The 131639-nt window shown below is 41.0% G+C and overlaps 1 protein-coding gene and 1 long non-coding RNA gene across 2 annotated transcripts; both read right to left on the minus strand.

Moving 5' to 3' along the window:
* Positions 1–10009: 10009 nt before the first annotated feature.
* LOC144527438 (angiomotin-like) lies at positions 10010–75230 on the minus strand. Its single transcript, XM_078265444.1, has 13 exons — positions 75142–75230; positions 69884–70081; positions 66552–66626; positions 66351–66453; positions 61527–62523; positions 48019–48574; positions 46595–46739; positions 30534–30626; positions 30067–30212; positions 17186–17239; positions 16214–16363; positions 10269–10573; positions 10010–10013 (listed from the first exon to the last, which is right to left on the minus strand). Exons 2-13 carry the CDS (start codon positions 69941–69943, stop codon positions 10010–10012), a joined length of 2688 nt encoding a protein of 895 aa, XP_078121570.1. The 5' UTR covers positions 69944–70081; positions 75142–75230.
* Positions 75231–79184: 3954 nt separating this feature from the next.
* Positions 79185–108269, minus strand: LOC144527526 (uncharacterized). The gene is made up of 3 exons (XR_013502829.1): positions 107414–108269; positions 81006–81105; positions 79185–79762 (listed from the first exon to the last, which is right to left on the minus strand). It is a non-coding gene; the product is annotated as an uncharacterized LOC144527526 (long non-coding RNA).
* Positions 108270–131639: the final 23370 nt, after the last annotated feature.

Genomic DNA, 131639 nt, shown 5'->3' on the forward strand with positions numbered 1-131639 from the left:
GATTCGGCTCGTTTTTTTTCTCTATCGACAGTACTCGCATATTTATAGCGATCAAGATTAACGTAAAAATTGGCCAGAGTTCTCCTTTATGTCGGCGTCTTTTCCACATGGAGTTCTCCTTTAACGAGTGCAGTTAAAGCTGACAAGCATGCACACGGATGAAACCTGAAACTGAGTATAAGACAAAAAAACTAAAACTGAAAACTTAAGAGCAGGGTCAGGAGACCTCAGAGACACTATGAATTATGTGTTTGTTGTTTTGTTTCTGGTGGTTCTGAAGCGCAAATGATAAAAACGATTAATTTAAGAGAGCGGTGTGAAGTTAACTGCGTTTTGTTTAATGTTTAATGACCCTATGCGCTTGTTTATCATACGTTAATATTAATGTGAAATGGCGATGATGTAGAAGTGTAGTTTTGTGGCAACGTGGTTGCTTATTTTGATTCATTTTGTTTGTTTAGTTGCAGTAATGTTGGAGAAAAATATTTACATTATTATGGTGTTAAATGTATGTAAATTATTTAAAGTTGGTCAGTAGGCTAATATAGTTGTAAATTGTTTTATAATTATAAAACACAAATGTAAATAATTTACAACTACATATATATAGTAGGTATTCACTGACATTAATTTAACTGTGGTTAAAGTAAAGTTGTGGGTAAGGTTTATTAAATGGCTGATAGATGAGTAGACTGATGCTATGCTTAATATGCATATATGTGGATATGATTAATAACTATAGTTCGTTTCTGATTTATTTAATTTCATGCTGAAAAAGTAATCCTGCATAGAAATAGTTAATACTACGCTTTTTTTCAACCTAGAACCAACCATTTCTAAATTCTTTGTGAGTCTGATCCAATCTGTACAGTAACCTTTATTATTAATTTCTCACACTGTAGTGGTAGGTACACAATGTACTAAGTAACACATACTGGTTACAAGTGCCTACCACCGAGTGGTCCTTCGAGGAACTGCAGCTCATTGGATTTAGTTTCCACTAATTTAAAGGGTAACTACTGTTTTTTTCATCCCTATTTTCCTATGTGTCTAAGTGACTGATGGGAACAACAATCTTTGAAATTGGTCCAGTATTAAGCAAGATCGTTGCAGTCGGTTACAAGCTACAATGGAAGTTAATAGGGCAATTGTCCAGCTTGTATTTACCTTCACAAAGGTGCTTGTTTTGCCACTGACAGGCTCAGAATAATATTCTGTCTCTGGCAATATTATGGGAAGGATTTCTAAGGAGGTCGACCTTTCTGTTAAAGAGTAAGATCATTTAATCATTTTAAACATAAAAACATCGCTAAACCCACCAGACTCCATGTAAATAAACAGTAATTTTAGCATTGTAAAATACACTTCATTCAAAGTCGACAGAAACACGTTTGGGTTGTCTTTCCACTTTTTCAACAATCACAACTCTAGTTTTGGTTGATAAACACATTTACATCCTCGAAAGACCACTAGGTGGTAGGCACTTGTAACCAGTTAGTATATTGTGTACTAAGTACAATGTGAGAAATTAATAATAAAGGTTACTGTACAGATTGGATCAGACTCACAAAGAATTTAGAAAGAGGATGGGTGACAATAGTGAAATAGAAACACAGGACATGGCTGTAGATTTTGACCGGATGTCAAAAACAAAAAAACAGAGATTAAAGTGCACACAAGTTGCCCCCTGCAGCCCGCGGAGGTCTAACCCTAACCCACTTAACAGCATAGAGCAATACCGAACACTTGTTAGGTAAACATGACACTTTCTACATAGCACTAACATAACCCTTTGTACATAGCCCCCTCTCCCTTCAATAGTACTATTAAAGTCCTGTTTCCATGTCCAGAGACTCTCAGTGAAGAATATAATGGTCACTTTCTAAAAAACCTTGTACTGCAACAGTCTTCTCTCACCTAGATGTGCACTTCCTTCTGTTAATGAAATGTGCAATATAAATATACATTTTTAAAAGTACATATTCAAATGCTGTATATTGGTTATAATTTATTAAGCCATAATAACACTCTGTATAGTTGCAACATATCTTGTGCATAAATACTTACCGCCAATATTCTATTTATTCTTTATTTTAATTCTGTCAATTTTATTTGTCACAGTCTTTATTCTGTTTTCATATATGTAAGTTCTACAAGCTGCTGTGAACCAAAGTAAATTTCCTTGAATACAAAAGCACACATGGCACACAATAAAACTGATTATGATTGTCATGTAGTTGAAAAATAGATATGAGCCTCAGTGGGCCTACTTACGAGGGTTTTCAAGGGATTGTCAAGATATAATGATGAATAATTAAGTTTCATGCAGCACTTTCAGCCTAGAGCAGTTTTGAAAAATAATTTCAACAAAACTGTGCCAGTGGCCGACTGGCTCCATATTGTGCACACAGTCACAATGTTATGTGGGTGGCTGTTCTCTCCCCATTCTGTGTCCCTTTCCTCCCCTGTTTTGTCCCCACTTTGTCAGTGGTGTCTGTATGTGTGTGTGTGTGTGTGTGTGTGTGTTTGTGTGTGTCCACTGTGTTTGTGGTGTCTGCCGGTGTGTATGGCAGACTCGCCTGAAAGTAGGTCAAGGGGCGTGGCTGGAAGATCTACCTCTCTGTACAGCTGCGGGCGCTTCCACTGATTCTTACCTGCGCAGCTGCATCTAATTCCACTATCAACCTGGTAGTATTTATTCCTGGGCATGGCTCTCCATTGGTGCAAGATCGTTGCACCTACCAGTGCGGTAACTAGGCTCCCAAGTTGCAGTTAGCTAACTCGTTTGTTTTGTCTCCTTGTAATTATCTTTTGTTCCTGCTAACGTGCTTTATTTTTGCTCCGCTCAGACCCACACCACTCAACCTGCTGCCGTGGCGTTCCGTGTCTCCAGCTCTTTCACCTCCAGTTTTCCACCACCTCGTTTGGATTCCTGCAAAAGAAACGTCTGGATATTCCACTGCCTGCCCGCCTCAGTCCCTCTCCAGTCCGGAGCCGACCTACTTAGTATTTTAATTTTTTCGTTACTTGATGAACTTAACTTTCATTAAAATCACTTTTGTTTATCTACACTCTGAGTCCGTGGTTGTTTTTCCTGTGTGCTGGGTTTGAACCATAGCCTAACAAAACGATCTGGCCATGAGAACATGGCTACAGAGAAACAACATGAGGCGAACAAGGAAAGTTTCCAGCGAGCTATCCAGGCTCAAGGAACTTTGCTGGGACAACATGGCCAATTGATTCGGACGTTATTGGAAAACAACCACCAACTGCTAAATCAGGTGACTCAGCTAACCGCTCAAGTTTCAAAGTTGTCTGTTGTCAGTTCTCCATCTCTCTCTGATCCCCAGTTTGTCGTACCCCAAGTGGTTACCTCGGACATGGCGCAGGCTTCGCTCCATCGAGAACCCCCTGTCACCTCGCCAAAGCCGTTCTATGGAGAGTTGGACATGTGCCGGGGGTTTTTGCTTTTTCGGCAGAGACCACTGTCTTTTTCTACTGACTCATCAAAGGTACATTATGTTCTGGGGTTGCAGAGAGGGAGAGCTCTGGTGTGGGCTGAGGCTGTGTGCTCAAACCAAACTTTGACTGGACTAACTTTTGCTGATTTTTTTCTGCCAAATTGAAGACTGTTTTTTGACCATCCTGACCATGTGGGAAATTCTCCCAAAAGATTATTTAATCTGAAGCAGGGCTCTAACAGTGTGGCGGAGTACTCAATTGAGTTTTGGACGTTGGCAGCGGATTCCAAGTGGAACGATAAGGCACTTCAAGGGGCATTCCTAAACGATTTGAATGAATCAATTAAGGATGAACTGGCTACCCGTGACGAGCCAGCTGACTTACATTCTCTCGTTTCCCTGTCCATTAAGCTTGACAACAGGTTGCGGGAAAGGCGTCAGGAGAGAGGCGGTCGGCCACACCTCGGAGGACGAGTTTCCCAGCCTTCAACCTCCCAAGCCTCACCTCCCCGGACTTGGCTGCCTCCTGTTCCAGGCCCCATCCCCAGGACGGGGGAAGAACCAATGCAAGTGGGTCAGACTCGGCTACCTCCTACAGTTCGGCAACAACGCCTCCAGGCGGGTGAGTGCCTATACTGTGGGGACGCCACACACATTCTGGCAACATGCCCTAAGAGACCAAAAGACAAGGCTCGCTCGTAAAGGTGGGTCTACTTGCGAGCCCTGAATTGGATCCTGAACCCACCATTCCCCGGTTACAAGTTCCAGTTACTTTACGTTTCCAGAATCAGTTCCTGCCACTCTCAGCTCTCATAGATTCAGGCGCTGAGGACAACTTCATTAGTTACCAGTTGGTTACACAAGCTGAAATCCCCCTGGCTGGCTTTTCACAACCCACAAATTGACTGGACTCATCACACCATTCTCAGTTGGAGCACTCACTGCCATTCGGATTGTCTTAGGTCAGCTGTTCCACAAACTAAAAATAACCCAACTCATCCCATTGCTCCTCCCGATCTGTCATCTGTCCCTAAGGTGAGACACCATGACCTAGCTGAGGTCTTCAGTAAGGACAAGGCGCTGTCTCTACCACCTCATAGACCCTATGATTGCCCCATAGAATTGCTTCCTGGTGCTCCCTTGCCATCTAGTCGCTTATACAATCTGTCCCGACCTGAAAGTGAGGCTATGGAGCAGTATATTGGGGATTCTCTGGCCTCTGGCATAAGCCGTCCCTCTCCTTTGGGTGCTGGATTCTTCTTCGTAGAAAAGAGAGAAGTCTTTACGCCCCTGTATCGACTTCCGGGGTTTAAACAACATCACCGTAAAAAACAAGTATCCCCTTCCACTCATCAATTCAGCCTTTGAACCCCTGCATGGCGCCGCAGTGTTCTCCAAGCTCGACCTCAGGAACGCCTATCACCCCGTCAGAATCCGAAAGGGAGATGAGTGGAAAACCGCATTCAACACTCCACTGGGACATTTTGAGTACTTAGTCATGCCTTTTGGGCTCTCTAACATCCCTGCCGTTTTCCAAGCCATGGTGAATGATGTTCTTAGGGATTTTTTGAACCATTTTGTCTTTGTTTACCTTGATGATATTCTTGTTTTTTCCAAGTCCCCCGAGGAGCATGAGTCACACGTTCGTTAAGTCCTTCAACGACTCTTGGAGAATAAGCTGTACGTCAAAACAGAAAAGTGTGAGTTCCACAAACAGTCACCATCATTCCTTGGTTTTAACATTGAGAGCGGGCAGGTGAAGGCGGACCCCGAGAAGATCTGGGCAGTTGCCCTCTCCCACCAACCGTAAGCAACTTCAACGATTTTTGGGCTTTGCAAATTTTTTCCGTAGGTTCATTAATAGTTTTAGTAAAGTGGTGGCACCTTTAACTAGACTCACGTCCCCTAAAGTCCCTTTCCTCTGGTCTCCTGAAGCAGAGCAGGCGGTTGAAGTGTTGAAGGAACTGTTTTCTACCTCCCCCGTGTTGATGCATCCAGATACCTCACTGCAGTTTATTGTGGAGGTGGACGCGTCAGACTCAGGTGTGGGAGCAGTCCTCTCCCAGCGCTCCCCCACTGACCAAAAGCTTCACCCTTGTGCTTTTTTTTCCAAGAAGTTGTCTCCCACAGAAAGAAACTACGACATTGGAAACAGGGAGCAACTGGCGGTCAAACTTGCCCTAGAAGAACAGCGGCACTGGCTGGATGGAGCTGAACAGCCGTTCGTGGTCTGGACTAACCACAAAAACTTGGCATACATCCAAGCCACAAAGAGACTCAACTCTCGCCAAGCCAGATGGGCCCTATTAGGTTTAACTTTATTTTAATATACAGACAGTCAAGAAATATTAAACCTGATGCTCTGTCCCGCCAGTTTGCTGACCCCTCGGAGACCGGGGAGCCTGAGGCAGTCCTACCTTCTTTGTGCGTTGTGGCGGCTGTACAGTGGGAAATCGAGTCCCTAGTGAAGGCTGCACTCGCCACAGACCGTGAACCGGGTAATCCCAACCTACTCTTTGTTCCTGAGACGGTCTGGTCTCAGGTGTTACAGTGGATCCACACCTCCCGCTTTGCGTGTCACCCTGGGATGAGACGCACGTTGATGTTGCTAAAGATACATTTTTGGTGGCCATCAGTGGAGGCAGATGTCCGGGCTTTTGTGGCGGGCTGTTCAACCTGTGGTAAGGCCTCCCATCAGTCCCCTTCTGGGCTGTTACTACCCCTCCCAGTTCCCAGCCGTCCCTGGTCCCACATAGCTCTGGATTTTGTCACCGGCCTACCCAAGTCTGAAGGTAATGATCGTGGACAGATTCTCTAACTCTGTCCACTATATAGCATTACCAAAATTACCGTCTGCCAGTGAGACAGCGGACCTCTTGTCCAACATGTATTCCGTCCCCATGGAATACCTGTGGACATCGTGTCTGATAGAGGCCCACAGTTTACTTCTCGAGTGTGGAAAGTTTTTTGTACCGCATTGGGTGCTTCTGTAAGTCTGTCCTCAGGGTTTCATCCCCAGACCAACGGGCAGACAGAGCCAATCAAGACCTCGAAGCGACCCGTCGTCGTGTGGCAGCTCAGAATCCAACCTCCTGGGCCAAACATCTGCCTTGGATAGAGTATACTCACAACTCCCTGACCACCTCTGCCACCGGCCTTTCACCTTTCGAGGCAGCCTTGGGTTATCAACCCCCTTTGTTTCAAGCTCAGGAGAAGGAATTGGCTGTTCCATCGGTTCAGGAGAACCTTCGCCGCTGCCAGAAGGTGTGGCACGACGCTCGGGAAGCCTTGCTTCGGACCGCCAAGAGGACAGCGGATCGGTGCAGTACTCCTGCACCCGGGTTGCCTCCTGGCCAGGAGGTGTGGCTGTCGTCGAAGAACATCCCTCTTCGGACAGAGTCGCGCAAGACGTCGCCTCGGTATTTGGGTCCGTTTGTGGTGGAGTCCATTATTAACCCCTCTGCAGTTCGTTTGAAGGTGCCACAAGCCATGAAGGGTCACCCAACTTTTCACGTTTCTCAACTTAAACCAATGTCCTCCAGCCCTTTGTGTCCGCCGGCGGATCCCCCTCCTCCTGTTCGGCTTATTGACGACCATCCGGCCTACACGGTCCGTAGGCTCCTGGACTCTCGACTCTCGTGCTGGGTTTGAACCATAGCCAAACACACAGTGGAGCATGGGAAACTACTGGGCCAAGTTTTGTGTTAATTACAGCTAAGATATACCCTGCTGGATCTGCTGCCATACCACCAGACCACAGAGCAGCTTCTTTCCACAGTTCATAAGACTCCTCGACATTTTCATTACCATTTTTATACTCCACAATTTAAAATTGTTTTGTCTTGTTTTTTTTATTATCATCTAGCATAAAGTGACTACAACTTGCATTCTGTTGTGCAACCCTATGTTGTAGAATAACAATAAATGAACCTTGAACCTCATATGAGAGGCACCAGTGTCTGAAACAATGGCTCAGAGAATGAATGAATGCTTCATTTCGAACATGTAAAAAAAAAAAAAAGCAAAAGCTTATTTAATCCCTCCCCTTTTCCCCTACTATAATAATAATCCTCGTGAATGGCTTCATATTTATATCATATCCTATCCTAACATGCCCTTTACAATTTGCTACATATGTAAAAAAGAAAACAAATATTTACAAATGTATATATTCACCATAGAAATAAATAATGTAAAAAAAAAAAAAAAAAGAATCTGTGAGAACACCTGATCAAAACACTCCTTCCTCCCTGTACCTTATGAAAACCATGTTTTGAACTGTTTTTTAAACTGGGTCATGCTTGGACATTGCCTTAGCGATACACTCAATCCATTCCACAGTTTCACTCCACATATAGAAATAAAAACTTTTTTTACGTACGGACAAAAATGTTTTAAAATGAACTCCCCCTTAAATTATATCCCCCATCTCTATTAAAAAACTATTTTTGAATATTGCCAGGGAGTATGTTGTTGTACATTATTCATGCCATTTGAAAATGAACCAGACCACTGAATGTGAATGTTTTCAACTTTAAGAATGGTGAACTTGTGTGTTCTCTGTAAACGGTATTATAAATTATCCATATGGATCTTTTTTCCAATATACAGTAGATAGTGATAATAGTGTAAGCATTACCCCAAACTTTCGCACAGTAATTTAAATATGGTAATACCAGTAAACAATAAAGAGATTTGTGGTCCAAAACATGTTTTGCCTAACTCAGTACTGAAATGCTTCTTGAAGGTTTATTATGAACATGTTTATGTGAGATTTCCCAACTTATTTTGTCATCTATTATCACACCAAGAAACATATTTTCATTAACTCTTTCAATGTCCACACTAGTAGACTGCATTGGGATTGGGATCCCACGGGACCAAACACAAATCTTGCGGGAGCAGGCGGTTTTAACGTGGGACTGTGGCTGGGAGCGGGCGGTCCAAAAATAGACAGCGGTTCCCGGGATTCAGGAGCGCTGCTCCTGATCAGTGTTGTAACCGACTGTTAGGTTTGCCTAGCTAGGTTTCATAAGAAAATCAGCAACGCACACGGTGCATCCAGTTAAACACCTGCCAAACGCTTTATTAACACTCCTCTACTCCCTCTCTCTTACTTATTTCCCTGGGCACTGCACCCCGCCCCTTTACTACTACTGCGACCAGAGGGATACAATCAATAGGGACTAACATGAAATCTGTTAGAGTGCGTTAAAAGACAGGAAAGTGAAACAAAATAAAACAACCTGAGCAAAACAAACCACAGCCAACAACACTTTCTCAAATACGTGAAATAAATAAATGAATACAATGTCACTTTGCCCTTATTGCACTAGAATAACTAATCATTGCCCTTGTATGAATGTAATTATGCACAAGAACGTAATTTTGCTACTTATTACCGACAGGTATGCATATTTATCACGGGGGGGATGTCTTTTGATCATGCACAACAAAACAAAACATGCAAGAATTAAATCCCCCTTTTAATACCACCATGGATATACACTATATATCCACTCGGCAGCCATGCCTAAACACTTATTTCATAAGAACATCAATATCCAATGGAAAATAATCTCAAAATGAAATAGCACTAGGTGGTGTCAACATAAAACAGCGCTTTTCAGCCGGAGAGTTGAGTTCACTTTGCAGCGACAACAAAATACTTTCATCCAGGAAACTTGTTCGTTCCACGGGAGTGTTTAACCACGATCTTTTTCCTAAACTTAACTAGTCATTTTGGTGCCTAAACTTAACTCGCCACATAATGCTCACATTTTCTGGCTAAACTCAACTTCCATGGCCCCTGAAAGGATCATCATCTGGCGGTGCCTGTATCCGGCTCACATATTGGCGGCTAAACAACTGCTGCTGGTAGCCGGCATCCCAGAGCTCTGTAGCAACTAAATACAACCAGCAACTGCTGCTCGGATTTTATCGTTCTATGGCACAATGTGTTCACGTTACAGCGCTTTACTTAGTTTAACTTTACTTCTATTTTAGGTATATAATTTATATTCTATTGGTGAAGTAGCATTGATCACTTTGAGGGGGGCTACATTTTGTCTTCACCAAGGATAAAAATAAGTCAGCAGAGGCAGGGATATATAGACCAATAAGGGGGGAATCCCACGCATCCCCCCTGGAAAAATCTCACCCTGTTTATTACTACACAGTAAAATAACTAGTTTCCCTGCGGTAGGGGAGAAGACGCAAAATCAATCGACAATCTATCGAAAATCAATCTAATGTTCGCAGTGCAGGCAAGACCGGACACACAGGAACGCAGGAACGGGCGGGAGCAGAACACACACACTGCGGGAGCGGGCAGGAGCGGGATTAAGAAAGCAGTCCTACGCAGGGCTCTAGTCCACACCATCTACCTGTATCTCTACTTGAGTACTATTTTTACAGTTACCAAATAACATAATTTTAGTTTTGCTTACGTTTAAAGATAATTTGTTTATGTCAAACCACCTTTTTAATGTGCACATTTCTGAAGTAATACCTCCTTTAAATTTCCCCTAGAACAAAAAATATTTGTGTCATCTGCAAATATCATTTACAAAAAGAAGAAACATTTTTGGACCCAATACTGACCCATGGGGGATGCCTCAGGCAATGTCCAAGCATGATGATAAATAGTTCCCCAACTTCACAAATTGTCTCCTCTCTCTTAAGTAAGTTTTAACCCAGTGCAATACTAACACCCTGATCCCAGACCTTTCCAGTTTATTGGTTATTATTTTATGATTGATTGTGTCGAAGGCTTTTTTAAGATCTGTGAAGAATCCAACTGCATACTGTTTGTGATATATAGTGTTTGTAATCTCCTTAATTGAATCAATTAATGCCAATGATATTGAGCTGCTTGATCTGAATAGAATGTCAATAACTGTCATGCACATGTACCTCTGAGTGGCGACAGAGGCAGCGGCATCCAGGGCAAATTGCCTCATCACGCTCTCCTCCAAATACTTCTGCTCCCATTTGGTCATGTCGGCCTCCAGAGCCAGGATCCGCTCCTCCTTCTCCCTCAGGTGCTCCATCAGCACTGTGGCGTTGTACTCCGATGGGACTGCACCATTGCTTTGAGTGCCTCCCTGACGCTGAGAGGGTCGAAAGAGACAAGAAGAGGGGAAGCAGAAAGAACCAAGAACATAGGAGGAGAATTCTGTCATTTGTGAATTCAAAATTAAATATGTTGTTAGCTATGCTACCTTCCAAATGTAGTCATTTAAATGGTAGTAATGTCGTAGTAGTAATGGCAGCATTCAATTGTAAAAAGATAACAGGACTCAAGACCTCAAGGAAATCTACTGTTTTAAATGTTGTTCATGTGCTTTTTAGTCTATAATTAAAATGGCTTTTATTGGGGGAACCTACAGTATTGCAGTATCTGTAGTTTTAACACTTTAGTGTGCACATTGCAACGACCTTGACTTCGAACGCTCTGTCCCCTTTAGTTTTCAGCTGGGTCTCTGGAACAGACAAAAGACCTCTGCCCGAGGATCTCAAAGTACGTACCGGCATGTACGGTACCAGGAGGTCAGAAATATACTTAGGTGCGAGGCCGTGAAGAGCCTTAAAGGTGATCAGTAAAATCTTAAAATCTATTCTAAAACATACTGGCAGCCAGTGTCGAGAGGCTAAAATAGGAGTGATGTGATCCCATCCTTTGGTTCTGGTTAAAAGCCTGGCAGCTGAGTTCTGTACATTCTGGAGTCAATTTACAGATTTCTGATTCAAACAAGTAAAAAGACTGTTGCAATAAGGCGTGATGAAATAAAAGCATGTAAAATAGTCTCTGTGTCTTAAAAGTTAACATGGAGATACGAGATCACGTGACCGACGACCGCATGGCTGCTTGAGGCTGAAGCTCCTCGCCCCATCTCCACATTTTCATTAACAATCAAGTCTATTCTTGTGGCCGGTTTAGCTCAGTTGGTAGAGCAGGCGCACATATGTAGAGGTTTACTCCTTGACGCAGCGGCCGCAGGTTCAACTGCAGCCCTTTGCTGCATGTCATTCCCCCTCTCTCTCCCCTTTCATGTCTTCATCTGCCCTGTGGAAATAAAGGCCTAAAAATATTGTTTTTTATTCAACGTCAATCATTTCATTTGTTACCACAGTGACTTAGTGGAATGCCTGCAGGAGCAAAAAAAACAGGCCTCGCTGCCGTTTAACCGAGCACAGAGCTCTGCCAACTCTGCTAACATGGCGAGCAAGGATTCTGATGCTAACCCGGACCTACGCATGGAAGAGGCTATGACCAGGGTCCTGGAAAAGCAACAAAGCGGGCTTCGATCAGCAGTCCGCATTGCAATGAAAATTGACACAGAAATTGACACTTTGCTACAACACATCAGGACAGAGCTTGAGAGGCAGGGAATTACAGTAAAAGACCTAATCCAGCGAATAGATGAGGTGCAAAAAGACAACAGACAGATGAGGAACACGCTTTCAGCCTGTATTGATGACCAGAAGAAATTTCACAGAGTTCCCACTGTGGCAACTCCGTGGTGAAGAATGACATCATGATGCATTGCTGCTTACACAAAAAATCTTTACATGTCACACGATTTTTGAAACCTCTCATTTAAAGAGAAAATCAGCACACCAAATCTCCAAAACCATAAGCTATTTCTCAGCCTTTCACTCAGTTTCCAATTGCATAAAACACTTTTTTCATAACACTACACACTAAGACACAAAAATCTGACAGGAAGTGACTTGCTTTCCTTTTCCAAATACAACCAATCAAAATGCTACACTTATTCACCTGGTCACACACACACTCCTCATATGTACAAACACTAATTGCTTAACTGAACACTCACCAATCACTGCTTTATAATATATCTATAAATAGGTCAAAGGTCAGATTACCAGACCAGATTTGTTTTGAACAATGGATGCCAACAACAGACAGAGAGCAAGGAGAGTAGGAGGGAGAGGCAGGGGACAACTAGGACAAGTTCAAGGAGGAAGAGTTGGAAACAGAGGAGGAAGAGAAGGACGAGTTGGAAGAGGACCAGTTGGAAGAGGACGAGGGCAAAGAAGAGAAGGAAGGAGAGCCATCTCTGATGAGATCAGGGCCACACTAAACACTGGTGATGCCCCCCCACACACACACACACACACACACACACACACACACACGTTCTTTAATGTATTCTAAAAATTATATTATGGTTTACATATGTTTGTAGCTTTGCTTTCATGTATGCTTCCGTATACACACACGGGGCAGCTGTAGCTCAGGTGGTAGAGCTGTCGACTACCAATCGGAAGGTCGGGGGTTCGATCCCTGGCCCTGCAGTTCCATGTTGAATTGTCCTTGAATTGCTTCTGATGCTGCGCCCTGGGTGTGTGAATGTTTAGCTGATGAGCAGGTAGCACTTTGTACGGCAGCCTCGGCCACAGCGTGTGTGAGATGGTGAATGATTCCTGTACTATATAAAAGCGCTTTGAGTGGTCGTTAAGACTAGAAACGCGCTATATAAATACAGTCCATTTACATTTATACAACACTGTCCTACTGTTATAACAGTAATGTTTTGCCAAATAAATATTTTCTGTTTCAACACTGCGTTGGTGTTTACAGTAAACTTCTCAACCCTTCTCAGCAAATTACTTTCATTGTAGAACATAGTATGGAAATATAGATATAAGCCAATGAAAGACAAAAGTGCTTTAGATTTTAGAACAACCATGTGGTTTACCCAAACATTTAGTATTATGAAAAAAGTGTTTGGCATTTGATGCAATGGCATTTTGAATGCAGTGTTTCATTTTGAAGGACAGTTGAGGCATTTTGTATTTTGTGTGTGCAGTTTTGGGAATTGTGTGTAGAGTTTTGAAAAAAGGAGACAGTTTTGCAAACGTGTGTAAGCAGTTATAAAAAACTGTAACTCAGGGTAATAAAAAGTCAGTATGCTTGCGCACACAGCAGGGTGTTTAACGCACCCAGGGGTGGTTCTACATTGAATTATACCCAGGGCGAGACTCCCTTCGAGCGCAACACAACAAAGAAAACACAAAATTAACGAATTTTGCAAAATTACTATATTATAGTGTATATTTATTTTAAGTTCTGATAACTTATACTGTGCAGAATATTTTGTGCAGAATTGTGTTCATTGTCTTTTGAAAATGTTGGAGGTGGAGATTGTGCAACTTAAAAAGTATGTTTCCTGTTGTAATTGCAATAGTTAAATAACTGGATTCTCCATATAAAAATTGTAACAACAGCAGAGAGCAACAATAATATAATAAAATATTAAGAATAATATACAAATAAAATATAGAATAAATATGCCTATTCTAAATAGCACAAATCCATCACACAAATGTGAAAACACACTAAAGATAATCTAACTGTTACACTATTGCACTAAGAACAGAAAACACAAACTAAAACCTGACCTTTCTGGCCTTCCTTGATGCAAAATCATCAATGATGTTATTGTATGAAATCTGCTCCCCTATTGAATTCTCACGGGCACACGGCCTTTAAAAAAAAAAAAAGTAGTCAAAAAATTTTGCATTTCAGACGGCCGACACGAACACACACGCCTATCAAAGCCGTAAAGTTGGCAAGGCTCTTTCAACTCAGGATAGGATTGAGATGGAAATTTTAACTGACACATAACCGTGATCAGCTTCGGGTGCTCAGTATTTGTGGAGCACCAACGGTATCGGCGCCTATGCCCAGCAACCCGTTCGACCCAGAGGTGAACTGTCCCCCGCTCCCCCCTCCCCTTTCCCCTTCTCACACAGCTTCTCTGTGCAGTGTGCGACGGCACCTTCTCAGCAAGCAAATTTGCCAATTCCCCACATGGTGAAATGAAAGATAATACAGTAGAAAACTGCTTCGAGGATTTTTAAGTGCTCGTGCCCCATGAGTCATAACAAAATGTGCCATGGGCGGCCCTGGTCACATGTCCCTGGTCACACACACACACACACACACACACACACACACACACACACACACACACACACTCCTCACGTGCAAACACTAAATGCTCAACGATGGATGCCAACAATAGACAGAGAGCAAGGGGAGTAGGAGAGAGAGGCAGGGGATGACAATAAGTTCAAGGAGGAAAAGTTGGAAGAAGAAGAGGAGGAGGAGAATAAGGGCACGCACGCACACACACACACACACACACACACACACACACACACACACACACACACAGTTCTTTATTCTAACTATGATACTTTTATTATTTATTGTTATTATGCTGAATTATAATACTGATGTTTATATTGTACTTGCAGCTGAATGTTTCTAGGTTTCAGTTATGGGAGATTTACATTAGTGAGACTAGAATATTTGATATCAAAACGATGAAGTTTAGTTCAGATTAACTGTAGGGTCAGTAAATTGGATAGGAGGGACTACCAAACTTGTGAACAAAAAAAAAGCTGGACACCCAAAAACTTTCTCTCTTATACTTTTTCCTCTTCACGATGGTCTCCTAACCTTAGACATTTCTCTCTCTCTTCTCCTCTTCCTCTTTCCTTCTTCTGTAATGCAAGCTGGCCGTTGACTTAACGGATCCATTAAGGTTGAAGCGCTGAAGTAGCTTGCAAAAGACTTTGAGAAACTTGTTCATGATTCAACAAGGACACCCTACTAACCGCTCCTGACTAGCGAAAAGTCAGAGCTGATTGAAGAACCAGTGCCAACACGCGGTTATCATCTGCTGCAAACAAAGCTCGCCTGTTGCCGCAGAGAGAGAGATAGAGACAGACACAGCCCCGCCTTGGGAGACAACCAGCTGATGAAACCAAGTTCTGACTGTCTTCATCTAACCATCCATCCACCCATTTGAGTAGGTCAGAACTTTCTTTTGCCTGTGAACCGGGTTTGATGCTTTAGGTTGTGTAGGGAAGATATAGCAATAGGGCCTTCAGACGTTAATCTCCCGTAGACAAGCTGCTGCCGATTTGTCTCATTCTGCATAGGCTGCTTCGTTCATTGTTCCCCATTAATGTGTTAATTCTGTGTTAGTTCCCATTCATTCCTTCCTTTCATTCATTTATGCTTATTCTGATTTAGTAGTGCATTTTCTTAGATAAATAAATCCATTTATAAAGAACCTGATTATGTGAGTTTGTGAATGTGAAGTATTAATAAGCCTGAGATATGATCTCCATTCTCTGTAGCAAGACCTCCGAATTCTGAGACTGGAAGGCATGGTATATTAAATATTAATTCATGTCAATTAATTAAGTATCCATATACGCTACAACTATGTCACATGCCCACATGGCCTACTGTCTTAAAAGCGAAGGGTTGGCGTAACATTAGTCATGGAAAATGACAAAGTTTTTCTTTTGTATCAAGCAGCAAAAAAGTTGTAGCATTTACATCTCTTGTCCTGCGACAACTATTCCTATTACTATTACACATGGCGATGTCAATGCTAAAACAAAACATATTGCAGCCCTAGCTCATGTTACTGTATTGTATGAACAGTTAACTTTATTTAATATTGTATGTGGTGTCACCGTCGCTGCGTCCGAAGGTTATCGCTGCCCAAGATGATTGTGATTGGTTTAAAGAAATGAAAACAACCTAGAGCGTTTTTTCTCCTATACTGGAATGTATGCGTGGTGGAGACAGACCTTACTCCACAGTGCTGTGGAGATAGGGCTGGCGATGTGAGACTACATCACGATAGTCTCTTCACTCGTCTATGTGATCATTAATCAGCACAGGTCTGGAGTGTTACCTGCTGCATGCGTAGCGACTCCAGCTCTCTCTCCAGTCTAGTACGGAGTCGATGCTCGAGTTGTTCTCTCTTCTCACAGGCTGCCTGAAGCTGAGCTAGAGCCTGCTGCATCCTCTCCACCTTCTCAACGTAAACCTGCTTCTTCTTCAGCTGAACAGAGAGAGAGCGAGAGAGAGAGAGCGAGAGAGACAGCAATCGTTACATCATGGTAACTCTGCTATTCTAATTCACCTTAACACAGCCAACTCCACATATCAAACACATTAGGGTCTTGGTCTGCAATCTCCTGCTGTCTGTGAGGTTAATTGATAGTTCAAGACTATCAAAGTCCAGGACAGAGAAACTGTTAAATCTTCCTGAGTCATAGTGGATTAGCAGGAATTGCTGTCAAACATTCAGAATGCTTGTTTTCTACTTTAATCTGTTCCCTTTGTTGACCAAATATGGCCAAAAACATGTTTCAGTGCAGCAAATAACCATAGGAATTCTGTTTAAGGGCACCAAGACAGCAACAAATAAACATCAGACTTCTAGTATCAATCCTTTAGAGCAATGGTTCTCAAGCTTTTTTCAATAATGTACCCCCTCTGAACAGTTTTTTTAAGCCATGTAACCCCTAACCAGCGCAAATAATCTTTGGTAGAAAAAAAAGTCTATATAAAGAGGAACAATACAGCGATGTCAGCGATAGACAACAACAGCCTTGTACCTGGAAAACATTTAAATGCTGATAAAAAAAGGTGAGAAAAATGACAAAACCTTGGAAAAGTAAGGCAAGAATAGGTCGAAAATAGTAATAAAAACACAGTAGAAAAAGGAAGGCAACACTAGGGCGACAAAAAATTCAAATAAGCAAAAGACACAAAAACTTTGAAAAAAGCCGAAAAAAACTTTGAAAAAAGAGACAAAAACTTTGAAGAAAAAAAGACAGTATAAGTAACTACAGCCCATTTTGCAAAAAATGTCACGTACCCCATGCTCCAACGTACCCCTAGGGGGACACGTACCCCCATTCGAGAAACACTGCTTTAGAGGATGACATACAAGATATATTACTTATGTTACAACAATCTTTTGCAAAATTAAGTTTTACTTCAGTGAGAAAAAATTAATTGAGCTGAAAAATAAAAGTTAGGGTATTTGGTATAATAACAATCTGAACCTGTCAATGGTGATAACAACAACATTGATGGTGCACATTTGTCCTATAGGGTTACATTGCCGGTTATAGGTCTTGCTCAATACTGGACCAATTTCAAAGATCGTTGTCATTAGTCACTTAGACACCAATGCATGGGAAAATATGGTCCAGGTTACCCTTTGATGTTGTTTTAAAACAAGTTACCTTGTTAACCATTTCTGCATAATTCAACCACACATTTGCAGGCTAGAGCTTGTTACAAATGAAATGTAAAAAAAAAAGAATCAGCTCAAACATAAAAATGTGTACTGTTGTTTTAAAATAACATTAACTACTGTATGCTGTACATGTTGACACATACTCAAAAGATACGTAATGTGTCAAAGTGTACAGCATTGTATCCAAAAAGGAATAGAATTAAAGCTGCAAGCAGCGTTGGACGGGCCCTTGCTCCTCTGCGCTCGTCTGGGTTACTGGCAGACGGCGCTCCTTGCGACCGTGCATTTGCGCGACACTCAGATACTGCAAATCGTCAGCAATGAAAAGGGAACTCCCTGCTGAGTTCAATGATACCTCACACAAGACTCTACGTCCTACAGTTCATTAGCTGTGAAAGAGGCGTGACTTAAGCATAGGGGGCAGGCCAAATCATCACCAATGAAGAAGGAACTCTCTGCTTAGTTCAATGACACCTCACACAAGACTCTACCTTAAGGGGTTCAAATGTTATGAAAGGGGGTGTGGCCTGATTGTGTGGGCGTGGTTAAAGTATAGGGGCCAGCTTAGTATCACATGTAGACCACACATTCTAAGTTTCATGTAAATCGAATGATGTTTGTCATATAAGACTGATTTCCTGTTGCCAGCCCCCCGCTGGCACTATAACCAAAAGTCAATATTGGCCTGTATATGTCCTCAGGCCTGGACTCTTGTTGATTGTGGGAAATTTCAAGCAGATATGACAATGTACACTGTAGTTATTGGATGAAATCTCTAGGAGGAGTTCGTTAAAGTACAGCACCTTGACTTTTAGGTCTACTTCCTGTTGCCACTAGGGGGCGCTATGTCTTTGAGCCAAAATCGGCATGTATATATCGTCGTTGGAGCCAGTTGGACAATGTACACTCAAGTTACAGTTAAGATGGTACGGACCAAATTTGAAGTTGATCGGATCAAATCTCTAGGAGTTCGTTAAAGTACGACGTGGAAATGGCCAAAATCGCACTAATTTCAAACTTTCAATTCAGAATGGCGGACTTCCTGTTGGGTTTAGGGTATGGCTCCCGTGAGGTTTTTTGTACGCCTTGACATGCTACATATGTGTACCAAGTTTCGTGAGTCTACGATAAACGCACTGCAGGGGCTCAATTCTTTTAACTTAGTAGGGGGCGCTAGAGAGCCATTTTTGTGCGCCTATTCCCGAAACCCTTACAATACGTACATTTTCACCAGACTTGATGCGACTGCCAATTTTGGTGAGTTTTTGAATATGTTAAGCCCCTCAAAAAGGCAATTCATTTGCCAGGAAAATAATTCCTTCAGTTTCAATAGGGCCTTGATGATTCTAAAGATTATCTTGCCAGACTTTCCTGTGGAGTGAGGTATATTACGTGCGCTTTTACATCCCCCGATCTGCTTGGAAATACATCCTGGCCGCACAGATTTAAAATTGCAAATATTTTAAAATTTTCCTTCAGTACACCGTCTGGGTTTGTGGTATATTCTTGGGTTTTCTCCGGCCAAATCTTCGGCGGTCCAATCAGCGAACAGAGGGAGTGGCTGAGAATGATGACGTTGAGGTCGTGCGCTAGTCTGAGTTGTAGTTCCGTAATGGCGGCGAAGAAAGATGTGAGCGAAGTCATTCGGTCTGTTGTGGCAACGCTGCCGAATATCCAGAACTTAAAGCCCGAGCAAGAACAATCTTTGCTGAGTTTGGTTGGTGGCTATGATGTTGTGGCCCTCCTCCCCACGGGGTTCGGGAAAAGTTTGATTTTCCAGCTTGCTCCATTAGTGGTGAAGGAGTTGGCTAAGGCGAACGCTAGCGATGCTAAGCCGACGTCACGACCAAACGTTATCAATTGGTTATGGCAGATCCAGAGTGGCTCTGTGCAGATCCAATAGTTTTAAACTTCAACAGAGTACCCGCCTTCAAGGAAGTTAACACTTGTCAATGGAGAGTGGGTCAAGGTAGAGCCAGGTAAAAGGAAGCAGGAGATGTCTTTATATAGGCCTAATTGTTTTAATATTATTTTAGAAGTTATCTGTTGTAGCTATGGCTGATACTAGGGCAGGACCATCACAGGAAAGAAGGAAATTAAAAGAAGAACAACGAGCGCTGTGCCTCTCACAATGTTGCAGTGCCTAAGCAGCATTCTTGCAACTATTTGGCCTATCTACCATATTTTATTAGTATAATATTAGTATTTGGTATTTTCAAATCCCCATTTTCACCATCTGGGTGCTGTAATTGTATTAATATGTTAAGAGACAACAGCACACTAGGGTCTCCCCAATTCACTTTCTCCCTCACCTGATGCTGAGGCTGTGTGGTGTACACTGGGCTCTTACAATACAGACAATATCATCATGTTGCCTTGACCGTATGTAATACTGTATGTTTTTTTTAAGATGAGATCTTATCATAATAGTTATTGACAGGCTGGACTGTGGCCTCACCGCTTGCTGGGGCTGTAGTTTTTTTTTTCTTTAGACATGGGCATTACACATTATTTTTGTTGTATTCCACATTTTGATCTAAATTACAGTTTGCCTGTGCAGTAGATGGTGTAAGTTTGCACTTCATTTAAACAGCTGTTACTGCAGCACATTACACTCTTCTTGAGTTGTTTCCCGTTTGTAATTATAAATACTGACTGTTTATCTGCGATTTTGACTAAAATGTATGCTGTTAGCTCATTTAAGAGGGATGTTGCTTATTAATCATATGTGGCTGGCTAGTTAACTAACATCGTATGACCATGTGTGTTTGTAAATAATGTGTGATATTTTTTGGAGCTAATTACTATATTTGATGGCAAAATATCTATTTATGTTAATACGTTTATAAATGAGATGGAAATTGTTATTTGTTTGTTTATTTGCTTTGCAAAGCATGCAAATTACATATTTATTTCAGTAATTTATAATTAGTGAATTACAGTAATTTACGTAACCAGGAAAATTTTAAGTCAGCTTAAAGGAGAAACATAGCGAAAGCCAAGAATGCCAAAAGGCAAGTAATCAACGGCCTGTGGGGATATTAGAAACATCTGCACTCGGGCGGACCTGAAGCATGCAAGGCCAAGATGGCTGGATCTGACAGGCAACAGTCTCATAACATGACGCCGGCAGACATCTGTAACATTTTTGCAGTACTAAGAAAGATCTCAGTCGACTTGGAAGGTCTGGAAGAAATTCGCCGCTCCATCATTTCGATGGAGACTAAACTTTCCACCTTAATCACCAGAATAGATGAGTTACAGAAGTGGGTGGAGAACCTTGAAGTAGCTGAGAAGGAAGGACAAGCTAATCCACCAGCTAGCAAGAAAGAGGTAGACCTGGTCTGGGAAAAAATAGAAGCTAGGAGAATTGTTCGACGCAATAATGTTCATTTTATGGGTATTCCCAAAGAAAAAGGAGGCGATGCAGTAAAGGTTTTACAGGAGCGGATTTGGGATTTGCTGGAGATAGAAGAAAAATGCGAGATTGAACGTGTACAGAAACTGGCCAGCAGCCCAAGGCAGGAGGCAGACCCAGATCCATAATGGCTCAGTTTTTAAGAAGGACTTGGTGCTGCTTGCGGCAAGAAACAAGGCCAGGGATGCAACTACCCAGTGTCAGAGGGGTATGCAGCAACAATTTTGGCTGCCATATATTTCCCCCAAAAAGGACACAGTGACTAGGTTGGTCAACAGAACTTCAAACCATACTGGACATTTAGTTTTGTGTGGTCTAACTAATAAAACTCCTACCTGATGTCATCACTGGTCTCATCTCTACGTGATGCCATCACCGACCTCATGTCTGTCTCATTCACTCCTTGCCTATCTTCTTCTCCTCTAAGACATAATGAAATGAACTCACTGTTAATATTAATTAATTAATTGTTAATTAATGTTATATATATTGGGGCTGTCAAATGATAAAAAAAAATTTAATCGCGATTAATCGCTGAAGTTCTATAGTTAATTGCGATTAATCACATGTTTTATCACAATTAAAATTCTATTATTTTGCATCTCAGAACTGTTTTTAAGTACATAATAACACTGGAAAGCAATTCTTACCAGTGTAGTGTATATTGATTGGGAATCAAATGAATGCAAAGAAAGTGACTTTATGAACTTGACTATTATTTATTTACTGTAAACAAATGTGTGAATCTGTCATTATTGCACAATTTCTACAAGTACCTAACTGAGATGTAACACTAACACTTTGCTTATACAGTACAAACAAAATGGTCCAAAACCGGATGCCACAGCAAGACATTTAACCTTTACATTTTTAACAAGGATTGAGAACAATTGACTGAGATGTAACACTAACAACCAACGTTAAGGCAAACGAGTGTAAAGTCCAGCCAGAGTCAATATAGTGTTTAGTAACTCCTAAATAATTGTGATTACTCACTGACGTCCAGTGATCACCGGTTAATGAGACAACGTTTGCACTTTGCAGCAGTTCCAGTTTAGCTGCTTTCTCCGTGTCATACAGGGTGTGTATGGTGAAACTACTGTCCCCCTCGATGGCAGTGTATAAGACGGGTCAGAACATGCCAACCGTAGCACTTCTTTAAGACTCGAGTCCTCTACATGCTGACAGGTCTGCAGTTAGTTGCTACCCATTTTGCAAGAGCTATAGTAATTTTTTTAGATTTGGTTTCATCCACAGGTCGGCAAGTAGCACTCTCCAAAATACTGCTTTGCCTGAGCCCGCTAGCATCAAACTGCGTCACGTTACTATGCTTAGCTCGTAGGTGGTAGCTCAAGCTTGACGTGCTTCGGTGATATTTTAATTCGGCTTTACACAATGTGCATATGGCTTTCGACTTGTCTACTGAGGCGTCTGGGAGTTTTTTAAAAAGAAAAGCGCCATTCAGAAGTGTGTTGCTGCTGTCTTTCTCCATGCCGGCAGCCTGCCTGCATTCTGCAGCAGAAGATGTGTTATGAAGAAGTACGGCAGCGCCAAAGGGTCAAAATAGTAGCCGTTAGGCACGACGCAAAGCCGAGTGAAGTGTAAAATAAATTAATCGCATGCCGGCATGCCAGCTAACGCATTGGTAGCATTAGCGCTTGGTGGGATGTAAACACTGAGTATAAACACAGCCGTGAATTCGCGTGGAATGTAGCATGGTCGGCATTTAAAGTGGCCATATTATGCTCATTTTCAGGTTCATAATTGTAATTTGAGATTGTATCAGTTTTACATGTTTTAATTTTCAAAAAACACCATATTTTTGTTGTACTGCACATTGCTGCAGATCCTCTTTTCACCCTGTGTCAGGTCTCTGTTTTAGCAACAGAGTGAGACCTCGCAACATCTGTAAGATCTTTGTTGTTAGTCGCACATTCGCATTAGCTAGGTAAGGATTACATGAGCTAGCATGGTGTTTCTGCACCAGTCCGTGTTAACAGATATGCAAAGCCCACCGCTTTTGATCCCCTTCCCCGGCTAGCGGCATCAAGTGACACCGCAGGCTGAGGTGCTGGTCTGCACGCTAAAGTTAGCCATGGCGTTTCACAAGGCTCAGCGCTTGGACCAATTCTATTCACCTTATACACAGGCACTCATAAGTTTATGAACCCATGCTAAAGTTTACTAAAAACTGCTCTTTAATGTTATGTAAAGCACTTTGAATTGCCCTGTTGCTGAAATGTGCTATACAAATAAAGCTGCCTTGCCTAAAAAGAGGAATAAAAAAAATCATCTTTTGGAAATTGATCTTAATGCCTTAATTAGAAAATGAGGAAAAATCCAACCTTCAAGGACACCAATTTTCTTTGTGAATGAGTAATGTATCATAAATAAATAAATGTTCTTCCTTAACGCTCAGATGCCTAAGGTCATTTTTACAGTTCATTGTCCGTCTGGTTTTATTTTCTAAAAAAGCTTGTAAAACATCAACCCTGTAGTCTACAGTGAATTTATGAACATCATTTTTTTCAGGAAAAACTGGGCTATTAGAATATTTGTGCTGCAGTGAGGTCACTTGAATGTAAAAAAAGGTTTTATGACCTTAAAGACAAATAAATAAATAAAACGGAACATGAATCTCACAGTATTGATATCCACACATATCAATAAAAGCTAAGCCAATCTCCTGTCTAAATCAGTTCCCATATGTATTAGGAGTCACACTGTGAAGAAATAAACATTATAACTTATACAGTTGACAAAATATATACATTTTTTCAAAAAAAGTCCAGACGCTTTTGCCCTCATGACATTCACTTATGCCAATAATCAAATAATAATGTCATATTGATTGAAATCACACACACAGCAATGTTCTAAAACAGTTCTCCTATATATTTGGAGTCATGCAGTGCAAAAATAAACATAATGAACATTATAACTCATGTAAAAAGACAAACATTTCTTCAAAAAAGGCCCCACATCTCAAAACATTCTTCTCTGTAGAACGGTAATAGACTGGAGTGACCTATCTTGCCACTGTATAGCCTTTGTTCTTGCTCGGATTCACTGGAGTGATCTATCTTTCCACTCCATAAACTCTTTGTATGACGGACCTGCCTTCCCGTTGGTTGAAAGACAACACAATCTCGCAAAGCATCATGGGATATTCAAAATGGCAGCTAGCATCGAGCTAGAGGCAAAAATTACGGAAAATTGATAAATTATGGACATCAAGTGGATAAATCTTGGATTTAAGCGTTAGGATTTATTGCTGAACAACTCCGAAAAGAGGCACAACTTCCAGGCTGGATATAAAACCTTCTGTAAAGATCTTTGAGACAGGATGAGTGGGTAAAACTGTGGTAATTGTAGCCTATATGTGGCTGTGTGTGTGTGTGTGTGTGTGTGTGTGTGTGTGTGTGTGTGTGTGTGTGTGTGTGTGTGTGTGTGTGTGTGTGTGTGTGTGTGTGTGTGTGTGTGTCACTCTCTCTGTCCGTCTGTCGGTCTCTCTCTCCATGGCCTGATCGTGTGTCTCGCTGTGAGAAGTCAAGACAGTCAAAATCACCATTAACCTAGTTTTATTTTGAAATGTTTTATTTTTGTAAAGAATCTGGCTGCACTGTGGTTTTCCTGAATGCGATTACCTGTTTGGCTTGACACATTCACTCGTGTCTCACGCAAGAAATAGAGGTGACGCCGAAACGATTGCTGCAGCACCACTCCGCTCCCGGTATGAACAGACAGATTGGATAACATGGGCGCCGAAATGAAAATAGCTGCGCTACGCAGCTATACGCGCCTGGTGTGTTTTCACTGTCAAGAGTGTCACAACTGGACTCACAGCACGTATCTTTCACATCACATTTCAATCTTAATATTCTTGGACAATTATGTTACTTTATGCTACTTTATACACTTACTGACTTACTTTACCTTCAATCTGACTGTGAGCAACTGCAAATAAACAATTTCCCTGAGGGGATCAATAAAGTATTCTGATTCTGAAAAATTAGCTAGTTAAAACTAGAGAAAAATCTATATTGTTTTACTGCAGGAAACATCTGTCTAATATAGAATGTGAGAAATTAAAGAAAATCATATTTAGGCAGGGCTGTAGAACCCTATTGTTTTTCTACAGATTTTTAGGGGTCCAAGCCCGAGTCTGCAAGAACGGGCAATAGCAAAGCTATGCCGTTCTTACAGCAGGGCTGTAGAACCCTATTGTTTTTCTACTGGTTTTTATTTTTATTATTCTTCTCCGCTTAAAACTCAGACTACAGCCTAAACCATACATGGTGGGGGGTTGGCATTTTCAGGAATGGTCCAGAACTCCACAAGGACCTCAGGCGCAACAATTCACCCACTTCCACCACTAGGTGGCGCTATAGCAGAAAAAACCACGTTTGGCCCTATAACTCCCACACCGTACACCGTACATTCAAAAACCATACATCCCCGCGTTCCCTGGATCCAACTGAATCACGTGATATAGGCCAAGCCCATTTCCGCCTAAACTTTTATGCGTGAAAAATCGCGATTTATCAAACCTACTTTTATGCATAACTCAATACATTTAAATGGGAAATTTGCAATTGCAATATCTCTGCCACAGTAAATGCAATCAACACGATGCTCGTTCGGCACGCCGCTCTAAGGCTCTGTACTAAATTTGGCGAAGATCGGCCATTAGGGGGCGCTATAATCAACGTAGAAGTGTTTTGGCCCTTTTACTCAATGTTAATGACATATTTGCAATGGGAATGTACCACAGACCTTGCAGCTCACACTTCTCAATATTTACTGATGTTTGCCTCCTATGTTACGTTTTGGTTTTCGCTTTTGCGTGCTCCTCTGGTTTTTTTACAATAAACAAACTTCTTAAGCCACCTAACAAAGTTTCCACAACCTTCACAGTGGACAAATGCAACTCTTTTCTCTCACTTTTTCAATCCAAAATCAACACCATTCATAGGCGTCGATACCGTGCAATTAAACATTGCAGTTGGTGCTAAGTGGAGCGTCTGTCATAGTGTGATTGGTTATGTCGGTGTCATTGATTCTTAATTTCCCACAAAGCACCCACGGAGGAAAACATAAATCGGCGCTTATGACGCCATTTGCAACAACTTGACCACCTCCCTTGCTCCTTCAACCACCACACCTGCCTCCCCCCTCCACCCTCTCGGTCACTCTCTCATTTCTCTCTGCTATCCCCCGCGGTCAGAGTGGTTAAGAAGTTTGTTTATTGTAGAGCATTCTTAAAGGTGGTCTGTATATGCGTGGAGGTGAACTTTTGATCGCTACATTTGCAACGGTGACGTACTGCAGACCTCGAGGCTCGCGCCTCTCGATATTTACCGACGTTTGCCTCCCCGCCGCCGCGCTTCGGGTTCCGCTTTCGCGCGGTCCCCGGGGCGTCGGGGGCGACTGGCGTGGGTGGCTTGGGCCCCGTCATAACTGCTTGCAGTTCTAGTTATTATTCTTTTTCCTGGCAAATAATTGCCTTTTTGAGGGGCTTAACATATTCCAAAACTCACCAAATTTGGTGGTTGCATCAAGTCTGGTGAAGATTTACGTATTTTAAGGGTTTTGGGAACAGGCACGCAAAAATGGCTTGCTAGCGCCCCCTACAATATTAAAAAAATGTAGCCCCTGCAGTACGTTTAATGTAGACTCACGAAACTTGGTACACAAATGTAGCATGGCAAGCCGCACATAAAATGTCATTGTAGCCATACCCTAAACCCAACAGGAAGTCCGCCATTTTTAATTGAAAGTTCAGAATTAGTGCGATTTTGGCCATTTCCACGTCGTACTTTAACAAACTCCTTCTAGAGATTTCATCCGGCGGACTTCAAATTTGGTCTGTACCATCTCAACACCTTAAAGATTAAAAGTTTTCATACCCCTTTCATACCATTTTAACCGTTTAAGGTAGACCCTTGTGTGAGGTATCATTAAACTCAGGAGATAGTTCCTTATTCATTGGTGATGGTTTGTTCTGCCCCCCTATGCTTAAGCCACGCCCCTTTCATAACTGGTGACCCATTTAAGGTAGAGTCTTATGTGAGGTACCAATGAACTCAGCAGAGACTTTCTTTTTAATTGGTAAAGGTTTTCCCACGCCCCCTGTCACAGCTAATGAACTGTATGACGTAGAGTATTGTGAGGTATCATTGAACTCAGCAGGGAGTTCCCTTTTCATTGGTGACGATTTTCAGTGTCTGAGTGCCGCGCAAATGCACGGTCGCAAGGACCGGCGAACGCCGGTAACCCTGACGTGCGCAGAGGAGCGAGGGCCCATCCATCGCTGCTTGCAGCTTTAATTAGACATTGTTTTTTCTCCACTCATAGAACAGGAAAGAAAATAGGAGTATCTATTCTTTAAACAAATTATGTTTGCTTTGAACTTGTCTTAGAACATGAACACAAGGCATAAAGAGCACAGATTTCTTTTTAGTAAAGGGAAAACTAGAGCATGAAGAAGTTACTCTGTGTAACATACATGCACCCCCTGGTAGCAGCATTACCTTCATCAGGGAGAATTAGCGTCATTGCTGCAGAAACATATGGTACTTGTATATGTGCAGGGTATTTCAACACACTTCGTAACCCTAGGTTAGACACAACAAATCAAATGATAAGAAAGAATCTCTTAGAAAGACAAATAAATAAAATTCTTCAAGACCTGGCACTTATTGATATATAAAGAGATCTACACAAACATAGTAATGTACCTGCAAGACATAATATTTACTCCAGAATTGATTATTTCTTCATTTTTAGCAGAGATCTTTATAAAGTGAAAGACAAAGACCTGACCGGATTAACTATGAAATATATTTCATAGTTAATCCGGTCAGGTCTTCTAGGTCAGGTCTTCTAGATAGAAATCCCAAAACTACTTTATGGAAGCTGAATACAGGTTTATTATTTAATAAGTAGTCCATTCAAAACTAAAATAGGCAAGGAATTAGAAACTTATTTAGAACAAAATGATAATGGAACAGTTAGTCCTGCAATTTTATGGGATGTAGAAAAAGCATTTATTAGGGGGTAAATCATTGCTAAGTGTGCTAGGCTAAAAAAAGACTTGCAGGAACTATTAAAAAACCTGGAGCAATTTCATTCTACTAACAACAACCCTTCTATACGTGAGCAAATGAGGGCTGTTAAGCAGAAGATAAACAAAATTCTTAGTGAGGAAATTAAAAAAAGCTAAGATTCATGAAACAGCGATATGAGGTAGGGCCTAAAGGTTTTTAGGTGCTGGCATGGAGACATAGAAAACAGCAAGAGGAAAATTCAATCCACAAAATTAGGGATCCTATAACAAACAAGTCAAGTCATCAGTTATATCTCTCTGACCTGAGAGTGCACTGATAACCCATCCCCCACTTGCACAATAGATGCGCCCGCCAGCCTCCTCAACAAGTCGACAAGTAGTAACGACCCTAGACCGTATATAAAGACCTAAAAGAGAATTTAATGTTACGTGGCTTTTTTCTTCATTTCAATTCAGCCATTTCCCCGTCAGCAGCACTTGATTCTCCAACGAAGACATCTACCCCTCTATGCTAAAGCACACAGGTACCTGCAGCCATGCATTCAGGAAAGCAAATTTAAATATTGTAAATGACCAAAAATGTATATTAACCGTAGCCTATTTTACAAGGCTACACAGTTCCTGTTTGTGCGTGGTTCAAGTGTCATTTTAAAAGTTACTGAGCATGTTGGTGCCGTGTATAAGTGTATTTGTATATATAGGCCTATATGTGTATATAAGTTATACTTAACCTATTTTCATTATTATATTTGATTGCAATGATACACAGCTCTGTTTAAACTTTATGTTAATAGACCTTTTTTTCACAATTCCTTTGGCAATGTAAACGTCTTTTTCCCATGACTATAAAGCCCCTTTGAATTGAAATGCAATCAGCTGTTTATCCGTGAAGGAGAGAGAAAGAGAAGGAGAGAGCGAGAGACAGAGAGGGAGGGAGAGAGAGCGAGAGAGAGAGAGAGCGAGAGAGCGAGAGAGCGAGAGAGCGAGAGAGAGAGAGAGAGAGAGAGAGAGAGGGAGTTGCGCAACAATCTTTTTTTTCCAAGAAGGGATAGTCAACCGAGATACAATGTGATTCGACTGGGAGATTGGCAGTCTATCCAGGCTCCTTAGATTAAATTGTCACTACTATGTATTTTCGTGCCTTTGTTTTGCTAGTTGTGATGTTTAGTGTGGCTTTATCGTCTGCTTTACGTTTACCTGGCAGATCTTTCACAAACTTGTCCATGCTTTCCTAGCAGTGCAGCAGAACCATGTATTATTTATTTATATTTAGCGTCACCGCGCCCCCCAGTTTGGGAACCACTGATGTAGCCTATGTTTGTATAAACTATTTAGGTTAACATATGTGTATCAGAAAATTAAATATGATTGGTCTTGGATGGGCTAGGCCCACGTGATTTTCTCCCACCCACCCACACTGTGATTTCTATCTACCAGTCAATATGTGGCATTAACAAGATTTTTGTAGCAGAAAACAAGCAGTCCAAGTTGACCAATCAGTTCATATCTCCATCTCTACAGTAGCCCTGACATGTAGTTATGTTTCTGAGGAAGTGCTTTCAGCTAAAGTGTAGACGCAGTGTGGCTATGGCAGCTATGTGTAGCTATAAATCAACTTTTACTGTCTTTGTGAAAGCCCACCCCTCACACGTTCACAGTTGTGGCTCTTGCTGCCATCTATGACATTTAAAAAGTTGTGGTTTCACTACAGCAAGAAGGAATCTCTTCATTTTTAAACTTTAGATATGATCAACGACTGACTTGAAATGTTTAGGCTGCTGTTAGCTGGTAAGATTCTGTCTCTATTTTAATTTAGAAAACATCATGCAGGAATTGTTTTAAAAAAAATGTTTTATGTACTGACTCAGCCTCATCACATTCAGTGAAGGTGGTTGCTGCTTGTTTGTCCCATCTTTTGGATTTTCAGGTTCTGATAAAAATGATAAACAAGCAGTAAACCCAAATCCATCGACCAGATATACAGTAAGAGTGACAGGTGACTCTTACCTCCTCTTCCAGCTTGACCACTTTGGCCTGGGCATTATTGAGTGCCTGGTCTCTGATCTCGATGTGTCTCCTTTGGTCCTCTGTGGTGGAGCGCAGCGTGTTAAACTCCATCTCCAGCTTCTCTTTCTCACGGAGCGTCTCTTTGTCTTAAATGCATGTACAAACACAATGTTTTCCTCCTTATTTTTTGTAAAAAAAAGGTTATTGTTATGCACATCATAAATCATTTATGTTACAATTTAATCCATGTATGGATTAAATGTAACATAAATTGATATAAGAACTACCTGATGTTTTGTGTTTCTTCAGACAATCCAGTCAGATGGATGAAAAAGTTGTCCAGACGCTGACATCATGCCTGAAGAATGCTGGGGGAGTCATTTTGAATGTCCCAGGCTGTGTGTGTGTGTGTGTGTGTGTGTGTGTGTGTGTGTGTGTGTGTGAGTGTGAGTGTGTGTGGTACTCACTCTGTGCAAGCAGCTGGGAGATGGTTTTGCGGTTGTCCTCTGAGCCGTCACACTCTTTAGCAGCTAGCTGCTTATTGGCCGTCTCCATGCGTTCTTTAAAACAACACACAAAACACATGCTCAGAGTTGAGATGAACACACACTAAAATAAAGATTGCTCTCTTAAAGCTTATCTGTATGAGTTTCAGTAACGTCTTTATTTCAAGGTTATGTAAAAATAAAACTGACTTGCATCAAGAGTATATAAAGTATCAGCACACCGTGATTTTGTTGAAAGCTTTTGTCTCGTTTGGTAGTTTTACACATGCATTCGTTTGTATCCCTGAAACCATTTTACATTAACAAATCTACACTGCATGTGCAGGCTTTTATATTTAAGGTGCAGTTGTGATGTACTTTTGCTGTGGGCAGCTGGGAAGTTTTTCAAATGCTACTTTGCTTGCAGGTCTTAAAATACAGATTAAATGAAAATTACCTGTTTGATGAAGGGAAATAAATGCAACAAAAAACTGTACCAATAGGAGTAATTCTGAAATAGAAACAAGACCCCTTGCTTCCCTAATTACTTGTCTACATACTGCCTGTACACATGTACGCCCCCTGCAGACCTGTTAATGTGTGACCTGTAATATTTATTCGTTGACCCCCTCTTTTCTTACAGTCTCAGTACACAGTACACATGGCTGGTTGCTTAGCAAATCACATAAAAAACAAAATTAAACAATCATTGTTTTCAAGTCATCACTCAAGTGATTTGAGATGCAGGATGAGTTTAGCTATGAGCAAGAGTGTTTGGCTTGAAGTAGTCTGGATCGACAACAACTCATTTACAAGATAATCGCCGTAACATCCGTCACCACCAGATCTTTAGCCGGATGTCCCTCGCCTTGCAAAACTCTTCAAGCTAGCAAGCTATTTGCTGAAAATGGCAAGTTTTGAAGAAAATTTGGATCTTGCAACAATGTAGGCCTGCTTGTTTCTTTAGGGGAATTATTGTAAAGATTTACAAAGAATATGTTTACAGCATTTACCTTCTAACTGTGACATTTTGTGGCAGATTGGCGGGATTTGCTATGGACAAAATACACATGGCGATACACTGGTAAGAGCAAATGAGGTTTAACCATGTGTCCGGTCATGTTGTGTCAACAGTTAACTTAATTTAATATTGTATGTGGCGTTTTCTTTTTTGAGGCGCAAATGTTCCACCAAAACAAGTTCCTTCTCAAGACGCATTTGCAGATCCACTGTTGCTTGCTCTGGAGCTTAGTGCTGCCCAAGCTTATTGTAATTGGTTTAAAGAAATGCAAACAACCCAGGCCATGGTTTTCTCCTATCCAGGAGTGTATGTGTAGAGGGGCGAGACCTTACTGGAGATAGGTCTGGCAAGCAAGACTAGGCTTGAAGTTATTTGAGTTACTTGATTAAATCAGCATAATATACAAACATTTGAATAACCCGCCAGTGCCTGCATTACAGTTATAAGCCCACACCAAAAATCACTACAAACAAATTATGAACAGATTTTAGCTGCAGCAGTAACACAAAAACCTCTTGAAAATACTCTTTTCAAACATGTTTTAGTTTAGCTTCTTTTTTGCATATTCTGTCAAATACATGCAGTATATGAGATTGATTCCAGACAATGCTTGGTTCATAAAGTAAAAGTACATATGAATAATGGAGTCTGGTGGGTTTGGCTATAGCGAATTTTCAGTTTCATGTTAAATAAAAAGGATCTGCCGAATGCCAAAACAAATCCTCCTTTAACCCCATCAAGTTGTGTTAATGTTAATGTCCAGGTCTGAAATCTACAAATGAACTATCAATAGAGTGTCGACACTGCACCAAGGACTGAGCTGGTTGAAGACGGAGCAAGCGGTGCCGGAACGGAGGACAAAGGTAGGCTTTTCATTCTTACTTTCAGCCTGGCGGGCTGATAACATGACATTTTAGTGTGGTTGTGCCGTTACATTAATGCGTGGCTCATTTGGGATACGAACACAACCAGTGAAGGTGTTTGAAGATAAGTTTGTAGTCATTAGCAATTAGCCTGCTAGTCGGGTAGCAATTAGCCTGTTAGCCGGGTCTTTAGCTCCCCACTATAATCACGGACCACAAGTTTACTGTTAGCTTCATCAAGCATAGTTTAAAAAAAATAAATTTCAGGTCATTAAAACGTTTGCGCAGCCAGGCTTTTTAGTTAGAAGGGCGCACATCTTACAAGTGGATCAGCTGCTTGAGCTTAGTACCATTACAGACAGAGTTGTAAAATAAATAAAATAATGCTTGATGTCAGCAGATCATTTAGTAGTGATTTGGTAGTGTGATCGTTGGTCGTGGTTAAAGGGACAACATGAGGTGTTGGAGCGAACATGGATTTTTTTTTTCTCTGACAGATAGGTAGATAACATTAGATCTTTGATTTGGTTGGGTCTGATGCAGGCCAGTGGTAATTTGCAGATATTTGTGACGTTGATGGTCATAAAAATAAAAGTGATGTAAGCGGGTTTTCTGTTTGTTGGTCAGTAATATAGCATTAGGAGCGATGGCCAATAAGGAAAGTGATGTTTCAATGCCAGTCAGTGAGTTGACTAGAGAACAGTTCAAAAGGGTAAAGAAAGCTTAGCTCATTGCTGTGGCCGAGGAAGAGGAAATTCCGCTGAAAAATGACATGATTGAGGCTCTACAGTTAGAGGAAATATGGGCAGAACAGGTTAGACAAAAAAGGAGATTGAGTTACAACAAGAGAGAGCATTCAACAACTACAGAATGACAACGAGAGAGCCAGGAGAAGTTGGCCAGGTTAGAAGTTGAGAAAGCTGCAGCGGGACGCTGGGTTGAGCAGAAGTTTGATATTAACCATGCACACGGTTTCATGACATCTTTTGATGAAAGCGCTGTTGAAAATGTTTGAGAAGGTGGCTATGGAAAGTGATTAGCCTTAGGATAAGTGGCCGTTGTTGGTTCAAAGTGGGCTTACTACTCAGAGGGCAGTGGCAGCTTTGGACACTCTTGTGGGCTTCTCTGAGGTAAGCTGTGCTGGAAGCTTACGGGAGCGTCCCTGAAGCTTATAGGCAACAGTTCCGTGATTTGTGACAGCAGTATTTGGATCTGTGGCGAAAACAAGAAGTTTGATCGTTGGATTAGTTCTTGTAGTGCTTTTGACTATCAGGGACTAAAAAACCTACTGTTACTTGAACAGTTTAAAGTCAATTTCCCCAAGGAGATTGAGATCTATCTCAACGAGCGTGAGGTGGACAGCCCGCGGTGTACAGCAGAGTTAGCTGATGGCTAAGAAGTGACCCCCAGTAGTAAAACTGGTGGACTGATTGGGAAGAGAAGACCCCATGACAAGACATCTGGAGAACACCAATAGAAGAAAATCAGTGAGAGTGGAGCAGGGCGCCCTTGCAGTCAGGTAGGTCAGGTCTACCCGAAGGTCGCAATCCCACTCAAAAGTCAGAGCTACAATGTTACTGGTGTTGCGAGTTGGGCCATAAGAAAAGTCAGTGTCCAAACTTTAATGACAGGTGGGGTTCAGCTAAGCCAGTTGCATTAGTTTTGGTTGAAAAGGGAGTTGAAGATGACCTTCATGGCTTTGGGGTTTCACTTCAAAAGGGGCAGTGTTGAGTCTGTGGAATGTCTGCATGTGCCAGTCACCATACTTGAAGACACTTAATCCTGGACCTGGCCTGTAGACCCGTTCGCAATTTGGTGTTTGGGGAATTTCTCACTTGAACTGAGTTAGTGGGTCCTTAGACATGAAAATTCACAGAGGTGCTCGTCCGCCATAGTGCCACGAATTGCGTAATGGTCAAATCAAATATGGCCGCCATCGGCTATGATGAAAATCTATCTTTTTTGTTTCTAAATGTTTATACACATGTAATACCTCTATTTTGACTAATTACGGTATGTGGAATTCATTTCTGATATTGTAATGACCATATTGAGTGATTTTCAACCTTAAAAGATCATGGTCAAGGTAATCTTCCTATTCTGAAGACCTTGGCCATAACTTGGCCATTATTAGGAATAAAAACCAGATGCAATAAGTCTAATTCTACTAAATCTGACATTTAACATTCATTACTTTGAGGTTCTGGCCTGGATGATGCATTGGTGGAGTGCAGTGTTTGGACCTGGCGTGATAGAGTAGATGTTAAATGGTAGTCATTATGTCCGGGCTCTCACTGGGATGCTGATTATGGAGGATGTGATCAGGTCGCTCCAGTGGGAGATGTTCTGGCAACACAAGGACAAAGCAAAATATCCAGTGCTAGCACAGGTAGAGGCACTGCACACTACACTGGCTGCAAATCAACGTTGCCCAGAGCAGTTTGAGGCCTTCATTGAACAAGTGCAGACGTTGAATCAGGACTTTCTGGAGTTTGAGAAGGAGTGTGAAGCGAAGTCAGAGCTCTGCCAATTCTTTGAAGTTTGGCTGGAATTGGTGGCCGTCATCAAAAATGCTGTAGTCTCCGATAGAGAAGGAAACTGGAACCTACACGTGGCTACTATAGAGGATTCTATGCCAATCTTTGCAGAATGTGACTGCATAAACTGCCTTTGTCATGGCTCATGGTATCTTGAACAAATCAAGGTGCTAGAGTTCACACATCCTGAGCTCTACCGGCGCTTGTCTATAGGCCAGTGGGTTGTGCAGGATCGCCCTGGCTGGTTCTGTGCTGTGGGAGGTGACATCAAGGTCGAGCAGACCATTCAGCGAGTGTCAAGGGGTCCTGTAAGTCACTATGTAGTAGGAGCCACACACAATGCAAATGCTGTAGCAGAGTTTGAGCTCTTGTTTCATGAGATTGGGATGATCACTGATATCCTCAACTTTCTTACCAACAACCACACTCTGAAACAGACAGAATGCCGTCTCCTGCATGTACTGAGCAACACATTCAACCTAAATGTTTAAAAGCTGCTGGACTTTGTGCTAGAGCGGCAGAATCTATACTCAGTGAGAGTCAATGTGCCTGTTCCACTGCACAATCTGCTCACAGCAGGCTGTTGACCGAGGTGTCGCTCCTCGCTTGCTCAAACTGTCTACAAAATGGGAAGCATATCTACTGCTCGTACAGGCGGGAGAGGTTAGTTGAGAAGACCAAGAAAATTAGCACAACTGTATCAAGGAGAAAACTACCTCAGTTCACCGAACAACCACAGAAGCTGCCACAGCTGGTGGCGAAGAGATCCTAGACCTGAACTTGATTGAGAGGATGATGCCAAGTTGCTGGTACATGTTGAGTGGGCTGTTTGTGTGAAGCAGTGCAAGAGAGTTGTCATAGTCTCCAATGACACAGACAAATTTGCATTGCTTCTCCACTACAGCCCATACTCGAGATGAAGGAGATCTGGAAGCAGTACGGCACTGGTGAGAGGCGGCGAATGCTTCCACTCCATCAAGCGTTCTCTTGTCTTGGAGCGTCACTGTCAAAGACAGTGATTAAAGCACATATCCTGACTGGAGAGGACTGTATGAGCAAAGTGGGGACAAAACATGCTGCTATGGCTTCTGACCCTGTCCAATACTTAGCCAACTTTGGAGAGGCAGACACCTTGACAGAGCAGCGTTTGCTGAGAAGTACTTGGTGCGTGTCTGGGCTGGGGCCAGGTCAACTACAACAGCTAAGACATTTGATGACATCAGGGTAGAAATCTACAACAGTGGAAGTGCTGGAATTGATGCTCTCCCTCCCACAAGTAGTGGGATCAGAGGCCACATCCTACGAGGGGCTTTTCTGGTTCATACGGCATGCCACTTGCTTGCAACAGCCAAGGACCCCAAAGCAAGACTAGAGCCAACGGAACATGGATGGAAGGAGCACTTTGGCACACTCCTGCCATCAAAATGTCTGAAGCCCTTACCACCAAGTCTGCTCAAAGTATGTAAGTGTGACAATCGCCGATGTGGCTGTCGTGATGCTGGAGTTGAATGCACCGTATTCTGCCATGGAAAAAAATAAAAATCATCATGTAAAACCCATCCCACTAACATGAATGCACACATCCAGTATACTTTAAGAGAAATCACACTATATGGTGCACTTTTAGTTAATTTGGTATGATGTAATTTGTATAATTTTTATTGCTACATAGTTTTATTTGCACCCAATAGTCTTTTTTTTTTCAAATATATGTTTATTGATCAAACCTCAAAAAGCATTACTGGCTGTATCGGGGATGTCCAAAGGTAGCAGGTTTGACATTTTTCTTGTTTTTAAACAGTGCACATAAATTCCCACCCGCCCCACCATCTCCCTCTTAGTCTTCCCCTTTAACCAGATACTAAACATGTATCTTCCATCGAACTAACTTTTCCACCCATCCCCCTCCCTCTCGGCCCGTCCCAGTGTCCTATTCATTGTGATGCACAGGATTGTACAGACAGGTACAGGAAAAGAAAATTGAATAGGTAATTAAAAAATAAGTAAGTACACAGATAGTAAAATACAATAAATAAGTAAATGAATAAAGAGTAAAAAAAGAGAAAAAAGGGGGGGAGGGGTCAACCAATGGTTGAGGATAGATGGTTTGTATAAGAAAGGAAGGGGTCCCAGGTCTTATGAAATGTCTTCAGGGATCCTCTCACAGTATGTTTGATCTTTTCTAGGTGTAAAAATGACATTACTGCTTCTAACCAGGAATTTGTGCTAGGCGGCTTTGGGCTCTTCCACTGTAGTAGTATTTGACGCTATCAGAGCAGCAAATGCAATAACATCAGCTTGGTAGCTAGTAAATCTTCCCATAATAGAAGACACACCAAATATACTAATCAAGGGGCATTGTGATATAGAGATATTAAAGACTATAGAGTGGGTGTCAAAAAAAGATGTCCAAAAAGAGTGTAGCTTAGGGCAAGAAAAAAAAGTGTGTGTGGGGTTTGCTGGAGATTGAGAGCACCTGATGCAGAATTCATCTGTATCAGGGAATAGTTTTTTCAGTCTGGTCCTGGTAAACTGAAGTCTGAAGACCACTTTGAATTGAATGAGACTCATACGTGCACAAGTAGTGTTCATTCTAAGTAAAGCTTCTCTCCACCAGACCTCATCCAGTGTGAGACCTAGCTCATTTTCCCAAGCATGGTCTAAAAGAGGAGAGAATTGAGATGAAAGAAGACCATGGATTTGAAGAGATACTGTTTTGTGATACTGAGGAGGACATGATATTTTCTAACAAAGTTTTTTCAGGTATTGTAGGAAATGAAGTAAATTGTGTTTTGGTGAAACTGCACAACTGGAAATATCTGAATAGACCTATTTTTGAAATCCCAAATTTCGTGGCAAGGTCAGCAATGTTTCCAAAGGTCTCATCTACGTAAAGGTCACTAAAAGAGACCAGACCCATCCTCTTCCACTGTGCAAATGTTTTGTCTATGCTTGAGGGTAAGAACAGGTGGTTATTGCATATGGGAGTGAGGTCAGAAGGCGATTTTAATCCATAGTGATTTCTAAACTGTTTCCAGATTTTCAGTGAGGAGAGAACAACAGGATTATTGGTGTATTGGGAGGGCCGCATAGGAAGAGGTGCAAAAAGTAATGCAGGGAGTGAGGTTGAAGTGCAAGAATTAGCTTCCATGACACACCACAACATGTCTGGGCTATGGCACCATTTATTTAGCATCTGAATGTTAGCGGCCCAATAATACAACAACATGTTAGGTAAGGCAAAACCTCCTGCCAGTTTGTGTTTCTCCAAAATTCTTTTCTGAATCCTGGGACTCTTGCCAGCCCAGAGGAAGGACGATATAATGCTATCCAGAGATTTGAACATTCATTTTGATGGTTTCAATTCGGCCAACAGGTGAAAGGGGTAATGTGTGCCATCTTTGAAGGTCTAATTTGATATTTTCAGTCAGTTTTATGAAATTATTTTTATGAAGGGAATTTAGAGAGTGGGAGATATTAATGCCTAGATACTTGAAACCGTTGGGGGGAAAGTAGAAGGGCAGACCTCCCGGAGCGATGGATTTGGCAGACTGATTAACAGGAAAACAAAAACTCTTAGCAATATTCAGTTTGTACCCTGAAAAAGTACCGAATGTCTTCAACAGATTCACTATTTCATCAACGCAGTTTACAGGGTCTTGTACATACAGCAATAGGTCATCGGCATACAATGACACTTTGTGTTCCATGCCTCCTCTAAGTATACCTGAGAATACTGGAGAGCCTTTAAGGGCTATAGACAGGGGTTCTATGGCCTGTGCAAATAGTGAAGGTGACAGGGGGCATCCCTGCTGTGTGCCACGTGTGAGACGGAAGGGAGAAGAAATTTCAGAATTTGTTTTGACGCTAGCTACGGGGGCCGAGTATAACAGGCGAATCCAAGAGATGAATTTGGAGCCAAAACCAAATTTGTGTAGAACTGTAAATAAGTATTGCCATTCTACGTGATCAAATGCCTTCTCTGCATCCAGGGAAATCACCATCTCTGGAGTTGGAGAGGCAGAGGGAGAAAGAACCACACTCAGAAGTCTACGCACACTACTGGAAAGCTGACGGCCAAGAATAAAACCTGTTTGGTTGTCTGAAATGATACTTGGAAGACAAGTCTCAAGTCTGCGTGGCAGCACTTTTGCCAGCAGCTTTACGCCATTGTTAAGCAAGCTTATGGGTCTGTAGCTACCGCATAGATTAGGGTCCTTATCTTTCTTTAATATCAGAGAAATCAAAGCTTGATTGAGTGTTGGAGGAAAAACACCCTGTTCTAGAGAATCATTATAGACTTCTAAAATTATAGGAGCAAGCTGTGTAGATAATTTCTTAAAGAACTCCACTGGATAACCATCTGGGCCAGGCATTTTATTACTCTGCATTTGAGAAATGCAGGAAGTAATTTCTACCAGTCTTAGGGGTTCGTCGAAGCATTTTGCCAGTTCTTCACTTATAGTAGGAATATCTAAGTTATTAATAAAAGAGTCCATAACAGAGGTGTCAGGAGGGGGCTGTGATTTCTAGAGCGTAGAGTAAAAGGAAGAAAACTGAGTTTATTTTTGATGGGTCGGTAGTCAGGTTTTGAGATGAGTCAGAGATTTGTGGTATAAAGCGCATTGATGTCTCAGTTGTGAGGCTAAAAGGCGGCCAGCTTTATCCCCATGCTCGTAATAAGTTGCTCTTGTACGTCTTAGTAGGTATTCTGCCTTCCCTGTTGATAGTAAATCAAATTCAGTTTGCAGCTGCAGATGTTTGGTCGTTAAATCTGGATTAATTGTTGAGGCCTGCTGTCTGTCTATATCTAATATTGCGTCTGTTAATTCTTGCTATTTCGATCTTCTGTTTTTAGTTAAATGTGCACTACAAGATATAATGTCCCCACGAATAAACGCTTTTAGCGTTTCCCATAGGAGCGATGGGGATACCTGATCGGACCTGTTTGTTTCTAAGAAAAAATCTATGTTTGTGGAAACAAAATCACAGAAATCTGCGTTAGCTAGTAAACCTGCGTTGAGCTTCCATCCTCCTTGATGCCTGTGTGAACTTCACGGGAAACAAAGGTCTAAAATGTGGGGTGCATGGTCAGAAATGACAATGGCAGTGTATTATATAGAACTAACAGAAGGTAGAAGGGCCTTGTCGATAAAAAAATAATCAATACGGGAGTAGACCTGATGAACAGTGGAGTAGTATGAGAAATTTTTAGCGCTAGGGTGAAAGAAACACCAGGGGTCAACACAGCCAAGTTGATCCATAGAAGCTGATAGAGACATTACAGTAGGTGTGACTGATTTGGAGTGAGAGCGATCAATGGCAGGGTTAGTAACACAGTTGAAGTCTCCTAATATTAACTTGTGGGTATCCAAATTTGGTAGATGTGGACATAAAGTTTGGGCTCTTTAAGTGTGAGAAGACTTTGGAACGTTTAATTTGCCCTCCTAAGCCACGTACATTCCAGGTAATTACTTTAATATGATGCCCGTTTAAACCGCCTAGTGTCACGTTGGCGTTTGTCATTTAAAATATCTTGGATATCTGCAACAGAGTAAATTTAGACTGTTTGATTGGAAACCGCAAAGCACCCTTCCATAAGCAATGGACCGTGGTATAGTGGGAATAGGGGAAGGAAGAAGAAGAAAAAGAAAAGAATGTAGGACACCTACGTATTGCCCACCCCCACCCACACAAAACCCCAACATACCAACTGGAAACATAGTACAAATATCTGATGCTCGTCCATAGAAAGCGGCGAGCAGCCATAGTCAATGTACATACAACCGATTTTTCATGCGGTGTTATCTGCTCCTAAAAGGAGGACAATTTAGCTTGTTAGCAAGCACAACTGGATCAGCCAGCCAAGAGATAGCTGTCACCTGAGGTTAGTAGTGTTGCTGTTTGGTTGATTTAGCGTTCCTCCACGGTAAATTTCTCCGAGGAGAGGATGCACTCTTGGTAGAATGCCTCGGCGTCTTCAGGAGAGTTGAAGACGTGTTCTCTGTTGCCGTAGGTGACACGGAGACGGGCTGATACTTGCCGAATTTCACTCCTCGTTTGTAGAGAAGCCCTTTGATCTCATTGAATGCTGAGCACTTCTTTGCCACTGCTACGCTGAAGTCCTCGAAGATACGGATTCTGTTACTGTTATAGGAAATTTCTTTATGAGATTTCGCGCAGTTCAGCACAGTCTCTTTCTCGATGTATCTGTGGAATCTTACGATAAAAGGCCGCGGTGGATCTCCAGGCCATGGCTTGGGCTAAAGACTGCTGTGAGCACGAGCCAGCTCCGGTGGATCAGAAAGTAATCCACCAAGCAGGGTAGAAAACATTTTAGCCGCAAAATCCCTAGAATCCTTCCCTTCAATGTTTTCTGGTAGTCCCAGCACTTGTAGGTTTTGACGTTTTGATCTCGATTCCAGATCTTCCACCTTAGCCTTGAGCACGGCATTCTCCTGAATCACTGACTTTAAATTGGATTGTAGCCCACCCACGTCACTTTCTATCTGGGTTATCCGGTCACTGTGGTCAGATAGGCTAGTTTCCATTTCTCTGATTGTGGATGCTTGAGTCATCAGGGTCGCTTCAATCGACTGGACTGATGAACAGGATTGTCTGCCATGTTGTTAGCACAAACTTTAGCACTCTGATTTGGAGTTTGAGTCAACGTCCGCTGTTTCTTCCCACTTTGCTCATCTTCTTGTCACTTTCGAGTAGCTATATCCTACGATACTCTCAGAAATTGAAGACTGGATGGCGATAAAGGGTATTCATACAAATAATCTGAAAGTTATAGGAGCACAGACAACGCATGTCCTAACACCACATTGCGTAACCGGAAGTCCCCCCCAATAGTTTTATTTTACATCATTGTACTAACACCCAATTAAAATACAAGTTCAAAGGGGATGTTTATAATTGTTACGTTTCTTCTCTTCATGTCTTGTTATAATTAAAACAAATCATTGTGGAAAAAAAATAAAGAAAAAAATCTTAATCGAGTTATTGAAAAATGATGTTGACATTGACATTTCAATGACAAGATGATCCTTAATTTTAAGAACAATATTAGCAATGAATGTTAAATGTCAGCTTTAGTAGAATTAGACTTATTGGATCTAGTTTTTATTCCTGATAATGGCCAAGTTATGGCCAAGGTCTTCAGAATAGGAAAATGACCTTGACAATGACCTTTTAAAGGGGTGATAGAATGATTATATAGGGTATTTTACACTGTTCCTTAAGGTCTCCTAATAGGGTATGTAATATTGGTTGGGCTGAAAATTGCCTGAATGCTATTTTATTAGGCCCTTAACTACCCTGTGAATATTGCTCTATTTGGAACAAAAGCTTTTCTTCCAAATATGGTATGCTCATGAATATTTAGATGAGCTGCGCGCTGATTGGTTTGAGCGAACCCCATAGAAACACATTGGAGACAAGACAGCAGGTCTCATATTTCAGACACTGCAAAGTTATACATTGTTTGTCGGGCTATTTCGTTATTAAATTCACTTCTGAGACTTTTTTAAGCGAGAAATCAACTATATAAAGCTCAAATATGGGCCGTTTTACGAAAATTTATGGCTAATTGCAAATGTAGTAAGACGTGTCAGACTTTAGGAGCTCCACACAGTCTGACGAGAAAGTGGCAACCTCCATACCCTGTTAAAGTCACTGTTTCTCGGTTACTGGACGACCGGTGCTCAGGGCTCCGCGGAGCTTCGGAGCTGCAAGCTAGGCTATGTGTCCCATTTAATCCTATGGGAAAAGATCGTTGCTACACTTTCGGCATAACTTTCGTATATTTACAGTTTGAATTTAATGAATTTTTGTGAACATTAGGGGTTTCGTTAGCTGAGACTGTCCCTCCAATCCTATGTAACAGGTCGCGGCTAGTTGGCTTCATTTTCAGCGTAATTCGAGTATATTTACAGTTTGAATTTCATCACGCCACTTATATAACCCCAAGGTCTTATCAATCAATCAATCAATCAACATTTATTTATATAGCACTTTACAGTAACCAAAAGGTATCCAAAGTGCTTCACATCAGAAACCAAGACTAAAACACACATCATATAACATATCATACAAATATATAAAGCTAACAATGGTGTCCGCTTTGAATTTAATGAATTTTTGTGAACATTAGGGGTTTCGTTAGCTGCGACTGTCCCTCCAATCCTATGTTTACAAATCGCGGCTAGTTAGCTTCACTTTCGGCATAATTAAAGTATATTTACAGTTTGAATTTCGTCACGACACTTACATAACATGTACCCCAAGGTCTTATAAAGCTAACTATGGTGTCCGATTTTAATGCATTTTTGTGAACATTAGGGATTTCGTAAGCTGCTACTGTCCATTCAATCCTATGAATCGCGGCTAGCTGCAGGCCCTGGAGCTCCATCAGGGCCTCAGCATTTTGTAGTCCAGTAACCCAGAACCGGTGACTTTGCACGGGTATGGAGCGCCGCGGGCTTCCCTTCGTGACGGAGGTCCAGCTAGCTCACAGCGAGCCGGAGTCTATGAAGAAGGACATGCCGGGCGGCGAGGTAGCACCGGCCGCTGTCACGTAGCCTGCTGAGCTCCTGCTGAACTGCGACACACAGTCGGACAAAATTTGTAATTAGCCAATTTTGAGCTTCTATGTATGTCCTATTTACCCACCGAACTGTCGTTATTCAACTATGACAAGGTAAAATCAGTTTTGCATTCTATCACCCCTTTAAGGTCAGAAATCACCCAATATGATCATAACAATATCAGAAATGAAATCCACATACCATAATTACTCACAATAGAGGTATTACATGTGTATAAACATTCAGAAACAAAAAAGATAGATTTTCCTCATAGCCGATGGCGGCCATATTTGCTTTGACCATTGCGCAATTCGTGGCACTATGGCGGACAAGCACCTCGGTGATTTTTCATGTCTAGGGACCCACTAACTCAGTTCAAGTGAGAAATTCCCTCAACACCAAATTGCAAACGGGTCTACAGGCCAGGTACTGGATTAACTGGGGCAAAATAGACCCTGCTCCTGAAAAGGGTGGTGGAACTGCTGATTTACACCCTTACTGGGCAGTTTTCTGTAGTGTGAGGGGTAGGTGGAGGATGTGAGAAACAAATCTCAAGAACCGCCGTTTTCCATCTGTGTAACATTAGGCCTATTCTGTCTCAAAACGATGCAGAAAACCTAGTCCATACATTTGTTACTTCGAGGCTGGATTCTGGCTATTGTAATTCCTCACTATGAGGATGCTCAAACAAGTCCCTTAAGACTCTCCAGTTGATCCAGAATGCTGCAGCGTGTGTACTGACAAGAACTAAGAAAAGAGATCAGATTTCTCCTGTATTAGCTTCTCTGCATTGGCTTCCTGTAAAATTCAGGATTGAGTTAAAAATCCTTCTCCTGACCTACAAAGCATCTTAAAGAGCTCGTAGTACCCTATTGCCCCACTAGAGCACTTTGGTCCCAGAATGCAGAGTTACTTGTGGAGAGTCTCTAAAAGTAGAATGGGAGTCAGAGACTTCAGTTATCAAGCTCTTCTCCTGTGAAATCAGCTCTCAGTCTGGGTTCGGGAGGCAGACACTGTCCCCACATTTAAGAGTAAGCTTAAAGCTCTCCTCTTTGATAAAGCTTATAGTTAGGGTTGGCCCAGGTTTGCCTTGGACCAGCTCTTAGTTATGCTGCTATAGTTTTAGACTGACGGGGGACTTCCTATTACAAACTGAACTCTCCATCTGTGTGCATTCATGTCCTTTTAATGCATGTTACTAACCTAGCTCCGGGAAACTTATTCCCCAGAGTCCTTATGCTCTCTCGCCTCACAGATTTGGTGGTTCAGGTGGCACCTGGATCGTTTTTGGCAGCTGCTGCTATGGTCCTGCTCAACCCCGCCTATCCCGCCCTGCACTGCATCTGTACATTTTCCTGAAATAACTAATGAAATTGAATTGAACTGAACCTGTGTGAGGAAGGCCAGGGAGGTGCCAAATGAAGCCTCATGAATAATTTTCTGAGCCCACTGGATAGTGCTCTCTGTTCAAAAAAGAGTTGAAATTCTTCAACCTTTTTCATTTAAACCAAGGGCGCCATCTAGTGAACTCAGAAAATAAAGAAAATGGTTTGCAAGGCTTCATGAGGTTTCATTTGGCCATCACTACTGTAGTGCCTGAGGGCTATTTTGTTAGGGACAGTCTCTTTCTGAAGTGGAGGCCAGCTGTGGGACCTGCCAATGAGGAGTGGGCCAGTGTGAGCAAGTGGTACTGTCCAGGAGTTACAGTCAGGAGGTGAAGCAACTGGCTCATGAGTCATCTCTTGGTGGTCACTTGAGCACAAAAAAGACCTTGACACTTCCTTTTCTGCCCCCTATCTGATCTGGCTCCTCGATAACAGAGCTCTCAACCTCGTGGACGACTTCACAGCAAAACTACTGAAAATGGCTCTCAAACTTTTTGATGAAGATGATTGAGCGTGCGCACAGGTCTATTGCGGCAAAGCCCACAAACCCACTTAAGGCATAAACAGTATTGTTACTACTTGTCCTTGTTTATATAGTTAGAGATCTGATTCTGTTGTATTAACCCCTTAGTTTGTCTCTTGCAGGCCGGTGGAAATTTGTTGGACTAGAGTTTTTGAAATGAGGGTGTATTATGCTGGCACACATTATTTGTAGGCTAATGCAAATCAGTCAGATTAAACATTTTAGGTTAAAAGGTGTCATTTCACTTTAAATATCACCTTGATGGGTGGAAAAGAAGAAAAAACATCTAATTTGGCTCCAAATATTTTCTTTTGTCTTTTTTATTATTTTCTTGTATTTTTTCTTCTAATGTACCTGTATTTAAGGATGAGCAGATGGTTTAAGACCTTCTGTTACGGGCTCTTACTGAAACCACTGAAATGTATGGTAATGAATGAGCTAGTCAAAGAGAGACACTTGGTAGGTAATTAACGCAAGGAATTATTTTTAACAACCTAGGAAACTTGCGCTACTGTCTTAACATCAGACATTTTTGGGCACAGACATTTAGATGATCTGGATACTCCCTTTCTGCCACATCAGAGCAGAGGTGGCCCATCTGTACATCGTTCACTAAGTCAGAAGTAACTGTACTTTCTTACATAGTTCTGTATGTAGTTGTGCTTTTCTTTCTTTTGTTATAGTTGTTCGTTCTATACACACCATGGAGGCAGCATTGCCGTGAATGCTTCGATTTGATTGGATGACTTACTTCGTCGGATCAAGCCTTTCATTCACCATAAAAGAACTCATCTTAACCTAGTAAGTTTACAAGAGAGACTTGCAATCACTCTGAGAATCCTGGCATCCGGTTGTCGGCAAACTCGTTCAAGCCTCCCGTTTCCGCATTGAAAAAAAAGAGCCGTGAGCGACCTCTGCTCGCGCGCCATAAATCCGGCAGGATATTACATCATTTTGACGTCACGATGGCGCGCGCCACCTTGGATGCGGCTAGTATACAGTACGTGTTAGGTTGTAAGGTAGTTATATATCAGAATCAGAAATCTGATATGTTGAATTTGCAATCGGTTGCAGAAGAATTGCATTATTATTGCATGGTTATTGCACCTCCCTGCTTTCTCACCTCGGAGATCCCTGTTAAAGTCGTGCAGCCGGCGCACCTCCAACTCCAGCTTGTTCCTCATGGTTTTCTCCAGGGCCTCCCTCTTGGAGGAGGACTTGGCGAGGTTTTCATATGCCTCTGACACCAGCTGGATCTCTGTTTCCAACTGCCCACAGAAACAGGAGGAATGAAGACAGAATGAGTAAAGGAGATGCATCAAACTGTTATGCAACTGTGTTTACTTCTCAGCTGAATATCCATATTCACATCCAACTACGGACATGGGTCAAACCTGGCCTCACCCAAACGCTGTTTTTACAGCCTGAGTTTCACTTTTAACTTATCTTTAACATATGTAAAACGGTGGACAAACAGGAGCAGCAATTAAGGAAATATCATTGAACACCTACTTAAAACAAACTTCAAGGACTGCCTTTGTTCACCTGCGTAACATTGCAAAAATTAGGCACATTCTGTCTCAAAACAATGCAGAAAAACTAGTCTATGCATTTGTCACTTTGAGGCTGGACTATTATAATTCCTTATTATTAGGATTCCCAAATAGGTCCCTAAAGACTCTACAGTGGATCCAGAATGCTGCAGCTCGTGTACTGACAAGAACATCATATTTCACCTGTATTAGCTTCTCTGCATTGGCTTCCTGTAAAATCCAGAATTGAATAAAAAATCCTTCTCCTGACCCTCAAAGCTTTAATTGTCAGACAGCATAATATCTTAAAAAGCTCATAGTACGCTATTGCCCCATTAGAGCACTGCGCTCCCAGAATGCTGAGTTACTTGTGGTTCCTAGAGTCTCCAAAAGTAGAATGGGAGCCAGAACCTTCAACTATCAGGCTTCTCTCCTATGGAACCAGCTCCCAGTTTCAGTTTGGGAGGCAGACACCGTCTCCACATTTAAGTCTAAGCTTAAGACTCTCCTCCTTTGATAAAGCTTATAGTTTGGGCACCATGCACTGCTACTGCTATTATAACTAGTCATAGTTCTATTATCTTTACTGTTAATATAATTGCCACTGTTCATCATACCATTCCATTATACCCACCTCTATAATTATTATGAGTCATATTTCTTTCTCTCTCTCTCTCTCTCTCTCTCTCGCTCTCTCTCCCTTTCCCCCCCACCGGTTGCGGCAGATGGCTGCCCACCATGAGTCAGGTTCTGTTCGAGGTTTCTGTCTGTTTAAAGGTTTTTACTAACCACTGTTGCACCAAAGGCTTGCTCTTGGGGGGAACTGCTGTGTCTCTGTAAATTTTAGCGTGGTCTAGACCTCTAAAGTGTCCTGAGATGACTTCTGTTATCATTTGACACTATAAATAAAATTTTATTTAATATAATACAGTGTACATATGGGTACGTCAGTATTATTTTAAGACAGACAAACACATTTTACCTATCTTTATAGCTTTTCACCAGTACATGTTACCTTGTGCAACTTCGTGACTTTCTCGCGGCAAGCCTCCATCTCCTGCCTTAGCATCCTGTTCTCCTCCGTTAGCACATCCACCATCTGGTTCGCGCGCACCATCATAGCAAAAGGCTCCCCCTGCAGGTGGGAGTAGGAGTGCGGATGGGGAAAATGTCCAGCCTGTACTGGCAGTTGGGGCTGGGGAGGTTCTTGGAACTGCTGCTGCTGCTGCTGTTGTTGTTGATACTGATGGTGCTGCTGATGGTGCATCCTTGAAGTGGAGCCATAGGGGTCATGAGGGAAAATGTGACCTCTTGGTGGTGGGTGAATAGGCCCCATGGTGAAGGGCGCCCCTGGCTGGTAGGGACCCTGCGTACTGCGGGGCCCCATGCTAGGAAAGGGCTCACCCTGACTTTGTGGGTGCTGGTGAGGGAAGGACGGATGGGAGACACTGAGCATGCTGCTTAGGGTTGAGGACTGGGTGCGGGACAAGGATCCCATGGAGGTGACAGAGGAGGTGGGACTGTGCTGATGAAGGGGCCTCTGGAAGTGGACCGAACCCTCCTTACTGGACCTAAGGAGAGATCAGCTGTCTGATTACACGGTTGTTGTACTCAGCTGATATGTAGTGTTAATGTACATAATCATAAGACATAACACTAATGTTTTAGGTGTTATAGGCTGACTGGTTGTTTTTTCATTTATTAGGGGCCGGGCAGCTCTGCAGGAATTACGAAGTCTATCTCTCTGTTTTTCTCAAAAACTGTAAAACTAATTAAATGTCCTCCCAGTTTTTCCTAATTTGACACCAAAATTGCTCCACTCCTTCAGACTGTCCTCGACAAACAATTCAACCAGATTTCTGAATAATCAAAAATTGAGCCCGAAGTGCATCCAAAGGTTTTACGGTAAACAATACTGAATCAGCAACTGTAACAATAATCGATATTGATATAGTTTATTTAATTTATTTTCTGTCAATAGCCTAATCAACTAATCCAGGGATCTTCAACAGGGGTCCGGGTCTTAAATCCATCTAATATGGGCTGGGTATCGAACCTCAATACTCATTTCAATCAAAATGTGTCTGGAGCATTGAGTTCTGAAAGCAAGCATTGAATGGTGGTTGGTCAAGTCTTATTTATTAGGGGTCCAAGCCCGAGGCTGTAGGAACCACGGTAACAAAGATACGCAGTGCGAACCCTATTGTTTTCATAAGGATTATTATTCTTCTCCGCCTAAAACTCCCGCTACAGCCTAAACCGTACATGGTGGAGGGGTGCCATTTTCAGGACTGGTCCAGAACTCTGCAAGGACCTCAGGGGCAACAACTGACCCACTTCCACCACTAGGTGGCGCTATAGCAGCTCAAACGAGTTTGGCCCTATAACTCCCAAACCGTACATCGCACATTCAAACACCATATATCCTCGTGTTCCCTGGATCCAACTGAATCTCCTGATATAGGCCACGCTCATTTCCGCCTAGACTTTTATGTGTGAAAAATAGCAATTTATTGAAACTACTTTGCCGAACTCCTCCTAGACCATGCGACCGAGCTGCACGAAATTTGGCATGTAGCATTTCCAGACTGACCTCACAAAAATATATCAAAAAGAATTTTTATAGGATAAGAATTACGCATATTAACTACATATTACTATATAACTATGAAAACACCAACGTTGCCATATCTTGACCAAAAATAAATGCTATCAACACGACACTTTAGATTCTTGTTTGCCATGCGCCCTCTGGAGGTCCCCCACACATTTTACAAAAATTGGCCACTAGGGGGCGCTAGAAGTACAAAAAGTTTATATCTCATGAACGGCTCATCCGATTTTTATGAAATTTGGAGGGTACCATCTAGAGCCACTTCTGAGGCCACCCCTACAGTGGGATGCTGATTGGTCAAAGTGAGCGTGGCCTATGGTAGAGCTGTAATCAGGCCTTAAAAGTTCGGCCCGAAAAGGACCGAGCCCGACAGAATTCGGTCCGAGCCCGACAAGTACATTTTGATTGATAGCTTTTTAAAAGCCCAAAATCGTTTACAGCCCAACTGTACAAAAGGCCGTCTATCAGCAGTGATTAGAGGGCATGTCGGAAAATAGCGCGGACCCGCTTCACACCGCGAACGGGCACACGCCCCACTCGGCGGAAAAGGAAGAGAAAGAAAAAAGAGACTGCGCCGCACGCAGACAGCTCTTTTGTCTTTCGTCAAGAATGAGTCATTAATACATTTTTTAACATCATTTATTCATGACTAACGTAGGCTATAGGCCACTTGGAAGTTGGAACAAAGAAATAAAATAAGTCCTCCAGAGGCAAGCCTCTGTTTCACCTCCTCAGCATCCATTTACACGCTAATCGAAACACATCACCTGACCGTGTAAAATGATAGAAATTAAGACCAAACCCGACCGGGCAGAGATCTTCAGCTCTAGCCTATGGGACCCACATTTGGATTCACCACTTATACTAAAGTGAATAACTTTAAATTTACAGGGTAGAATTACAATGGGTCATGAACCTCACCTACCAAAAATACAATACACATGTGGACCACTATGTGTGGTGCTATAATGACGTCAAACGTGTTTTTGCCTATAACTCCCACATTACTCATCGCACATTAGAAACCCTTACATCCATGTATTCCTTGAATCAAGCTGAATCTGATGATGTAGCCCATTTCCGCTAAGAAGTTTTTTCGCAATATTGCGCAATGTGCAAAACCAACTTTTTCGAACTCGTCCTAGGCCGTGCGACCAATCTGCACGAAACCTGGTACGTAGTATGTCCAGGTGGACCTGACCAAAAGTTAAACTATGCGCATTTTACAACCAAATAAAATTTCCTAGCTAGCTACCAAACACGAACTTCATCATATCACGACCAAATTAAATGCTATCAGCAAAGATTATTGTTCAACATCCCACTACGATGCCCTGAACCAAATATGGCGAAGATCGGCCATTAGGGGGGCGCTATAATCAACGTTATTTTCAATTGCAATATCTCTGCCACAGTAAATGCTATCAACATGAAACTTGTGATGCTTGTTGGGCATTCCGCTCTGAGGCTGTGTACCAAATCTTTGGCAAAGATCGACCATTAGGGGGCGCTATTTTGGCACTTTTGGCCCTTTTACTCAATCAATGTTAAAGGTCCCATGGCATGAAAATTTCATTTTATGAGGTTTTTAACATTAATATGAGTTTCCCCAGCCTGCCTATGGTCCCCCAGTGGCTAGAAATGGCGATAGGTGTAGACCGAGCCTTGGGTATCCTGCTCTGCCTTGCTCAGATGGGCCGATCTGGAATCTGCCCCTTAGATCATGAGGGGCAAGGTTACCTCCCCTTTCTCTGCTTTGCCCGCCCAGAGAATTTGGCCCACCCATGAGAAAGAGAGAGACATCATGGCTTGTAAACAAGCAAAGTGGCAGTTGGTCAAATGGAAGAATTATTAAAAGTTTTAACCGAAGTCTTTCTTCTAAAGACTTTGGCCTTTATTGGGCTGAATGGGCATTCTGATATCAAGCACGGTTTCTACCAAATCACAGTTTAAGTATCGTCCAGTTTTCAGACCGTATCAGATTTTCCAATGTGTGTGTATCGGGACGGAATGTTGAGAGCCAGAGGGGAGGACAGAGGGGGGAGCTGCAGTACGATTCTCTGAAATGTTTTCAAACAAATTGCTCTCTCAATTCAGTTTTCTCTTCAGTTTTCACTCTTCATACATCATGGTTGGTCAAAATGTAGAAACATTTGTGCTGGTCGCAGACTTAAACTTTTGGCTCTGGTCATACCAACTGCCAATAGAAACAACGAAAAATTATATCTGGAAGGATGCAGACGGTTCCCTGTTTGTTAACTGCTCTGTGTTGCATATATTTGACACCACAAACATAAAAACCATATCAATGCATTCACCAGACTTTTATCTCTCTGGTGATAATATTTTGCCGTTTAGACTCACAGTTTTTGAATTAATGAACTTCAGAGGTATAATCATCATTAAATGGACATTTTTGACCTGTCAAACATACAGTCTCCCCCTCCTTCCTCTACTCCTTCAGTGTGCAAATCACTTTAGCAGCACGTACTGCCATAGGTGGAGAATAAAAGGAGAGGACAAGAAAAGGGAGAGGAAGAAAGGAGGAGAGGAGATGAAGAAAGGAGAAGAGGTGTTATTTGTCAGCTAACATGTCATGATGGACTGACCAATTGACTGACTCCTAAATGACTTCAGGCCTCAACACCAACAGCTGTTTTCACAGAGACGAGGCTCTGGTGCACCTTTGATAGTCCTGCTTCAAGCTCAAAAAACCCTAACTCCTATCGCTTAATCTTTAATACTGTTAGAGATATACCACCCTGCTGAACATCCTGTGCAATTATGGTGTGTGTTGTATAAGAAATGTGAGGTCAATAGCTGTCCAAAAAGAGCCTATTTCTCTTCTCCTCCTGGTATGTCTTGTATGATTTAATACAGGAGGCAGTGTCACAGTTGGTGGACACACAGTTGGAAGCTCACTGTGCCTCATGTGAAAGTCAGTTTGCCTCCCTAAGCACATTGTTAGAAAGGGCACAACATTCCCTACATTTTGATGTAAAATAAATGTATGGGAGTTAAAACTGGATGGTATAGCAAAGTAAAATTGTCAGTTGGATCCCCTACCCTGAGTCTGAGCATTCTATCCAAAACTAAACTAATGTAAAAATGTCAGAAGGGCTTTTTTTCAAAGCTTCAAAGAAGGTTAAATATTTTAAAAAGTATGAATGTGATTTGAAAGTTGAATACTACCCTGAATGTATGAAAGATGTGGAACATTTTAAAGTTTGAATAGAGTTTCTCGAAAATTCTGAATAACCAAACACAAACTCCTTCTATCATGGAGACTCTTTACTGTAGGCCGTGTCAAACAGCAGATTTACTGTTAGCCAGTGTTATTTGGATGTGCACCAAGTAGTAGACACACTGTCAAAATTTCTTGTGGAATTTTCTAGTTATTAATTACAATTCTTTAATAGCCACATTTAAGGCAAATGAACATCCACCAAATATATTTGGTAGCACTTTATTTGAACAGGTGTGCAAAAGACATGACACCATCATAACTATGACATGACACCTATCATGAACATGAGTCTTTTGAATGTTCATGACTGTTGTCATGTGTCATTCAGTAAATTATGAAACTTTTAATGTGAAGTTAGCAATATTTGAGATGTTTGTTTTATGACAACTTGACATTAACAAAGACAATCTCTGTGTCATAACAATTTAGCATACATTAAGCAAGACAATATAACCTGTCAATGTTTTTATTATGACAACTTGACATTAACCTAGACATTACCTAGTCATAAATATGTCATGGCGGGCCTAATGATCAAACTTTAAGATACTATTTAGCTTTATGTGTTAATATCACATTGAACTGTCTTAAAGTGGTTGGTTTTTACATTGGCTGTCATGAGACCGTTATAATTGTGTCATGAATATTTTTCGTTGACCTCAAGTAAAGTGAAACAGTTTGGACTAGTCATTAAGATGTCATGAAGTTTGATTTCACCTTCAAATGCTTTCATAACGGTGTCATGAATAATTCCCTTGACCTCAAGTAAAGTGGAACCATTTAGACTAGTCATTAAGATGTCATAAAAGTTAACAGACCAGTTTGATGACAGTGAATGCAGTATTGAGGTGATTTAATGAGTTTGACAGATAATTAGCTATAGGCTAACCTTACTTGTTGCTAAAGTAAAGTTAACCGCAAACTTGGTTAGCTGTACAGCTTGTTCAATTAGCAATAAGAAAACTATCTTGGTAGTGTATTCCCTGTCGTAAAACTGGCCTCCTCTGTTAAGTCTCGGAGGCTGTGTTTGGTCCCATTCGGCCGTGTTCACTGCTCCATTAACGGTAAGCATTTCCCAATCAGCCTCTGATTGGCTTACACTGTATTCTTACCCTAATCAATCTGACGCCTAATGAATGCACATAACCAATCTTACCATCAATGGCAACAAGAACTAGCCAATTAGAGGCTAGGAAGGGACTTGCCGCATCAAGGATATTGATTAGCGTTTACAGAAGAGTAGGTAAGGATCACATCATCTAGCTAGCTGTTTGTTTCTACAACTTCAGTAGTACAAGGCAGGATTAGCCGGGAGACTTCTTCTAAACGAGGGCACACTTCCAACTTTGCATGGAATACCAGCAGAATAGGGACATGTAAGTAGTTCTTTTGTAGATTATGGTGAACTTTGTTTTGCCATTCAGAACGAACTAGCATGCTAGCGCTAGCATGCTACGGTTAGCCACCTCGTTTCGGCTAGTGACGTAAAAAGCCCTGCCGATTTTGAACAGCTCACCCGGAGACTGAAGCCAGGACACATTCAGAAACCCGTATCTAACTCAAAACAGCATGGATGTTTTTTTTTTCCAAGTTAGTATGCGTGTGGAAGCACCAGAGACACAAAATAACACCCCAAATCCCAGAAAAAGTGATTTTTTCATATGGGCACTTTAAGGTATTTCCTAATATTACTAGGTGGTTGATAAAGATGTTTGATAGCATGTATGTCTTAAGGTTCACAGCCAAGCCATCTCATTATGAGAGAACTGTTTTATTGTTTATTTACGGGTTATGGTTGTCCACATACTTTTGTCCACTATATTTGTCCATCCTCCAACACATGACTTACTTTTGGTAGAGGGTGAGATCAGTGAAAAGACTCCATAGTTTCCATGCAGAGGTTTGCTTGTTCCTTTGTCTTCATGTAGACATTAACTTAAAGCCCAACCTATATAAATTATTGTGTATGCTATATAATCATTACTTAACCATAACTGGTCACTTGATTAATGTATAATAATACTGAATAAGCATTACTAAAGCATAACTAAACAGTTATTAATGCTCTTTGATAGCCTTATTTTAAAGTTGAGAACATATGCACCTTAACTAACACTTAATTAATGTATAACAATACTGAATTAAAGCAGGCAATGCAAGCAGCGATGAACGGGTCCTCGCCACTTTCCCCGGGGGTTACTGGAGGACGCAATATCACATGTAGACCACACATTCTAAGTTTCATGTAAATCCATGGTGGATATGAGTTATTTTTTGAATCTTTGCAATTTTCACCAGTTGTGACATGTGCAAATGTTGCTGATTAATAAAAAAAAATTAAAACAGCGCCATCTAATGGCCGATTGACGCCAAGTTTGGCACAGATGCTAAACCAGCCATGACGAACAACCTTTTCAATTTTCGGGGCAATCGGAATAATTGTTGCCAAGATAAGATTAACTTGCGCATTTTTTCAACTATCAAAATTCTCTGGATAACTTTTCGTCATGAGGGTCAACAGATACTACCTGCAAAGATTCAAGAAGATTGAAATCACGGCCTAGGATGAGTTTGAAAGAATGTAAAACACATAAAAAATGCCTTCCGGTTGGGCGAAGCTAATGAAGGTAAATAGGAAATATGTCCGCAATGATTAGAGCAATATGGGTATTAAATCTGGTGAAGATCGGAGCAACTATGTCCACGTTAAGGCCTTCCAGGCATTAGGGGGCGCTATGGAGCCCACTTACAGGTTTGGGCCAAATTGCTGTGGTATAAACTTTATGTACTTGTAGCGCCCCCTAGTGGCCAATTTTCGTAAAATGTGTAGGCCACCTCCAGAGGGTCATGGCAAACAAGAATCTTACGTTTTGCGTTGATAGCATTTATTTTGGTCGAGATATGGCAAAGTTGGTGTTTTCATACTTAGCTACACAAATTTGTTTGTGCGTAATATGCACAATTTTTATCCTATAAAAATTCTTTGGATAACTTTTTGTCAGGTCGGTCTGGAGATGCTACCTGCCAAGTTTCGTGGAGATCGGTCGCACGGTCCAGGAGGGTCCAGTAGGTTTTCGATAAATCGTGATTTTTCACGCATAAAAGTCTAGGCGGAAATGGGCGTGGCCTATATCAGGAGATTCAGCTGGATCCAGGGAACGCGAAAATATATGGTTTTTGAATGTGAGATGTACGGTTTGGGAGTTAAAGGGCCAAACGCTTTTTTTCCTGCAATAGTGCCACCTAGTGGTGGATATGTGTAATATTTTGGAATCTTTGCAATTTTCACCAGTTGTGACATGTGTGCAAATTTTTGTGAGTTTTCGTGCATTCTAACCCCCTCAAAAATGCAACGAAGAATTGGTAAAAATAATCTGAACAAAAACAATAGGTTCCTTCGCACTTTCGTGCTCGGGCCCTAATAAGCATTACTAAACCATAACTAAACAGTTATTAATGCTCTTTGTGAGCCTTATTGTAAAGTTCATTCACACAGCTTTTAAACATTAGTGAAACATTGCAATGTGAAATCAAATCTTCATGACAAGCTTCTGTTATGCACACATATTTCACATTTCATTTGATTCTGAGTTTGACTCAGTCAGTTAGCTGACTTCTCTTTTTCCGCTGAAGACTCAGAGCTATAACAGTGTAAGTCCTGTATGGAGATTGCACTGGACATTTTCCCCCTCTTGTCATCTTCACTGGCATGCCTTCTGCATATGTTCTCAACATTAAATAGCCTTATGGCTATCAAAGAGCATTAATAACTGTTTAGTTATGGTTTAGTAATACTTATTCAGTATTATTATACATTAATCAAGTGACCAGTTATGGTTAAGTAATGATCATATAGCATGCACAATAATTTATATAGGTTGGGCTTTAAGTTAATGTCTACATGAAGACAAAGGAACAAGCAAACCTCTGCAAGGAGACTAAGGAGTCTTTTTCACTGATCTCACCCTCTACCAAAAGTAAGTCATGTGTTGGAGGATGGACAAATAAAGTGGACAAAAGTACGTGGACAACCATAACCCTTAAATAAACAATAAAAACAGTTTTCTCATAATGAGATGGCTTGGCTGTGAACCTTAAGACATACAAGCTATCAAACATCTTTATCAACCACTTAGTAATATTAAGAAATACCTAACATAAACTAAGAGTTTACTTGTTATCAAGAGACGTTTGTTAACATTTACCTAATGTTTAATATTGTATGATTAACGGTTAAATGGTTAAGTGATGCTTATTACTGTAATAACTAATGTAAATAGCATCTTACAAACCATTAAACAATGAATCAATCAATACCTTAGATTATTATTAACAACATTTGTAAATGATAGTTAGACACTTTAGTTAGCTGTTATTTCCAGTTTAGGCTTTTTAGTACATTAACTTATGTTAAAATAGACACCTTAGTTAACTGTTATTAACAGTTAGTCAAGGCTTAATATTGCATTTACTAATGATATAACAGACACCTTAATTAACTGTTATTAACAGTTAGTCAAGGCTTAATATTGCATTTACTAATGATAAAATAGACACCTTAATTAACTGTGATTATCAGTTAGTTAAAGGTACAATATGTAACTTTTCTGCATTAAAATGTCTAAAAACGACCATACATATGTTATATATATTTTTGAGTTGAGTAGTTACACTATCCCAAATGTTTCCACCAAATGGCAAACCCAGAGAAATCTGTTATTTTATTTTCAGACAAGTCACGTTTCATTTAGTCGCCCGTCAGTGGCGTCATATAACCTTTCACCATCTAGTTACTCGTAACTTCCGTCAAAACACGGGCACCCAGGTGCTACCTTCGAGAGTAATTGTAAATCATACAATGTCACAGAAAAAAATACTTGTAACACTGCTTTTTCTGCAAAAGGCATCATTTTGTGATTAATTACATGCCACTTTGCAACACAGCAATACAGCAGAAACCTTATTTATTGATGCATATCAATATTAATCCAGCTTAATGTTACTACAATGTATGTGCTGGTTGACAAGTAGCTAACATAACTGCTAGCTAATGCTTGGTGGATAACATTATAGGGTTACAACATCCTTCATCAGTTATTAGTAGTATGATTGTTTTGACCATGGATAAAAGCAGCACTGCGCTAACCCACGAATAAGTTCACTAGTAACGTTAACGTTAGTTGTATAGATAGACTATTAATCTAATGCTAATTTAGCCAGCTAGCACACCCCGCTCTGCCTGCCTCACTCCCCCAGCACAAAGAGACTTAATTCGGGATGATAGCTGACAACACAGCCGGAACATGTAGCAATAGCTAGTTACCGTTAGCCCCAGCTGATGCAGTGTGCTTACGACGCTAACGGCAGTTTAATGAAGCGTCGGGAAATCAGCCATCCATAATGTTAGCTACCGGTGTTTGTACCGTAAATCTCGTCCCTGCCTAATTTCTCCCCCCTTTGTGTTTAGCTGTCTTCACAGTTAGCTAGCTAAAATAACCCGACAAAAGGTGGGTTAAGCAACAAAATGAATAGTTAAGATTATAGAAAAGTAAAGGGGGAGATCTGGCAGCTGGGAGATGTTCTCATGCTACTGACAACAGCACTCGAACATCTTCGCCGTCGCAGAGAGTCCCCCTGCAATCCCCACCCACACCCGTCTCTCAGCCTCGTTGAGTAGCTAGCTAGCTAGCGTTACAACAAACCCCGTCCGCCCGGTAAAATCCAAAAGGTGACATTGGCATGTGAAATATACTGTGATAGTGTGGTTTTAGCTGCTGGCTAATCATTAGCCAGCAGCTAAAATCTGCTAACGTTAGCTACTAATGTTAGCTTGCTGGCTCATTAGCTAACTGGTCAGCTAGCTGCCAATACATATTGGAATGGGTAAACTCGTCCGTGAACAGATGCATTCTAATCAACGATAGTGTTTAGCAATAAAATTAATTAATTAAGTAATGCTAACTGATGTACCCTTATTGTAAAGTGTTACCAGTTTTACCATACATATTTTTTAAATAACAATGGTACAAAACAATGAAGTTTCTTGTCTCTCTCAGGAAAGACGATCCTGACTCTGGTTCCTCTGGTTCCTCTGGGGTAAAAAGAAACAGGCCCAACAGGATTCCTTCCCACCATTTTGAAAAACACTATTGGGAAACCAAGTTCTTACATCTTAGTTTTTTAAATGTTTTTTTTTGTTATATTCAACTTGCTTGTCAAGAAAACTAAAAGCATTCTGTTACATAATTTTGTTGTGGGAACAAACCCCAAGGCAGCATTTACCTCTCATTGAACAATGTAACTCCACATGAATCTCATTGTGTCCTTTTCAGTTCAGCATTTTTCTCATTTTTCCACTTAATTTTAAAAGATATGTTGTGTGGTCCTGTACTTGCTGTGGAAACCACTAAGATGACTTGTGATGAACACAAACTAAATAACAAAAGCATATAACCCTAACCCATAAACGTTTATTATGGCACTAAAAAGGATTTTAACATGATTGCTAAAGAACATGTGTATGAAAGTGCTAATTTATTAATAATCTCTATTCGAAAATTCCCACGTATGAAGGTCAGAGGTCAGAACATCTCAGCTGGAGTTGGCATGGATTAAAAGTATTGCTCAAGTATGCTCCCTTGTGTTGCTCATTTTTTCACTGCTTCATGTCAACTATACAGTGCCCGTTCAAAATGTGCCTGTTTAGAACGGGCCGATTGCTTGGCCTGTGGTATTACTGCTTGCAGCTCTCTCCAGAACCATTATACCCCAAAATATCTTACAAAAGAACCCCAAAGCAATTAATATGCAACCGCACTGTATAGCCTACTGCTGACTTACTGTGTACTCCTACTTCAGAGGAAAACATTGTTCTACTACAGTTACCTGACAGAGAAATGTTAATGGTTGTGTTGCAGATTCAGATTTTACTCACAATTAAAATGTGGAGTAATCACAGTAATTTGCCTCAAGGACTGACGGCGGTGCGCCATGCGCCTCCCATCCGGCCAGTTAAGAGATCCAATCAGCAAAAATATGGGTTAATCAACCAACATTAGACTTACAAAAACGGAGTCAGCCGGCTCCGGAATGTGAGTGTGTGTGTGTGTGTGTGTGTGTGTGTGTGTGTGTGTGTGTGTGTGTGTGTGTGTGAGAATGTAAGGCAAGTTTTAAAGCGTTATGGATAAAAGCCCTATATAAATGCCATTTACCATTTATAACATTAAACTGACTTTGTGACATTTGTTATTAACATTACAAAGGTGAGTTGAGATCTGATCTGAAGAACTGATGGGCAGTCGGGCATGAAGGACTAAATAACTTAAGTAAAGACCTAAAAGGCAATTCTTAATTTGTTGAATGCACACACAGACATATTGTCAACTGTGCCCGGTTGTTCGTGGATACTTCATATGAATTCACTTGCCACATACCAAAGTATTTCCAATCCATCAAAACGTTGCTGAAATATGTTGTTCCAATGCTTTCATGGACTCGCTATGGGCTTCTTCCATGAGTGTATGCCTCCACATCCCCCCAATTGCCTGCAAGCTTCTCCTGACTATATGGTAATATCTCTACCATTCGACAGAAAGTCGCATGGTTATGACACAATCATTAGCCTATTTTTACAAAAAAACGGTGGCCATAACGTGAGATACAAGGTAATGGAGCCTTTTAAATATAGTTGTGTTTCTTTAGAAATAAACAATGAACAAATACAGTCTTTTAAAGCTTCAGATGTAAAGTTATTCACTGTCAAAGTGACGCCAAAATGAATGGGAGTCAATGGAATGCTAGCGGAAGGTGATGGCTTGTTAGCCTCAGAATCTCCCCATAGGAGGTACTTTTTCCGGATGCTCGCTTACCCTCTTATGCTGTTGACGTTACACTTCCTCTGAGACAAGCAGGCACAACAGTATTTTCTATGCCCTGGTGACTGACTGACTGACTGACAGCTGGTGAGGTCATAAGGCAAGGCAACTTCATTTCTATAGCACATTTCAGCAACAAGGCAATTCAAAGTGCTTTACATAAAACGTTAAAAAGCAATTAAAAACGGCCATGAAAATAAAACAGGCTAAAATAGAATAATATACAAATAAAAGAATAAAAGTTACAGTGAGTAAGAAATGAATAATTATTCAATTTAATAGGTTGTAGGGACGGGTTTGGGAAGGGAGTGGGAGGTGTTTTATTTTTTGTTTAGTTTATTTTCTTTTGAGTGTAAAATGTTTTCAATAAATAACAATGGTCTAAGTAAACAGGATAAATAGGTTTGGAATTATTTTTTACAACTGAAATCATTTTTTTGTTATTACAGAGGGAAAGTACCGAAAAAAGGTACCGTGGTGTACCAGAACTGAATTTGAGGTATCGGTATCCAACCGGGTATCCAACCCTTTCTGTCATTTTAAACTCTCTTTTTTAGGATCATGTATTATTAAGCTTCAGGAGTATCGATACAAAACATGTTACTACATTTTTTAGCACATATTTTTCAACCAATTACATGTAAATGTTTGATTCACTGTGAAAGTATTGTTTTTTATGGTATATTCATAACTATTTATTACTCAGCATCTTTAAGTGTATATGTGTGTTGGTGAAGGGCTGTGTGTTCATGGCCATGGTCTTCCTTGGCCAGGGCTGTGTTCCTTACCTGAACGAGCCGTACTCGGGTGGGGGCTGGTATCGGACATGGGGCACCTCCCTTGAGAGCTCCCTCCCTCTCTGCTCCTGGTAAAAATGGTCTCCAGGCTCCTGTTGCTTGGTAGGCGAGCCCAGGCCTTTGAATGGGTAGTCTGGAGGCGGGCCCCGGTGCTGCGACTTGTAGTAGTCGCCCGGTGGCCCTGGTGGGGGCAGTTGGGGGGAGAGTGGGGCGCTGGTGACAGGAGCATGGGCCTTCACGCCACTGGTGGCCAGGGACAGCTGCATAAGTCGTTCGCTGAGAGAGCGAACGTGTCCTTGCTTCAGATCCTTTAGACCATCATCCTGGTGCACCCTCCCTGTGCCGCTCACTCGCTGCACCGTGGGGCGACCCTCAGTGCGCACCTTGGCGCTGGTCACACCAGTAACGTAGAAGGCGGTGCCCACTGAGCCAGGGAGAGGAGGCTGCTGGGGCTGGCTGTTCTGCTGCTGAGCCTGAGGAGGACCATGGCCACGGAAGTATTGTGACTGCACTTTGGCTTCTTCGTACGTAGGGAGGTCCTCGGGGTTTGGGCACTGCCCTTGGCTGCTCCCACCACCTCCAGTGTTGCCTCCTCCTGCACCTCCAGTCCCTAAACCTCCTCCCCCTCCACTGCCTCCTCCCCCTCCTCCTACTCTGGTGGAGCCCAGCTTCTCCAGGCCATTGTCCGTCTGCAGCTCCTGTCCCTGGGGCTCCTGCCGGGCAATGTGGGGGGTCATGGAGTGATCATCAGAGGGGCATATATGCCCCTGCCCTGAAAAAACCCCTCCACTTCCTTGTTGTTGTTGCTGCTGTTGGAGCACGTAATTACGGTTCATTTTCTCCTGCAGGAGGCGCTGCAGGACGGTGCTGCCGACACCTCCTACACTGTTGCTGCTGGTGGACGACTCCTCGGCTGCGGCCCTCATCTCTGCCTCACACTGGCCACGCACCTCATGGAAAGACAAGCTTCGCCCACGGTCAATACTCCCTGCGAGGAGGAGGAGGAGAAAGTGGAAAGACAGAGAAAGAGAGGACAAAGCAGTGTGGCAAAGGGATGGGAGTTTTATAAGGGTGAAGAATGTGAAACAAATGGAAAGAGAAAAAATGTGACAGAGAGTGACAGAAAAGACAATGAGTGAAGTTATTGCAGAAATACAAAGAAAGAAGAGAGGACAAAAGAGAAAGGGACAGAAAGCATTAAGGTCAAATATGCAAACGGTTTATCCACCACCATCCCTGTTCCCATTTTAGAAGAAGACTGGAGGAAGAACAATTTCTGAAAAACCAGAGAAGGCAAACCATCAGCAAAACCCTTAAGTCTCAAACCCAAATCACAAAGAACATAAATATAAAGGCTAACCATTTAAACCAAAGTATAAAGACTGTGACTGCTGTGTGATGACTACACTGGAACCTGAAGAGATAAACTGACTTTAAACTTAAGTATTATTTACTTAGCCATTGACTGAAAAGATAAAGGTCTCAGTGCAGCCATTGCATTGTTGCATCGTTTGCACTAAAACTACTGTAATTTAATGACTAAACAATGGCTACAGTACCTGTGGATTGTACTAATGTAATATGCTTACAATGCATCGCATACAATCGCTTGTTGAAGGACAAAAGTAGAAACTTCTACACATTACATGATGTTACAAAATATGTGAATGCAAAATCTTAAGTGTCACAGATTAGAAGGACCAACGAACAGTCCAAAACCAAAATCATTCAGTTTTCAATTATATAAAACAGGGAAAAGTAGCAAACCTTCTAATTAGATAAGCTTGTCATTGTGCTTAAAATAAATGAGGTTATTCATTTATCAAAATTGTTGTTGATTCATTTTCATTTCAGTATTAAAATGTATCATCATGCAAGGGCCAATCTGAAAAGTTAGTTTGAAAAAAAGGTTTTTACAGACAAAGACAGCTTGTTCTAGTGTCACCAGCAAAGCTTAATGTTGTTTTCAGCCAAAATATAACTGTATGACCCCAGTCACAACACACACTGCTTTCAGTCAGGCTGTATGGACTAACTTTAACTAAGTGATTACATGTGTTTGAACCCCAGAATCAAAGCACTGAGGGCCACACAAGATCACAGTGACTCCTTTTCACCCCTATAGGGACAAAGGACAGAAACAATATATTTTTTAATAGAAATGTGTGAGATTGTAACTGGCTATGACACAAAAAAGGATTATACACATTTGCAAGGAAACAAAACCCAGTGATTTGGAAATTCTCAGAGTGTTAAAGACAGAAGCAATGTGTTCTCAGTTGCACATCCAATGTTGTCAAAGTTTAAACCACCTAGGATGTATTTGTTGTGGAAGATGCAACTCAATGAGGATCATTTCCTTCTGAGTCACACCTTTCTTCTACAAATGCATCTTCTTTATATTCTTGAAAAACAAGTGAAAAAAGTAATTTTACTTATTTTTATAGATTTAAGTTGTTTTCACATTTTGTTTTGCTTTTTTTTGGGGGGGGGGGGGGGGGTGCAATGATATTAGTGTGGTTTCTTCTGACAACACTGTATGTTAACAACTACATAGTTTTACACCTTTTTCTACAGAGTAAAGAAAGAAATTATTACATCTAGCGTTTTCTGTTATTCTTCTCATTCTCAAGGAGGAAGATGCTTTTTTCCGAAACATCTGTAAGTAAATAAAATCATAAAAGACAAAAGGAAAAATGTTAGCCTTGGTGGGATGTCAGCAAATGGTCAATTCTCTACAAGCGGAAGAGACAGAATTTAAAAAAAAAAGTATTTAAGGGGTAAAATGGGCTGGTTAGTGAAAATTCAGATGCACAAAAGCTAATTTTAACTTTGGTTACCTTTACAAAAATCATATCACAAAAAAACAAGAAAACTAGACCAACAACCCAAGATTACAAACCTTTCCAGTAGACATAGATAAATGTTGACGTTGATTTTAAAGATACAATACGCAACTTTTCTTCTTGACATTTTGAAAAGCTTTCATCTACACCGCCATATCTGTTCAGTTGGCCGGCCGCTTAGCTGTAGCTCAGCTGCTCAAATATTTCTACAGTTTGTTCTGCAGCAAATCATTTTGAATAGAAATCAAATTTTAGTAGTTTCTCTGTTTTATAAATATATTTTAATAATAGAAGTCTAGAACATTGAGTTGGTTTTGCCTCTCGGCTGGGACCTTGCTCGGCTCTGTTTATTCCTGGACAGCACCCTGGCACACACAACTCCTGGTTACCCCCTGTCTGGACTCCCCGTGTTTGGCTGTAGTTCACTCCCTGATCACAATATTTGAGGTTGTAAATAAACTGTACAAATTATACTCCTGCCTCCTGTCCCTCTGTGTCTAGGGATAGTTAGCAACACCGTTTACAAGCAGTTCAACACCTGAGTTGGTGCTGTTAACTGCAGAGAAAGCTCTATAATTACAGGCCCCTGTTCTGCGCTGAATAGACTGCTTTTGTCACAGAGTGATTTGAATATTGGTTTGATTATTAGTCCTGTGGAGTTTTCTCGTAGACAAAGTTTGGATAATTATTGTTACTTACCAAAAAACATTGTGTATGATTGAGGCCTAAAAACGTTTTGAATGAATTTCCCTCAGCATAACACATTTCAAATCCTGCATTGTTTACATCAATGTTTATTAGCTTTCAGTCTTCTTCTTATCTGCCTTCTGTGTGTTCAGGACTGTGTAAAGCGTCACCCCCATGCACATCTGTGTGCATGTGTGTCTTCGTGCTTGTCACAAGACAAACTAGAATTACCCCCTCACGGTTGTATGCCTCCGCTAACCAGTCAAGATGCAGTTTACATCCATGTCGGTCCAGACAAATTTTAGCAAAATGGAAAATATCACTTTATTGACCATCTGATATTTTGGAAACAAAATGTCATCACTTTATCATGTTATCCTATTAGACATTTGTGTGAAATTGTGTCATAATTAGTGTATGTATTCTTAAATTATGGGCAAAAATGTGTTTTGTAAACAAAACAAAACAAAACGACCTTGACCTTTGACCACCAAATTCTAATCAGTTCATCCTCGACTCCAAGTGGGGGCCAAATTTAAGGAAATTCCCATAAGGTGTTCCTAAGATATCGCATTCAAGAAGAAAGAACAACCCGAAAACAATGGCAAATGACATTGTTTGTTCACTATTGTTTTGACTAGTGCACTGGTTCTCAAACTATGATACAGTATCACTGGTGGTATGCAAACTCCCTCTAGTGGTACGCTGATGACATCTCCGATATAATTAAAAAAATAAAATGAATTAATTGAAAAACAAAATACTTTAGAAATACTACAACATTTTGAATGAAAATACTTAAACTATGATCAGTGAAATGTAATTTAAAGTATTATTTTTTTACCGCTTATATTTTTGTTTCAATATTAGCCTGCTACGTAGATACGTTCATGAATGGAGATAGCATACATCCATAGTTAGTCACAAGATGGATGGCAAGATAGAAAGCAGAGGTAAATTGAAAGGTTCAAAAACACTGCAATCGTGGCTCCAAACTGAAACTATTATTAGTAAGAGAAGTGCAGATCAGGAGGAGAATATTTTGAGCAGCCCTGTTGAAACTATAGTGAATGACAGTGATCTGAGCTCAAATGACTAACACCTCCTGTGCCCTTCCTTTCTTCTCCACTCCTCTCTCCTTTTCCTCTAGACTACCCCTCTTTTGCGCTTACATATCTACCTCTGACTCCCCTTTTTCTTTCCTTCCAGTCCTCCTCCTATCTGTTTCCTTTAATCAACTTACTTCCCCAAATCTCAGAAGTCTTCCCCCTCTCATACCTACCTGTATGGTTGCTCTCACTGTGCTCTCCTGGCGGCGTCAGTGGCAACAGCTGCTCATGTTTTGATGCTGCGGCAGGACCACCGGGAGACCCAGGTGGGGCTCGCTGAGGGAAAGCACAAAGATAGGGCTGATGTTGTTGTTGTGGTGGAGTTGGGCCAGTGTTAGGTGGTGGTAGCCTGGTAGTGGCCAGTAGTTTAACACCTGGTTCTGGCCTCCCTGCAGGCTCAGCAGGTCATCAAGGAGCTCCAAGATGTAGAGGCAATGGTCAGCGTTTCTCTGCAGATGAAATAAGTGTGGTTAATTTTTTACTGCCTCATAGAACAAGACTGTGCTTGAAAAGAAGCCCACAACTTTCGCCTCAGACAATAGGACAATGCAAAAGTGCAAATGGCGCTAGAGACCACACACTAATTACATGTCATGTTGCTGTGTATCATGTGTATACCACACCATGTAAATCGGATAATTGTTATCACATAAGGCTGACTTCCTGTTGTCAGAAGTTGGCGCAATGAAGCATGTAGCATGTAGATGTCTCCAGGCCTGGACTCTTATCCAGCATGTGAAATTTTGGGGCAGATTGGATTATGTGAAGTCAAGTTACAACAGCTTCCTTTGTTAAGGCAAAACGTATACATTTCTCGCCTTGCCACGGCAACACTGTTCTACAAAAACACAAATGCTTTGCTTGACATGCTGCTGACCAAATCTGAGAAGGATCTGTTGAGTCTCCTAGGATAGTGTTTTTTTTGTTTTGTTATAAAAACAAATTCTTGGCACTGCGCTTAGAATGTTCTATTGAGAAGCTAGTCCACCCCGACCAATCGATCCACAGCGTCATGCTGCAGACAATGTACGCAGATTATTTCATGTAACAAGAAGCCAGAAACCTTCCAACAACGGCAGCAGTTTTATCAGTGGACGTGGAAAAGGCTTTTGACCACCTAGAGTGGAACTACTTGTGGCAAGTAATGAAGAGGCTTGAATCCCATGGCCATAGTCTCAACCAATGGCTTGCACTCTCAGCCATTTTCCATCGAGCAGGGCTCTCGACAGGGATGCCCGCTCTCCCCCATGCTATATGCGATCTCTCTTGAACCGTAAAATATGTAATGTCCAGATTAAATCCAATAACAGCTCAATATCATTATTTGCAGATGATATTTTGTTGTACATCTCTGATCTTGAGGACTCTATTCCAAAAATTCTTAAGATCTTCAACGATTTTGACTCAATCATGTGATATTTTGTGTTACAATTGGAGTTCACTAAAATGCAGTCTACAAAACCTTGGGAGCATACGCACGATCACACGCATGGTCAAAAGGTTGCGGCAAACTGGGCACATTTTTACACATTGAAATTCTTTATAAATCCCGACTTTTGCGAGGAATGTTGCAACGGCAAATTTCACCCTGCTTCACGCAACTTTTTCGTGCGTAACAGGTTTTATAAATGAGGCCCCTTGCCTTTGCAGGTGTTCGTCCAAAAAGTGTATGCTAACCTATGGCCCCATTATCACTAACACATTGGCCAACTTTAAACAGGTGGAGGAGCACCTATGCTACACCAAGAAGTGGCACGTGAATACCCCAATATGGCACAATACACACTTAATGTCTGTTAACAAACCTTTCGCTTGTAAGCAGTAGAGGGACAGGGGTATTTATACTCTAGACCAGTTATTCAATGAGAAAGGTATGTTGAGTTTTGAAGACCTGAGAGATAGTTTTGAGATCCTCAGGACATCCTTTTACTTCTATCTTTGCTTAAGATCAGCCCTAAAATGTTATGGAGTGCCATGGGGAAACAGTTTTGAGGCGCAGTCATTAAATGTTTTTTTTGATTTCCCTGTGAGAGGATTAGTGTCCAAGATTTATGCTAAGCTGTTGCAAGTATCCATAGGAGAACTCCCAATAGTAAAGAAATGGGAACAAGAGCTGAGCCCTGAGGGGAACACAATTAATTGGGAGGCAGTTTGGGACATTTTCCACTGTTCCAAGAACCCAAATCACCAGTATATCCATTTCAACATATGCCATAGGACATATTGGACTCCTCAGAAGAGATACATCTCGAAAGCCATTCCCACTCCCTATTGTACGTTCTGTCAACCTGACCAAACTGGTTGTTTTCCTGAAAGATAAGGAGCTAAACAGACGATTAAAACAAAATTAATGGATAAATATATGAGTTGGCACATCTACTCTCTACCCATGCTCGACAGTGCCCCCACGGCTATCATTTCTTGATCTTTTCAAGTGGTTCCCCATAAGAGGGGGCTTAATTTACATGAAATCACAGTATAATTATGTTAATTAATAATTATTTTAATAACTGTTAATTACTTTTGATAGCCATTTTAATGCGTTGAACCTAACCTAGTTGGTACTGTATGACTTCTGTATGACCAGTCTGAGGTTCCCAAATAATGGTGCCCTGGTGTGAGCTTTCAACACTTCTAAAAAAGGCTTTAACCCTCAGAGGTCTATGGGTATTTTCTTGATTTTTACATATCTTCTTAAATTCACCTTTTAAGGGTATTTGCAAATGCATGCACCCATGTATTTTATTTTAAAATGTTCAGAAAAAACTCAGCTGGTAACCTAGTAAGGCTTAAATTTTTCCTGAAGCAACATTATTTGGGCCTGAACCTAAAAGGTTCACAAAAGTAGTGTAATATATGAATAAAATAGTAGATCCATGTATATGTCTAAAATGAAATTTAGTAATATCGCTTTTTGAGTAAAGGTGCTATCTGTCAACTTTCACCTCAATAATGACTTCATACTGCATATCAAGCTTTATAGAATGTGTGCAAATGAAAAATTGGTTACTACAGGTTTTTTTTTCTTCAAACCAAATATTTATTTAATATGAAAAACACAGAAAAAGTACAATATTTACACAAATCTGGGCAGAGATGGAAGTGGTGGAGAGACATGGAGAGATGTTGCATGAAGATCACTTAGCCCTGGCAGCTGTGAATCATCTGTAATATAAATTAAAAAATCTAACGTTACTACATATAGCAATCACACAAACACACATCACGTTACAGCACATAAATTAAATACTATGAAAGACAATGTCTCAGGTGCACAGAACAGTATGATAAAACAGTGGCCAAAGCTATACTATTTGTAAGTGAAGCTCACTTTTACACAACAAACCTTTACTAACCTTTACTAATGGGCAGTCAATTTTGTCGATACATGTTTAATGTTACATAAATCCATTTTAGCCTTACGTTACATGTTGCGCACAGAAGCAGCATTTGGCAACAATTGTCACATTTACGCACCACTACATATCATAATTTGTAAAATAAATACTTACCTGTTTTCAAATGGACCTTTGTTGTTGCAATATTCATCTTTGTCAAAATCGAACCGACTGTATGAATCGTCTTGGGTCCCTGTTTTGCAGAACAGTCCTTTTCCTCATCTCTTACAGTTTGCCTTGAGTGACAATCATGGATTTGTGAGATTGAACTCAACCACACCTTACAATGGTGGTAGGTAGGTCCTTACCTGCAATTTCCACCATCTGCGGAATGGCTGTGGATCGGCTCCGCTGCGTGTCGGCTCCATGCTCCACCGTCCTTCATTACCCACCAGGTGAGGATTTGTTGTGGAACAGCTGCGGCCATGACTGACAGCTGAAGTCACGAGGACCCACGAGATCTTGCGAATTCACGTATGATCACGCGATATAACAGGATGTAGTTTCTATAAACAGAACCACAAACTTGACTTCAGGCCTGTCTCCGCCCATTATGACATTTTCAAGTTGTAGTGCAGGGAAATATGATGCGCTGTGAGCACGGTGTATCTTATTTTGAAAATTAACCGGATGTTTTATTTTGTTTCTGTGCGCGACTTCCTGTCCCGCACAATCTGCCCTGTGCTGAATTGCTGCAGAGCTCTCCGGCATCCGTCAAAAATAGAAGCTCTGTGTATCTGCTCCGGAATACTGCGGATCGCCGGAGCTGGGACGGAGTTGGAACGTAGCCATTCCACAGCCGTTCCGCAGTCAGTGAAAATACAAACATTGACTTTAATGGAAACCAATTGACTCCGCCGCCGTTCCGGAGCGGGTCTGCAGCCGTTCCGCAGTTGGTGGAAATTGGGGGTTAGTGATTTCCTGAGTGTCTATTGGTTAGTTTTTCTGAAAATGGCGACGGACAAGCGAGCCAACCAATTATACTTTTGGAAGGCCAATGACTCGTGTCAGACAATGTCTAATAACTCCACCCTCGGGAAAACTTTGGGCTTCTGAACTGGTTGCAGTTCCACTCTGGTTCCATATGAGGGCACTCACGGGCAAGTGCAGAATGAATGGTGGTCTATGGAGCTATACCCCTCAAAATCCACTTTTCTCAGGATATAATTTTTGGTCTAGTAATTTGAATGTTGCATTCGAAAGAGGAGGCTAAGAAAATGCACACTGCTGGGTGTTAGATTTTTTTAAAGTCACTTTTTTGTTCTAAAAAGCCTTTTAAAACATCAATGGCGTCAGCCATACATCGTATGGCCAGGGATACTGCTTTACGGCAAGCTCTGAGTCACATCCTTTTTTCTCTCGAGGCATCGACAACACAGCTGACAGGTTATGCTCTCCCTATCAATACACGTGCTAGAAAGAGTTTTGGTTTGCTAATGTTTAAAAAGACCACGCCAAAATATTCACACACACACACACACACTTCGGATGCCATCAAGTGGGATCTCTGGTCGTAATCAGTCCTTCACTGACCAATCAGCATTCATTAGCAGAATGCTAGCGTGTTATGGGCGTGTTAACGACTCAACCTGTAAGAAATCGAAAGGACATAAGTACTCGTTCATTCAACTTTCGACCTATAATCCATGTTGAACTTGCAAAAACTACAATCAAATCTGAGATTTCTCAACGACAAATTTAGCCGTCTAGTCCATAGACTGCCATTCATTTTTGCACTCACCCGCAATCACCCCCATTGGAACTCTGGTGGAACTGCAACCAAATTCAGTACAATGGGGCTTAATAGGGAGTGAACAGGCTCTCGGTAGACGGGTTCTGCTCGTGTAAAAGCTCTCTTCTTTGTCTCCTTGTTGGCTGCGTAAACGACATATGACCGCGATAAAAAGACCAGGAAGCGGAGATTCTGCCGATTCCGGAGATATTTAAACCATGTTTATGTCAGGTCATTGTATGAAAACAATGGAACAACCAGCGCAGAGCGGTTTTACCGCAAATCATGTGTAGGCGGCTTTAGGGTTAAGCATTATTCTCAAGATGGCGCCACGGATGGCACCCTCTGTGTAGTGCTGTGTGCTGAAGTTGTCGCTAGATCTGTGGCTGCTAACCCTCTTCAACTATAACCAGCAGGTTGCAAGCAAGATATGGGAACTTGGGGGGTCTTGAGGAGTTGTAGCATTTATTCACTGACAGATAAACTGTAATCAGACTCAGAGCTCAAAATTTAGCATTTTTGTTAGCTAAAAATCGTACATTGACGAGGAAAATGCTGTGTACTAATAGCTAATAAGGCCTAAGGTTAGCCCTTCTCTCTTCATCCCACTTAGTTTAGGGTCTCAAACCCGCTTGCTCACTTCCGGACGGTGGAGCTGTGTTGATAAACCTCAGCAGTGTTGTATTCATTCTCATCACAAAATCCACCGCATTTTTACTTAGTGTTGTCTTGATTTCAGACAAAAAGGACGGGATTTTATTTCAACATCAAGCCTGTGCATTCACTGACTTATTTACATCAATGCTAATGTCAGCGCCGATATTTGCTACAAGTTGCGGTACTGCTCCCTCACACGAGAGAGGTAGAGATGTGACAGCAGAGAGCGGAGACTGCTTCTATGAAGAAAAAGACATATAGGCTGCTAAATATATAACTATTTACCATGTATAAACAAATAGTGCTTGTGTGAGTGTTGTGAGCTCATCTCTTTTCTGGCTCCCTCATAACTCAGTATTTCCCACACTGGGTGTTAGATAGTTAGATTCCCCTTCCCATGGAAGTTTAATCACCTTAGATATGATTGCTATTTCAGTGAGACACACCAAAAGACGGGATTGAGGGGAGAGCCTGTATGAGGCTGAGGCAATAATACTGTACATTGACAATAATAATACTTTGTTTACATTTCTGAATGTGCATTTTTTTAAGCAGAATTTAATTAAAATATGACTAAAATAAAACCACAGATTGTATATTCTGTATTTATTACCAAAGCATTTATCAGTAATACAGTTAAAATGGGGGAAATGTGAAGAATTGCGTTGCAGCGCGATTAAATGTGTGCGTCCCTACATTTTCTGCCTGTACCCCTAAAATATTTCAGTAAGGGGCTACAGTGCAGTAGTAAAAAAAGTTAGTCTTGAACGCTGCTACGTTCACAGCTATAACTCTAACTTCATATTCACCAACAAACACACCTCCCTGTCTTTTTTACTCTCTCTCACCGTGCACTTACTAACTTAGGACATAGGACCCTGGGGCGCAAGAATCTTTGCTCATTGACTGATCGTTGTAGTTGTACATACGCAGTTTGCTCCTCTTCAATACAAGAGATAGGAGCTTGTTGGGGCGCATGGAACCTGTGCCCAACAGAATTTATAGGCCGTGATTTCCTGCACACAGCGCTCTACTCTGACGTCCCAAGCAAACGTGGAGGTGGGTAAGCCAAAATGGCACAGCTAACTTTAATCCCTCCATATACAGGTGCTGGTCATATAATTGGAATATCATGAAAAAGTTGATTTATGTCAGTAATTCCATTCAAAAAGTGAAATTTGTATATTATATTCATTCATCACACACAGAGTGATATATTTCAAATGTTCATTTCTTTTAATTGTGATGATTATAACTGACAACTACTGAAAATTCCAAATTCAGTATCTCCGAAAATTTGAATATTACTTAAGACCAATACAAAAAAAGGATTTTTAGAAATGTTGGCCAACTGAAAAGTATGAACATGAAAAGTATGAGCATGTACAGCACTCAATACTTAGTTGGGGCTCCTTCTGCCTGAATTACTGCAGCAATGCGGCGTGGCATGGAGTCCATCAGTCTGTGGCACTGCTCAGGTGTTAGGAGAGCCCAGGTTGCTCTGATAGTGGCCTTCAGCTCTTCTGCATTGTTGGGTCTGGCGCATCGCATCATCCTCTTCACAATACCCCATAGATTTTCTATAGGGTTAAGGTCAAGTGAGTTTGCTGGCCAATTAAGAACAGGGATACCATGGTCCTTAAACCAGGTACTGGTAGCTTTGGCACTGTGTGCAGGTGCCAAGTCCTGTTGGAAAATGAAATCTGCATCTCCATAAAGTTGGTCAGCAACAGGAAGGATGAAATGCTCTAAAACTTCCTGGTAGACGGCTGCGTTGACCTTGGACCTCAGAAAACACAGTGGACCAACACCAGCAGATGACATGGCACCCCAAACAATCACTGACTGTGGAAACTTTACACTGGACTTCAAGCAACGTGGATTCTGTGCCTCTCCTCTCTTCCTCCAGACTCTAGGACCTCGATTTCCAAAGGAAATGCAAAATTTACTTTCATCAGAGAACATAACTTTGGACCACTCAGCAGCAGTCCAGTCCCTTTTGTCTTTAACCCAGGCGAGACGCTTCGGACGCTGTGTCTTGTTCAGGAGTGGCTTGACACAAGGAATGCTACAGCTGAAATCCATGTCGTGCATCCGTCTGTGCGTGGTGGTTCTTGAAGCTCTGACTCCAGCTGCAGTCCACTCTTTGTGAATCTCCCCCACATTTTTGAATGGGTTTTGTTTCACAATCCTCTCCAGGGTGCGGTTATCCCTATTGCTTGTACACTTTTTTTCTACCACATCTTTTCCTTCCCTTCGCCTCTCTATTAATGTGCTTGGACACAGAGCTCTGTGAACAGCCAGCCTCTTTAGCAATGACCTTTTGTGTCTTGCTCTCCTTGTGCAAGGTGTCAGTGGTCGACTTTTGGACAGCTGTCAAGTCAGCAGTCTTCCCCATGATTGTGTAGCCTACAGAACTAGACTGAGAGACCATTTAAAGGCCTTTGCAGGTGTTTTGAGTTAATTAGCTGATTAGAGTGTGGCACCAGGTGTCTTCAATATTGAACCTTGTCACAATATTCAAATTTTCTGAGATACTGAATTTAGGGTTTTCATTAGTTGTCAGTTATAATCATCAAAATTAAAAGAAATAAACACTTGAAATATATCAGTCTGTGTGGAATGAATGTATACATTATACAAGTTTCACTTTTTGAATGGAATTACTGAAATAAATCAACTTTTTCATGATATTCTAATTATATGACCAGCACCTGTACTTTCAAAGGGTGAATTAAGGCTGTACTCTGTAACTCTCTGACATACACTGTGAACTGGCATGCAAAAATTATTCAGAATCTAAATTGTAACACCAAAGTCAGTTGTCTGGCAGTCTTTAATTTCAAGTATGCACATGATTTTCTACACTGCCACTCACTTAATCTTTGGCTTATTTTTTGTTGTTATTGTTTCTGTTCAAAACTTTTTTGATGTTCATTTGTCTTTTACCAAACACTTTTGCTGAGGCCATATTGCAGACTCCTCTTAAAAAAGATTCAATTAATGAAGTAGAAAATAGAGAAAGGAGAAATGTAAGCATAGCCCAATGCCAACAGATACAACAAGATACACAAGATTAAGTGAAGACAGTGAAACGTATTCAGTTCAAATTCTGATTTCTTTTTCTTTTAGAATCACTAGCAAAAACTGGCTCAGAAGTTTTAAAAATACTCCTACCTGTCTTCCCCAAATTGCTCTATCTTCTCCTAAAATCAATCCAAGTGAAAAAGTAGGAGGTAAACCAACGTTTGTCTGTTTCACTGAGTGTCTCACACTACCCCTCATTCCGACAGGTGGGTCTGGCAACCATTCAGAACTGAGCCACTCCTTCATACCTGTTCGCTAGCGTAACTGCTTTACCAGTGTTTACTCTGCCAACCGTCAACGACATAAATACTTAAGACTGCAACTTCCCCTTTCACTGTTTGTGACTTAAACAACAGGTTGACTGTTGCTGGGTGATGTTTCCCTTCTTCTCTGTGATTATAGAAAGATAAGTTGGAGGCATAATATGACTTTCCAAGCAGCTATTTTACACTGCAGAGGACATCCTTAAGCACACACTATCCTTGCCCCTTGATACTTGCTGGGTTTTTTTTTTTTTTTCAGAAGAAAGACAATCCAGTTCAACTAAATAAACTGAGGACTCTGCTGTTGATTCACATCTTTTTGGTCTCTTCATATCTCCTGTGTGTTAATCTTTACATGATGACACAGACAGCTGATTCAGACATGACATTAAAACATCGGATAGACAATCACACGACCTGCGGCTCCTGCATAAACTGTCATCCTGACACATATAGTAGTCAAAGTTGCAGAGGATATATATGTCTGCAATGTAAATGTTTTTTGTTTTTTTTCAAATGATTTATCTGATGATTGTGGAGCAGTAAATGACATCCCCTCTTGTGTTTGATATTAACTGGGAAAAAGTTGTTTCATGTTCACGCTGACCTGATTCATATCTTAATTATTTCTTGGCCTGAGGGCAGACACACCATCATGGCCGTCTTGTCTTATTCATGTAACAGGCACAGTTCTTCTTAGTATGTCAGTAAGACAGTGACAGAGGAGAATAGCCCCGGCTCAGCTTCAATTCAGGTTTGCCTAAACCACACACTGTTAAAACTATGGACAGAGTGTCTGTGATGTCACCCATTGGTTTGTTAGGGCTGAACCATTTTTGAAAATAATCTAATTGCGATTTCTTTCTAAAATATTGCGATTGCGATTCAATATGCGATTATTTTTTAAGCTCTTTGTCTTCTGTATTATTCAACAAAGACAAGCAATAAATCATTGTATAGTATGAACAATACAAGATTAGATAGATTAAACAAACTGTTCTTTCCTGGAGGCCAGGCCTGTATATGATGATGAAATTAGGTGATGCATGAATTTATATGAATGACATCTTTTATTTAACTACTTCAGTCACAGTAGTATATTGAGCACTGACCAAGCCTGGTGTAAACATTCATATGAAAGTCAGAAACAAATCACACAAACTAAAGTGCAGATTGCAGAAATATAAAAACAAATATGTGGCTTTACCACACTTAGTAGTATTTACATTTAATTATCATTTACTGTAATAAACATATGTAAACATGTGGATTGCACTTTTTAAACACTGTCTTTGAACTTTACTAGACAGTTAAATAAGTAAAAATATAGTATATACAGTATATACAACGGTGTATTTTTTTTACAGCGCACACAGAGGAGCTGCCTCCATCCCCTCCCTCCCCTCATGAAGTTGCGTGCCACGTGCATGACAGCGTCAACATTGCACTCACACTCAGAGGAGTGTGAGTGCAATGTTGACAGAGAGGCTATCGTTACGTTAGCAGTAGCATGCTGCTGGTGTTCTTGCCGTGGGATTAACTGTACTAATAAAACCGTTGAAACAACGCAGCCACGCTGCTGTGAAAGCTCCCCGAACGTCATTTATCAGAGTCTGGTTGTTACCCCTCCCCGTGGCAGTCTCCTCCACTCCATATCTTTATAACGGAGCTAGCTAACTGGAGCTAACCGCTAATCTGAGCTAATCGTTGCTAACCGAGCCTTCAGTTCTGCGTGCTTGTATCCATTAAATGCATGTATGGACTAGAGCCCGAATAAAACCCTTCATTTTATTAAAATGGCTGTAAAAGTTTTAAACTACAACTCAGAGTTGTTTGAATGACAGAAATCTGCTCAAGGTATGGCGCAGTGTTAGCGTGCTAAGTTGATGCTTTCTCTGCGGGTGCAGACTGATTTGCTCTAGCGAGTCACGTGACCAAATCGCAGCCTTTGTGATTAGGAAATTGCGTCTTAACATATCACGATATTATCGCAAATGCAATTAATCGTTCAGCCCTATTCTGAATAGGCCAAATGAAGCTCAAAGTGGGCTACTCCCCCCGTCACAATCTTTGCAGTGCTGACGTCAGGAGGTGGAGTGTGAGTGGAGCTGAGGTGGACCGGGCAGACTCGAATGAAGCCCGATTGCTAAAACGATGCCCACCTAGCTCGAAGCTCTCTAGCTCCCCGCTAACAATGGCTAAGAAGCTACTCTGATGCTAGCCCTGTGGTGATGCTGCTCGCTGGGCTACTGCAAACAACTTGCTGCCGATTGGTAATTTACTCGTTCGTCCAAGCCTTTTTGAGGCAAGTTAACCCGAAATTATTAAACAAAACGTAACATAATTGTTATTAAGATACTAACGTTACACAAGCTAAAAAGCCCTAATAAACCCTAAAACATCCAAGTCCTGTAACGTTAGCTAACTTAGCTCACCTGCAGGCCCTCCTCCCTGCTATCGGGAGGAGATGGAGAGGGGTCAGCAGCCTGGAAGTACCTTATATAAGATGTTTATTTATTTCTGTCCTTGTTGAGGTCATAGCCACCTGTGATGCCTTCACCACACAGCATTAACTAGTACCAATCTTGGCTACTTTACTTTTGACAGCTGTTTTCAAAAGGGCAACAAAAAAGTAGTTACTATCATCTATATTTTGAGATACTTAGGTTACCTTGCTCCCTTTTATCCTACAGATGTGCCATAATAATGAACATATAGCTGACTTTATAATTTTTACTACCTGAAGCATTTATTATGCATTACATTTTTCTCCCAGTTAATGTGGATCATTATCTCATATTTTCTTCCCACTCCAGGTGTCCTCATGTGGCGGCATCTGATTCCTGATTTCGTGGGAGCTTTTGTAAAAAATTGCGATAAAAGTTGCGATGTCTTTGTTTGTTGCAAAAAAGTTGCGATTTTTTTTTTTTTTTTATAGTTCTTTAAAAATAAAAAGGAAACTTGTTTTGGGGAGAATAAAACTACTCTGGGCTGAGTTTTCCTAGAAACCTTACCAAAAAAGCTCTGGATGTTGCAAATGTTGGTATAATATGAAAATGGCTGGTGGATTTAAGACAAAAAATAATAATTTATTGAATGAATCAAATTTGAACATATGTGTCAGTGGATTGTTGATCTTTACATTGTTAGTTAATTTCCTAACCTGGCCTGGGACACGCATTCATATGGTTTGATAAAGTACTGACTTTAACTTATCATTGCACTTACAATAACGAGCGCAGCTTTCCTCAATTTAGGTCATCGTGACGTCTCATCTCCTTTTTTTCCTGCATCCACCGTGTGTGTTGTTTGTGTGTGTGTGTGTCTGTGTGTGTGTGTGTGTGTGTGTAAGTGTCAGTCGTGGGGGGAACGGAGCAGCAGCCCCACCCACTGCAGAGAGCCGACAGCCAGGATTGAAACGGCAGCAACTTTTAAATCGTTACAGTCTACATTGATGTTAAAATGTATAAAGGTTGACAGGACGGTCTGAAATGTTTTGCACGGTCTTTCGCTGTACGTTTTGTTGGTAAATGTGAGATGTTTGAGTCACAGACACGTCTCGTCTTCATATCACAAACAAGGAAATGATCAACCCGTTCTCACTCCCGCTTGGTCATTGGCTCTCAGAGTGCACATGGGACTGCTGTGATTGGTTGGAAACTTCAGGTTATTGGTCAAATTTGCGGAAAAGTTGCGGTGATTGGTCAAAATTGCGAGTCGCACCAAATTTGCGATGATTGGTTGAATTTGCGCGATCCCAACATTGCGAAATCCTGGAGGGACTGAATTGCCAATATGTCTTATTTCTTCAAACTTCAATCATCCAATCCACCAAACGAGTCAATGGCAAAATAAGCTGTTTGGCATTGGCAGAGAAGATTTGGCAAATTTTTCATGGGCGCAACCCACATACTCAGCGCTGCTGCTCATCCCACAAATGCATGTTCCTTATAAATGGGGCACCATTTGAAAGGGAACTAAACAGGCTTTCCAACGGTATAAGATTTATTGCCAAGAAGCATTGTTACCACAGAGAAATAATCTACCAAACACAAATTTCCTTACTTTTTGTGTTAAGTTTATTTATATTTGCTCTGCTTTTGTCTTTACTGACTAAAAATGTTAGATTTCACATTCAAATCTGCCAATTCAAAGGACAAGCAAATCACACAATCCAGACAAAACTAAGCATTAAGACTACTCTCTAAATTTTTAAAGGTTACAAATTCACAAGTTTTTTTGTAAGTAATTATGATAATAGAACTGATGAATAAAAACCAAGTGTCATAATTTTGCAAAATGTTAATGTCTTAAAACAAGTGATGCCTTCAAAGTAGTGATGAAGTGATGACTCTCAAAGTGTTCACTGCACAGACGAAAAGTCTTGTTAGGAGTCCAATTCTGTCTTCTCAGGTTGAGCAAACACTGGTCCAGCCTGTCTGAATAACCTAATGGAGGAAACAATACAAATAGATATATAAATGTGCTGGGTAACCTCCTTCAAAGACATCTTTACATGCAAACAATACAACTTAAATTACTTCAATGTTCAACAGGTCATAATCAAATTATTTTGGCTATAATGAAGTAATAGGCCTAATTTCAAAATGCCTATCTTAGTAATAATAAAATTAAAATAATGAAGTTTAGGTTTGTGTGCCGTCAAATTTCACGTTACCATACAGCCTCGATAACAAACTCCAGCTCAACTAACATTGCAACATCTAGGTTACCAGTATTTCTAGATTCATGCTGAAATGTGACATTTTTCTTTTAAGTTATACACACCATTTGACACAGTTCTCCTAGTCTAGCATTAGCCCGTATGGCAAGTCATAAATCAGAGAGCCTGCTGTCACCATAGACCGTTAAATGCAAGCGGAGTGCAGCAGAGCTCTACACCTGGCCATCAGCTGCTTCTATCAGCCAGCGAGCAACACTTCTTTGCGCTGCTCACTCGGTCACTGCTGCTGACAGTATAAGAGCAGCACGGTCCCAAATAATGTAGTGACTATTTATTTTCCAACCTCACGCAAACACCCTTTGTTCTAAAGTATTATCACATTTAAAGACTACTAAGTTAGGTTTTGAATTTGGTGCAAGCCGAACCAGTTTAGCATACACGCCATAGACTGAAGCCTTGGAGCATGACGGTCAGCAACGACCGTCATGCTCTGATGCTTCAATCTATTAGCTAGCGTGCTAATAAAGCTCACATATAACGTTAAATAACATATTATGATTTCACTCACCGAAAGAAGTGGAGGGTTGACTTCTTGGGAGGGTCCATTAACCTTAACCCTAGCCCTAACCCCACAGCAAGCCATATTATGCTATCAGATTTTTGCTTGAGAATTGTCTGAAAGGCCAAGACGTCGAGTGCAGTGAGTGGTGTTAGCTTTAGGTGAACTGACGGGGACACCAAGCAGAGCTGCAGCCCAGCAGCTAGCCTCCTCTCACTACAGGCATATGTCAAAACTACTCCCTTAACTATGCAGAACTTTAAGCCTGAATATAACTTAATTTGATGAGTTATATTTAAAAAACATTACCCCCCCAGAGTTGTCATAAAGGGTAAACTTAGCGATAGAAACCAAAACCGTTTTTTTGTACCAGGCTAGAAATAAATAAAAAATAAATCTGCAGTAAAGTTGGCCATTTTAACATGGGGGTATATGGAAATTGTCTTACTTCTGGAGCCATCCTCAAGCAGACACTCGATGAACTGCAGTTTTTGGCACTTCCGCATGTGTTTCATTGATCAGCATGGGAGATTGCCCCTTGGCCCAAACTGTAAAAGACATTTGCAGCTCTTTGTTTAAACACGTCACCTCTGCATCTTTTTCTTCTTTACATTCACAAACCCTGGGCGCAAAAGTAAGACATTCCTGGGTGGAGTGCGCGGCACTGGAAATGACATGACACTCCTCAGTCCACTATGTGGCACTAGAGAACTCACACAAATTATACGGTAGTTGGCTGGTTGTATATCATGTGTAGACCACACCATGTACATTTTAAATAATTTCCAATCATCGTCACATAAGACTGACTTCCTGTTCCTGTCAGTAGGTGGTGCTATGACTATGACCTAATATGGGCATGCAGATGTCTTCAGGCCTGTACACTAATCCAGAATGGGAAATTTGGGACAGATTGGATTAATTAAAGTCAATGCACGTCAATGGCAACAAAGAACCATGAGGATGATGTCTGTGTTCTTCATTCTTTATAAACTTCACTCAGTATTTTGATGTCAGCAATATGATTTATTTTATTGAGAATAGCTCAAGTAAATGTCCAGCCCTCGGGTACTTGGTTTTCTGATAATGTGGCCCCCTAAACAATATAGTTTAATACCCCTGCTGTAAGCTTTGTGCAGTTGCGTTTATCCGGGCTTCGCTGTTACCAACCCCTTACATATTCAATGTCATATAGAGCCACTGCCAACTCTTGGTCACAAAACAACAGAAATACATTTTTTAAATTTCAAATTCATTGCATAAAACAATAGAGCAGATGAAAGTCTTTGTGCTTGTTACATACCTAAGACTTCACACAATCACCTCAAGTGACCAAACAGTTCTCCACAATGGGTAAGGTAATGTTTTTTCACAAATTCACCGCTCTTAAACTACTTTTTATAACTTGTTCTTTTACCAGTTATTTAAAAAAAAAAGTTAAATCATGAAATACATTCTACTCAGATATTATTCTTGCTGAACTTGTGCTGAATACAAAAAAGCCATTGTACTTTGAAAATAATGCTTACATTTGTTCAAATTGACAACAATATGAGAGTATGCCCAAATCATCGGTGTGTCTGAAAATACACTCATACCCCAGAGTGTGACCAGCTTGTCAGATGAAATCGTATTACTGTGAACCATGTAAACACTGTGATAAAAATCTCCAGTTAAGCAGATTACAGTGAGCACATGAACGTTCTCAGTGAAACCTTGTGTATGTAATACCAGTGGCAGTCAGTGTTGTAATGTAACAAAGTACAAATTTTGTTACTGTACTTAAGTAGAATTTTAACGTATCTAGGGTTGGATACCGTTCACATTTTGACCGGTACCGATACAGTAACTGAAATTCGGTGCTGGTACCCAATGGTACCTTTTTTTTATTCTTGTAATATTATATTTATTATTGCCTTTTTTATTTTCTATCTCTTTCATGACTGTTGTAATGTTTTTTCATTGTTTTCTGTAAAGCTTTTAAAAAAGGCTTTTTGCTGAAATGTGTTACAGAATAAATTTACCTTACCTTACAACCTACAGCCCGTCAGTCAGGGCATAGAGAACTCAGTTGTGCCTGTCTCAGAGGAAGTTTAATCGCACCACGCCCGCTTTCGCCTCGCGATTGCGGCCGCTTTATAGGCAATGACGTAACTCCACGTGACTTGAACAAAGAAACTTATTTTCGCTCCGTCTGCACCTCAACTCTGCACGCATGTGTCTGAGCTGAGCCCCGCTCCCGCATGCAGAGAGGACAGGGAAACTCGTGCTTACACACTCTCAGGTACCGGAATTTGGCACCGTTTGATTTAACGTTTAATCATTACTCCTAGATTGCAAGGTAGGACATGCTCCATTCCAGTTGGTGACGTAATGCCTGTTTGTTGCCAAGTGCCAAAACCATAGGCCAAAACTAAAGAAGAAGAGGAGGAAGGATAATAAAATTATAGCGTTATGGAAGCCAAATTTGGAAGTAATGTTTTCGAGTGAAGTTGGAGTGAAAGATTAAAAAATCAGCTCACTCAAAATATACAGAATTTGGTCCTTTACCTTGAGTGAATTGTGCCTGGATAGTCCGGGAAAAGACTTTGAATTTGATGTTAAAGAAGGTGTGTGTGCTTTACATTCAGGAAGCCACAATAAACTTCATAATCAAAGTTGTTGTTTTTTACTTTTACTTCTAATAATTAAGTACATTTAATATTAGAAAATTACTTTTAATACTTTATTAAGAACTTTATACAAGACGTTATTGTAAGTACTTAGAAGAATGTAACATTTCCGCATTAAACGTACAATACGTAATTCTAAAAGTAACTAAAATTACTTTATGAGCTTGCTGAGCTTATTAATAACCTTATAACGTTACGGTACAGTTTAGTCACCAAACATTAGCCATCTGACTAAAAATGGCACCTCTGATTCATGACTTAATTATGTAGAAACATACTGTCTATGGCAATACTATTCTGAGAATTTTTCCCATTTCCCCCATTTCAGCCGTTTTACTGATAATCTTTGGATCACCACTCGTAAATGCATTATGGACTGCTACTTCATGATTTTCACGGAAACATGGTAGCAACAGCATGTGCGGACGATAAGCGTAACGCTACGAAAGAAAGACACAAGAGTGCAGATGACGTTGCCAAGTACTTGACTAATCACTCACAGATCCTCCCCCTTTCACACACATTGGACTACTCTGGCAAACTCGCTCTCTCCTCCTTTTCAGATGAAATAAAACAATTAAAAGTCATGAAATTTGCAGGTTGCACATGTGCGAGTAGTTTTAAAAAATACTCGCAATGGTCGCAAAATGCTTTTACTTCGATACATGTCCCCTAAGAATCTTTGTTACTCGTTACTACAAAATAAAATCTGATATAAATAAAAGCAGGTTTGACGAATCATTGCTCCTACACAGTTGGCGATGTAATGCCTGTTTGTTGCCAAGCACAAAAACCATAGGCCAAAACAAAAGAAGAGGAGGAAGCATTATGACTGTTGGAAACTGAGGTTCTTAGACATTTTAATGCAGAATGTTACATTTTAGATCTTTAAAATGTCTAAAAACGAGTAGACCTATGTTATATATTTTTTGACTTGTGTATATACAATATCCAAAAATGTTCCTTTATAATTTTAACCAAGGTAATAGTCGGTTACCGTTACATTTAGTCAGCTGTTGAGGGCTTCATATCCCCTACATTTTTTAGAACTTCAGAAGTGGAAGTTATCAAAGAAAAAAGCCTGGTGTGTTTGTTTTGAAGAGGAGACCTTTATGGATAACTTGGCTTCCTGTAAAAACCTCTTGAATGTCTGTCTCCGGGACATCCTTTTTCCACCAAAACAGCGTCAGGGAAACACTGAATTTTACATGTAACTGCTTAATTCTGTGTTTTTACTGGCTTTAATCACCTGGGGCCTCATTTATAAAACTGTGCAGAATCTATACTAAATGTTTGCGTCTACAAATGAGAAAATGTATGTACACTAAAAAATAAAAACCTAGCGTATACCTGCCAGTGTGCAATTTCCTTTTAATAAATCCCAAATCAACTGTTAATTGTGCACACATGGATCAGCCTCATATCCTGTCCTCAACACTTTCATATTTATTCAACTATAAATACTGGGGGAAAAAACACTTTGAATGTTGATGCAGGGCTCCAGACCTACGTTTTACCCTGACTGAACCACATCTGTACAGCCTCCTTGGCGCAAACTCTTCCAAGCTAGGTCCCTCCATACTTATTCTAATGAGGTCCTCCACTGTGTCTATATGCAGGGACCTTCTGACATCAGATCAAGGCCGCAGGGGTAAGACGGGAAAAAACGGAGCTGTGAAAAGTTGAGACCAACTTAACTTTTAGAGAAACGCAACCCCACTGCACACTGCGGTGCCAATCATGTAACCACCGATCAGACTTGTCAGTGTGTTTTGAGGCAGTGTGAGAGTCACATACAGGAAACATTACTTCCTCTTTCGCTGCCACAAAAAAGTTTTAAAAAACCAAATACAAGCCCTGAACTGCCCAGATGTTTGTGGAAGAGCTGAATGTTTCCTCCTTCACGAAGCTGCCTTCAACTGATATAGCAATCATATCTAAGGTGATTAGACTTCCATGAAAAAGGAAGTATTTAACTATCTAACAGCCAGTGTGGGGAAATATTGAGTGATGAGAAAGCCAGAGACAGATGAGCTCATTTACAAGGTAAATAGTTATATATTTAGCAGCCTATTTGTATTTAATTTTTTTCAAAGAAGCGGTCTCCGTTCTCTACCGTCTCTAACGTTACCTCTCTCCCAGTCGGTACCGCAGCATGTAGCAAATGTCAGAGCTGACATTAGTCAAGCAAGTGATTTCCCGCAGTTAAAAAATCCCGTCCTTTTTGTCTGAGACCGAGACAAGACTAAGTAAAAATGCAATTGATTTTGTGACGAGACCGAATACAACAGCACTGCCAAGGTCTATCAACACAGCTTCGCCTGGAAGTGCAGGCAGGCGGGGTTAAGACTATAAACAAAGAGAGGAGAGCTAATGTTAGGCTAAGGCTTAGGCTGGCCACAAACTGACTGCGTGGCGTGAGCGTTGCGTTTCTGTTGCGTGTCAGTTGCATGGCGGCTGCGTGGATTTTTCTGTCTTTGCACACCAGAAATGTGTCTGACGCAGCGCTGCTGCTAGCCTTGTCTGTACACATGTATGTTTCCCATTGATTTACTGCACTCAAGCAGTGGTATACTTCATGTTAAAGTGGCCATATTATGCTCATTTTCAGGTTCATAATTAGGGGTCCAAGCCCGAGTCTGCAAGAACAGGCAATAGCAAAGCTATGCCGTTCTTACAGCAGGGCTGTAGAATCCTATTGTTTTTCTACAGATTTTTAGGGGTCCAAGCCCGAGTCTGCAAGAACGGGCAATAACAAAGTTATGCCGTTCTTACAGCAGGGCTGTAGAACCCTATTGTTTTTCTACTGATTTTTAGGGGTCCAAGCCCGAGTCTGCAAGAACGGGCAATGGCAAAGCTATGCCGTTCTTACAGCAGGGCTGTAGAACCCTATTGTTTTTCTACTGATTTTTATTTTTAGGGGTCCAAGCCCGAGTCTGCAAGAACGGGCAATAGCAAAGCTATGTCGTTCTTACAGCAGGGCTGTAGAACCCTATTGTTTTTCTACTGATTATTATTCTTCTCCGCCTAAAACTCCGACTACAGCCTAAACCGTACATGGTGGGGGGTTGGCATTTTCAGGAATGGTCCAGATCTCCGCAAGGACCTCAGGCGCAACAATTCATCCACTTACACCACTAGGTGGTGCTATAGAAGAAAAAACACGTTTGGCCCTATAACTCCCACACCGTACACCGTACATTCAAAAACCATACATCCACACGTTCCCTGGATCCAACTGAATCACGTGATATACTTTTATGCGTGAAAAGTCGCGATTTATCAAAAACCTACTTTTTCAAACTCCTCCTAGACCGTGTGACCGATCGGCACGAAATGTAGCAGGTAGCATCTCGAGATGGGCCGGACAAAAAGTTAATAAAAAGAATTTTGATAGGATAAAAATTGCGCATATTACGCACAAACAAATTTGTGGCGCTAACTATGAAAACACCAACTTTGCCATATCTCGGCCAAAATAAATGCCATCAACGCCAAACTTTAGATTCTTGTTAACCATGACACTCTGAAGGTCACCCACGCGTTTTACAAAAATTGGCCACTAGGGGGCGCTACAAGTACAAAATGTTTATATCTCATGAACCGCTCATCCAATTGGGTCACTCCTGAGGCCAACCCTAGAGTGGGGTACTGAGGGGTCAAAGTGGGCGTGGCCTATGGGACCCACGTCTAAATTTACTACTTACACTAATGTGAACAACTTTAAATTTACAGTGTAGATAGACAAGGGACCACACCTACCAAAAATTACACATGTAGACCACTAGGTGGCGCTATGTTTTTTTGCCTTTAACTCCCACATTACACATCGCACATTAAAAAATCCTTACATTCACATGTTCCTTGAATCAAGCTGAATCACATGATATAGGCCACGCGCATTTCCGCTTAAATGTCTTTCCGCAATATCGCGCAATACCAACTTTTTCGAACTCGTCCTAGGCCGTGAGACAGATCAGCACGAAACCTGGTACGTAGCATCTCCAGATGGACGTGACCAAAAGTTACTCAAGGAATTTTGCTACGTTAAAGTATGCGCATTTGACGACCAAACAAATTTTCCTAGCTACCTACCACACACGTATCATATCATATCTCGACCAAATTAAATGTTATCAGCAAGGAACTTGAGATCGTTGTTCAACATCCCACTGCGATGCTCTGTACCAAATTTGGCGAAGAACGGCCATTAGGGGGCGCTATAATCAACGTAGACGTGTTTTGGCCCTTTTACTCTATGTTAATGCCATATTTGCAATGGGAATGTACCACAGACCTTGCAGCTCACACTTCTCAATATTTACTGATGTTTGCCTCCTACCGTTAGGTTTTGGTTTTCACTTTTGCGTGCTCCTTTAATTTTTTACAAGACACAAACTTCTTAAGCCACCTGCCAAAGTTTCTACAACTTTCACAGTGGACAAATGCAACTCTTTTCTCTCACTTTTTCAATCCAAAATCAACACCATTCATAAGCGTCGATGAAAATACCGAGCACCCATGTGTGCCAGACTGCCAGTAGGCTACATTCATTTACAGTTAAACATTGCAGTTGGTGCTAAGTGGAGAGTCTGTCATAGTGTGATTGGTTATGTCGGTGGCATTGATTCTTAATTTCCCACGAAGCTGATCGCGGTAACGTGTCCGTTGAACTTTTCATCTCCAATTCTATCCGTATTTCATCATTAAAGGTAGTCTGTATATAAATGGAGGTGAACTGTTGACCGCTACGTTTGCAATGGCGTCGTACCGCAGACGTCGCGGCTCACGCCTCTCGATATTTACCGACGTTTGCCTCCAGGCCGCCGTGCTTCGGGTTCCGCTTCCATGCGCTCCCCGGGGCGTCGGGGGCGACTGGTGTGGGTGGCTTGGGCCCCGTCATAACTGCTTGCAGTTCTAGTTAGGCGTCCAAGCCCGAGTCTGCAAGAATGGGCAATAGCAAAGCTATGCCGTTCTTATAGCAGGGCTGTAGAACCCTATTGTTTTTCTACTGATTTTTATTAGGGGTCCAAGCCCGAGTCTGCAAGAATGGGCAATAGCAAAGCTATGCCGTTCTTATAGCAGGGCTGTAGAACCCTATTGTTTTTCTACTGATTTTTATTAGGGGTCCAAGCCCGAGTCTGCAAGAACGGGCAATAGCAAAGCTATGCCGTTCTTACAGCAGGGCTGTAGAACCCTATTGTTTTGATTATTCTTTTCTGCCTAAAACTCCGACTACAGCCTAAACCATACATGGTGGGGGGTTGGCATTTTCAGGAATGGTCCAGAACTCCGCAAGGACCTCAGGCGCAACAATTGACCCACTTCCACCACTACAAAAATTGGCCACTAGGGGGCGCTACAAGTACAAAAAGTTTATATCTCAAGAACCCCTCATCCGATTTTTACAAAATGTGTTGGGTACCATCTAGGGCCACTCCTGAGGTCAACCCTAGAGTGGGGTACTGATGGGTCAAAGTGAGCATGGCCTGTGGGACCCACGTCTAAATTTACTACTAATGCTAACGTCAACAACTTTAAATTTACAGGGTAGATATACAATGGCTGATGGACCACACCTACCAAAAATTACACATGTGGACCACTAGGTGGCACTATAATTTTTTTTTGCCTTTAACTCCTACATTACACATCGCACAGTAAACATCCTTACATCCACGTGTTCCTTGAATCAAGCTGAATCACATGATATAGGCCACGCCCATTTCTGCTTAAATTTCTTTCCGCAATATCGCGCAATACCACCTTTTTTGAACTCGTCCTAGGTTGTGCGACGGATCAGCACGAAACCTGGTACGTAGCATCTCCAGATGGACGTGACCAAAAGTTACTCAAGGAATTTTGCTACGTTAAAGTATGCGCATTTGACGACCAAACAAATTTTCCTAGCTAGCTACCACACACGTATCATATCATATCTCAGCCAAATTAAATGTTATCAGCAAATAACTTGAGGTCGTTGTTCAACAGCCCACTACGATGCTCTATACTCAATTTACTCAATGTTAATGGCATATTTGCAATGGGAATGTATCACAGACCTTGCAGCTCACACTTCTCAATATTTACTGATGTTTGCCTCCTACCTTTGTTTTTTTACAATAAACAAACTTCTTAAGCCATAGTGATAGTTTAGAATGTATGGTTGATGATTAAAATCGTTACTACAAAATCAATCGTGTTTTCTGTCCCAGAAATGGAATTACGTCACGATCGTGATGTTGTTATGACGTGGCTTCGCATTTGAGTAATACTCATTATTTGGAACACGTTAATGTATAGACGTGGGTTTTGAGATCTACAGTATTTGTCGGTTACAGTGGATTTTTTTCACAGAACTACAGAGCTTTTCTATAAGTTTAACTACTTGTCTTATTAAGGTAAGTTTACTTTTAATTGTAAATGCGTTGGTTGTGTTACCGGACTTGAACGTTACCTAGTTAATGTGAGGTCCATTGTTACCTGTTATCATGCTAGCGTTAGTTAGCTAGCTAGCTAGCTATACCATGTTTTAATTTTGTTCCTTTTGTATATGTTAAAGCGTAACTCTCGCCAAAATGCAACATAGGGTCTTTTTGTGAATGTACCCGAGTCAAACTTTCGTTTAAAAGCATATTTAGGACAGAATCGCCACTTTTAAGATGTACTGTATTTTCGTTTTTTGGTCAAATGGCCTTTTGAATGGGAGTGCTAGAGGCACTTTTATGCTAGCCTCAAAATAGCTATTTTTAAAACACTAAGAAGGCTGGACACAACATGAGACTTTGCTTCAAGTATCACCAGGGGCTCTACACCTTAACCAAAGCATTGACAACATTGTTTGTGTTCACAGAGTTTAGCTACTAAAAAAGGTTTTGAGCAACTCACGTTAGCAGTTGTTTACACTATCCGCCATTTTCCCAGTCAAAATAGGCATCTCCGAATGCGAATGAACGGACTTTCTTTGTGTGTGTGTGTGTGTGTGTGTGTGTGTGTGTGTGTGTGTGTGTGTGTGTGTCTGGTTATGTTTGTCAGTGTCTCTTTTTGTGTGTCTGGTCATGTGTAGCTGTATGTGCGTGTTATGTGTGTGGCTGTGTTGCTATATGTACAGTATCTCACAAAAGTGAGTACACTTCTCACATTTTAGTGAATATTTCATGATATCTTTTAATGGGACAACACTGAAGAAATTACACTGTTTGCTACAATGTAAAGTATTAAGTGTATAGCTTGTATAACAGTGTAAATGTGCTGTCCCCTCAAAATAACTCAACACACAGCCATTAATGTCTAAACCGCTGGCAAAACCTAGAGATTGGCATGGTTTTATTTCAGTTAGCCTAATAGCTGGTTTGATTTGCATTAAGAGATGATTTTATGGAAAGTACCCCATGCCAATCTCTAGGTATGGTGAAGGGTATGTGTTGATGTGGGGGCCAAGGGAACTTTATCAGGATGCATAGTATCCTGGATCCATGAAATAACTGGCCTTTAAAAATAAAACTCTGCCTGCCTCTATGGGAATTTAACATAGGGGTGTACTCACTTTTGTTGCCAGCGGTTTAGACATTAATGGCTGTGTGTTGAGTTACACTTAACACTTTACATTGGAGCAAAGTGTAATTTCTTCAGTGTTGTCCCATCAAAAGATATAATGAAATATTTACTAAAATGTGAGGGGTGTACTCACTTTTGTGAGATACTATAGCCAGGGTGGGGAATTCACTTCCACAAAGGCACAGGATGCTGCAAATGTTGGTATAATATGGAAATGGCTGGTGGATTTAAGACATAATAATAATTTATTGAATTAAGTGTGTGTGTGTGTGTGTGTGTGTGTGTGTGTGTGTGTGTGTGGTCAGCTGTCTGGCTTTGTTTCTATGTGTCTCTTTGCATGTTTGCTTGGTCTCTTTATGTTTGAATATGGTTATTGTGATATAGATCTAACCTTTTGATGTATTTGCATTTCTGTAGATGCCTAGAGGAAAAGGTTATCGTCGCTCTTTGGCTGGCAAGTTGAAGTACGCAAAGCGGAACACTCCTCAGCTTCCCACTCCTTAAGTGATTCTGGTGCCACGTGGTGGCTCATGTGAACCATGTAAGTATTCATGTATGTATACATGTGTGTTGCCAGGGTATAAAATGTTTATTTAATTTTTTTCAATTGCTGCTTTATAAAAGGTAAATTAAAAGTTAATTTGCTTATTGTTTTTCGTTAATAGGTTGTAGTATGGGGGTTCGTCACCGAGTCAGCGAATGGACACGGTCAAAGGTTACAGGAAAACAACACAAGCTCATCATTCCTCCAGAGGTCCCAGTCAAGAAGGTATTTTTAAGTTCATTAAAACTTTCTATATGTGATGAGAAATGTAGTTGTGTGTGTTTGACCAAATCTTTCTCTTGTTACAGTTCATTCTGATTGTTGGCGATTCGCATCTGCGGGCTATAGTTGACGAGATTGTTCCGATGCCAAAGTCAAAGGATGCTCAGCTGTCGTTTGGCTTAATGTCTACGCCTGGGGGCTCTGCTGCAGACCTGAGGGCAGAGTTGGACAACACTTTTCTCCCCCAGATCCCAGATGCTATCTGTCTCTTGGCACCTAGCAACAACCTCACTGCTAACCAAACCATCAGTGAAGCAGCGGGGGATTTCCGGAAACTACTGGACAGCATCATCAACATTTGTTAGGTGAGCTCTGTTTTATGTTGTATTATTTTTATAATTTCTGTAATACCATTCTTGTATTTGTAGTATAAGTCTTAACTCTATTGTATATGTTAAGGTCTTTGTTGTCGACTTCCCGCCGCGTTTGAACGTTGACCTGGAAGTACAACAGCATTACACAGTTTTTTGAAGATTATTTTTTGGGGTTTTCCTATTTTTTATATAGTGACTGTGGATAGACAGGAAGTGGGGAGAGACATGCAAGATGACATGCAGCAAAGGGTTGCAGCTCAGATTCAGACCTGGGCTGCTGCAAAAGACTCTATATGTAGCGAATGTTGTTACTGGGTGAGCTAGAGGTTGCCCCGGACTTAAAAAATATTTTGTAATATTTTTCATTGTTTGTTATTTATATTAGTAGTGTACAGTTTGTAATAGTTCTTTTAATACATTTTTTAACGATAACGATTTTCACTGGTGTTTTTAGTTGGGGTGGGGCGGGTGCGGGGCCGGTTTATCTTGACAGAATATGTGTGTAATTGTCATTTAGAATGTTGTGTGACTTAAATACAGACAGGTGTAGGGAATAATTTATTAAGTATAAAACATGTTTTTTTGTTTGAAATTAACATTTAATTGTGTGTTAGGTAGTATTTACCGCAGAAAATAAGTGCTCTATCTTTTCACCTTGAAATATATACAGTGTCTCTGCTACAAGAGTCAGATATACAGTATGTATAACAAATGTAGTGTACTGTATATAGTATAGTGGGTATATTGAGCATTTGGTGCAACGGTGTTGATGAAAATCTTCTTTATTCAGGCAGAAACCTCAAACAAAATCTGGCTCTATGTGGGTAACTATAAATTTGGACTGGATTTTTAAGAGAACCTGATAAATATGATAACCTGATGTTTTTAAAATATGTCTTTAGTTACTTAGCTGTTTTAAATTAAGTGGTTAAGTAGTGTATTGTTTACTTACTGTATATAGCATACATGTTTGTCAAAGTTATGAATTAGAAAACAAAAATATATTGTAATGTGATATATTAAATATAAAATAGACAAGAATATCAGTAACTGTAATTGTTTCCAACCACGCAGTTATGCTGCTGCAGCTGATATTGAGGGATATTTAAAAAGCACAACTAAAAACTATAGTTATAAACATGATAGAGAAATCATAGGGAAGGAAAAAATGGTATAATGGTAATGAAGTAATATGTATCATGATGCCTTTCTGTAGTCCTTCTTCAGAACAGTGAGTTTTACTTGCAGACCTACATTAATGTGAAAGTGGAATCCATAGTAGTTTGGCTGTGAGGCAATAGGAAGTATCACAATGTGTGAACTATATTTGTTGTAGTAAATTCCCATCGCATATTTCTCATTTACATTCACTGAGTTATAGGTTAAACAGCATTTATGTTGATTATAGTTGCTACTAATGTACACCTCCAGTTGGAAAGAGCTTATTCTCCTATTAATAACAGGACAAATGTGTTATTTTGAAGTAAGGGAAGGACAGTGTTATGTGCGTCCATTCCAGGACCTTTGGTGTGTTTTTAATAGGGGATTGACTTTTCCCTAGTGTCTTTTTCTAATGGTTTACCTTCTAGTTCAGGAATATATGGTAGTGGCAGGTCAAAACATGACAATTCTACTACATAAATTCCAAAATCCTATCTATCTATCTATCTATCTATCTATCTATATATTTACCTATTTATCTATAATTAGATGTAACATTAAATGGTTAAGGAGGTATATATAATTGTTTTGTGTAATACAGACATGCTGTAGCATAATATTCTGAAATATAAATATAGGACTATTTGTTTGGATAAGGTGGGATTCGAACCCTGTTCTTTGGAGGGATGATTTACGTCACAGGGTTACGTTACAACATCACGTTCATATAAGGTTTTGACTCCGTTTCAACGTTGCCTATTGTCTGTCAACACTCAGTGAACCAGATACAGGTTCTTGTGACTAACAGGGTACCTTTTGTGGATTACTTTCTTGGGAGAGACTTCTTTTTTAAGATACAGCGCTTTTCTACACCTTATTCTACATCAGTCATTGTTCGGACGCAAAGTAAGTTTACTTTTTAACGGTAAATTGTATTGTTGAATTGGGACTTGGCTTACCTAGCTGGTTAACATGCTACACGTGGTTAGCCATTGTTAGCAATACCAGTTGATAACCACAATAAACAGCGTAAAATATTTCCACACAAAAGAAGTTGTAGCTACATGTCTGTGTCATCAACTGATTTAGTGAGACACAAATAAGACAGGAGAGCTTAACTGTCATTATTTATTTCACTACTGTTTACAAGTGAGCAGCCATGTTGTTGTTGTTGTGTGTGGGCCGTGGGGACCTGACTTTTTTAATGAGCTTCTTAGATACTGGTGGGTGTGTGCCTGTGTGTTTGCGCTATTGTTGAATTGGGACTTGGCTTGGGTTACCTCATAGTGTGATTGGTTATGTCGGTGACAATGATTCTTAATTTCCCACGAAGCTGATCGCGGTTACGTGTAAGTTAAACTTTTCATCTCCAATCCTATCTGTATTTGTGTACGCTGAAGCAGCGGCGGATTTCCGCAAACTAAGCTCTTTTTTATGTTGTATTATTTTTATAATTTCTGTAATACCATTCTTGTATTTGTAGTATAAGTCTCAACTCTATTGTATATGTTAAGGTCTTTGTTGTCGACTTCCCACCGCGTTTGAACATTGACCTGGAGGTACAACAGCATTATCGTGACGAGTACCATCGTGTTGCAGCTCCGTTGGGTATGTGAAGACAAATAATGTATTTGTGTGCAGGTTTACAGGATGATATGCATTTTAAGCAGACATTTTAAATAAATGCCTAATTATTCTATTCTTCATTTCTAAGGTATTACCTACTACTCTGTTGATGAGAGGTTCCCGTTAAATAACCTTAAGCTGTGGAGCAAAGATGGGGTGAGTTTGATCAGCTATTTTATGGTATATGTATAAGTGTGATGTTCAGTTCCCTGTAGTGGATTTAACACGTTAAATTAGACCGATGCAAGTTTATTGTGGAAACTGTTGTCTAAAGTGATTCTTCATTTATTTAGATTAATCTCAGCGACAATCATGGAATGCCAATCCTGGTGAATGCTCTGTACATGGCCTGCTATTTCCAGTTTTTTGTGCCAAAGCAAGATCCAGCACCAATTGGCTGGAAAGTTGTTGGACCAGGCAGGAAGGTAATACAGTGCTAATGTTTTTTGTAGTATTTTCATAAATGTCCCATTGTTTATGTTGTTAAATATATTTTCCAGTATTGTTGCTAAATATATTTATATTTGCAGAAGTCTCAACCAGCTGGCAAGTCTGGTGTTCCTGCCAAGAAGAGGCAAGTTCAGTGGGAGGAGGTTAGTTGATTTTTGTTATATAGTGAATCTATTTTTGTAATATACCGTAAGTTATTAGATTTTACTTAAATGTGATCTTGGGAAACAAGTTTAATAACTTAATCTTAGTGCATTCTCTGTTTATGGCGTCTTATCTCCAGGTTTTTGTGTTGAAGCCAAATCAAGTGCCAATGGTCCGTCGAAGGGTCCCTCAAAGGTCCTCCCCCAGGGTTGCTGCATCGCGACACTCAGAAGATGGCTGGACAGATGTTGGACTTGGCATGAAGGTAATAAAATGTTTTTTTTTCTTCTGTATTTTCATATATTTCTCAGTGTTTATATTGTTAAACATATTTTTCAGTATTTTAATACATTTTAATAGGTTTTGAATTGTATTTGTAGAGGTCCCGACCAGCTGACAAGTCTGGTGTTTCACCCACAAAGAAAAAGATTCAGAATAAGGTTAGTCATTTTTTTGTTCTATATTGTATATATTTTTGTAATATACTGTAAGTTATTACTTTTTTACTCAAATATGATCTTAGGTAACACAATTTGTAATTCAAACTTGACTGTTTTCTGTCCTTGTCAGGAGGACATGAAGGAATTTTCCATCGTGCTAAATCCTGTGTGGTTTAGTAAGGACCTTCTTCAAACTTTGGGCAATGGCACCATTCACATCCCTGCTGCTGTGTCCACACCTTGTCCAAAGGGTCCGAAGATTAGTTCAATACTGTATTTGGTTTTTCTTTTGGGTAAGGGGTTAAAAGCTGAGGTTACGTTGCAAACACATTGTCTAAAAAGCAACGTTGTTTATATTATTGTTTTTCTATCTGTTAGAAGGCAGTGAAAGAATGTCGCCACCATCAGTTTGCTACCAAGAAGACAGCGCTTTTGCAGCAGGTGTGCCTTTTACTTCTTTTGAAATGTTTTTGTACAGTTACTCTAGTCTGTTAGAGACATGCAACCTTTTTTGATTGTATATAGTTATGTGTCTAGAGGTTAATGATCTTGATTGTTTATAGGACAAGGCTACTACATCAATGGAACTTCCTGGTACATCGTCTGCCAGTCTTGCTACAGTGGCTCTGAAGGAGGTCAGGATACCTTCATCGAATCAGCCATTGGAGCACCCTGGGAAGGTAACGCATTGTAACATGGTTGTAACAGATTTTGATACATAAAACTGTTAGTAGCTTTAATTGTATTAAGTGAATATGGTGGTCGTGTAACAGTCTTTGTTTTTATTTTGAGGAGAAGGCATCAGTGACATCATCCAGCCCTTCCCATCCTGATGGTAATGAATGGCCTACACTACTGGACACCGTAAAGGTTTGTAACATTATTAACAGTAATGGTGTGTGAAAATGTTTGAATCCATAAGACAGTTGTTATCTAAATGTACTTAACCAACTTGTTTATTGTTGTTTTAGGATCAAGTTGCAAAGCTGCAGTGGACGCACCTCATGTCCAAAAAGGAAGACGATGTACAACAGGTTAGTTTTTTGAGTTACTATAGATCCTGCAATAGTAAATGTAGAGATAATATCAACATACTACAGTTATCACGAATGTATTTGTATGGGTTTCTTATCTACTTAAAATCTCTCTCTCTCTGAAAGTGGAAAATATATTACCATGAAGGAAGGGAGGGGGGTTTATAGTGAGCTTTTTCATTTAGGACTAGACTGATTATGCACTTGAGGAGGAACCGTTTCTGTCATAAGGGCATAGCATTGCATGAAATAAAACTTCAGTCCTAAAAGTTTTTGCTGCCCAAAATAAATCCATACAATTACATACAATTCATGGTTTCATGGTTTTGATTTACACAGCTAATCCATCCATCAAAGTCCCAGAGTTAACCTAAAATGTCCATCCTGCTTAATGTCTTTTCAAATTCAAATCATCCTGTCAACATTCTTTTAAGATTTTTATGCTCTACATTTTTAAACTATAAATTTGTCATAGCCTACTTTAGCTGCATGATCATAATTTAAATATGGTTTATTTTACTGCATTACAACAGCATGTTTAACTAAAACGTATATTAATAAACATTTAGTTCATATTTAGCACTTATTCAAAACTGCAAATGATATATTTATCTAAATTTCTTAGAACCAAATATAGTAAATGTATGCCATAATATTAAATACTCCTACTTCTATGCTGTTGCTAATGCAAGTTTTGCTTTACCTTCCACGTTGGGTCAAAAAAAGCAAAAGGCACCGGTAATGGTACTCCTGGTTTACTGGGATGGGGTTCGATTCCCTGCGGTGTCCTGCTAATTGTTTTGACATTTACACGAAAGCACCTATTACTTTAAGTCTATTAATTCTCTCTAACAATTGCCACAAACTTCAATGAACAGTCTATATGTAAATTATTTACTAACATGTAAGCAATAAAAAACTAAATATTACACAGATGAGTTTCGGCTGAAATGCAAAGAATGTTTGACTACCCTTTTTTTCTTTTTTAAAGGGCGCGCGCCTGCGAGCACCCACGGAGGAAAACATAAATCGGTGCCTATGACGCCGTTTGCAACAACTTGACCACCTCCCCTGCTCCTTCAACCACCACACCTGCCCTTGCCCTTGGCCCTATAACTCCCACACCGTACATTCAAAAACCATACATCCACGCGTTCCCTGGATCCAACTGAATCACGTGATATAGGCCACGCCCATTTCCGCCTAAACTTTTATAGTGAAAAATGTGATTTATCAAAAAAACTACTTTTTCTAACTGCTCCTAGACCCTGCAACCAATCGGCACAAAATTTGGCAGGTAGCATTTCCAGATGGGTCTGACAAAAGGTTAATAGAAATGATTTTGATAGGATAAAAATTGCGCATATTACGCACAAACTAATTTGTGTAGCTCACTATGAAAACAGCAACTTTGCAATATCTCAGCCAAAATAAATGCTATCAACGTCAAACTTTAGATTCTTGTTTGTCGTGACCCTCTGGAGGTCACTCTCGCGTTTTACGAAAATCGGTCACTAGGGGGCGCTACAAGTACAAAAAGTTTATATCTCATGAACCGCTCATCCGATTTTTACAAAATGTGTTGGGTACCATCTAGGGCCACTCCTGAGGCCAACCCTAGAGTGGGGAACTGAGGGGTCAACGTGGGCGTGGCCTATGGGACCCACGTCTAAATTTACTACTTACACTAACGTGAACAACTTTAAATTTACAGGGTAGATAGACAATGGGTCATGGACCACACCTACCAAAAATTACACGTGGACCACTAGGTGGCCCTATGTGTTTTGCATTTAACTCCTACATTACACATCGCACATTAAAAATCCTTACATCCACGTGTTCCTTGAATCAAGCTGAATCACATGCTATAGGCCACGCCCATTTCTGCTTAAATTTCGCACAATACGAACTTTTTCGAACTCGTCCGAGGCCGTGCGACGGATCAGCACGAAACCTGGTACGTAGCATCTCCAGATGGACGTGACCAAAAGTTACTCAAGGAATTTTGCTACGTTAAAGTATGCGCATTTGACGACCAAACAAATTTTCCTAGCTCAGCTTTGCCACTGAGGCAAAGATGCAATTAGTTTCATTATGAATGGTTTCATACTTTGGGTTTTGGTTTCTGAACTAAAACTGAAAATATGCCTCATTGTGTGTGAATAGAGGTGAATAAATATATATTGTTTGTGTTGCAGCGAAGTGTCAGTTCCGTTCAATACGTAAAACATTTGGCGGCGGGGCGCGGGACTGGGGATCCGACACATCTGCCCCCACTGCTAAAAAAAATCCTAAAGGAAACACTATGTGTACAAGCACTACAGTCACGCGCAAAAGTGTCCCAGTTTTAGTTCCGGGAAATCTGGTCACCCTAGTTATGCAGCTACTTCAAATAATCTTAAAGTGTATATCTATATATTACACTACTGTTAAGCATGGGGAAAATGGTGGGGGTGGGGCGGGGGGTTGCATGGAAGGAGATGCATGCTATTTCAAGAGTTGGACACCCATTCACTTTATTTTTTAGCAACTTGTTCTAGTTAACTTGGACTAAATGCATCAGTTTTTTGTTGTTTTTTACAAGGGTTCCCCAGAAATAATCATTGACTAATAAAAAAAATAATTGACAGATTAGTCGACTACCAAAATAATTGTTAGTTGCAACCTTATGGTAAACATTGCCTACTATGTCTATGTGAATAATCTCCTTGAAAAATGTATGTTCTTGTAGTAATAAAATATCCATATTATGACTAATAACACTTGAATTGTACCATTTTGTAAGAAGTGTTTATTTTAATAAGGAGTTAACAAATTAACAATGATTGAATGTAAAATTATTTCCTAAGCATGTGAAATATTTTAAATTTTTTTCAGCGTACCAGCACCGGAAGCAGTCACAGATTTGAATAATAGATAAGTTGCAATGGCAGCCATCCATATACTGTCCAATGACATTTTACATATTCCTTTCCTTGTTCTACAACAACAACAACAACAACCAAATAACATCATCATGCTGATAGCTTTTGCTCTTCCCAAATACAAGTAGCCAGGTGAGATGTTTGCACCTACATGACTTTTTATCAATCCAGGTGCAGTAGGCCTAGTTCCAAACCACAATTGATGAACTGCCCTATTTGTGATTGTTTTTAGAGATTTTAGAGGTTTTATACCGATGCTACAGAATTTTACCCTGGAAATCCAGAGTTCTCGCGAGAGCACAATGTGAATTTGCTCACCGAGTCACTGGCAATCAGTAATGATGCTCATTACCCATGCCCGTGGAGCCGAGCTGCTCTAATCACATCGGTGTATTTGATATAGGCGGGCCAGAGGCGTGCTTAATAGATGACGACAGCGCTGCAACGTCGAAGTCAGTAAGCATTGGTCGTAGTGTTATCCAATTGCGCACAGTGTTATTTTCAAATGCATGCTTGGTGCTGCCCCTCGAGTTGGGCCATTTTCAAATTGACTGTGGCAGCTCGGTGGTGAAGACTGAGGCAAGCGGAAGCCCAATGGTGGTGGAGGCTGAGTGAGTGGCAGCTCTGGATCCCTCGAGGGCTCCAGGACCGCGTGTGGCCCTGCAGGCGCAAGGTGGCAGCAGTGTGGTGAAGGCTAAGGCAGCCCAATGGTGGTTGGGGGCTATAGGTGTAGCAGGTGGCAACAGTGCGGTGGTGACTGAGTAGCAGGTGACAGCACAATGATAGTGTTGTGTCAATATTAATAGTAGCCTATAGCTATAGGCTTCATGCCCTGCATGAGTAGTCAATATTGACAAGCAGCTGTAACAACCTAGGTCGGTAAGCAAATGCTAAGCCAAATACCCTTTGGTATACAATTGTCAGTCTGTGGTTAGCCGGCTACAGTCGGAAATTGGCCGGTTTCACGTGCATATGTTACCACGACAAATTCAATATAAACTTAGCCTGTGAAGTTTGTTTTTGATCCAACCTAACGTGAGACGGTATACTGCCCAGCACTACTAAATTGCTTTATAATTAAAACATTTCTTGCAGCATCGCTGCAGTGTGATGGCATATCTAAGGAACTGGAGGAAGCGTAATGCGAAGTCCTTGCACTGGCTGAAAATGCAAGTAAGGAGGATGGAATGCTGGGGAGTTTGGATGAGGAGGTTTTGTCATCTTCATTGTCACCTGATCACTCAGATATTGATGTGGTGCTATCGTCTGACTCAGAAACCCAAATTCTGTAAGATGAGTCCTCAGAAGAAACCGTTCCTGATCTGGGTGAGGAGCTTGCAGTCTGGGCCACCAGGAACAGCTGCAAGCGAACTGCTCTTAATGAGATGCTGGAGATCGGCTCCCAAAGGATTCCCGAACACTGTTGCAAACACCAAAGAAAGTGGCAACAGTTGAAAAATGTGGTGGACACGATGCCTACTTTGGTGTTGCTTCTGGCATATTAAAAGTTTTGTCTCAGCCTCCAGGAATCGTTGAGCACCTACATTTGTGCTTTAACATTGATGGTGTGCCCCTTTTTAAATCCTCCAACTTGCAAATGTGGCCCATACTCTGCAACTTTCATGACTTTGCTCCTTTCATTGTGGCCCTCTACTGTGGAGTTGCTAAACCAAATTCAGTGGAAGAGTACTTAAGTGACTTTCTCCAGGAGCTGCAGCAGTTGCAGCAAGACGGCATTGTTCATGGAGGCAAAGCACTTCAACTGTCTGTGAAAGCATTCATATGTGATGCTCCTACATGCAAGTTGTCATTTCAACAAAGGAGCAGGATTTCAGATCATCTGAAATCATTGAATGGAAAGTTGCCAAGGGAGTTTGCTCGCCAGCCATTGCAGTTGCAGGAACTTGACAGGTGGAAGGCCACAGAATTAATACAGTTAAGGGAAGTTCTTGCACCTACTGTCTACAAACATTTTCTTGCACTCACAGTCATCATGTCAATTCTGTTAAACTCTGATGATGTACTGCGAAATGAGTATTTAAGGTATGCCAGAGATTTGACTGTGTACTTCGTTGACAAGTCTGAAGAGATTTATGGGAAAACCTTTGCTGTGTACACCTGCCAGACGATGTTGAGCATTTCCAGTGTTCCCTGAACAATGTTTCAAGCTTTCCATTTGAAAATTACCTCCAGACACTGAAGAAAATTCCAAAGTCAAAATCCTATTGCCCAGGTTGCCAAACGCTTAACAGAGTTAGAGAAGTCAACGAAACCCAGACATGTAGCCAAAGAGACGTTCACTCATGTATCTACCACATTAAGGGATGGCTGTTTCCTTCTGGACAATGAGGATTTTGCCTTTGTGAAGGAAAAATGTTCAGACGGCTCTTTGGTTTATGATGTGATACACCATAATGACACAGAGAGTTTCTTTGATGACCCCTGTGATTCCAGACTACTCAACATCGTTCGTGTTAGAGACCTCAGCAGAGCAAAGCGCCAACTGATCATGAGGCACAAGTTACACCGTAAAGTTGTCTGCCTGCCGCCCAACCGTGAGGCAACCAACTCAGGGTATATTCTATTTCCTATGCTACATGGAGTAGAACGAAGTTGTCAACATTTACATCGTTTGGTCTGTTTTTAGCGGCACACATGGTATTGCATATATGTATGTATGCAGTACATACATGTAAAACAGATACATCAAAGAACTGTATACAAGAATTGATACAGAATTTTCTCCATCCAAATAGGAGCAAAACAGCTTAAATCAAAACAGCTGTTAGGCCTATAATATAATAATGTGAAATATTCATTCTTGAATACTTTGCAGGACTGCCTATGGGCATATAATGTTAATGTTGTCTTTTCCCTTTATGTTCTTCTCAAAATACAGGAGAATGCTTCATTTATGTGTTGAAATCTCAAATGTTCTTCTGGGGGGGGTCGTCACAAATGTCACCTTTTTCAGCCCTTCTGAGTTCGCAGGTCTGTAACCACTGTCCTCCACCCTCTTGCCTCAGCCTCCACCACTGTGCTGCTACCTGATACTCACTCATCCTCCAGCTGCGTCCTGCCTCAGCCTCCACCGCCAAGATGCCTCCTGCCTCAGTCGGTAACATTGACAAGTATAGATAAGCACAACAATATAGCAGTACATGAGAGTTCTCGTACTTGCACTGGCCTGGATCCAGACTAAAAATGTTCACTCTCTGTCAAGGTTTTGTCATGTGGGTTCGGGCTGTTTGGAGGGAGAGAAATAAAGAAGAGGAAGGAGTCATCCCAAAGTCCTGGGTGCTTGATGATATGGTGTACTGGGCACCTGGCATCGACGCATTGAAAGCAATAAAAGAGATGCGAAAGCCTGAGGAAAGGTGGAGGAAATTTCCTCTCATAAAGCTGTAATACAGGACTTGCTTTGCTTCACTCTTCATAATCATTATCGTTGATGCATGGTTTTCATTCATTCCAGTGGACAGGGAGGAGTGCGAGTTATACAACTTCTCGACAGCTGCTGAGGGTAATGGTGATGAGCTGGCCATCTCTAAGCCCAAGAGGATTGGGAAAAAAAAAACATTTGATGACTTTGTTGAAGGTATGATAATGAAACAGTTGTGCAGCAGGTCCAAAATAGTTTGTGTTTAACACAGACTTTTAAGCAGGAAACTTTTAGTACTGTGAGTGCGATAAGGTGGCTGTTTCATATGTTACACAGATGATGAAGATGAAGCAATTGATGATACCCCACCGAATTACCAGTTAAGTTCTGAGGCAAATTCATCAGGACATGGTAAGTAGGCCATATATCTTAAACTAAAACATCAACATGTAAATGTACAGTTTTCTAAGTAAAGTCAGTTGCTTAATATTGTCTCACTGTTTGCGATCAAACAGGCCTGTCCCTGCCACCGCCACCAAAGAAATCCAAGTCCAGCTCCACGCCCAGTTCCAGCCATCAAGTGACTGGTCAAGAGCACACCAGGGAAACACCTCAGCATCGTTCCAGGTCCCCGAAACAGGAAACACCTCACACACCAAACAATTATTCCAGGTCCAGGACCATGGAAAGACCACACAATCGTTCCAGGACCATGGAAAGACCACATAATCGTTCCAGGACCCTGGAAAGACCACACAATCGTTCCAGGTCCATCACCCTGGAAAGACCACACAATCGTTCAAGGTCCAGGATCATGGAAACGCCAAGCCGGGAGAGAGAACACAGATTTCACCATAGAGAAGATGTCTTCCCAATGGAAGAGAAAAGTAAGTGTGTTCTAAACAACACTTCAACAACTTAACAGACAGCTAACCAGCGAGGAAAAACGAAAACTCATGGTAGGTTACTACGAAAAAGGAAAACAAACCTTTGCAAACAGATGTAATTATTCCACATACAATATCTTATTCACATATTCTTGTACCTCATTACATTTCTGCATATTTGCTAAATTCTTCCTTCAGACAGCTCAGATGTAAAAAATTGGTGGAGCTACCCTGCAGGAAAATGTCAACTATGTGATGAAAAGGTCAGTCTCTGAAGGTGTGCTGTTAATATCTTAAAATGTATGGACTTTTTTTTTCTTAACCCTTGTGTTGTCTTCCCGTCAACCTTGAAAAAAAATGTTTCAACGTTTTTGACGCCTTTTTTTCACCGTTTGTTTTTGCTTTTTCCAACGTTTTAAATTGTAAAAATTTTCTTCTACACATTTTCAGCACGTATTTCTACGTCCAACATTTTGTGAAATTAGCTTATTCACAGTCAGAGTTAGCACTAGATACGATGAGACACTCTTCTCGTGTCTGTGTGCAGTAACTCAGTCTGACGCACCCACTGTTAGCCTAGCTGTTAGCTACACACATGTGCACACACAGGCATGTACCTCTGGACGTTATTTCACATTTCTTGCTGTACAGCATGTATAACTTTGTTTATTCCCATTTTTATTGACAGAGTGCTCACAAATAACCTCATGTCCATAATGAACATGGATGGGACTGGTGACAAGCTGCCATTCAGAAGAATGGAACTTTATAAGGTCATGATAGGCAATTATATTTTCTATTTGTGCACCTATAGCTCTATTCTCTACGTGATTTTTATTTTGATCAGTATGTGCAAGATAAATGGCAATTGCTGTTAAATTTTTCAGGTGCCATCCAGAAGTCACAACCCGGCATCACAGAAGCTTCCATTGGTAGCCTGATGGCCAACCATTTGCGCGCTGCGCCGGACAGAAGAGGGGGCACTGGGCGCCGGAAGGTAGGAGCTGCTGCAAACAACAATGTAGATTTAGGCCCAATCCCATTTCTCTGTTTTTACCCTTCCCCTTCGTTTTACCCCTACACCATGTCCTTCGAAACAAGACATAGGGGTGAAAATATTCCCCATGGAAATGAGACACCACTAGTCTACATAGGGAAGAGCCCAGACGAATGTGATGTTTTGAAATCGCTGCTCTCTGGCTTTGAATGAATGTTCACATTCTACAATTCAGTACAAAATGTGGACTGATTGCTAGCAGGGAAATGAGATCCTGACATATGACACTATTAACAGATATTAACAAAAGGTTTGACTCGATCCATTATCATATATTAGTACACATCTGCACCTCTGACAACTGCATGTGATTAGGCTATAATGTGGGTTATGTTTTAGTTGTCTATATACTGTAGAGTAGCCTACTACTGATGGGTACTAAGCGTTAGTTATGTTAATGGACAGGGCCCATTTTAATGTTTGCTTTCTTGTTCTCTGGAAGAACTCTGGAAGTATGAATCCATAGTGCCCCCACTGTATTACACTGCTCAAAAAAATAAAAGAAAAACATAACAGATCTCAAAATATGTGTATGTTGTCAGTCATTGTACATTTAGGTTGAAATTGAGTGATGCTTGACATTGAAATATCAAAATATGTCAATACATTTTGATGTAATTTTGACATCAATGTTTGATGTCACATTTATGTTGAATGATATCAAAATAGATAGCTAAATTTCATACAGATTTTTGCATATTTAAACATACATTGTCCTGGTGACGGAAATGGCCCTGGTTCGGCGGAATGGCCCAATAAGGCAATATGACAACGTGAGTAACATAATGTTATGATTGTCTTAAAACAAACTAACAGCAATTTACTGCCGACTCGTTGCTATGAAGGAGATCACATTTCAGTAGCGGTGGAAGGGGGGACGGCGCACATTGTTTATTTATTAGAAAGTTCATGCGTTTTTGGGGTGACAAGACGATATATGGCAGAGTTAGTCTCAAAGAAAACTAAAACTGCGCCGCCGATATGGAAACATTTCGGATTTCAAGTTGACGAAAGAACTGAGCTGAAAAAGACAAGTGAAAGTTTACTTGTCTTTTTCAGCTCAGAAAATGAGCTTAGGAGCTTAGTTTACTCACCTAAACCAAAGAGGTTATTATAAGCTCACTGCGGGGGGGAAAATCGTGGCTTAGAGGCGCATTACCGCCACCATGTGGTCAGGAGTCTACACTCTCATTATGGGCTCTCTCATCAGTCCCCCTCGAAAGAGGCTGAGACAGATGTGTATGTCGGTCCGTTCCAGTGTTTGGCTTGATATCAAACTGGGTTTAACATTTTTACATTGGAATCTGGGCCTTTGCAAATAGGCCTTCTGTGTTATCCTAGGCCTTCTAGAAGCTTTGTAATCCAGCCTGGAAGTGTAGAGACTTTACACAAAAATTCCAGAATGATAACTCCACTGTTTACTGTTAGACCCAAACATTTTGACTGCCAGAATGTTGTCAGGTGAGTGTGTCAACCAATCAGAGGCTGTCTTCCTGACTATCTTTTTCTTCTTTGGTGTTTTCATCTGCAATGTTACAGATGCTTCCACTTTCCTGACTGTGTTACTTTGCTGCTACATATATCTAACCTGGAACGAACAAGCTAAAATAATGATATAAATTCTGTGTAATAAATAATCTATAGATTCTCAGAGCAGAGATGTTGGTAATTTAAGCAGCCCCGGATGTGTAAATGTGTGAGTTTGATTTAGCCTCATGATGTCTCATAGCAGACAGGAAATGCATTGGAGATGACATAACTTACTTTTTTGGATAAAAGCGTACAGACTTTTCTGTGAGAAATCTAAAATGCTTTTTATTTGTGTCAGTTACAGTGTTTCTTTGTTGTCCCTGATTACAAAGTTGAACAAGAAGAACAAGTTGCAAAAGCTAATTCCTGTTTATTATTGTTGTCTGTGTGATTGTAATACATTTCTGTAGTTTTTGTCCTTTTGTATATAGTCATGTAATAATTTATACATTCATGTGACATCCCTCAACAGGGTTGAGGTTATGCAAGCATTAGCCTACTACACAATGAAACCAGCACCCAAATATTGGAAAAATGGCTTAGACCTCAGAGCGTTAACTCACTTTAAATAATTAATTTACAGCACCCATCACAGAATGAAGTATGAAACCAGTATGACTGACATGAAGATTAGATAAAGGAAGATGAATAAAGCACAATCATTTTCTGAAACCACTTTTAGTTCTCATAGTGTTCATGATACAAAACCTAGAGAAACACAGACTTTTTCTCTGTAAAACCTGTTCATTATCCTTTAAAGTTTTCACTAAAGTCATACGCGTGCGAAGACTGGCACACCGTATAATTAAACGTGTTCATAACCATATGTCAGTAAACGCACAGTTTTACCTTTCATTGGAGTTTCTTCCGTTTACTTTCCCGTTCCTCCAACTCAGCGAAACATCACTTTTGTTATTTTTCTCTTTTCCTGGGGGACTGAAGCGGTTCCTCGGGCTGCAGAAAATCTCCCTTTACAAAAATAAAACTGGCTGCCGCCGGTCAATGGTGGGTCTCGCCGCGATTTTTAATTCCTATTTCGGGAGAAGCTTGTTCGCGTCCACAAAGTCTTCGTCCTTTCCTGTAAATTTCATGTTTAACCGTAAAAAAGAAGCGGTACAGGAGTAGTGGTAGGAAGCTCCCCCCTGCCTGCTCTGCAGTATGAGAAGAATGTCCAGCCTCCCCCCTCCTCGTCGCCCTTCTCCTGCTAATGGAAACTGAAGGATTTCCCTGCTCCAAAAAAACTTTCCCGTCCTGTTTAATCGAATAAATCTAATTATTATTTAACAGATGCGTAACAGGCGAGCCTTTAAAAGTGGCCTAACAAGACTAAACCATTGGTTAAGTTCAAGCACTAAGTAAAGCACAAACATAGCGAAATTTGAAATCGAGTTTTTTCGCTCAACACAAAAAGTCACATTTTGGAAGCTAACTTTGTCTTTTAAGAATAACTTATATCTGACAAATATGACGTGAGTCCGTTTGTTTATCAGGCTATTGTGTTAGTTTTGAGGCCCATCTCACAGTAATGAACAAGAAAAGATGAAAAAGGAATATCGAGGAGTAAGAAAAAAAATGACAAAGGAGCTTTTGTGAGTTTGAGCCCAGACTCTCAGCCCCTCTGCTGCCTTTAAGTGCTGTCGGAAATGTCGACGATTGCTCTAGTACTATACTAAATGATCAAAAGTTGCCTATGTGTACACTAGAAAGTTACCTTGAATTAAGAGGTATTTTAATGCTACAGCCAGGCCCGTGTCTGGTCATCTTGTTTCCTGCAATAGGCCTACATTTCCCATAATCTCTGGAGCAACACTAAACAGAAAAGTTAACTCTATCTCGTCTCATCTGGTTCAGCCAGCAGAGTTATGAAGGAGGAGCCGAATTGTGACAGACTGCTAATAGGCATCACTGAGCGCGATGTTAAAAGTGGCAGCGATTTGAGCTTACAGCTATCCCGATTGCGAGCTAAACAAGTTACACATCACAATGAGATGTAGAATGAATCGATACACAGTATAAACCTTCAGCGTGGCAAATTGTGTTACTTTATATTTTTCATGTAACAAGTAGCACATGTAATACTTTGTTAATTGTATAGATTTTAAGTTGAAATTAGTACTAAATAAATAAATAAATAATACATTTTTGCAATGCCTTTTAAAAATGTACTGTTCCATAAGCTGTCACTTGTCTCATACTTGTTTGTGCTAGGAGATAAATGGGTTATGCAATTAAAACTGTACAATTTACACTCTGTTCATTGATGACGTCATTAAATACAGTAGGTTTAATTCCAGTATATTTGTGACCTTACATCTGTCTTTGTATATGTTGGCTATGGAAGGGAGAGACACAGAGACACCTGTGATCTTTTCTGCTGCTCTCACTATTTTCTGTAGGGGCTTGCGGTTGGTGGCTGAACAGTTCCCATACAGTGATGCAATATGTTAAGACGCTCTCGATGTTTCCTCTGTAGAATGTCGTCATGGTGGATGGAGGAGGGTTTACTTTTTTCAGTCACCGCAGGAAGTGAAGGCGTTGCTGGGCTTTCTTGGTGATGGCTGTGGTGTTGATGGACCAGTTCAGGTCATCTGCAATGGAACACCCCCCCCCCCCCAGGGTGCTGCTGACCTTTTCAACAACAGTGCCATTTGGTCAGTGGTGTATGCACACTTTTCCTGAAATCAACAACTATCTTTTTGGTTTTCTCCACATTTAAAGGAGAATTCCGGCCAATTTTTACATTAATCTTGATCGCTATAGCTATACGAGTATTTTCAATAGAAAAAAACCCGACCTGGATCGGTCCTAGCAAACTGGAGTTGCTGCAGCTACGTGTACAAGCGTCCACTGAGCTAAAACAGCAGTTGTCGGGGCAAGTTTTAGAGTGCCTTTGTGCCTCTTAACAGACACAAAATGCAATTAATAAGGCTGTGCCACAAGAACAGGGCCCTGACGTGACAACCAAATGCGTTTTCAACTCAGACATTGTTTAAATTCACATACTCTGTCTTGATCCTGCCGGTGGGTAGCTTGGCCTGTTAGCTGCTAGCTGTTAGCTGCTATCTGCCGTCCATGATAAGTGTGTTCAGCCAGGCTTTTGTGAAAATCATCACGCAGCAGTTCTGTGTGTATTTGTAGCTCATCCATTTTGTGTGTGATCGTTCTGGTGTTGGTGAGTAGGAGGCTTGGCAGTGTCGAGCTGTGTGGTAGTTCCCTTAGCCAGGCAAGCAGCCTTCGTCCCCGCCTTCCTCAACTCCCGCAGCCGACAAAAATCCCCTGAGCGCCCGGTGGTCTGGTATGTCCTCCAGAAGACAGATCATGCCTTTGCAGCGAAAAATTGTAGTTTATTTCCCCCTCAAAAATAGGTAATTGAGCACTGTAGTAGTTATGACCATATCAGTGACTATGTAACTACATGGAAACTGTCGGCGCTTGGGCCCTAATAATAATAAGTCCTTCAGTTTCAATAGGGCCTTCGCCGCTGTCAGCGCTCGGGCCCTAAATAGTAATATTAATCTTTTTCCTCATCAGTACATCATAATGACAAAGCAAAGTTTTTAGAAATTGTAGCAAATTTAATAAAAATAAAAAACATTCGCATAAGTTAATGAACCCTCTTCTCAGTAAAATGTTGAAGCAACTTTGGAAGTAATTCAAGCCTGGATTCCTCGTGTATAAAGCTACAGGCTTTACACACCCATCAACATCATCAGACTCTTTATATCTGATTTTCAGGGACACTTACAAGAGATACTAAAACCTCTCTGCATGTGAATGGATCTCAGTGAGAACTGAGGGCAGGAAAAGATTCAGATGTAAATGACACTGGTACAGTATGGAGCAGGTGGTTGGATAAACAGCAGCAAGTCATCAAGGGTTTGATGGATCAAGTGAGCCTCAAACCATCACTCTGCTGCCAGATGTGCAGTAGATGTGGATGGATCACTTTAAGGGATAACTGATTTTCCTCTTGAACTCTATGGAGGAGTTAGTCAGGAGGAGAAACCTGAGATCTAACTTCTGTTTTTGCTTCGTCATTATGATGTATTGTGTGTAGATTGAAGAGAAAAAAAGATTAATATCTATTTTAAATGTAATCTATAAGGTGTGCAGACTTAATGAAGGCACTGTAGTTTGACACAAGACATAGAATGAAGCGACATCACATCAGTTGAAATGCACTAAAGTACAAATTCTGTCACAGTGACAAATTGATAACAGATATACATGCTTGCATAAACCAAAGATGGGGACCATGAGGCATTTTAAACTAAAAATTCTTACATAATACATAAAAAAGAAGAAAATCTCATCACTACAAATATCATCTTACCTGTCAATTACAGATGAGTTGCAGTCAATAATATACCATTGGAGGTAGTCTGACACGATTTCTTTCTTTTCTTCCACAGTAGCCTCATGTCTCAGACAACCTGCTGCCTGTAACATTATGCTGTGTCTCATCATACATTTTTGCAGAGCATCCAATGAAGCAGCATTCTCAATCTGAAAGACATGAAAAGGGGCATAAACACCCCAGTCAATAACTGTATGTACTGTATCTCCTTGCCTATTTTTTAATGACAGACATAGCATGGTGTAATCTTACACCATTAAAAACTAATAAATTAATGAAACAAATTCTGCACGTGATATAGGAAGTAAACATTGTCTCAAAACACTGCAGGAACTAAGCATAAGGCATACTGTGGCCTTATGCTATTGTCACCTCTTGCAAAGCTTTCCCTATTTCTTCATCAGTTGTTAAATTAATTGGTGCTTTGAATGAAGGCTGGCCTGCAAGATCTTCCGACAGGAAAAGGCGTCCTGGACCTCCTTGCACAACTGACACAGCAATCATCTTTCCTGCCAGGTAGTATTCATCCTCCCTAACAGCTGTGAATGAATTAATATTGCAAAATTAAAACAAACAATGCATTATATACTGTAATATACAAGCATATGTCATGTGATATATATGGTCAATGATCATTAACCAACAATTAGTAGCCTATAGTACACATCTAACCCATACCATTTGCACTGTAGACCAAGAACCGATGTCCTTCTGGTCCATCAAAAATGGGCCGGTCTTTTAGGTGTTTCATTAGTTAAAAAGTTAAAAACTCTCGTTTTGGACCACCAGTGTCAATTTCCTCTTCCAGAACACCAGCATCATCAGTAAATTTGACCAGCATGTCACAGGTTTCAGAATATGTTGTACGCTTGAAACCTCTGACTGCCCCATCCCAAACATTAGCCCTTGAGATGTTGAACCAGCTGACTCTTTTATGATAAATAGGAAGCGACAGGTTTGCTACGATGTCAGGTAATGTCATGTCCATCTCCTCCCTGTAATGACAAAAAGTGACTTCATTTGTGGATATTCCAGATATACCAGAACTATTGTACAGTGAAAAAACTGGAGTGCTATAGTCAAAAGCTGTCATATTACATTGCTGTGTGTTGGAAAGTCTTCACATTGACAGCAACCGGCTCTTCGTCCTCTTGCTCAACATTTGGTGAATACAGGTCTGTGTATTTATTGTTGGGAAATTACCGGGGCGGGAATCAGTTCTATGTGGCACCATCAATCCTACGTTTATCTAGTAAAATAACAAAGATATAATTAATGTATACATAGGTAAAATAAATATACACATACACACAAATACATATAGAGCATTGCAAAATTGTATAAGACGGTCAGTACAACTTGCCTGGACGTGTTTTCTTTCTTTAGGCCTATATCTTTCTTTTGGCCCATAGTTAAAAGTGAGAGTACAAGTCGTTCTTTTGACTTGTACTCTCTGTACTCCATGAACTGTTTGTATGACGGGCATGGTTGTTCTGCTGAAATGGACAGAGTTCCGTTTCAAAATAGAAAGTTAGAAGCCGCTCAAAAAATCATCATAAGCATTACTGACTTTTTTTCTATGTTCGGTCACCATAAACTTCATTTACGCCATTTACTCCAATACGAATTGACTGCGCTCAGAGATTCTTCCCGGAAAGGGAATGTACCACATACACTGACACAGAAGTGACAAGGTGAAAAGTGTTGTTGGCCTTTCACCTTATCACTTCTGTGTCAGTGTATGTAGTACATTCCCTTTCTGTGAAGAATCTGTGATTTGTAAATTTGTTTCGGGACTGGTAAAAGTGTTTTGCCACTTGTAAATTTGTCTCAGCTCTAATAAAAGTGTTTTTGCGTCTTGTTAATTTGTTTTCTAAAATGTAAATTTGTTTCGTCCTTGGTAAAAGTGTTTTGCCCATGTAATTGTGTTTTATGATAGGTAAAATGTTTTCCAAAATGTAAATTTGTCTCGAGCTTTGTAAAAGTGTTTCACACTTTGTAATTAGGTTTTGCACTTCCCGGCCACCGTAGAAAAGAACAGTCAGGAGGGATAAGGAGATGAACTTGTCACTGGCCACTACAACCTTGTTTTGGGGGTTTATGTCATTGTTGCCCCTCTAGGGTTAATTCCATTGGTACCAGAGCAAGTAAACCTGATAGGCAATCGCCTCGGGTACCAAACTGATCAGATTAATACTATATAATAGATATATAATAGATTAGAAATTAGTCTGTCTGTGGCCACCACTTCTAAAACACAAGGTGAAACTAAAAACACAGACTTTTAGGTCTACTTCCTGTTGCCACTATGGGGCACTATACATGTGAGTCAATATCATCCTTTAGATGTCCTCAGGGTTGGACTCTTATGAATCCTGAAAGGTTTCGAGTCAATTGGACAATGTACACTCAAGTTACACCCACTTCCTGTTTTGATGGTGAAACGCACAAAATGGCCACCCCGCCACGGCCAGGCCCTATGACCAAAAGTTTTTTCTTTTAATAACTTCATCTTTAAGGTCTTAAGATGGCATAGACCAAATTTGAAGTCGATCAGATGACACCTCTAGGAGGAGTTCGTTAAAGTACGACACATGGAATTGGGCAAAAACGCACAAATTTTGAACTTTCAATTCAAAATGGCGGACTTCCTGTTGCGTTAAAGGTATGGCTCTAATGAGCTTTTTTGTATGCCTTGACATGCTACATACTGTATGTGTACCACGTTTTGTTAGTCTACGTTAAACATACTGCAGGGGCTACATTTTGTAATTTTGTAGGGGGCGCTAGAGAGCCATTTTTGTGCGCCTATTCCCAAAACCCATAAAATTCATAAATTTTATTCAGGCATGATGCGAATTTTGGTGAGTTTTTGAGTATGTTAAGCCCCTCAAAAAAGCAATTAATTTGCCGGAAGAAAGAAGGAATAATAATTCCTTCAGTTTCAATAGGGCCTTCGCTGCTGTCGGCACTCGGGCCCTAATTAAAGCTACAAGCAGCGTTGGATGGGCCCTCGCACCTCCTTGCACGTCGGGGTTACTGGCGGACGCCGCTCCTTGCAACCGTGCATTTGCACGGCACTCAGACACTGCAAACCGTCACCAATGAAAAGGGAACTCTCTACTGAATTCAAAGATACCTCACACAATAGTCTACATCAAATGGGTCATTAGCTGTTAAAGGGGGCATGGCTAAAGCATAGGGGGCGGGCCAAACCATGACCAATAAAAAATGGAACTCTCTGCTGAGTTCAATGATACGTGTAGCGTTGCCTGAGTACATGGGGCAGCTCAGTATCACATGGAGACCACACATTATAAGTTTCATGTAAATCGGATGATGTTTGTCATATAAGGCGGATTTCCTGTTGCCAGCGGGGGGCACTATGACCAAAAGTCAATTTTGGCCTGTAGTCCTCAGGCCTGGACCCTTGTCAAATGTGAGAAATTTCGGGCAGATCTGACAATGTACACTAAAGTTACAGCAACTTCTTCGTTCATTGATAAATGCTCAAAATGGCCGCCACGCCACACCCACACCGTTTGACGAAAAGTTTTTCTTTTAATACATTTTCATCTTCATCTTCGTCTTAAGATGGCACAGACCAAATTTGAAGTCGATCGGATGAAATCTCTAGGAGGAGTTTGTTAAAATACGACGTGGAAATGGCCAAAATTATACTAATTTCGAACTTTCAATTCAAAATGGCGAATCAACACTGCACAGCCGTTCCTCACAGCTGCAGCTCATCTACAAGATTAATTCCAGCAATACTTAAACCCGGGCTGATCACCTCTTCGGCGCCAGTTCAATATCTACACCCATGTGGTAACTTGGCTCTGAGTTCTCAGTTTACTCAAGTTGTGTCCGTGTTGTCTTGTGCACCCTAGCTTTTGTCTTTGTTCTCCTGAGCTCATACTTACCCTGTGTTTCTGTCCAGTGACCGCTCAGACCTGCTGCCTCCTCCGCTGTGCCTACAAGCTTCCAGTCTCACCGTCCAGCCTTATCCTCCACCTGTGGAAACTTCTGTGAACTCTTCCCTGCCTGTCCGCCTCGAGTCTCTTACGACCTGGATCCTTCCCCCTCGGCTCGACTCGGTACTCGGTCCAGCCAGGAGATTCCCCGCTCAGACAAAATCCACACTGTATATCTGAGTACCATTTTGTTCATTAAAACCTTTACAACTGCTTTCATTGTCTGTGTGTGAAATCTCTGCGTTCTGGGTCAGAACAAGCCCCTAAAAGGACGGGCCCTCGCTCCTCTGCGCACGTCGGGGTTATTGGCGGACGCCGCTCCTTGCAGCCATGCATTGCACACTCAGACACTACAAATCATCACCAATGAACCCAGTGAGCAAAAAGTCTTTTAGAACACAAGCCGAGTGCCATATAGTGGCATTATATAAAAAAAAAGTGAGGCAACTCTATGGCCAATATCTCCAAAACTCGACTACTCACACCAAACAATCTAGAAGTAAAAGACAGAAAACATTTGTATTTTTGATTTGGGGGTGAAACATAAAGTAGAATTCTAAATTTGAAGCTTTGTAAAAGTATGATTCATGGCAGAGCTGTTGCATTATCCTGCAGTTTGCCTAAAGAGCCAATAGGTCTGTAGACGATGCAGTCAATTTGGCCCTCCACTACATCCTCTGGCACCTGGACTCCACAGGAACCTACACCAGGATCCTGTTTTTGGATGATGGTATTAAAGGTAACACCATCATCCCGGCTCTGCTTCAGGAGAAGCTCTCCCAGCTAGGCGTGCCTGACTCCACCTGCAGGTGGATCACTGACTTCCTGTCTGACAGGAAGCAGCATGTGAAGCTGGGGAAACACGTCTCCGACTCACAGACCATCAGCACCGGATCGCCCCAGGGCTGTGTTCTTTCTCCTCTGCTCTTCTCCCTGTACACCAACAGCTGCACCTCCAGTCACCAGTCCGTCAAGCTTCTGAAGTTTGCGGACGACACCTCCCTCATCGGACTCATCTCTGATGGAGATGAGTCCGCCTACAGGTGGGAGGCTGACCACCTGGTGACCTGGTGCAATCAAAAGAACCTAGAGCTCAACGCTCTAAAGACAGTGGAGATGGTTGTGGACTTTAGGAAGAACTCAGCCCCACCTGCCCCCATCACCCACTGTGGCTCCACAATTGACGCTGTGGAATCTTTCCGCTTCCTGGGAACTTTTATTTCTCATGACCTCAAGTGGGAGCTGAACATCAGCTCCCTCATCAAGAAAGCACAACAGAGGATGTACTTCCTGCTACTTCCTGAAGAAATTCAACCTGCCAAAGACAGTGATGATGTACTTCTACACAGCCATCATTGAGTCCATCCTCACATCCTCCATCACCATCTGGTACGCCGCTGCCACTGCCAAGGACAAGGGCAGGCTGCAGCGTGTCATTGCAGAGAAGAGTGATTGGCTGCAATCTGCCGCCGCTCCAGGACCTATACGCCACCAGGATTCAGATTGTGGCTGATCCCTCCTACCCCGGACACAAACTCTTTGAGACACTCCCCTCTGGCAGGAGGCTGAGGTCCATCTGGACCAAAACCTCACGTCACATGAACAGTTTTTTCCCCTCCGCCACTAGCCTTATCAACAAGGCCTGGAACCCACCCTGACTCTCGACACCTGGCTCTTCATGCCACTGTTCGCTCTCTGCTGTAATGCTCTTTGCTCTTTATTTATTTTTTTATTTCTATCTTTATTTTTAATTTAATTTAATACATACTGTGTACATATACTTATACTTATATTGTTTATACCTATACTTATATTGTTTAATATTCCATCTAGAGAATGTGTGACGTGCACCAACAACACCAAAACAAATTCCTTGTATGTGTTAAAAACTTACTTTGCAATAAAACCCTTTCTGATTTCTGATTCTGATTTGATTGCATTACGTTGTCCATGTGTACCTAATGACGTGGGTGGTTAGAGGTGTAAACAGTTTGTAAAAGAGTAAGTAAAAAGTAATTAAAATGTAAAGTGACATCATTATGGTAAAGTGTCCTGTGATGAGATCAAGAGTTCAACATTCTTGCTTTATCTTGGTCTGTGGGATGAAGCAAGCTGAGACTGACGGTGCAGGTCCGGATTCTGCGGTAGGCTACTGTCCCCCGGACGGCAGCAGGCAGAACAGTTTTTGACTAGGGTGATTTGGGTCTCTGATTATCCTGTTGGTTTTCTTCCTACACCACTGGATTTTGAGGTCCCCCATACATGACAGCTCCATCCTGGTGATGTGCAGTTTTAACCACCCTCTGTAGAGCCTTCTGGGTGAGGGTGAAGCAACTGCCATACCAGGCAGTGATGCAGCCGGTCAGGATATTCTCGATAATGCACCTGTAGAATTTGCGGAGTATCCTGGAGTCGATGTTGAACCTCCTCAGCCTGTGGAGTAGGGCTGCACAATATTTTGTTTTATCGTCTACATCGCGATGTACGCATGCGCGATAGTCACATCGCAGGACGTTGCAATGTTGACACTAAAACGTTTTTGCTGCTTGATAGAAAAGTAAACTTTCACCACTCTCCTTTTACATGATTTTTAGTGGCCGAGCCTTCCCCTTTGAGACAGGTAGCCATGTGGGCAACGTGTGTACGTGACATATAAGCCTAAAGAAACAAGGCGTCTATCCCAACTAACATTACGGTTCGGAGTGGCGACGCTGGAAATGTAACAATAATCTACAACAGCAGTCTGTGTCTGATATAATGTAATTTACACTGATTTAAGTGTTGTTGGATGCAGTTTTTTGCTAGTGCGTTACATGCAGGCTTGCATGCACAGCAAACCACCAACCACAATCAATGTTGATCAATTTATCAAACAAACAAGCAGGCCCCGCTAGTCGACCACAACCTGAAATTTAGAGGAAGCAACATGCATGCATTAATATTAATATCATTGACTTCAGTCTGGATTAATAGTATTATATGAATACAATGGTGTCATGTCAGTCAACCAGTGTATTTCTACCTAATGTCCCTCTCCAAAATCACTTTCCTTTTTTATTTTTATTTTCTATGTATATGCACTCCCCTACGAAATCACCCTAGTCGAGAATTATTTATTATTTCCAAATAGAGCTATTTACTGTATGTGATCTTGTCTTGTAGATGGGGCCACAAACACACCACCTGCCAGGCAGTCTGTCAGTGCTTCATTCATATGGACCATCTTCAAACTACAAACCCAGCTGAAGGATCCAGTTTAACTCATGAATGTATAACAATATCGTTAACTCAATGCTAGTTAGGCTAACACTGACAAGCTAACATTGGCTCTAGCATGAGATGGTAACGGAAGTCCAACTAAAGTAAATGTACTTCAGCTTACCTAGCACATACTATATATGGTTACCTAGCTACTGATTAGCTCAACTAAACTTCAGTCAAACCAGTACCCGTCTATTTATTATCTAGCTAAGTTATAAATACAACACTTACCCAGTGTGTCTGCACCCTCAAGGGCGCCTCTCTCTGACCCTCCGCAGTCTGCCTTTTTTCAATTTCGTTAACCCCCGCCTTTTTCCTCCTCCACACCCAATCACCTGCAGCTATTTAGAATTTAGAATTTTTGAGTGACAAGCAACCAAACAAATGCTACAAATGCATTGTGTGTGCATGTGTGTAGTGCGTCATGATGAAGCAGCTTGTATATTTTATCAAACATTTTACATTGAAGAGCAACATTACAAGTTATGTTCATGGCATGTTTTAAACATATTTATACTTTTAAACAGCAGTGATTATTTAAACATGTTAAGAAAGACTAGATATATAGAAAGGTCTGTGCTACAGCAGCAAGTACACAACACCCATACAGATATATAATAAATAATAAATAAAATAAAATACACGAACACTCTACATAAAAAATATACGCAGGGAATTTTGTACCGCGTATATACAAATAAAAATGTAACCTACTTAAATAGTGTAATATAAACATGTTTGTGCAAGTTGCGCTATACTGCAGTATTGTGATGTGTGAGGTATTGAGAGTGTTATCTCACACTCAGTAAATGTTGACAAAACAACATTTTCAAACAACGAAACAGTTTGTTTTTTAACCCTAACCCTAGTAATGACACTTTTCAGATTCCTGTTACGTTTATTTGGCCATGGAAAGATGCGTACACAGACACACTGTCTCTTAGCCATGCTGTCTCTCCACCACAACTGGCATCTTTTTTCTTTTGTCTTTTTCTCAGTGTTATTTATCAGCTAATTCTGGTTGTCAATGGACATCCAGATTATTGCCAGTATCAGCATCAATTAAAGCTACAAGCAGCGTTGGACGGGCCCTCGCGCCTCTGCGCACGTCGGGGTCTTGCATTTGCAAATCGTCACCAATGATTAGGGAACTCCTTGCTGAGTTCAATGATACCTCACACAACACTCTACATCATACAGTTCATTAGCTGTGAAAGGGGCGTGGCCAAAGCATACCAGCGGTGCCGGTTGGGGATGTGATGAACAGTGGCAATAATAGTTACAAAGATAATGTAACAGTGACTACAAACGGTAGTCGTAGTAGTTCATGTCATAACAGGGCACTGAAGGGCGTTACAGGATGTAGCGTGGCACAGCATAGCATGGGTGGACGTAGCAGGACGCAGTAGGATGCAGTAGGACGCAGTAGGACGCAGCCGTACACTGCAGGGCATTGCAGAGCGTAGGACCACAGTGACAGCTACAACCAAGATCTTTGTGCCACCCTAATCCAAGGGAATATTCTGGGCGAGAAAAGAAACATAAGGACTCCGGGGAGTAAACTCCCCAGAGCTAGGTTAGTAACAAGCATTTCTGGGACATGGATGCACACAAATGGAAACAAATGGAAAGAGAGAGGAGAGAGCAGCTCAGTGTGTCACAGGAAGGAAGGAACTTCCCCGGCAGTCTAGAATTATAACAGCTTAACTAAGAGAGACAGGTTAAGGAGAGGAGCCTGGTCGGGCTAGAACTCTCCCCAACCGGATCGGGCTGTACTGGCCTGCCTTCCTCTATTTTTATTATATTATTGATTATATGGTAGATGAATCTGACGACTATGAAGAGAAGCAGAGAAGAGAAGGGGTGCTGTGTCTACAGCCATACACCCTGCCCTGCCGGTCTAGGCGTACGCTGCAACTTCTCACTCCCTAACTATTAGCTTTATCAAAGAGGAGGGTTTTCAGTTTATTCTTAAATATGGTGACGGTGTCTGCCCCCCCAAACCCAGACTGGGAGCTGGTTCCACAGGAGAGAAGCCTGATAGCTGAGGGCTCTGGCTCCTATTCTACTTTTAGAGACTCTAGGAACCACAAGTAGCTCTGAGTTCTGGGAGCGTAGTGCTCTAGTGGGACAATAAGGTACTATGAGCTCTTCAAGATATGAAGGTGCCTGACCGTTTAGAGCTTTGTAGGTCAGGAGAAGGATTTTAAATTCAATCCTGGATACAAGGGCCTTTTAAATTCAATCCTCACACAAGGGTCTACCTTAAACGGTTCAAATGTTATGAAAGGGGGCGTGGTTTAAGCATAGGGGCAGGCCAAACCATCAACAATGAAGAAGGAACTCTCTGCTGAGTTCAATGACACCTCACACAAGACTCTACCTTAAACGGTTCAAATGTTATGCAAGGGGGCGTGGCCTGGGTAAGTGGGCATGGTTAAAGTATAGGGGTAGCTCAGTATCACATGTAGACCACACATTATTATATTATTGTATTTTAGTTTGTATAAGGAAGAGACCTTCTCCCTCCTTGGATCACCTTTAGTTGTCGCTGTGCAGCTGCAAACAGCCGCAGATGGCTTACCACTGTTACAGTCGCAGTAGGATGGCCGCCGCTGTAGCCACAAAAAAGCTATGGCGGGCACTCGAAAAGCAAGATCAGCTAAATGACTTAATCTAGTGGAAAACTCCCAAAAGAGGTGGTCTTTAGCCTCGAAAATAGCCAATTGAAGATTTACACGCATGTTCTGAGGGTGATCATTGGAGCGTCCCACAGGAGGAGGGTCTTCCTTGTAAAACAATATAAGGCAATGTTAGACAAAGGACCCTTTAGCAAGATATGTCCAGGCCTTGCTCGGGCTTTCCTGTGTGCTGATTTACTTTTGTGCACATTAAAGCTCTTTTTCTCATCTGACTGACACAACTTCTGTGTTCACTCTTTTACGATTTTTTATCTTGTATTTTGAACAAAAAAGAAGAGCAATTGCGAAGTTACAGCATGCGTTGGAGTCTGCGCCTTTATCTGGCCTTGAGCCGCGGACATTTAAAATTTACTTCTACAGTTTGACGAGCCTTACCCAGGAGAGAAGAGACGACCTTGAGCCAGGGAGGATTTGCATTATGAAAACATCAAAGGGCGCCCATAAATAATTCTAATTGAAGGTAAGCCAAAGTCAACTTATTCTGCAAATTTCTGAGTGACTCGGAATGCAGATCTCGCCCAGGCAGGAGGCATTAAATGTATTTTTCTCCAAAAGAACCTAGTGAGACGCTAACTGCGAAAATAATCAGAGGAATTGGCACAAAGTAATTTTAGAACAAAAGTGACTAACGAGAACACGGCTGACGGAGTCCGATGTGAAAAATGTATGTTCGTCTGTTTTGTATTTCTTTGGAAGTGTATGAGTGAAGCGCTGCATGAGTTTGAGAAGTGTGTTTGAAGGCTGAGTTTGCTAAAGATTAACAACTCGAAGGTGTAAGGAGTAAGGTCAAAGATTGTCAGTAAGACAGATGTGTGGGTAACAGTAAGTCGAATAAAGAAAGAGGTATTTTTTCGGTTTCTGTGCCTCTGTTGAAACACCGCAGATAAAGTCAAGGTTGCGGAGCTGCAGAAGGAGGCACGGGCAGGAAAATTATCATCGAGAGAGTCAGAAGGAAAGAGAAGTTTAAGGGATAAACTTTAAATTTGCCGAGGGGAGGCAAGAAAAAGCGGTAATTTAAGGGAAATGACAATAATAAGAAAAAGAGAGGTAAAAAAAAATAAAAATAAAAAGAGGTAAAACTCAGGGCAAGCAGACAGTGGAACAAAGAAAATAGTTGGTCAGACAGATAGGAGGCCAAGAGGAAAGGCTTGAGTGCCAGGGATAGACCGTTGTTGAAATAGTTGCAAACCAAAGGGGGTTGTAAATGAACTACGCTGGTAGAACCAGAAACCACCTGCAAAGAAAGAGTCCGAATTTACGATTGTCTGATACGAATGCTCATAGATCTAAGAAAATCAATAAGCCAAAAGCGTCAGCGCACGGATGATAGGCGCGAGGCAAAAGGCCAAAAGAAAAAAATAAAATTCAAAACTTACAGCCGTGGAAGTACGCGGATGACAAGCGCGAGGTGAAAGGTTAAAGGCGAGCGTAAAATCAGAGTTCACGGCAGTGGAGAAGGGCTCACAGCTAGCAGTTTGGTTGTGGCCATAAGATAATAGCAGGCAGTATTTCTCAATTTCTGAAAGTTTGGGTCTGTCAGCCTGTGAAGAGACGATCCACATAATAAGATCTGAAATAATCTCTCTCTCTCTCTCTCTCTCTCTCTCTCTCTCTCTCTCTCTCTCTCTCTCTCTCTCTCTCTCATATACACACACACACACACACACACACACACACACACACTCAAACACACATATCATACATACACCCATACATACACCCACACTCACTCACACACAACAACGCACACACATTTTCATCCCCACATACACACACGCATTCAAACACATATATCACAAACACACCCACACTCCCACACACGCACACACACACACTCACACAACAACGCACACACCATGGTCATAATTGCGATATCAGCTTCCTAGGATCATAAAGACGGAATAATCAGAGAAAAAACAGTTGTTTTTGGCTTACTGCATGGTGCACGGACATGACATGGATTCACACTGATGTGCTTTCTCTCTGCACGTGATTTATTCAATGATTCCCTTTGTTGTTAAAGCTCAATAATTGCGTCATCTTTCCAGAAATCGACAGGTATGCCATGTTTACACACATTACATCCTTACCTTGCACAAACACACACACACACACACACGCACACACACACACACACACACACACAGAAAGCAGTTTTGAACACATGATATTTTGGAACATGATATTTTGGAAAAACATGAAAAGTTGTGCGGTGATAAGAATACACAGCTGAGCAATTGTGAGCTTTATTTAATCAGTAGATTGTTGGATTAAAAAAAACAAAAGCAAATAGAGCACTAATTGCGGGTAGTATAGCACAACCGTTTAGAGTCATAACACCTGTCAGGACGAATTGATATAGTAAAATGAAACAAAGGCCTTAGGGCCCACGAGCGCGTATTACTGACAGCCCAGGACTAGTGAAAACAAGGAAAAGGAAGGAAATCAGTAAAAAGGTTTGCATTAGTATACAGAGGAAAGGAAAAGAAAAAGGGATCAGGATAATCAGGATACAGGAAAAGTTGAGGCCTGGTATTATGAAAATAATTGAGTTATAAGGGAAAGGCAGGACAGCTCAAAGTAGAAGTAAAAGCACCCAAAAGTTGCAAATATGGGAGTGAAACACGGGAAGAAATTCAAACAAACAACAGCAGAGCAGCCCCAGTGGAGTTAATAATAAAAAAGCAAATTTTAAGCTACATGAAAAATGTGCCAGGCAGCCATCAGTGGCCGGAGGCCAGGTACTTTTGATATGACATGCTGGGAACAGGTGAAACCTAAGAATAAATGCTGAGAAACCATAAAGAATGAGTTAAAAATAAGGTAATTAAAAAACCAAATGGTTTTGGTTAATGAGAATGGAACATTAAGGCAGGTTTATGTAAGAATAAGATGAAAAGGACAGGGAAGTGAACGTATGGAAAGAAAGAGAAACAAGAATGCTAAACCACTATGTCTTAAATAAAGTGATAAAAGAGAAGGAAGAACGAGCAGAGGGAAAAGTAAGTGCTAGATTGGATTATGCAGGTAGGGATAACATCAGAATGACAGGAATTATAAAAAATGTCCCCAAATAGGGGGAAAATAACTATGACAATGGCAGACGGCAAAAGAAGCCACAACAAACCCCCTACACCCAGTAATGATAACAGGAACAGATTGTGATTGTGTCGATAGCATAATTACATACAATATGTTGGAAAATGTCGGTATGGAGCATACAAGGGTTTTATGTTGGGTTGGAGAATAAAAAAAAAAAAATAGAAATAGAAAAGGAACAGTTAATTAAAGCTGCAAGCAGCGATGAATGGGCCCTCGCCTTCTTGCAGTCGGGGGTACTGGCGAACGGTGCTCCTTGCAGCCATGCATTTACGCAGCACTCAGACACTGCAAATCGTCACTGATGAAAAGGGAATGAGGTTCAATGATACCTCACACAAAAGTGTACAAGAAACGGGTCATTAGTTATTAAAGGGGGCATGACTTAAGCATATGGGGCAGGGCAAACCAATTAAAAAGGATCTCTTTGCTGAGTTCAATGATGCCTCTCACAAGAGTCTACCTTAAACGGTTCACAAGTTATGAAAGGGGGCGTCTGTGTACGGTCTGTGTACATGGGTGTGGCTAGAGTATAGGGGGCGGCTCAATATCAAATGTAGACCACACATTCTAAGTTTTATGTAAATCGGAATAACTTGCCAAGATACAATTATTCCTGTTTCAACAGCCACCTACAGGAAGTTGGTCCTCCATAACTTGCGCATTGCGTTAGCTATCAAAATTCTTTTGATAACTTTTAGTCACGAGGGTCCACCGAGTCTATATCTCGGTGGACCCTTTATATATATATATATATATATATATATATAAGTTTTCGTGCAGATTGGACTCACGGCCCAGGAGGAGTTAGACAAAGTAGGTTTCCCATATGTTGCGATGTGGCTCATTAATAAAAAATTGTAATAGCGCCATCTAATGGCCGATTCACTCTAAATGTCATAAAAATGTCATATTGATCCTCTAACAAAAAAATGATCTAAATATGTTGGGTTATTTTTTAAATTAAGACATTGTCTACCACACTCAGCACTTCTCACATTCATTCCATGTCATATGGTGTAATACCTTTCCCAGCCACAAAAAAATCATACGGGTATTAACGTGGTCCGAGCCCAATACCCCCACTCGTGCTCTATTTCGTCGTCTGGGTATATGACGGCTTACCGAATATAATGTCTTTCAGAATGGAATTCCAGGTTATCCATAGGTTAAATTACCGTTTGTGTGAGCTTATTCCAATAAATCATCCCCTGCACACTTATGACACAAGGAAAAAACACCTAATTACTGGCAAAAAACGACGGTTAAAATGTATGAGCCTGAGTATAGTTTGTAGGGGACCGCAGATTTGGAACAAGCTTGAGGAAAACTTGAAAGTGTCGTATTCTGTCTCCATCTTCAAGAAAAGATTGCTTATAACATATGATTGATGATTATTCTTTAAATGCTATAGTTTGTGCTGGGATCGTCTGTCTGTTTGTAGTATTTGTCTATGTTAGTTTAAGTATGTCTGTATATTGTATTGTATGTTGTTGTATTTTCTATTGTCTATTTTGTGTTTCTGGTAAATTGAGTTTTTGGATTGTGTATTATCTGTTGTTTATTGTATTCGGTATTCGGTGGCAGGGACTTTTTATTTGGCTAAGTGCGGGGATTTACAGACACTACGAGCAGATTAAACAAGAACAAGAGCAAAAAAAGAAGTCTGCAAACACACAAGCTTCCAGGACACGGGACCTGAAGGTTAAAGAACTGCTCTAAGATGCAGAAAGAAGCAGTGAGCATGACTGAGTTCAACCACTACCGAGCATCATTGTGGCTGACAATAAGGACTACATCTCCAACCCGAATAAATCCTCCCATGCTCAGAAGATTGGGGACAGTTTACAAAAGTCCACAGGAAATTAACTATATTTGTCTTTTCAAATACTTACACAAACTTATTTTGTACAAGACCATTGTCATACAAGTGTGTTTAATGCTCACAGTTAGTTATTACTATTCATCCTATGTTGCCGAAGTGTAAACAATAACAGCTTTTAAAACATTAACTGTGAATTTCAGCTGGCACAATTAATCCAAGATGGATATTTAGTAGTTACCATTTGAATGTTTTAAGTTGTTTTTATATGAAGGCTGTAGATTATGCAGCAGTAACAGCAGTGGTGGTAGAATGAAAAGGGCAGTAACACCTTATAAACATTTCATTGATTAAATGCTAAGGATAGGAAATGTGCTAAAATAGTGAAAAATGCCTGTGACAGGTGTCCAAAGTGATGTCAGACTAAAATTCTTTCTGCTGCCAATCTCTCTTTTACATTTTGCCGTCAGAAATGTGCATTGATTGGATCACTGCGCAAAGGGGGAAGTGATAAGACGGCTGCAGGTGGTATAGTGGTCACCGCCACAGTAGAGAGGATGCTGCAGGAGTGCGACGTTTGTGCAGAAAAGTTAGAATTTTTTGCGATTTATTCCACCACCGGACGGACCATTCCGACATCTGATGATAGAGAACCAGTGACCTAACAGAATCAGGAAAGCTCTGGGTGCCGGCTTTACCTAATGTCTATGTTAACATGTACTAACATGTACTAACACGCACCTAACCCTGCATGAAATGCTCACGGGACGCCCCATGCTTGTCCCCTTTTCTCAGAGGTCCGGTTAAAGGACTTCCACTTGAACATATGGAAAATGAATAGTCCAGTAACCTAACCCACATGTGTCAAATCCACAAAAGTGTGTTTCAACAGGTGAAAAGTGCCACTGAAGAAAGGCGTATCGAGATTCCAGAAACCCTTCAACAGCTAAATCCTGGAGATTGGGTATACGTCAACGAACCCAGATGAGAAGGCCCATTAAAAGTCCTATTAGTAACACCAACAGCCCTCATAGTAGAAGGTAAGACGTATTGGTTCTATTTTAACCATTGCTGCAGAGCAAACGACCCAACCAGAGCGTGTGAAACAATTAGGGGAGGAGCTTCAACCCCCAGAACAGAACCTCCTGGATCGGGAGGGGCAGGGGACACCGCCCCCAGGGAGTCAGATGTTCCCGACGACTGTATAAGAAAAGACAGGGTGGTACTGCATGCAATAACACAACTAGTAGGTTTTAAAAACACTGATCCAGCAACACTCCATCACTGTATAAATCCAGTCCATAAGAAAGGAACCCGATAACAAAGCAGAGCTAACCAAACAAATAGTAGACTGTGTGTTGGCGGTGGGGGTGATGGCTGCTAGTCAAGGGAAAATACCATTGAACAAAGACATAAATCTCACCTACACCATGTCAACCGTAAGTGATCAATTCATAGCTGGAAATCCAGAGGGCATTACCCTAAAAGGTTATCTAATCCACAAGCACTGCCAAGCCAAAGGTGAAGTGATAGTCACACTCAAAATGCGGACAAAACTTTTGTTTTGAAATGAGCTCAGCGAAGTTTTGATTAGACAGCAAGCCCAGCAATTGGTAGAACTACACGTAGAACTAACCAGAACCACTAGAGCTGTACATAGCAGGCCCAAGGAGACATTTGAAAAGCTAAAAACGTCTCAATGGAAATCTAATATCTTTTATCAGTGGTTAGAGTACTCAGCCAAACAAATAACTCGGAAGAACTGTATAGCCTGTTACACTGTCAAAAGACTACCCCAGATACAGTCAATACCTGGATGCGAAATAGGGGCCTACCCAAAGTACCGTGAGTGTTTTGCGCCCTACATGATGCAGATAGCCTTAGTTGCAAGACAATTCCCGGTGTATGTGGGCTCTGACAGCGGGATAGCTGAAGATATGAAGGAGCTAAAACAGGAGGGTTCAGATCAATGGTATGAAATACCAACTGGTAATCATTCAATCGAAGAAAATCTATGTGAATATGGAACCAGAACCCACTACCGAGATAAAAGACAATTGATAGGCTAAACACAAGTCTATGATGAATGGCAAAGTGAAAACTTCCTTTTGACTCAGCAGGCTAACACCCCCATGCTAATAGACCTAGTGCATGACTAACCCACAAAATAAAACTGAAATTTTATATTTGAGCGGTGACTAACTCTGATTTCTTATCACTAGACAAATATGGCATATCAATTGTAGCTCTAGTTATGGGAAATGCTCCACAGATGAGAAATATGGTCGACTCCCTGGATCTGCCATGGGCCGAGGTCAACCACCATAAATCCTTGGAGATGTACCGAAGGTTGAGAAGAGTGGGTGATAAAATGGAGACCAACCTACAAGAATAAGAGGGCAAACCTCTCGCGCCTCTACGCGTGTCTATGTGTGAAATATCTGGGTTACCCATCACCTTTGCACAACAAAACCTCTGATGAAAGCACTGGACAGTTTTGTCAAAAATACACTGGACTCAGTCATTATACCACTGTCTAAGGAAAAAGGAAATCATAATTATGTCACTGAAACAACAATTTGTCAAGTTTGTCATGTTATATCACTGAAAGAAAATAACTTGAATTGATAAGCCATATTAATGTTTGTGAGATCACTTAAAATGAAGCATTTGGATTTGAAGGATTTTTTTTAATGGGTCATAGGCTGGAAGACCCCATATCAAGTATTGTGTGAATTTTAGTTAGAAACCATAATCATGTGTTGTTTGAATATTAGTAAGGGGTCATAATCAAGTATTGTTTTTTATCACTGTATGATTAGTTCGACAGGATTATGTAACCACACCAGAATCCTATCCTCTTACAGATCACAGGTGGAAAGCAAGAGATAGTTTGATGACAATCAGTGAGTTTCACAGCACTCAGCATATATGCAGTGCCTATGCAGTGTGTGCCTAGGGAACATTTATGTAGGCAGCCTTGAAGGCTTCATGTATTCATGTGTGTTTCACTCATCTCCTGAGCAATGTTCCATGAATGTGTTATTGTTGTTAATGCTTGCTTAAAATATGTTAGCACCAAAAACAGCTTTTTGCAATATTAACTAAATATAATATACTATATAGTATACTCATTGGGAAGGTTATGTATGATACAGCCTCTTTTACCCTGATTCTCCAACAAAGAAAGGTTAAGGGCGGGTGTTATGCAACGAGTTAACATCTGTTGATAAGTTTCCCTATTCTTCGATAATCATCACGTAACGATTACTGTGGCTTAGAAAACACCAACATGTATGCTGCAGTAATAAGCCGGTTAACAGACGACAGATATTAACTATGGAAATGTGACTCATAGTCACAAAGGAGGGAATGTTGTGGGAAAATGTGATAAAATCTGTTTTAATTGAGTTATGGGAAATATACAATGTACAACTAATATGATACTAGATAAAAGATGATATGTATTTTAGTTTGTGTAGGGACGAGACCTTCTCCCTCCTTGGATCACCTTCAGTTGTCGCTGTGCAGCTGCAAACAGCCACAGATGGCTTACCACTGTTACAGCCGCAGTAGGATGGCTGCCGCTGTATAGCCACAAAAAGCTATGGCAGGCACCAAGCCCAAATGCCTTAAGCGTAGACGCTCGAAACGCAAGATCAGCTAAATGACTTCATCTAGTGGAAAACTCCCAAAAGAGGTGGTCTTTAGCCTGGAAAATAGCCAATTGAAGATTTACACGCATGTTCTGAGGGTGATCATTGGAGCGTCCCACAGGAGGAGGATCTTCGTTGTAAAACGATATAAGGCGATGTTAGACAAAGGACCCTTTAGCAAGATATGTCTGGACCTTGCTCGGGCTTTCCTGTGTGCTGATTTACTTTTGTGCACTTTAAAGCTCTTTTTTCTCATCTGACTCCCACAACTTCTGTGTTCACTCTTTTACGACTTTTAATCTTGTTGTATTTTTGAACAAAAAGAAGAGCAATCGCGAGTTACAGCAAGCGTTGGAGTCCACGCCTTTATCTGGCCTTAGGCTGCGGACATTTAAAATTTACTTACAGGTCCCTTGGCTCCAATATGTCAAGGCAACCGTTACCAATTTAGGGGTTAAAATTGACTCGATCTTAAACTTGACAAACAGATTCAACAGATTGAAACAGAAATCTCTTCTTAAAACCCACCTTTTTTCCTTGGCATTTCAGCTGAGGCAGTCCCTCATATCTTGTCTTTCTGCAGCTCCTTGACATACCTCTGTGCTTCACCTGAAGTTTTGAAGAGCTGGACCTTGTTATCATGTGTGATTCACAGCACTGCAGGGAAAAGCATCCTGTAGGGAATCCCTGGCGCTTGAGTGACTTTTTTCACCTCCAGAAACTCACGACGCCTTTTTCCATCACAGGTGAAAAATCCTTAAAAAGGTGGATTCGGTTCCCGGATGCCCGAATTTCACCCATGCTTTGTGCCTTTTGCATGACCAGCTGTTGATCCGCGTGGTTGTGGAGACGGATGTCTCATGGCAGTTCGTGAAATACTAATTTAATCTGTTGGTTTGTGTACACAGACATGTTTTTTTCGTGATGGTCAGCACGTTTTTTAAACTAATGTATTTCAATAGGAAGCATCTTTAGTGAACAAAGCACAATTCTTTCTGCCAGTCAGGCTGCAGCAGAGATGCTGTACAGCTTTGCTATTATTGGTATTTTTAGCCCTATCAACATTTATTAACGAGACCTTATCATGGTGTATATGTATTTCTTTTAAGTGTTATTATTTCGGTCTTATTGCCAGGGAAACTGAATTGCTTTGTTGTTTATTGATATTTTTTAAAACTAGGGACGCTACATCTAACATTTATTTAGATGTTATCATGAGTATTCATTTCTTTATTTTAATAATATTATTTCTGTCTTATTACCGGTAAAATATTACAGTATGTGTTCCAATAAGTTATGCACTGTAATAACGTTTATAATAAAGCACAGAATTTCCCCAGTGTGGGATTAATAAAGTCTATCTTAGCTTATCTTAAAGAAATCAGCAGAATACTCTGAAAGTGATATAGTAATTACCGCTCAGCATATAGGAAAGATATTGCTGCACGTTGTACGTGAGAATTTATACAATAAAAACACCAATAATGAAAAAATAGTGTTTTACGTTAAGCACTTTGATTTGCCTTGTCGCAGAAAAATGTTATATAAAAAAACTACAGTTCAGTGTTTAGAAATACAGCCAAATGGCTTGTTTCACAAATTTGCATTTGTTTTGACTTGTACTGTTAACAAAAAATAAACTATTAACTAAGAGAAGCATTTTTTATTTTATTTTCCATGCTTCCTCATTTAAAAACGAAATTTTCTAATTTTGCAGTCGATGAATGTTAATAGCAAGAGACTAAAGGGAAAAACTTTTTTGAAATAACAATTTATGGTAGGCCTAACATATTAATTATTATATTCAGAAGATGATCCTTATATCAATCACCATGGTTACAGCTTGTAGCCATCCTAACCTTTGTAGCCTTTACTGAGAATATCTTTCAAAATTAAGAAGGGAGAAGTTTTAGGAAGCATCTTCAGGAAATTAAAGGGATAAGCGATTGTTGTCAAGGTTTTTGTTTACAGAGTAAGATGTATATAGCTTTTGGGTATGTGCACATATGTTTTGGCATTTTTGGCCCACTGCTATCCTCAGCCTACTGCACACAGACACAAGTACTTTTGCGTATTCTGCTGAAATAGAGACCTGTGTGCAGTGGTGCCATGCCAACAATCTCATTCAACCATTTCACAAACTGAGGAAAGGGTCGTGACATGGGTCAGAGGGTATCAGAGGTCATAAACGATGAACCAATCAA

The sequence above is a fragment of the Sander vitreus genome, chromosome 13, assembly GCF_031162955.1.
Source record: "Sander vitreus isolate 19-12246 chromosome 13, sanVit1, whole genome shotgun sequence".
Taxonomy (NCBI): domain Eukaryota; kingdom Metazoa; phylum Chordata; class Actinopteri; order Perciformes; family Percidae; genus Sander; species Sander vitreus.

Coding starts and splice junctions, on each gene's coding strand:
- LOC144527438 (XM_078265444.1), bottom strand. CDS start 69,943: ATGGAGCCGACACGCAGCGGAGCCGATCCACAGCCATTCCGCAGATGG. Junction 66,454..66,551: donor TGCAGGGAGGCCAGAACCAG/GTGTTAAACTAC, acceptor GCTTTCCCTCAG/CGAGCCCCACCTGGGTCTCC. Junction 16,364..17,185: donor GGGGTACGTTGGAGCATGGG/GTACGTGACATT, acceptor CTCTCTGTTCAG/CTGAAGAAGAAGCAGGTTTA.